General features: G+C 37.7%; 6 protein-coding genes across 6 annotated transcripts; 2 read left to right on the top strand and 4 right to left on the bottom strand.

Annotated features, from left to right (window-relative positions):
* Positions 1–6,060: 6,060 nt before the first annotated feature.
* On the bottom strand, positions 6,061–8,572 carry LOC145767386 (uncharacterized). Its single transcript, XM_082579196.1, has 4 exons — positions 8,205–8,572; positions 7,797–8,007; positions 7,305–7,565; positions 6,061–6,878 (listed from the first exon to the last, which is right to left on the bottom strand). The coding sequence occupies exons 1-4, from the start codon at positions 8,397–8,399 to the stop codon at positions 6,646–6,648; spliced, it is 900 nt and encodes a 299-aa protein (XP_082435322.1). The 5' UTR covers positions 8,400–8,572; the 3' UTR covers positions 6,061–6,645.
* A 3,025-nt stretch (positions 8,573–11,597) lies between these two features.
* On the bottom strand, positions 11,598–19,053 carry LOC145766991 (O(6)-methylguanine-induced apoptosis 2-like). Its single transcript, XM_082578717.1, has 7 exons — positions 18,728–19,053; positions 16,327–16,448; positions 15,970–16,071; positions 15,151–15,342; positions 14,762–14,873; positions 13,076–13,238; positions 11,598–12,756 (listed from the first exon to the last, which is right to left on the bottom strand). Exons 1-7 carry the CDS (start codon positions 18,813–18,815, stop codon positions 12,495–12,497), a joined length of 1,041 nt encoding a protein of 346 aa, XP_082434843.1. The 5' UTR covers positions 18,816–19,053; the 3' UTR covers positions 11,598–12,494.
* A 4,337-nt stretch (positions 19,054–23,390) lies between these two features.
* LOC145766259 (F-actin-capping protein subunit beta-like) lies at positions 23,391–33,710 on the top strand. Its single transcript, XM_082577934.1, has 7 exons — positions 23,391–23,442; positions 25,288–25,496; positions 29,322–29,435; positions 29,854–29,995; positions 30,261–30,377; positions 31,733–31,875; positions 32,597–33,710. The coding sequence occupies exons 1-7, from the start codon at positions 23,437–23,439 to the stop codon at positions 32,676–32,678; spliced, it is 813 nt and encodes a 270-aa protein (XP_082434060.1). The 5' UTR covers positions 23,391–23,436; the 3' UTR covers positions 32,679–33,710.
* A 291-nt stretch (positions 33,711–34,001) lies between these two features.
* LOC145766258 (coiled-coil domain-containing protein 150-like) lies at positions 34,002–53,730 on the bottom strand. Its single transcript, XM_082577933.1, has 24 exons — positions 53,620–53,730; positions 49,351–49,451; positions 47,300–47,373; positions 46,568–46,683; positions 46,086–46,267; positions 45,622–45,778; positions 44,662–44,844; positions 42,867–43,021; positions 41,947–42,058; positions 41,075–41,260; positions 40,701–40,859; positions 40,326–40,460; positions 39,738–39,914; positions 38,297–38,467; positions 37,747–37,857; positions 37,075–37,262; positions 36,718–36,931; positions 36,463–36,639; positions 36,093–36,287; positions 35,751–35,849; positions 35,396–35,527; positions 35,101–35,205; positions 34,451–34,512; positions 34,002–34,173 (listed from the first exon to the last, which is right to left on the bottom strand). Exons 1-24 carry the CDS (start codon positions 53,662–53,664, stop codon positions 34,158–34,160), a joined length of 3,252 nt encoding a protein of 1,083 aa, XP_082434059.1. The 5' UTR covers positions 53,665–53,730; the 3' UTR covers positions 34,002–34,157.
* Positions 53,731–61,805: 8,075 nt separating this feature from the next.
* On the top strand, positions 61,806–71,487 carry LOC145766992 (T-cell immunomodulatory protein-like). The gene is made up of 12 exons (XM_082578718.1): positions 61,806–62,006; positions 62,962–63,123; positions 63,256–63,421; positions 64,063–64,264; positions 64,770–64,915; positions 65,039–65,134; positions 65,731–65,868; positions 66,275–66,485; positions 67,105–67,182; positions 67,556–67,706; positions 68,050–68,146; positions 68,973–71,487. The coding sequence occupies exons 1-12, from the start codon at positions 61,811–61,813 to the stop codon at positions 69,148–69,150; spliced, it is 1,821 nt and encodes a 606-aa protein (XP_082434844.1). The 5' UTR covers positions 61,806–61,810; the 3' UTR covers positions 69,151–71,487.
* Positions 71,488–80,149: 8,662 nt separating this feature from the next.
* Positions 80,150–99,742, bottom strand: LOC145766398 (leucine-rich repeats and immunoglobulin-like domains protein 1). Its single transcript, XM_082578104.1, has 20 exons — positions 99,450–99,742; positions 98,835–98,912; positions 95,609–95,677; positions 95,208–95,285; positions 93,959–94,093; positions 93,493–93,663; positions 92,918–93,061; positions 91,823–91,894; positions 89,325–89,396; positions 88,325–88,468; positions 87,436–87,672; positions 87,002–87,159; positions 86,599–86,771; positions 86,167–86,291; positions 85,503–85,677; positions 83,357–83,678; positions 82,529–82,804; positions 82,131–82,295; positions 81,796–81,900; positions 80,150–81,651 (listed from the first exon to the last, which is right to left on the bottom strand). Exons 1-20 carry the CDS (start codon positions 99,695–99,697, stop codon positions 81,002–81,004), a joined length of 3,597 nt encoding a protein of 1,198 aa, XP_082434230.1. The 5' UTR covers positions 99,698–99,742; the 3' UTR covers positions 80,150–81,001.
* Positions 99,743–128,274: the final 28,532 nt, after the last annotated feature.

A 128,274-nucleotide genomic window follows, 5' to 3' on the forward strand; every position in this document is an offset into this window, starting at 1 on the left:
GAAACCCACTTCCACACAACCCATGGCACACCGACCAAGGAGTGAACCTCGACCGACAATTAATCTACAAACACGATGCTGAAGCCTTCCACGCTAAGCTATCAGCACTCAACAACTTGCTGAGATGCTTAGCTGGAACATCTTGGGGTTCTAGTACATCTGCACTCGGTACAAGTGCTTTTGCACTTGCTTACAGCACCTCCGAATATGCTTCCCCCACTTAGTGCCGCAGCGCACACACTAGCAAAATTGACACTGCCCTCAACACCACCATGAGAATAATCACTGGTTGCCTGCTTCCAACTCCCACCGACTTTTTGCCTGTGCTATCCGGCATCGCCCCAGGTAGACTGAGTGGGAAAAATCACGTACACAGTCTAGTTTTACAAGCTATGTCAAGGGATGACCACCTCCTCAACCAGATTGTCATAAACTCACACTCCCAAAAGCCCCAGCGCTTGAAATCACGACGCCCCTTTCCGGACATGCTGCAGATATCTGCAAGTCTAACTTCCACTTTACCGAAGTTTGGAACAGTAAATGGAGAGAAGTTGCGAGACCAACCCAATTCACAGGCCCTCCCAATACTAACACACTACCTGGAGCAGAACTACCTCGGAAAGAATGGGTGAAGCTCAATCGCTTGCTGACTGGGGTGGGCCGTTTCAACAGCAACATGTTTCAATGGGGCCTCACCGACTCACCATTTTGTGCATGTGCCTCAGAATCTCAGACTGCAAAACGCATTATCTAACAATGTCCTGTATATCGACCCCAGGACAGATAATATATTATATGGAATGTGGACCTCATAACGCCCGATGAAAACACAATCCATTGGCTGCTGTGCCTGGATGTAACAATGTGATCTGCGGCGGTCTCAAACGCAAGAAGAATCTTCTCGAACTTTTTGGGAAGATGCTCCATACACGAAGCAAGAGATTTTCCAAGAGAACCGGAAAATTCACGCGGTCCGGTTGTTAGTCCATCCAGATGTGCTAATACATGTCTCATGAGAAACGTGTCCTCCAGAGAAATGGATACTTCTCGCACTCAAAAAACATTACGTTGGCCATGATCACAGATGAGAGGCAAATAATCCGTGAGCTTGGACAAGTGATTTCAGAAAACCCGATCAAGACATCTCGAACAGAGAACAATGCGACGATTCTGCACTCCGCCCTTAAAGTTTGACGTCAACGAATACTACGATATGGTTAACTGGCAGCTTCTCAATCTCACCGAGCCTCCTGTGACAAGAAATACGAGGAACCAAAAATTACAAGACAAGATTGCAGCTAAGGACACTCCAAAACTTTTATTCCCCCGATTTCCTTGTCACACACAGGTGGTGGAAAGGTGCGTCAAGTTGGTGACGGAAGCTTCAGCGGCGGTGTGCGGGGTTAATTCGCGAGATGGATTTATGCGCTCACGCATTGAATCACGACAAGAAATGCCCAAGTTCGAATAGAAACGTGACTATTTCATCGAAAGTGAGGAAGTTTGATGCATATTATCATTTCCATTGCATTGCAATAAATCTCTATGCTAACGTCAAATTCAAATACATTTGCATGTATTTTTGTATTTTTGCGTTTTTAGTCGATAAGTGATGGTCTGGTTGCAGATCAAAAATTTGTTCGATGGAAATATACTTTTAGCACAGTGTTTTATAAACCCTATGGTAAGTTTTGGCTGCCCAAGCTAAGCAAAATGAGAAAAAAAGTTTTACACCCCCCTAAATTGATCCACCCTAATGTAGAAGGAAATAGTAAATTCTCAAGTGGCTGGTGGCAGATCAAGATGTCGTCAGATTACATTCTAATTTTGCACAACTGTTTTTAATAGTAATTGGCAAGTTTTCTAACCCCAAGCTAACAAAAATGAGGAAAAAAGTGTTTTACCCACCTAAATCGATCCACCCTATTGCTTAATCATTAAAACCAGAGATCTACGTTTTGTTTCAGTGAGGAGTTCACCCAATGCTTTTGCTGATGCGGTACTTCAAACGTTTTACTTCAAAATTTAAGTTACTGGCTTGCACAGTTTATTGTTGTCATTTATCGACCATTGAATTCATGGTCAATAAAGCGTGGTAAAAGTAACATATCTGACTTTCACGTTTTTGGCTTAGGCAAAATAATGCCAAGCATTTATGTTAGTAGAAAAGAAACTAAATGCCTCATTGCAACTGAATGGTTTTAAACTGTCTACGCCCAGTTGCAGGCCAGCAAACTTGTAAAAGCACGTACTTTCTAAAATTTTCGAAACTTGGTAAACAACGTAAAGTGAAAACGAAGAATAGATTTAAAAGCGTCTATAAAATGTCAGTTTTTTTTGTTATGCTCCAGTTTGCGGTTCACAGAAAAAGAAGCGGTTTCTGTTTGTTGTAATCAAATAACTCAGGGAAATTTGAGAAGCCAAAAATAATAAAGATTGAACTTCAACAACAAGATTGTTTGTGAAACTTCCATTAATTTGACTCAGAATGACAATGAGTTATAATAATTCGCTTCCCAATGTCACAAGTCTTGAAAAGAGCTCATTAGCTTTAGTCGTACAATGATTCAAATCACATGGTTTCCTAGTTTTCTTTTGAACTTTTCTTGAAGAAAAATGTTTACTCTGATTTTGATTAAGATGCTTCTGTTTAAACATGAGATAAGTGTCATGTGCACTATTTCAGAGTAGACGTATTTGTAATGGATTTTCCAGCAAGTCATATTCTTTAGTTTAGATAGACAATAGCGATTGTTTTTCACGCATTTTTGACGTATGACTGTTTGGTTTCAGGCTATCACAAAAATGCGGCGGGGAAATTCACATTTTTTGCGCTTAAATAACCTCAATGTGAATAAGACATTGTTGAGAAAATTTTTCACAAGCTATAAATAATGAACTTCTAACATTCACAGAAGACAATTCGCGGAAATCCTGCCGCAAATCGGGATTTGTTGCTAATCTTTTGGATTTTGAAACAAACAACCCGCCTCTGTGTTGACATTCTTCTGATTTTTATTGATTTACGATAAGACGCAACGTAGTCCAAATCTTATTAGAATTTCTAGAGGATTTTCAAGAAGATATTCTTGTTTGATAAAGCGTCCTTGACATGTGGCAAATACTTGACTCTTGTAATGCCTTATGAATTGTGATAGCGATCGTTGCCTAATGCCACATCATCATTGTCTCAAACGTGACATTTTTTCTGCTGAAGGACTTTTTTAACAAAAGCGGCTAAGAACACTTGCACTTGATGCAACTACTCACAATTGTTTTAGGCTGACACAATAACGTGTGCCCTTTATTCTATTTGACATGTGGCTATATTTACCCCCCTTGACGCTCTGTGAGTATTTTTGTCAATAAAAGTGATATCGTCTTTGTTCTGACCCCGAAGAGTCTTTCAATTTACGTGTTTTCAGTCGTTATAACATGTTAAAGTTACCGAAACATATCAAGCTGTTGAACTGGAAAGTAAAACTCTCGAACGGGTAGGCCTACTCATCTCGAGATTATTTCATTGTTCAGCAATAAGCGACAAAAAACGACCACTTAATCACCTGCTTTTGTTCCAGGAAAGATAACATGGCTTTACCCAAAATCGCTGATTTCACAGCTAACACAATAATTTGAAAAGTCAATGGCGTTTTGTATGTGCAGAAAATTTCCACGTGAGGGGATTTTGTTAATTAGGAAGCAAATACATGCAAAACTTAGCAAACATTTATTCTCATTATGGACGATATTTAGGTTAAAGGAGGAAAATTTCTGGGAGAACATTTTTTATGTTTTATCTTTTGCAAGCGAAAAGTAGCAAGTTTGACAAAACTTTTTGTTTGATAATTTTGTCACTGTTTGAATTGATTTTATCTCAATAATTGGAGGCAAACATATTTTTACTTATTACAAGCACAGGTAGACCACAACAGGTCAGATTCCAACAGAGAACACCTCTGCACAATCTCCATGCAAGTATCCAGACAGCAAATCATTCGTTTTTTTACATTGATTCAATGTCTGCAGACGTCAGATCATCATCAATGTAAAAAACGACTGATGTGCTCTGTCTGATGTTGCTGTGGAACGCACTGCACTAGTCACACAAAGCAATCGATTTTCCGCCATTGTATACGACGATCATCTTTATTTAATTTGTAATCAAATTATAGAACAATTATTGCTTTGGGCTGTTGACACTTCAAGAAGACAATGGGCTGTTGGTAATAACATTTAAAAATACAAAGGCGGAAGTGTACATTTGACATATGGCTTATTATTCTAACCGTTGCTTTAAGTGGCGGCTTAATAATTGGTTGGTTATTCACGAAAGGCATTGCTGTCTCGAGAAATAAAATAAACAAATATTTTGCTCGAACCGATTTCAAACGCGCTACCTCAACTTGAGGCTAAAAATTGTTTCACCATTGCATGATGAACACATTCGATAAAACCAATTTAGATAAATTTTCAAGCCCTTTAGGCGTGCGATATTCGCTTTGCTTTAGCTTCCCTTGAGCACCATATTTAGTTAAATGTATCGGAATATAACCTGTGTAATTCTTTTTCGTGCTGAGATAAACTTTACAAGATACCAGCAACAAAACATTTTATCTAAATCTTGTTTCGTCATCTTTCTTTCGGTTGTCTATCAACCATTTATTTGACATTTACTTACCATTGTTCGTGCCAAGACGTTTTTAAAACGCTGTGTTTGTAACAGGGTGCATGTGGAACAAAGGTTTCTTTCCTGGCTACAATGTACCACTCGTCTCGCCAACACCACGCAACTTTCTAATGAATGCCTTTCATTGTGTCGAAATCCGACAACGGAATTTTTTAAGCAGCTACAAATAAACAGTTTTTGCTCCGATGTTTCGCGCAGGCCTGGAAACTAGAATAACTATCATAAGTTATAAACTTACCAGTAACGCTATGTTAATCGCGATGTTTAACACATTTAACGCTTCAGTGTGATTGAAATCTCCAGGTGGGTTCAGAAACAAATGGTTTTTTCTTGCACAACTGTACTTATAATTTGCGAGTGAATATCTGCCAACTATTACATGAAGAAGAAATCATATCAACTCATCTAACATTGCACGGCACTGCAAACTATTTTCGAGCTCTGCGTTGTTGCGGTTTTAAGTCTTCGCACGCAATGACTTGACACACCTCGGTCCTAAAAGAAAAGCCAAGCCGCAAAGAAAGATTTTAGACTTTGCAAGCAAAGAGATTATGAAAGTTCGTGATATCTGTTGAAATAAGAAATTTGTTTTCAGAGATAATAGGCTACTATTGTTTCATTGCCTTCCATTGATACAATTATGCCATTTGTTATTTTTACTGCTCTTTACTTTTAGATAAAAATTTTGCAAAGTCATTGCCATTATTCTCAATTACGTTCACTTGGGCAGTGATTCTACCATTGTTTTATTAAATTTCTTCGCTTGATGTTGATATTCACAGGAAGGGTAGGGAGAAGGATATGGCCTACTCTGTACTAGCATTTTCTGCGTGGTAATTAAAACTTCATTAAGAATAAACACACATAATTTTAGCAAAACTGTTTTATTATGAGACCAGTGTTGCCCAACTTTGAATAAAAGTCAATGTCAGAATATAGCAGCAATTTTTCCCAAAACATTGAGTAGACGTACAAGATCGTCATTTTTTTGTCAAAACTGTGATTAACAATCTATAGTAACAATATGGCGTGATAACATTCTGGATTTGTCAAATAACCGCTTGTAAAGGACGATTAACTTAAGAATTCTAATCATTAAATTACACGGCACTTTAATTAAAATTAGCCGCTCTGAGGTTGCGTGCGAAGCAGTCGCGGCTGTCCGTTCAAGATTATAAAAAATAAACACTCTTTATCGCTTGAGGCGACTGTAGACATGAATATGTCACTTGTGATGTCATAAGGCTGTTAGAGAAGATGATTCAGTTCGAAGTATGAAGCCATTGTGAAAAACAAGGCAGATTTCCAAACAACGTATAATATATCAAAGCCGATCTCAGCATTTAGACTATGGCAGCTCTTTGTGGTCCGTCTAATGTTTAGGTAATTTAATTTTCACAATCTCCAACCATGATAATGAAAAACACAAATACTTGCAAGCTAAGCAAAGCGAGAAAATAAGGAAGTAATCGAATCAAAAGTAATCAAACTGCTTTTTTAAGGCGCGGCAGCATTAGCACAGTACGAAAGAATGGATAATTGGATATGTCAGCGAAAAATTTCGCTTCGTCGTAGTGGCCCCATCATGAAGAAACCACAAGCAGAATTTAGCAAGTTAAATTTTGTCACCTGATACATTTGTGAATAAAAGATGTTTTCCCTTTGTTTACAGAAAGGAACTTTCAATCTTACATTTTGAAGGTAGTTTCAAAAATGGTGGTTTTATATTTCAAATTCTGCTGTGACTTCTTTCAATCAGAGCTAAAGTCAAATGCAGATCACCAAAAAAAGGCACAAACGTACACCATAAGTTAGTTGGCTTAATATACCCAAGAAGGGATCGTTAAAATAATTAAAATCAAATGACACCAAAAAAAAAAAATTATTATTTCGTCAACATCTCATACTCTACAATCAAGAAAGCAAGCTCTTTTGTCAAAAGTGGCGCTTTAAAAAATTCACATTGCAGGAAGAGGCATAGGTCTAAAATAATCAAGTCCTCTTTTCATTGTTGGGTAGGGTGATGTTGCCCCAGGGACAAAAATGTAGGCAAAAGGACTTTGAAGGGTGGGACTTGCTGTTGGTGACCATGACCCAGATGGAGGAAGAGCGTAGCTCCCGCTTAACAAAGCAGCCATGGCGGCTGAGGTGGAAGATAATGGAAGAACACCACTCGGACTGGTGGGGGAAGCTGAATAAAAAGATAAATAAATTTATATGAATCTAAGTCCTCTTCTCACTTAAAAACTGCAACTAGAGCTTATATGTGAGCTTAATATTTTCCGTATTTTCAAAACTATGTCTTTGTTAGAAATCAAGTAAGTTCAATCATTGCGTCTGATGCAATGCAAATAAATAAAGACAAATGATTAAAACAATAAGGGATTATGTAACAACAAGATAACTTCACTCTGAATGTGCGTGGAAGTGCGTCCCTGGCAGAGATAAATTTATCTAAATAAATTTTATTGGAAAAGAGAAACAATCATCGACTTATCAAACCATCAAACAAAGAAGAACTGGGACGACCATGTTCATATGAGCCCGTTGATATGTTGTTTAGGTAAGAAAATCAAAAAAGAAAGACAAGCTTAATTCCCCTCTTGTTAACACTAACCTGAACCTGACGATGTAGGAGAGTACAGAGACGGTTGATAAAGTGATGACACGGATGTTACGTCACGTGCTGCAGCTGCGACAGCCATTCGACTCTGAGTTATAGCTGCTGCGAGACTAGCTGCATTGGACTGCGATGTCAAGTTTAAGGCATTCAGACTTGGAAATGAAGTCGTCGTTAATGACTGGGACGTTGGATAAAATGCAGCCGCAGCAGCAGCTCTGGCTTTTTCGATCACGACAGGGTCAATTGTAAGAGTAGCTGCGATAAAACAATTCACATAATTACTTGTAAAAAACAGCATTATTGTACGTAAAATAGACCAAAGTCAACCACGTTTATTGTGACTTTACTTCCTGAAATACTAACTTGGCCTGAAAAGCCTTGTGATGATAGAACCGAATGAGATCTGTGGGCATTGCTAAAATGTTTGTCATCATTATTATCATTTTCTTGTTCATTTATTTCATAGTGAGATATACAATTATATACCTGGTCTGGGTGTTTCTTGTGGGGTTGGAGAGCTGGGAAAAGGAGGAAACACGAAACGGTCTTTAGGTTTGATTAGAGTTTTTGGCTTCCTCCTTGGTCTGTATTTGTAGTCGGGGTGCTCTTTCATGTGAAGAGCACGGAGTCGTTTTGCCTCATCAATGAAGGGTCGTTTTTCCACTTCGGTTAGTACTTTCCACGATGCACCTAGTCTCTGTAAAGAAAGTTAAAATTTTTACTTTTAAAAAATGTAAAATTTTGTCTAACTGTATCAAAACAATGTGTAGGTCTAAGCTAAGATGTTAATACTATCATAAATCTAAAATTCCTTGTTTAATAACGATACGATAAAATTAAACAACAGTGAATATGTGGAATTGACCTTGTTTTAGGAAAAAATAGGTCACTTACTTTAGAAATCTCGGAGTTGTGCATTTTAGGATTGTCCTGCGCCATTCGTCGTCTCTGACCACGTGACCAAACCATAAATGCATTCATTGGTCGCTTTACGTGACCAGACTCGCCGCCATGTTTTGTGATACTTCCTTCCTCCGATGATGATGTAGCTGGGCTCGGAGTGTCTCGGTGAAGATCTGAGTTTTCCATATTCACAATTCGTTTCAGTTTTGTCAAAAAAGACAAACGTGTCGTCAAAGGTCTTGTACAGTGGTTAGCTTAGGACGGCTACGGTGAGCCAATGTTCTTTTCAACAGTGACGCAAAAAACTCACTAGTGTATAGTGGTAACGTTACAATGTCAAGGTATGCGCAGTTTTTTTTATGTCTAGAAATAAAAAAAATATTTTGTCAGCACGAAATGTCACGATCGCTTTCTAAACGAAAACTGAATTCAATGCCTTTTTGAGAAATCTGGTACAAATAGCCTACTTTGTTTAAATTAGAAAGCTTTCTAAACCTATCTTCTCCGATAAATTAAACATTTTTCTACGCCTTTATATCATGAAACACATTTTCTACTTTTTAAATACTAAGTTTTTAATGTATAAATACATTTTCCGATGAGTATTTTGCAAAATTGTCTGCCAAACTAGAGTTTGCAAAATCTCGTCAAGTAAAAATCTGATATTTCAAACATTTTGTCTTTTTAAATTTTAAACATGTGTAAGAAAACATTTCTTGCAAATAATTTGTGCGAAATTAACCTTTTCGTTAAATAGAGCTGTTTATTTATACACCAATTTCATTTCCTGGCAAAGTTATAAACAATTCTCGATCAAAAACACTCTCTCCTTCAACGATCAAACAAAAGCTGCTGCTTTGTCGAAAGGCAATTGAAAGTGACGAGACAAGTTACTGTCATCGTCTAACAAAGCTTGGTCTTCTTTTTTTATTCACAAACAAAGCGTTGGCGCATCGCGTGCAACCTTTGTGTTTGAAGCTGCCCATTATTTGTTCTTTTTCCTAAATTTTTTCTCATTTCGAAAGATCAGAAAGTAATTTCTCTTCAATAATGAAACCAAGAAACCTTCTCGTGTTTTCTTATCTGAATCAGAGCCGAGACCCACAATCATTTTGATATCAAGTTATAGAGTCCAAGTGTTAAGCACATAGAAAAATAGTTAAAATTATTTTAAAACCAATTTATTCTAAAACCAACAATCTCTCCCATCTATCAATAGTTTATCTTGCTTCCTCTAAGTTTATATAAACTAAATATGTAAGCTATTTTATACGATAAATCAACTAATCACTGAATAATAAGTTCTGACGACATACGATTATTTCAACCTGAACGGAATAAAATTTGAAAAGAATTCTGGTTTCGCTAGAAATAAAACCAATCAAGCGTGAAATGGCATTCTCACGCATGTTTTCTCTGGTGAAGCTATTTGTTAGGCGACGAAAGACAGAAATAGTTTACAAAAGTTTTTCTTTGATTCGAAACATTGTAGCACAAAAGCGCCAACAACGCGTACTTACTGCTCCACAGTCAAACAACAACAAAGAAACGTCAAAATAGCAAATTATCGAGTACAGTACAAGAATGCATGTGCTGTTGGCCAAGAGCTATGGCAGACTTCAAAACTTGTGGAATGTTTTTGGCGACAAACAATGTGGTTGTTTGACAGTAGATCACTGGCTGAACATTGAGTTGCTGGCGGAATGTAAAAGTAAAAAGATGGTGTTGTCGCTTGAGGTTTTGTGTCAAACAGATTTCCCCAACCTTTGTTTGCGATGCTTTCTTCGAACTATGGAGGATAATAGATTATGGTGAAGCTGTTGAATCTTCGGTTTTATTATTCGAAATGAGCAGACCTTCTGATCCATGTTGGGGTCGGTTGGACAAGATGGTACAATCGTTGATGAAATGGTCCACAATCTGTTCTAGATGGCTAAGATTGCAAAATTAGATTTATAGTACGTTACTCAAAGCAAGTAGCCTAATGAATTTTTTGATTTATTGTGGGAATCTTTATCTTAGTAGCCTAGGCTACCTACGAAGAAAGCTTCTTTAAGAGCTTAATCCTGGCAGTTTTGCATACTTGTAGGAGCTTTTCGCCTAAGTCTTCGATTCCAACCACTAAAATTAAAGGAGAAAGTTTCCTTTTTCAAACACTCCGTTGATGAACATATAACCTAGGCTGCTGAAGCTATGAAACGTTTTTTTAATCCGCAATGTCTGATTCTTGAGCATTAGTTAGCAACAGGCTTGACATGCCTGAACGCAGCTTTGACGACCTGGATTCTCAGCCTAGTGCTCAATAGCGGATCCATGGAAAGAGACACTTGGTCACGTGCTCTCTCACTAAAATCCCTCAAAAAATGCAATTTTTTTTAATTTTTGCAAATTCTTTTCACTTGCTCAGTTGCATTTCTTTCACCTTCTACGCCTATTTTCCGGCAGTGTAGCCCTATGTCAACACAACCAAAACAAAATAAACCTTGTCAAAATTATCTGGGCAAGCCCTCCATTAAACTATTTATCTTTTTGGACCTTAACTTTTTCATTGGTTATTGTTTTCTTCAAAATTTATAATTTTTTTAAGAACTGGGCTCTCAAAGGTGCTCCCCTGAAATGTTGTATAGATCAGGTAGGCTACTTGTGCTTTATTCCAAAGTGTAGGCAACTGTATAGCATCCTGACCAGGTCGCAATCAGAGTCTATCTAAGATGCCGCGTTGAATCTGTTTCTAATCAAATCTAGAGGTTGTAATTTAACTGAGTTTACATTCAGCCCAGTCAAATTTCTAAAGCACGTGCATAAACCGTTATCACCGACTAAAAAAATGAAGCTCACATCTGAAATCATGGCAGACTTCTGTGAGTTGAAATTTTGGAGCAACGTTGCTACCTTGCGGATACGTACCCAGTGAAATTAATGTTACTTTTGGAACTGTCAACAGTCAGCTTGTGGTGGTGAAGGACAAACACGTTGTTTGCTCTTATAGCAGGCTATTTTCGTAAAAGAACGTTTCTTTCACATCTTGCTTTATTTGTATGTGGCTATCAATTTTGAGTTGCGCTCAAGATTATGACACCTGCTGTATTTTAGGCAGCAAAAAGTGTGAGTTTACTGAACAGTTTAACTAAATGGTCTGCTACGTTTTATTTAACTATTGCTATCAATAGTCCCTATGATCAGTTTGTGTTTTAAGCAAATTAGCAACACATCAAGCGATAAGCTGTATATGCAATGCTTTTACATATTCAAGATTGGATGCTAAATTAGCAAGACTAGATGAGCTTGCTTTAGCATCAGTTAGGTAATTAATTATAGCTCTTCTTTTTGCTGTCTAAGACTTTTAGCTATTTAATGTAACTCAAAACTCACAAATTCTTGTTCGAACTGAAATTGTATTGGGATCGTTTGTGATCACTGATGCAATATTACAATGCTGTAGCTCATCTATAAGTGCTCATAACGCATATGACACTTAACCATTTCGATAAATGCCACCAAAAGAATAGTCGTAACTTTAACCAAAAAAAAGTCAGACCCAGGGCCGTCAAAAGGGGAATTTGGGCCCGGTACAAATTAGCCTAAATCCTTGGACCCCAAATCAAGACAATTTTAAGAAAAACGCACTACATTCAAAGAATGCGAAGTGGCTCGTCACCATCGAGATAACACGTTATCTCGGAGGTGACGAGTGGCTTCTTCAAATTCCCAGGCCCCTTGAAAAGGTTAGAGCCACCAATTTCCTCCCAGGCCTGGGTCCAAAAGCACCCCTTGGACCCCCCTATCAATGCTACTGCAAAAACTATCCAACGTGCAATCATAACTCATGCACTCAATCAGGTAAAGCTGACAAGCTGTTAATGTTGCATTTAAAAATACAAACCTATTGGATGAGACCCTAACGAAATGTGATCACTGACATACAACAAGTTCACATGTACAGTATAAGAAAAATATTGTGCTGCAAAACCGCAATAAATCAACAATCAAAGAAAGTCCAACGCTTTTACTACCAATTTTCAAAACCAAGGCTGTTTTGAAAAGCAAAGAAAAAGATTCGCTTTTCTTCTAACGTTGCCCAGACAAAAACGCCGTGGTAAAAATATTTCCGACTAGGTTACTGGCAGAGTGGTGTTGGGAAGTTAATTAGAGTTGACAGCCTGATTGACAAGACATGTGAACGAGTAAGCAACGTAAACCGACTATTTCTTTTCAGCTCAGAACAAGAAGTAAACATTCTGAACACTTAAATGACAACCTCCATTAAACTTTAAAAAAAAATTAAATCCAACGATTTTGAGCATTGTAAATAAAACTTTGTCGCCCAATCCTCTCAGGGCGATAACTGGAAGGACCAGGATTGTCTTTAGAAGGTAAAGGGTCAGACGCCCATCTAGATGTGTTGGATACAAATACCCCCGACGACATATAATGTTTCGGGGGACCGTCATAATCCACAACTTCGTATGTCCCTGGGCCTGGGTTTGGCAAGGGGGCAGGAAGGGCCATCGCTGGGGCGCTGATGCAGAGATAATGCTTGCGGCTGGATAAATAAGAATTGTCTTTTTTACTTTTGTGCTGTTATGATTGCAAAAGTTATTTTTTGGAAAGTATACATCATTTAAACCAGTTTACAAACAAAATCAAAATACCACACTATTTGATCAAGGAAAACACAAAATTACATAAATTGACCTGATTTGGCAACAGTAACAAAATTATGAACTTGAGTTATTGTGTAGCCCTTATTTCTTATTTGAGTTGCAATGCCCATTAGTTAAGCATGTGCCTTTGAGAAGCTCATCTAAAGCACACAGTTGTGAGCATGAGTATTCATTACAATGCACTGGAATACAACTTACGGTAACAGTTGCTTGTTGGGCTGAGGAACGGCTTCGAATGGTTTGTAAGTGCCTGGACCCGGAAAATCTCGTCCTTTTCCCAAAATGTCTCGTTTTGTTGCAGAAGTGAAGCTCGAAGTTGGACCCTTAGCTATGGGTTGACTAATTGGAACGTTGTAATGGCCTGAGTGCAACGTAAAACGGTTAATACAAATCAAGCATTTTTGGCACTACATTTTATAACAGCTCGTCCGAAAAGTTTATAGGACCTATTGAACTATTGTGAAAAGCGTTCTTAGCAGGAAGATCTGCGAATGCTGAAAAAACACGGCAGGCAGACCACAGCAACGAGTCTACAGTTTTTGGGAGCTCAAGAAATTAAAAATTTGAAAATAAAATGTGCAATATAAAATTTAAGCACTAAAGAAGGAAACGCTTGGTAGGGGGCCTAGGGGGCTTGCCCACCATCTATAAAATGTTAACAAGTTTTTGTGCAATTTTTGTATTTAAAACTAGATTTTTGTAGAAGTTTGAGTTACAAAGTTTGGTTTAAAATTGAAGCTAAGTTTCAAATCAATTTTGCCATGACCACAGAAGAATTTCAACAATCTCTTCCTTGACGAAGTATTGTGTTACTGTAGACTATAATCTTGTACAGGGTTGTATAGTCTTTCAGCAAATTTTTGAAAATCCGCTCGAAGTGACTTCACCTTCCCTGTAGTACACAAGGGCACGTTTCATCTCATAACTCTCACGGGAATAGGTTAATCTAATCGATAACTAGTTGAGTGAGAAATGTGTTGAGCCTATTCGGAATACTGCATTATTTTCTCAGTTTTGAGAACATGAAAAAATTTCTAATCTTTATTTTCACTGTTAAAAACAAGCGTGCCTTATGATGCCATTTAGGAAAATGACATGCAATTAATCAAGCGAAACGAGAGAAAATTTTATAAAAACGAAGAAATATTGTTTTTTTTTTTTGTTTTAATGCTCCTTGGATGCGCTACTGGGATACTAAAATTCATCTTATAAGCTATAAATAATTTGGCAAAGATTTCATCGGTGACTTAGAAGCATGTGAGTCGTAAACTTGATAGATCTTTGAAAAGGCCGTGTGACCACAAAAAGGTTAGAAACCACTGGTTTAAGGCAGTGGAACCACCAACCAACGACCATTATTCAATAAAAGTTATAAAACCCCAAAAAATATTTCATATAATTCACATAAATACGTACGTCGTACATACCAAAAGAGAGTAAACTGACAATTTGAGAAGAACTGAAAGGGCAATTGTGAGAGCAATGTGAAAGGTAAAAACGAAGATGTAGAAAAGGACTAAAGAGCTGAAGGATATGCTAGAGATAAGGGAGATTGTAGACCAACTTACAACCTTGGGCAAATGGAGTAAGATGGTATGAGCATGTGTTAAGGAAGGAGGAAAGTAAGAAGTTTTCTGCAAAAGGGGTTGACTTTAAAGGTAAAAAGAAGGACCTCTAAAAAGAAAATGGATAGAACAGGTGAGTAATGAGGCAGACCAGGTCGGACCGAAGAAAGAAGGTGTGATGGACAAAACGAGACGCAAAATACTAATGAAGACAATCGCTGCAAGGAATAAATCGGCCACCCCATTAGTGAAAAAAAAAAAAGAATTTAGATGATGATAGCCTAATTTCTAATCTAATGCTAAAGTTGAAAAACATTACTTGGAGAAGGGATTCTTGTCCCTCCAACTGATACTCCTTGACGCTTCGTTGTGGATTTAAACGCTGATCGGGCAGATACAAGGGTATTTTTACCAGAATTCACATTTGAAACCTGACAAAAAATTTGGAGATAAAAACGATACAGCCCTCCGCTCAAAATCGAAATCGAATACAGACCAATTGAAATTAAAAGGATGAGACAAACTGCTCCACCCCAAAAAAGGTAGTGAAACTTAAAACTGAAAACATACAAAAATCGCACTAGTTTTTTAACTTGTCTAGACAATTGGATGGCTTTAAAACTGTGATAAGTGAAAGCGGTAAATTTCATCAAATCAAACAACTTTTATAGTTTATTATAAAGTGATCATATTATCAGGTAAACTTACTTTATAAAGGTTTGGAGCAGGAGTTCTTTTTAGAGTTTCTGACAAATAGTCTGTGTTGACTGCAATAGGCTTGTGAAAACAACTGGTGGTAGTGGCGCGATTAAATTCTTTCCTGGTAGTTAGGAGTGATGGAAGATTATATGATGCCGCTCCGGGAGTAGGGACACTTTGAGATTTTCGCATCCGACCAGCCTAAGACAAGTACTAAGTTTTATATTAATCGAAATTCAGGGCAATAAAGTGACTAACATATTTATGTTCTCTATTTGAAATCATCTTGGTAGGTGCACTGAATAATAAGTAACCCAAGAGCAAAATGGTTTGAACACCAGGTTAATCTATAAAAAAACGAAGAGCCCAAAATGTAGACTTTATACCTGTGTTCAGCTAACGTTTCGAAAACTATACTGTCTTCATCTTCGGTGCTATAAATGCATTGAAAAGGCACCGTAGATAAGTGCTATAAATATTTATAGCACTGAAGATGAAGACAATGTCATATTTGAAACTATAAACTATTTTACTGTCTTCATCTTCAGCGCTATAAATGTTTATGGCAATTATAGCACTGGAGAACCGGAGCGCTGGGTGAAGAGTGAAGACAGCATAGTTTTGAAACGTTTGCTGAACATGAGTTTGAGAACATGAGTTTAGTTTAGTGAACATGAGTTCAGTTACATCTTGGGCTCTTCGTTTTGTGATTAAAAAGTAACCCATTTGTTAATTTGAGTCATAAAAGATTTTATCTTTTACAGTACGCGACATTCAAAGAAACGATTACTCTCTTTACCACACGGTTACTATTAAAAACACAATTACCTTGGAAGCGAAGCTTCCAGTGCCTTTCTTTGAAAATGAAGTAGATTGCTTTTCTATTTCTTGGTGTATACATTGATAATTTCCAGGTCCTGGTAGTTCAGTCTATAAAAAAGCTGCAACTAAAGTTAAAAACAACAACTTTGGAAACCTGCAAATATTGTATGAGCAATAACAAAAGTGATATCAGATTGCATAAAAAGTTCTCAGTTTGTTGCAATGCATATTGTTAATAGAGAGTATTAAGAACACAAAAGCTTTAACAACCAGTAGCGAACACTTGAACAAATCCAAGCAAATAAAACTGCTACAGCAATTTGTGACATTCTGAGAATTCTAGTTCGATGCTGTTTGACATACCATCAAATAGTCATCTGAAAACCTTTTCGCTTGGCTATTGAATCCTTTCTGATCGGAATTGTCAGTGATGATAGTTTGATATTTACTTGGGATTGAAGCAGATGCAGCGATGATTCCATGTTCTAAGCATACAAAAACAACGTTTATATAATATATTACTGTATATAATAATCAGTAGTCATCACAGACATAACCTATTTGTTTAACAACTAGCAGCAAATTTTTTAAAAAACCATTAGTTCATGCATCTACAATCTATGCAGTTGTGGTGTGGTATACAGTTACAGTTCAACTGTACTGTAAGTTATCGAATAAATATTGACAGTAGAGTGTCTTAAAATCATAATGTACAACAATACAATGCTTTTTCAGCAAGTTTGCAGGTGAATTGTTACATTAACAATGCAACCGGTCACATCTACTATTAAAAATTCCTACGATAATGGTTCAATGTGCATTTTCTACATGCAATTGCCAATTATAGGGAAAAATGTAATCAACTGTAAACAATTTCCCTATCTTCGCTGGTGATAAGTCTATTTTTACAATTTTGGTAAAGAGGTGACTTTTTTCAACCATAAACAGATAAAACCAAAAAACCACACGGCATTTAACATAATATATTAATTATTGTCGTAGTTTATAGTTTATGTTCAGTTTAATATATTATGTTGAAGTCTATTTTTGATCAGCAAAATGGAATCTGGGCATGATTATATATATCAAAAAATGGAATACGTAATGAAGTAGATGCTGAAGTCTCAACCTCTGTAATCCGTGTCATTGAGGATGAATGAATGTAAATGGAATGTTTGCAAATGGATAAAATGGTATGCCTGCAACCTGCATATGATATAGGCTATGTAGCTCTAATGGAAAAACTGTTTGTTTGCGCTACCAGTGATTATGCATTCTAAAAACCAGTTGTAGTCATAAGCTCAAGTGAGCTTTGAATTATACCACCAGAGGTTATGGTGATATTTTGCAGTAACTATAATCACTAGGCCTGCTACTTTTAGTATAAGCCTTGTTACTCACGCAACAAATAGTTTACCAGCCTCATTTTTTAATCATAAATCGGTTTTGTCATCACAGCATTGTCAGTCTGACTACTGATAATGTCAAGGGTTGGTTCACAGAACCAGAAAAGTATTATTAGACACTACTACTTTTGTAATATAAGACAAATGTGACATATATTAAAAATAGAAAAAGAGGTAAGAAGTGCAGTAGCCTATTTATGTCTATTTTCAAACAAACAAAAATAATAGAATTTTTTACACATATACAACATGTAGGCTAAATCAAATATAGCAACAACTATATTTGATTTAATTCGCTCTGCTTTGCCTTTTTGCTTAGCATTGAGCACTTTTTGTAGTATTAGTAGTTTTCATTGTTTTAAAACACATAGGCTACATATACAACATAGTCCATAGAATGGTTACACTAATTTTTGACCGTGTAATTAAAAGACGTAGTCTAGCCTAGAGGTAAGAAACCACGCATCATCACAAAAATAAAAAATACATATCCTTTTGTAAACATTTTGTTGGCGCTTGTATTAAATTTGCACTCAACCAACATTTGTTGCTTCATTAATCTGTGGCACTGTGACAAACGATTCAAGAAATAACTTTATCTTGAACTTAAAGCGATTTGCAATGCTCAAAAGATTGCTAACCCCTAGTCTTGGCTAGGCTGCTAAACCGACGCTCCATGATGTGGTGCACTCTAATTTAAATAAAAAAATTATGGTAGGGATGAGCAATAAGAAGCCTGCAGACTTTATCTGACCTTTTATATAGTTTGCCACAAGGTTGGCTGAGTTTTCAGTGACCTAAAGATTCAAGAAAAGCATTCAAATCTGAAACATTCTCCAACTTAATTATCAGCTTAACAATAATCTGTTTGTAATAAATAAGGAAGTGGCTATTTTTCCACACTAAATGCCATGGCTACAATCATGTGTTGCCAGAGTTAGGATTAAAGTTAGGAAGGGTTACGGTAAGGGTTAGAGTTAGGAATAAGAATAGGGTTTTGATCTAAGCCCAAGACTAAAAAATTTCCAAAATACAAGTTTTTGCTTTCAACAGCTTTAAACTTTTCTCAAATAAGGGCAGAATTCCATACCTGGCAACACTATTGAGGCTATTATTACACTACCGTATATGGTGTAAATATAGCCACAGCCAATAAAGTGTACAGTATTTGATAAGATCATTTCTGATGAAACTTTTTCTGTGTTTCATTATTGTTTTCAATTTTATACATGGCCCTTGTCAAAATGCAGCCTTTATAAAGTGACTGCAAAGCTACATTAATTGCCCACCCCTGCACTAAGATTACAGACTGTTTTAAACATTTTAGCAAAGAAAACATTCAATAGACGGTGGCTTACTTTTATAAAGTTTTCCAGTCATTCGAGAATGAATTCGCTGAGGTGCTTCCATTCCAGTACCAGTTGGGCGTAAACTATCAAGTGCCATTTTGAAAACTTCTTCCAATCAATTAATCATTAGAAAAAAAGATCAATCTTCCACAAGTTTTCTTAGATTAACTAATTGTTGTAACAACACTGGCCTACCTTTTTTAATTCATAATTCTTGATATCAAATCAAAAAATAATGCAGTATGGAAAATACTTCATTTTAATTCATGTTTAGACACACTGCAACAAAAAAAGCAACTAAGATAGGGTGTCACACAGTCACAGTAGCCTACCACTCACTTACTTCATTGCTTGCAGTGAAGCTTGGGTACCACTTTTCCATAGTAACCAATCAGGGTCGACAAAACGTTTTTGCTTTGCTTTTTTAAAAATATTGCGGGGTTAATCAAAAAACAGTATTTTAAAGTAGTTTTAGTTATAGCCTGCAGAACTTAACATCAAATTTATTTTTAAAGAAATAACATGAATATTTTATTAGATTATATGAAACAAAACAAAAAAGAAAGTATACGAATATTTTATTAGATCTTATAATGTTTTTTTGTGAAAACGTTGATGACACAAGTACCTACAACAATCAAGTTTTGTGCACAAACGACGACGACGTATAATCAGTGCTGTATTCGTAAAAAAGCACAGGGTATACTGTCAGATTTGCCAAAATGATAAATAACACACAACTTGCAAAATAATAATCTTTATTCTACCAGAACATGAATTATCAACATCAAAATTGGACGAGAGGTACAAAATTATTTATTTTTGGAAAACCAGAGGGCATAGCCTACTATAATTGCTCGAAAAAGCAGAGAGCATACTGCGTATACTGCCGTATACCCTCGAATACAGCACTGCGTATAATGAGAACTCGTAGAAACCATTTGTGACATTCCGCGTTATACCAACCCGATGGGAGATTAATGGTTTAGTTTATTTAGGTTTGTCGGCGAATTCAATCCTCCTCTGAAATACCATTCAACTCTCTGCGATGTTTGACATATATTGTTTTTTGTTGCGATGGTCAGAAAAAATAAAAACTGAACTAAACAATTTTCAACATAATTGGTATCGAAATTTAATTCGCACAACAACGATTTCATCATTTCATTAGACCATCTTTTAACAGTAGGCTACCGGTACCAAATAAAATAGTCTAGACCAGTGGTTCTCAAACTTTTCAGTTTGCGGACCGGTAAAATTTCAAAACAAATTTTGCGGACCGGTGGACTTACAAAATCAACCCAAAATGTAATTACGACAAAAATGTGCAATTCAAAAGAAGTATGAAAAATTCAATTTAATGAGAAGTATGTTGCTGTCTGTTTGATATCATACGTGTTAAACGCGGTTCTAATGAAATTTCTGCAAGCCGAAGTAGAGCGTGAACTTCCACACGATTTCTCTGTTTGGTCTTGATGAGAGATAACGATCGATGAAAAGCTTTTCTCAGATAGGTAAGTTGTACAAAAAAATCAGCAGTAATTTCATTGCTTTGTCACTGCGCTCAGGATATTCGTTTTTAAGCGTAGGCCAATCCAAAATTGTGACAATGGCAAGTCTTTATGCTTGAACATCAATGTGGTATCGCAGGAAAGTTCAATCAGCGATTCTTTCTCAATGGCGATTCTTTCTCAATGAGATAAACTCTCAGTCGGTTTTCCAAACTACTATGATTAAATTAATATTTCTCACTTTAGTTTTTGTCGTGCTAAACATATTTTGGAATATTACTTTCTTAAATTTATTACAATAATTTACAGAAATCGAAAAAAGAAACTACATGAAAACAAATTTCGAACGTCTTCGACATCACAAGAAGTCTTCTTCAGGAATGACATACAGTACTTTTACCAGAGTCACTACTCACTATATAGCCTGTATAGGCCTATAGTGGCTCTGCTTTTACATCTAAACAAAATAGGCCTACAATGGTTAAATATTAATTTAGTTTTTTTTTACTTCTGTAAATCATTGTAATAAACTTAAATATGTTCAATTTTATTTTGTTCCTGGACTTCGTGTGCCTATATGGTTTGACAAGACGAATTTTATGCTAAAGCTCTGCTATGGCTCTGCTTTTTTAAATTTTGTTGTAGCCTAATCTTACATAACCTACCTCTCTATATCTGAATTTTTGTGTGAACTTTTTCCTACTTACCCCATTTTCCTTGACTTCAATTCTACTCGTTTCTGATGCCATTTAGTACTGCCTCTTTGTGTTCGATTATCATAAATAAATTGATGGAATCTTTATCTTCGGGCTGAGAAAGCTTCTTTAAGAGCTTGACCCTGGCAGTTTCGCATAGGACTAGTAGCCTAAATAGAGGCTTTGAATCACTGATGCAGGCCCGGTTACCAAGATTGACAGAGTGAAGTTTTTTCGATTGTTGAAGTGTTGTTGCCTGGGAATTATTCCATCCTTTAGATGCCGCTAAATGAAGAGCAGTCCTAAAGGTGCGTTGCTAAAGCGCACACCTGGAGAGTCGAACCAGCGCCAGTTGTTCAGCTTTTCCATTCACGAAGTCACGCGTTAACCAACATTGAATTGTAAAGTTGAAATATGCATATTTGCATGTTTTTATTGATACGTTTTTCCCCAAACTATATTTGTTTAAGTTAACTTATGATCATTGTGTTTAAACGCGACCCTTTTCAATTTTCGTTGATGATCAAGCGACTATGACGTAATCTTCCAATGTTCACAGCAAGTTCTGAAAGGAAGTAACACAGATTTGTTGGGCTTGGCTGGCGACGGCGTTTTAGCCTGTGCTCAAAGGTTGATAATGATGCAGTTTGACCTGAAAATAACAAATACGTGTTTTTGTTCGTAATGAAATCAAAAAATGCTTTGTTTTAAACGTTCATATAGGTTTTGTTTCTAATGCTTCAGTTTGCAGCTGGTTTCAAGGTCAAGGCTTCCTTAAAACAACATAGGCTAGCACCTGTAATTGTTTCAGAACTAGCACATTTTCAATAGCCACAGATTTGTTTATTAAATGAAAAACACAATTTCAGCTTTAATAAAATAGACACTGATAGGTAGATGTTTATTGGCTGCTGCAAAAAGATGTGCGATAAGTCAAAACACAATGTAGGCCACTAGGCCTACAGTAAAACTGTTAAAAACATCACAATTATAAAAAAAAGGTAATACAGTAGCATCACAGCAACGGGAGGCTGCAACGTGACCATTCAAGGTCTTCAAGTCAAGCAGGAAGCAGCCACCCCTAAATTCATCAATAATTATAATTAGCTAATTGAGACAAATGAATAAATAGCAATAAAGCTGTCTAAGATAATAAGAAATTAAAAATTTAGATGGGCCAACATAGATAGACGTTGGGAAAGAATATCATCAAACACTATACCTGCCTCATGCAGTCAAGTGCACAACAGACTAAGGCGTTTGGTGTAGGCAAAGGGAGGATATATTGAAAAATAAGATTATGTTTTGTTTATTTATACTTTTCTTAATATGTGTAAATTTTTTTCTGTTTGGATGTACTGTTATTTCAATAAATATTTGTCTACACTTAGTTTGATCACCCTGTATAATGTTTACAGGCTGATGCATGTTTGTTCAAAATATTTCAATTTGTTTTTTCTATTTCTAACAAAAGTTATATTTTTGATTGAATTTGGATGCACCTTTATCATTAATAATTAATTAATCGTTTGCTCTCATGGTATTGTAAAAATCCACTGTAAGTCATCATGACTTTATCTCAAATGATACAAGAGTTAGAGATTAATTTTCCTGCCTTGGTGCTGTTTACAAGCAATATCTCAGAGTAGCGTGACCTCAAGAACTACCAACAACAAATAATCTAATCTTGCATCATTTGGCTCAAAGTCATTATGCCATTGTGGTATTTGGGATAAGTAGTCATAACGGCCATGCAGCATTCAAGCATGATGCAATATTGATTGTGTCATTCTGGTTTAGCCATTTGGAATTTTCTATAAACATTTGTTCTGTGATACAGAAGAGATTAACCAGCAACATTGAAAACTACTATCTTGGTTTTGGAATTTTTATCCTTACACTGACAAAGCCTTGAATAGGTTATTCCTGGTAGTTTTGCATGCTTGTAGAGGCTTTTGGCGCAGGGCCGGTTACCGAGATTGACAGAGTGAAGTTTTTCGATTGTTGGAATGTTGTTGCCGGGGAGTTATTCCATCCATTAGATGCGCTAAATGAAGAGCGGTCCTTAGAATGAGTTACTCAAGCGCACACCTCGAGAGCCAAACCACCGCCATTTCGCCACTTGATATTGAAGCTTCTGCGTTCACGAAGTCACACGCTAACCAACTGAGCTATCGTAAAAGACTTTTGAAAATCTTTTGGTATTTTTGATTATTGAGAGTGGTTCACTTCAACTAAAACCGGCACTCCGGCAGTGCACGTACTTTTATACCTGTCTGTTCAGTTGAATGGGGTAGCTTGTAAGCCTAAGGTTTTTTTTTTATGTAATACTCGTTCTTTGAAGTGGAAAAAGATGAAATTCAAACAAAATCTCTAATAAAAGCAGATCTTTGTTAAACAACTGTTTTTACTCATTTGGCCCATTTCAGCTTTGTACCTCATGCTGCATATACATTTATATTTTTCAGACTAATAAATTAGGTTTTCTGCTAACTGTGTAAACACCGTCACCATGAATGTAAGTAAATTATGTTTACTTTTGTGAGAAATAGTTTAGTTTATATAAGGTTGGTTAACCAAGCAAAAAGAGGATTCATCTGGTATGCTCAAATGGGCATCAGTTTGATACTGATCAAGTGTATGCTGCTGTGTCTTGGCAAGTCACATAATAATGTGCTTGAACGGAAGTGGTACATAAAGCTCAGCTTCTTTCACGTTCACTAAGTCTCATCACCAGACTTAAACAGGGTTGTCAGATTAGTTGTAGCCTTCCCTTCCAGATTGCATGTCAGTTTGATTCTAAATTATTCTAAATTTATTCTAGACATTTCATTTTAAGTCTAAAACAAAATACCATTAAATACGCAGTGTATGTTGTAAATATGATATAACTTACAATAAGTAATGGTGAGAATCTTCATGTTGAAATGAAAATATCCCTACGATAAGATGATGCCAGCACATTTTTTATCAAGTTTTGTAGCCTTTGTTCACCCCAATTTTATATTTGTGCCTGCGTGCTTGTTGAAAAAGTTTGTCAAATGGTCGGCAGTGTAAACGATGTATGCTAACAAATGAACACAGCAAGTGAAAGAGCAACTGTTTTTTTTCTTTATATTATATCATTAGAATTCTTGAAAAATGTACGTAGTTGTAGGGTTGCCTCCTGCTGAAAAGCCCTGCCCAGTTTTTGCCTGTTTGTGTAAGAGCTACCTTTGATAAGTTAATCGCTGTACATCTGCTAAAAAATATCATACCGTACATACAAATATTAGCCTACCCTAAAAGTGTTTCCAGAAAGCACTATAATTCATTATTTGAGTGTAATTTTGCAAAAATTTTCAGGGGGCATGCCCTCGGACCCCCTAGAATACGGTACCCGGTCAGTTGGTCGACAGGACAATTGGTCGACAGACAATTGGTCGACAAGACAGTTGGTCGACAGGACGTTACGTCGACAGAACGATTCATTTTAGGGTTAGGGTTTGTTAACTAACCTTAACCCTAACCTAACTCTAACTCTAACCCTAACCCTAACCCTAAAATGAATCGTCGTCGACCTAACGTCCTGTCGACCAACTGTCTTGTCGACCAATTGTCCTGTCGACCAAATGTCTGTCGACCAATCGACCGTGCACCCTAGAATACGCGTGTCTTCGAAACGTTCTTACCCCCCATGAGTTTTATTGCTTTCCTTCAATCCCTTGCTCAACCCACCAGGATACGCCACTGCGTAGAGCCATATTCTTCCTACAATAAACTTCACATACGCTTGGATTTTTTAACTTCTTATCTAACTTCTTCGATGCAACAAAATATGAAAATCAATAAATACCGTACCGGTACTTAACAATAACTACGGTACTGTATTCTGTAACAACCTAAAAACATAACAGATTAAAAGTGAACTTAACATACTACATGGAAATATAACCCAGTGTTAAGTGTGCGGAAGGTCCTGTCAGCTAACTAGGTTGCGTCACACTTCTCACAGACAGGCTTTCGCGCCAGAGAGCGTGCAATTCAGCAACAAAGTTTCAAAGAAAGAGACGGAACTAGGGCAGAAAATTACGCGCACGCGTTGCAGCTACTAAATGCAATGAAAAAAAGACAATTACCCAAACAATCTAGACTTGTCTAAATAATCCCAATTTGCTTCTAAAAATTATTCCAGATTCCAGACATTTTTTTTCTCTACTAGACAGTTCGTTTTGATTCCAGATCTGGAATCAATTATTCCAATCTGACAACCCTGGACTTAAACCTGGACTGTTTTTTTTTAAGCCAAACAGTTCAATATTTAATATTCTTGTTCTATTTCTTTGTTTTCATTGCGATTGACCAAACTTTTATTTTTAAACAGGACAAGCAGTTAGACAGTGCACTCGACCTGATGAGAAGACTTCCTCCTCAAAAAGTAGAAAAAAATTTATCCGATTTGATCGATCTGGTTCCTGATCTATGTGAAGAGTTGCTAGCTTCTGTTGATCAGCCTTTAAGAGTGTTAAGAGACAAACAAACAGGAAAAGATTACTTGTTATGTGATTATAACAGAGATGGTGATTCATACAGGTAGGTGTATATTATTAAAATTTATAATTGCTTCCATTGTAATCAGTGATGGGCATTATCGGCGATAATTATCGGCGATAAATTTTTATCGCTTATCGTTATCGCTCAATTATTTTTTCAGTTATCATTTATCGTTATCGCCAAAGGCAATATTTGATTATCGTCGATAATTAATCACCGATAAATTTTATTTCGGATCAACACACGTGGAAAGACCATGAAAAGTAATATTTTTACTAGCCACCTAGTTAATGAAACTAAAATTAAAACCAGTTTTTCTTCAGTGCCTAAAGTGTATGTGCACAGGTCGTTGTCAAGAGAAGGGGCACGCCCCCCTGCAGCGAGGACCCTGACAACACAATAATTTTTAGAGTTGCAAATTGCAATGCAATGAAATGCATGCAACAAGTCTCTTGTTGTTTTGCTGCAATCGGCAATCGTGAGTGAATTTTACAATTATGTAAGCGCACAGACAGTACAGATTTCTTTGAAGCGAAGCGAAAGAAATTGGCAAGTGGTTTGTGAAAGTGTCGTAATACGAGGCCGCTTTTACATCGGAAACATGGTCTTTCGCGCCACCTCACGATCAACTATTTTATTCTTGTGTTTTCTTTTTTTGTTGGAAGTGTTAGTTTTTAGTAATTGTCATAAAAAAATAAAATCCCTCATCAAAACCTGAAACTTACTGTTTTAAGCGCATTAAATCTTTAGATGAGTAGATTATCTAAAATTGCAAGAACTTGCCTTGAGACGTGCGGTTACGTCACAAACTCAGTTTAAAAGACAAAATTCACACACAATAACAACACAAGTTCGGTTATAGACTATAAGATCGATTTTTTTCTAGCTTGGCGATATAATTTTAATCCAAAAATAATAACCAAATTCGTAAGTGCCATTTAACTTAAAAAGTTAACCCATTTGTGCCGAAAGTGAAAGTACTTAAATAAAATTTTGGAAAATTTAAATATTGCATAATTATGACCTAAAGAACATATCACAATTATTTTTTTCCTAATTGTGTTTGTACTTTTTGAGAAAAAAACCGTCCTATATATAAGACGCTAGGCAAATCCGTTATCAAATTTCACAAGTTTCTTGTGCGTAATGCTTAAACGTTATTACATTTTACTTATCGCTCAAAGTGATGAATGGGAAATGTCTTGTTCATGTCTTGTCATGTCATTATTGTCATCGAGCATTTTATTAAAATAAAAGTTCAAAAAATATGAAGATGAAAATTAGCAAAGTAACACAATATCACTGAAACAAGTCATTGCGGAATATGATATTGCTTGAAGCATTTGACATGCAGACCGACATCACATTTTTTGCATCTTGTAGTAGTTTTTGCCTGACAATAGGCGCATCGAGTTGCGTGGTAAAATTATGCTAAATACAGTATAACCTTTCTCATTTACTTATGCGACCTAGCCTACCTCAATCAAATATTTTTATTCCCACTAATACAGTGCCTATATTGTAATTCTTATCTCAACAACTCAGCGTTCTGCCATTGCTTTAATGATGGTGTTCACAAAGAAAACAAAAAAAAATATCTGAAATTATCAGTAAATTACGATAATTATGTTATTGTTCTTAAACAAACACGACTAATTTGACAAGCTGGATGGATTTCACACTATGCACATTTTTACTACTAATAACGCTTAAGATTACTGATAAATTTTCAAGCAATTTGCGTAGAAAGCAAAATACAAAGTTTGGAATTTTTTATGGTATTTTTATTTGATTTAATTATTTTTCCTACTGCACGTAAGCGGCGGTGTAACTCAATTGATAAAAGCATCCAACTGGTATCTGAGGGTATAATTATAAGCACGGCGGTTACCTCAGTGGTTTGATTCTGGATCAAGAAGGTGAAGATTTGATACCTACTGCCGCTGTTGTGATTCTATTCATGCATAATTGCATAACTTACAAAAAGTTTTGTCCCTTTACAGTATATTATGTTCGATTTTTCGTCATGTTGATGAAAACAGTTCGTGCTGCATGAGATGGGGCAGCGCTAATCAAGAAAAAAAATTATCGTTATCGGACATTATCGGTGATAATTTATCGCTTATCGTTATCGCTTAACTTTTTTTTGATTTATCATTTATCGTTATCGCTTTAGGCATTTTTCGTTTATCGATTATCGTTATCGCTTAACTGAAAAATGAGTTATTGCGCCCAACACTGATTGTAATCATGTGACTGAGTTTTCAATGTAAGTCACATTTGTATTAATGAATTATCTTTCCAGACTCCATAATAATTTTCCGAAGGATAATAAAGTTTGTTATAAATTTCTATGCGATAGTAACATGCACAATTTTCATACCAAAACTATATAGGAAACTACATCAGGGATGGATCCAGTCTCTAATTTTTGGGAGGTGCTGCTGAAATCTATTTTCATTCAAGGAGGTCCCACAGTGTGGCACTGTCAAAATGTGTCTCTTCTGTATTTGGCATACTGATTAGCATTTATGTTGTTAATACACATGTTTTTGTCTAATATTAATAAAGACCTGAAAACGGAGAAAGTGTGCATGAAAAATCAAGTCTTAAAAACAAGCATGAATAAAAAACACTTATGGTATAACAAAATTCAAGAACGTGATAAAATTTTGGGAAATATTCTAAAGTTTAAAAACATGAGCAGTACAAAACACATGATTATTTCCATTGGTAAACATTCCATAATCTACACAGCATCAATTCGTTACATGCTGATATAAAATACTATGATCTATCAAAATATATAAAAAGTAAAACCAGTAGATCTTAATACCATTAGTTTATTAAAATAATAGCAGTTTGTAAAAAAAAAACTAAATATTAGTTAAATGGGCCAAAAAAGATCAACATGGCCATGCAATTAAGTGCAGATTTCAAGTTGATGCTTTGATGAAATGTGTCACTTGATATTTCTGAGTTTTATGCTGTAGCACATTATCATCCAATTCAATTAGTAGAGTGCCTTAATGAAGAAGCCATCTATTACACAAACACAACTAAATATCATGAATTTATGCATGAATTATTTCATGTCTTTTTTTTAGAAAAAGAAAATACACCCAAGTTATTATTTTAGTACAGCACGCGGATTTTAGATTTAATGGGGATATTCTTGAAATGAATACAATTGGGGAATCACCAAGAAATATAGACATGATACATTGATACAGTGTGTCAGCACATAACAACGCATTGCGAATTTTTTTGCCCTATTGAATAGGCACATTTTGTCCCATTAACAGAGAAGTCTTTGATAACAAGATACATTAATAATTATCTAAGATGCATCCTTACCACATGACGATCGTGAAGGTGTTGTGACCAAAAACTTTCATAACAAGATGCATTAGAAGTAACCTTATCGCATGACTGCCATAAATGGTATTGTTATCAATGACAATAAAGTAGTTAGAGTTTAGACAATAAATAGAACACTTTGCAGCATTTTGATTTTTTTTTGGGTGCGCACCGCCTCTTGGATCCATCCTTGAACTACAGTATGGTGTGTATATGGTTTTATGGTATGGTTTGAATGTTCTTTTTATTGGCAGCTTGTGCTGGTATTTTTCTTTTGTCGTTGGCTCTACTAGTCTACTGTTACAATTTACTTCTTCGATTAAAACTGCTTATGCCCTTAAAGCATAACCAAGGTGTAGTGTAATTAGTTAACCCTTGGTTATAAAGTATGCTATGTAGTATTGCACCGCACGTATGATGTATGTTCATTGTTCTAACTCTTAATCACATTTAGCTTTGTCACGACTATTTTTACGTTGATGATTTTTTGATATTATTTTAAAGATCACCTTGGAGTAATACATACGATCCACCCCTGGGAGATGGGGCAAAGCCATCTGACCGATTACGTGATTTGGAAGTCAGTGCCAACGCCGCCTTTGATTCTTATCGAGAAATGTGAGTGAAGTGTCAGAGTTTAATATTTACTTTGAGCAAAATCTTGGTAGTATTTATGTCTCTGTGTTAAATTACTCAATTAAGACATGTTTTGTGAAAACTAGAGGGCCTATTCAAATATAATACGTTCCCTTTTTTGCTTTACTTTATCCTCTTATGTGACATTAGTGTTAAACTGCCAACTTATATATTAGAAAATGACAGTTTTGAAAAACACCAAACAAGGTGTGGAAACTATTTTGGAGCACATACAGTGCTTGAAACATATATTGATATTCCTAAAAGTGCTTTAAAGAAAAATTTGGCAATGGCCTTAAATCTTTGTTTTTTAACTATCTTTTAGCTATATACAAGTATTTGTTAACGTTCGCATTTTCAAACCCTCTCCTTTCTATATGTATTATGTTGTACTTGAAAGGTACTACGAGGGTGGTATATCATCAGTGTATTTATGGGATCTCGACCACGGTTTTGCTGGAGCGATCCTCATCAAAAAGGCTGGTGACTCCTCCACCAAAATAAAGGGATGCTGGGACTCAATTCACGTCATCGAAGTCCAGGTAAGCTTTGGCAAATTTCTTGTATGTTTAACGTAACTTTTTGTTGCATCAACTGTGCAGTGCACTTGCAAGTTGCAACGACTTGCCGAATTAACATTTTTTCTGAATTTTTACTTTTCAAAAACTTAATCCATTCAGCATGTGGTTTCGAAAGGACAGATTTTATTGATCACAATGATCAGTAACATGCAATGCTATGCCTAACATGTATCGTCTGTGCCAGTTTATTCTTCCTAAACGTCACCACTTAAACTGCACTGTGTAGGAAAAGTCAGGCGGTCGCAACGCCCACTACAAATTGACATCCACTGTTATGCTCTGGCTGCAAACCAACAAAGCCGCCTCTGGGACAATGAATCTGGGTGGAAGCCTCACCAGACAGGTAAAAGGAGATAAATAATAAACAATTCTCAAATTCAGCTATTCACTGCTGTATCTAATTTAAAAAAAATTGGTTTCCTTTACGTTGATTCAACGTTTGTAAACGTTGCCTTGATATAAAAAAGATCGATTTTGCAAGCTGGGTACAAAACAAAATTTTGCTTGCTCAGTGGAAACGTTTCAAACGTAGATGTGGCAAAGTTTTTAAGGTGCTTTTTCTCTGTGCGTTCAGTGTTGTATTGTCCGTCTGAATTTTCCTCTTTCAGGAAAATTCCCACAAAGGGTCAGGATTAACCAATTTACCTGCAAAGAACACTTTGTAAATGCTGATCCAGCGTAAATTTCTTTCAAGGCGCGTATATAGAATGGATACCACAAGCTGCTCCAAACATGGAGCCGCTTTAAATCGAATTCGTTCACGCTTTGCATCAGATGACACCTGTCTGTGAAGACCGAAGTCGCATTTGCTACAAAACCGATTTGCTGTTTTAGCAAAAGCAATGATATCACCTCGACATTAACAAGTGATCGTTTTGATACAAACCTGCCGCGAGACCCATAAAACCTGCACACATTATTACATTGATTTTTTCTTGCTGGGTTTACCAACAATCCTACCCGCATTGTGCTGTAAACGTAAAGGAAACCAGCTTCGTGATGTCTTGCCAGCTTGTACCTGATAAAGTTCGTGGACAACGGTTGAGTCACACTGCGTGGCTCTATGGTCTGCTTAGTCGTATGACAACAAATTATAGACTTGCATCGGCTTGTGTGACTTGTCACGGTAATCTGTCTACTGCTTCTGGCAGAATTGTCATTCTGTGATTGAGGTTGAATGAATGTCACTTAAAACACACAGTGCATACCGTAAAACAAAAGATTCTATAAACATAACAAAAGAATTCTATTAGAATAAGAACTTTGTGATGATCCCAATAAGGGTGAATCGGCTAATCAAAACATGAAAATTGTTACCTGCTTGTCATTCGAAAAATGTATCATATTTTTTGTCATGCATTTCTCAACTGCACTTCTTGTTTCGTGAGTAACTGTTTATTGCATTGTGTTAGCCTTTTGTTAGAACACAATGCCATTTACTTCCTGTTAGGTTGCCGCTAATTCACACACGCTCATTTGTAAGCACAACAAAGCATTTGGAAATATGTCGCGTACAGGTCCCGCCTGCGTGTCTTAAAATAGAATATTATGCTACTGTGTATGACAAATGTTACCAGATTTGGGTCATCATGGTACCCAGACAGCAAACAAGTCGGTTAGTCAAACTTATAGGTAAAACTTTGGGCTAAGATCTGGGGTAATCATAGTATAACTTCTAATGAATTCAGTTTTTCTCAGGTGGAGAAAGACTCTCCTTTAAATGAAGGAAACTCACACATTGCCAACATCGGACGCCTTGTCGAAGAGATGGAAAACAAAATGAGGAATACTTTGAACGAGATTTACTTCGGAAAAACCATGGACATCGTCAATGATCTTCGGTGAGTCGGTTGGTCAAACATACTAACGCATGGCTTGTGTGACCACAATGGCCATGATACAGTCTCTGCGAGTCTAGGGACCTAAGGCTGTTATTTTAACATCGTTTCAAAGCCGAATGGAATCGATGTTAAAAAAGCAACAATTTCTGTCTGTATTGCATGAATGCCAATATTGTTGACAACTACTCTCTATCATACATTTCTCTACTTTCTAATCTACTTTTTCCGGTTTATTATTCTTTTCCTCTCCCAGTCTTCGTGATTCTGATCTTTACTGCTCGCTCCCGAACAGTTTTCGAACGGCCAATGACACCATGAATTGTCACTTATCGCTGCGGTGACGTCACGATGACGACACTAAATGATTAACAAGGTCTGGAATTACTGCTTGGTCACTTGCATGAGTTTTCAACACTATTCAATGGCGTTGATTAACAAAGGTTGTAGTTAATAGTCTAAGCTGAGTGCTTTATTTATGGCATAAGTGGGACTGGGAGTACGCAAGCGTGATTATAATAAGTTTAGAAAGAATGGTTGGATCTTTGCTTTGTAATCCTTGACGCTGAAATTTCTGATGCAGTTTGAAGTTCAATCCTTTCAAATTAATGTAAAATCATACCAGTGGCATTTCTTTAGTGCGTTTGGGAAATCTCAACTCTATGTTTTAGGCGTTGAAATAAACAAACTTCAATTTTAATTGTTTTTTTTTCCATTATTTCAGATCCATCATTCCTTTATCTGACATGAACAAGCAAAGAAATGTAGCTAACGAACTTAAAGCTAAACTAGAAAGCAAAAACTAATGAGAATTCGCCAGCGGACATTCACGGCTCTAACTTCGCTCTTTGGACTTAATTCGTATCATGGTTCATAGCATAATTACGACGACTGTAGAGTGCTTCCGTCTAACCGCGTTTGCAAGTTGGATATTTTTACATAAACAACACGTTGCTGGGCATCGAATTTATGTAAAAATACTTGCTTTTACGTGTTGTCTTTGGAGGAAAATCACTTACAATTGTACATTGAGTGGATTTAATCCTGAAAAGCATTTGCATATGCTTGCGTTCAATGCCAGAGCTTTTAAATGTCAAAAAGGTAGACAAATCTTAGGTAAACGATATTTTGAGCGACAGACTTCGTCTGACGCACGTGTCCTTTGGCACGATTTCGCTCACGTAATTCATAATAACGAAATGATCCTTTGCTTATTTTTCACTATATTGTTGAACGTGCAGGACAAAATTTCACGTTGTTATGTTACTTTGGAAGGGTAAAGGGGTCTTTTTGATTTATAATCTCCGTATTACATGATTTGTCAAGTCATTTTTCTTTGTTGTATCATAAACTCTTCGTCGTGTCGTATTCTGAAGTTCCTAAATGATTGTATTGATCCTGTGGTAGAAGGTTTGATTTTTAGATTTTTCTAGTAAAGATTTTTTACTAGAATTTTTACAGTAAACATTTAAAACTAGATTTTTAGATTTTTCTAGTGTTTTCTAGTAGTTAGTTACTACTAGAAAACACTAGTTTTCTAGTAGTAAAATAATCATCAGTTTGAATCGCCATGTTTCGCCTGTGGTAAAAGCAACCCAGACAGCAAATCAATCGTTTTTTTTTGCATTGAGTCAACGTTTGCAGACGTTGAATCAATGTGAAAAACGGTTGGTTTGTTGTCTGGCAAGGAATTAAACCTCCTCATTCGGTGATAAAGATGCAAAATATTTAAAATCTTAAGCCGTGTGCGTCATTCATAGCCTACAATTTTCAAATGCTATACTCGTAATTATTTGGATTGTGCTATTACTTCATTTGAATAAATCTTTTGTAACCAGGTTGAAGCGAAAATCCCATCAGCTCTGTCAGTTTAGTTTTCGCATACCCTCTAGTCCCAAGGATATACCAAGCGATTGCTTTAAGGTAGAGGAGCACTGGTGCAGTGTACCGATTACCTCTGTTGAGCGGGCTCTTGCTTAATCGTTTCAACTGGATGAGCTAAGGAGCTATTCAAATATCATGACGCAAAAAACCTCCGGCCTCTAAACTGTGATGAAGTTTGTGGCCGAACCAATAATTCACTATGGCGACATAGCAGAGTTCCAATCCGAGTGCGCATTGGGTGACCTCATAAGGCGAATTGGCACAACTGTGTATCAGCCTTCTCTTTGAAGTGTGGATAGTGCTGACATAGTTTCAGTGTTTTATTACAAAATATAAATATTTGAGCTAACACGATTATAAACTTCATGAAATACAACTTCTCTAAACTGCATATAGCTTCATCAGGTCTTGCGATTTCTGAAAAACAAGATAAGTTTTAAGCAGGATCCATTATAAACGTTTGAAGTAGCACCAGAATTGACTTTAACATTTTTTACAGTGTTGCCATTTCTCAAGATGTTGCAACGGTGCCAAATTTTTGTTTTCAGAAAATCATTTCGGTCTGGAGCACGCTTAACGTTCGCGTTTTGTCGCTTCTACCGCTTTCCAGACCTTTGCAATTTTATGGCTAGTAATATTCTTCGCTTTCGTGGTCGGAAAAGAAACTGAAGCAAAAACACCACTCAATACTTACCCTTTTTTCGTTAATTCGCTCTGAAGCTTTTCAAACTTGTCCGCAAACCAAGTCTGTGCTTCCTGCAAGAAACAAAAGGTAGACTACTGACTCGATGGTAAGTGCAATTTGGATATGGGTGAAATGTGCAGCCAGCACTGTAGCGAAAGGTTGATCATAACTGAGTTCGTTGGGCGCCCGATGTTTTAAACGAAAAACAACAAGGCTAAGTAAAGTTGGTTCAGTAATTGAACCAGCAACAATTGTCGGAGTGTACGCGTTTCAAGAATAGCTTATTAGCTATCCATTCAGCTGCACGTAGTGTATGGAAAAAATCATACACGCCAAGCAAAAACTTAGCTTATACCTTATTCTTCCCTATTCAAGAAGCTTCCTCATTCCAAAGAGGGGTTTTCACAATCAATGGTAAATAACACAAATAAGATTTCTTTTTTGTTGTTCCTGTGTGACTTCACATAAAAGCTTGCTTAGTAGCTCAGACGACAATTTTAGACCCTTTGTTAGGGCAAAAGCAAATTTCGCTTTTCAACCTTCTGCCAGATAACAAAATCCGTCATTTTTACACTGATTTAACGTCTGCAGAGTAAAATGACGCATTTTGCTATGTGGGTTTTGTTTGACAAGAAGCTACCACGAGACAACCGACCAACCTGAAGATTCTCTTGGACTTGCACCGATTCCACTTCCACCTTTCGTAGCTTCTCTTCAGTTTCACGTTTCTCATGTACGGCCAATTCCATGGCTTGCTTCATTGTCTTCATCGACAACATAATTTTTAATTATTTTGCGTCACACGGGCAACACTGCCTTACCAAACAAACGGACTGAGATGACACGTCTTCTTTAAAAGTTAACAAGCAAATTGATGCGTTTTAACGATATATCGAATTTTAATAAGGCGATGGTTGTATGCATCTTCACCGCATTTATGGTAACAAGTTATACCTGTACTTTATCACTGAGGATGCGTTTTTCAGCTTTTAACTTTGCGATTTCAGTTTCGAATCTCGCGTTGGCTTCCCGGGCAACCCTGTGAGCTTCGCTGAGTGCGGAAATGTCGTCTTTCAATGAAGAGATCTGATTCAAATAGAAAAAATCAAAAACAGTGAATCCGGTTAAATTACAGTTTTATTGTATGAGAACATAAAAGCAACGCAACTGCTTTTGATATATAACAGCGTATAACCAGTCAGTCAGTTTTCGCAGTGTTTCGAACTATGTATCTTCAACAGTACAATAGGCTACCGTACTTGAAAGTGATGAAATATCCACATCTACCACCAGAAGAAATACAAATTACCTCGCGGTTGAATGTGGATATCACTTCATACTGTTGCTTATTCTTTTCAGCGTAAGTCCGCTTGCTTCGTTCCAAGTCTGACAGTTCGTTGTCTATTGCCTAAAATAGACTGGGATTGAAACTAACGTCCTGTTTGTCATTTTGGATATATTACGTTGATTTATAGTTTGTAAACGTGAAATGGCGGTAATAATAACGTTGGGTAACAAATGCTTTGTTAGTTAGTGCTAGAACCGCAAGCCCAATAAACTACATGATTATCACCCAGGCAGCAAAATCCGTCTATTTCACATGAAACAAGAATACTAACAGAGAGTTAACAAAAAACACATGATTTTTTACTTTTAACTTTTGTTCCGTGTCCACGTGGCTCTTTCGCTCCCTCTGGTGGCGATCAATAATGCTTTTTTGTTGTTTCAGTTTCTCTTTGAGCTTGATGATGCTCTGTTCCTTGTCCGCAAGCTTCGAACGGAGATCAGTGTTGCCCTTCGTCAATTGCGAATTTCGAATTTGTGAGCTTTCTTGTGACTTCTTGAGCTGAAAGAAGAAATTTTCAATTACGAAAAGAATGAAAGGGAAAAAAAGAGAAGGAAATGTAATAAGAGAATGACAATACTATTAATAACAAATAAAATCAGCAAAATATGACCTTTCAAGCCGCATATCTTGAGAGCAATGCTATAGATAAACAGCTTAAAGATGCATGGCTTACGTCGGATATTTGAGTTTGTAATTGTTTCCTGATGGCGGATCGTTCCTTTGCAAACTGGTCTTTGATTTGTTGCAGTCTGTCAGCGTGAGTTTGAGAGGTCACTGATCTGTCCTTCTCGTTTTCTTCCTGCTGTCTCACTAACATATCGACCCGTTCACGCTGAATTTCAAGATCAGTCTGAGAATACAAACCAGGATTTGAGATGATTGAAGAAAAATGATTAGAAAAGTTTCCAAAAAAAAAAAGAAACAATACCTTGTATTTGTCCGCATTTTGTTGAAGTTTTTCGTTTTTATTAAAGGCTTCTTCGAGCGAACCAGTCAAGCGTACGTTATCTTCCCTTGCACGCTCCAGTGCATCTAGGGCCGGAGATATTCTCGACTGTTCGTCTGCATCTCGGTCGCTCAAGGACTGCTGTAACATAGCAACCATGCTTTGGAGATCATTGGCCTCCTGTTGTAGATTTTGCCTGTAAATGAAAAACAGGATTGTACTGGAGACCTGTTTTGAAAGCTTCTTTTTTCGTAATTAAAAGTCAAATGTTAGGATCTGACTGAAAGTAATATGCTGCAGACCATGCTACCTGTGAAAAAATGCAATACTAGTTCCTACCTTTCTTCATACAATGCTGCTAACTGTGTGTCCTTTCTGCCGAGTTGTCCCTGCGCTTGGTTCAATGCATCCTGCAACTCAGTCTGGTGTGACGCCATTTCATGCATGGCTGACGTCAGCCTATCGTTGTCCGATTTGCAATCGTTCATGTCACGGTTGAGCAACGCTAGTTTGTGTCTTTCTTGTTCCTAAAAACAATCAAACTTGAACTGTAAACGGATGGCTGCACAGTATAAGAGAAGGTTTCCCAGAAACAAGGTACGAACAGTAATTCGCATAAACGTAGCATTGGCCGATTTATACAATTGTACCGCCAGACCCAAAGCATTAATTGATTTTGCCAGTGACCGAGGAATGTTGGTGCCAGTGTGGTACGTGGTTCACTCAGTTTTTTGGTGTCATAACTTTAAATTTACATTTTAGTTGAGACCCTGACCTTACACATAGCGGATCGTACGAACGCAGAACGTATACGTAACATATCAACTAGCAAATCAGTACGTTTTTACACGTCTGTAGACGTTGAACCAATATAAAAAAGGTCTGATTTGCTGTCTGGGAAGCTATACCACAGTAACAGTGGATTGTTTAGATTTTATTTGTATAACGTTATCTTTGCAACGACAAAGACAAACCGGTTTGACCGTGTGAAAACCGGAATTGGCTTCTTACCTTGATTGCATTCATTTGAGCGAGAAGCGCTTCCTTATCTCTGACAGCTTCGTCCCGCGCGGCAATAGCAAGATTGAAATCTGCTTCTCGTCTTGATAAACTACTTTGCAGCTGTAGTTAGGTATAAAAACACGTATTTAGACGTTAATATGTGGGTACATTTTATTAAACTAAAATTTCTCTTGTTGCAAAAATTAAGGAATTTGCGTTTTTTTCGTCAATAGTATAGTTTTCGATTGCTTTTAAAGTTCACACAACGTTTTGTCAAGAACAGCATACGACCAAAATCGTCTGCGAATATTCAAGTTGCCGTGAGGTAAATGAGCTGCATACTTCACACGAAAACATTTAAACAAGATTGACTTTATGGCGGCCTCAAAGATTGGTCGGCATAAAAAACTAGGTGAGTGTCCTGTCACCAACACCAGTGTTCCAATGAACATTTTTTTTATGAACCTGATTTACATTGACAGAACGTGTTTACTGTTTAGATGTTGAATCAATGTAGAGACGGATTTTGCCTGCTGCGTGATTAAAATATGTTTGGCACCTGCTTGACATGCGCGTTCGTCCGTTGTAGATCCACCCTTGACGTTGCCAATTCTGTGGTGAGTTGTGAATATTTCTGCTCGAGAGCTCGATTGGTGGCGCGCAGTTGAACTACTTGTGATTGGACGGTGGCGACCGCTCGCAATTCCTCTTCAAGTTGTTCAACTCGCATCTACCATAAAAGAAGTTTCTTTTTCATATCTAGCGCTCTATACAATTGCACGAAGCAGACATGCACGAAGCAGACACGCACGACTGTCAGGGCTTAAGGTGCGTCTACACGAGAAAGTGTTCTTGCTTAGAAATTCTTGCTTAAGCTCGTTTCGTCTACACTGGCAACCTCGACGAAGATTTTGCTCGCTTGAATCGCGGTCACGTGAGTATCTAATCCCCAATGACGTCACGTTTTAAAAAGTTCGCGCCAAAGCATAGCAGTTCGCGCTAAAGTACAGCAGAGTAGACCAAGCAACTGACTGTTCTTTAACCATTTGAAGTTGTTGCAGTCTTTCAGTCATGGCTTCCCAGAAGTTGTGTAAAAAATGCTGCAAAAAGCGAAGGATGCAAACCCGCAATTTACTGCTTATTGAAGCATTCAGACACCTCAGTGAGGTTGAAATGTTGGAAACAGAATTTCGTGTCAGCGTGGGTGACTGGTAACAACCAGCAAGATCATTCCTCCGCTATTTTTATTACCCAGTGTACAATGGCAATGGTTTTCTGCTGAGATCCTGTTTTGGATCTGAAATTGGAAAATATTGTGCTTTCTATGGGCTATTTCGAGTACGGTCACCGCCAGTTCAGCCCGCAGCATTAATAGGAACGGGTTGGGATCAAAACTTAACGAAATCCTTTAACGATACCGCCCTGCCCTGTCTGGATACTGAGCTGAGAGGAGACCTGAGATTTTGGCGGAAAAAACATTTCTAAGCAAGAGAACTCACTTAAGCGCCCAGTTTTTCGCTCTGGAGCGTATTTTTTCTCGACGGCTCGCTTACTCGCCCATTTTCTTAAAAGTAAGCGGCACAAACTGCGATTAACTTAAAGAAACAAGAAGTTTGGCTAGCTTAAGCAAGAAAATAGTCGTCGTGTAGACGCACCTTAAGAATGCAGACAGTTACAGCGCAACCATATTGAAGTGCACGCGAGATCATATTCCTCGGAAGGTATTTTTTCAAGCTTAGTAGCACATTGAAAAAAAAACTCAAAACACAAACTAAAAATTAATAGAATTTTAAAATTATGCCATTTCTGTGAGATTTTTAGTAAAACCCAAAAACTGGCACATCACAAAAACATCATCGGCTAAGCCTTAAACTTTCAGGCCCACAAGTATGATTAAGTTCATCAAAAAAAAAACACGTTTCAGGAAAATGACTAAAAGTTTGGTGTTAAAATTGATATTGCAACAAAGTGATGGAATTAAAGTTTCATTTTTTTATTACTTGAAGTTTTCCGTTTTGATAAGAAAGTTGACTTTTTGCTGCGTTGCTCCCATGAGCAAGATCTTGTGCCGTCTTGTAAGCTTGCTCCTGGTGTTCTACGTTTGCCACTCGGTTCATTAGACGCTGGTTTTCTTCCTCTAACTGAGATCGCTCCTTCATGATGACTTCTTGCTCCAACTAAAATCAAAAGTCTTTGTTAATAATAATTACAATTGATAAAATTAATAACAGGCAGCCGGTCGACCCCAATGTTTCGGGATGAAGATCAGGCTTCTTTGAAGCAAAATAGAGAGAGAAAGAAATGAATCACCTTTCTGTTTCATGTTTCCATGACGTTTCACGGTTAATTTAATAGGTTTCTAAATCGTCATCGATATGCCTGCTCTAGAGACGGTGCATTTACTTGGTTTGGCCAGGCAAAAGAAAATTTTCCTTTCATGCAGTTTTTCGAGATCAAAGCATACTGTCCAGTGTCCATGCTTGTAAACTTTTTCTCAATCGGCATAAATAATCCCTTCTCAAGCAAAAGTGGGTTAAAGACATGACAAAGCAGCAAGATATGCATTAAATCAACAAGTATGACGTCACCTTCAGCTCTTCCAACTGCTGTTGCAGCAGCTCCTTGTCACGAGCGACGTCGGCGTTTGCTCGGTTCAAGTCCTTCAGAAGGCCCTCTCTGGCTTTCACAGCTTGTTCTTTCTCTTTGAGGGCGCAAGCTGTTTTCTAAGATGAGAAATACTGAAGTTGGAAAAGCGAAACGTTGAACCGCGTGTTTTCGTGTCAGGTTGCTAAGTTGTTTGTATGATAGTAGAAAAACGACCTTCTTCATAAACAGACCAATTATGCTTGATTAGCTGTGGCCTGCCTTATAAATTCCCTCCATTTTGTTTGGTCTTTAGTTTGTGTTAATAATTTGTTTCGTGGGTATTTAGTGACTGATCAGGTAAAGTGAAAGAATCTCACCTTTTTTTCTTCAAATAGTTTTTCGTCTTGCTCTTTTTCGTGTTCGGTGTGCTCCTGCTGTTTCTCTTTCATTACACTTTCCTGCTCTTTGATGCACTGCTCGAGAAGCATGTTTCGTTCTTCAAGCTCCCTGTAGCGTTTCTTCTCAATTCTGACAGCCTAAGGAAAAAAACAAACTCACCATTTGTAATTCCATCAAGCACGTTTTGGCTGCACAGCCGAGTGGTGAAAACCGTGGTGCGCATTCGAAAAGAACACCGGATCGATACTTCTCAAGAGCATGCGGCACTGTCAATAGCAAGATACGCCTGAAGATGGACACAAAGAAAATTCCGTATAACTGCTGTTGCAAAATGATGTTCATGGCCCATCACCTGGTTCATTTCTTCTTTCAATCTGCTCTCCAACCTTCTTCTCTTCATTTGCTCCTCACTCTCTCGAATTGTCTCCTCTTCTTGTTTTTTTGTTTCCTGACGCTCTTTCTCTTCAAAGTTTCTTTGTTCAATCTCCAATTGCTCCTTCAGCTTTAAATTCTCATCCTCTAAACGAGAAAAGGCTGCCTGGAAAAAACAAAACAAAACCACTGCCATATCAACATCACAACGTTAACTGATGTTAAATTATTCGATATTAATAAGAAGTACAGTATATATATAGCAACTTAACGTCAGTAAATCAATTGATGCTTTTCAAGAGCGACTAAGTTCATAAAATCGGTGTAATCGTCAACATCTTCAGGTTCAAATCAAATATGTTGCGGGATAAGAAAAAAACGTTCTCTGTAGTTTCCTTTTTCGATAAAAAATATTAATTTCGACGATATATTCCCAGACAGCAAATCAACCAATTTTCACATTGACTCACAATGTTGAGAGCCTTAGTACGCAATGTAAACAAACAAACAATGTAAAAAAACAGTTGGTTTGCTGTCTGGGTCATCATTCTAGCGAAAGACTCAGTTGAAGACGGTTCCACCTATGAAGAGCAAACAATGACAGCGTGGAAGCTACAATGTTATGGTTAGCGAATCGCAGTTGCTCGCTGTACTAGTGAGTGCTCAGCCTAGTGTTGATAGCCGGGAAGAATGCTCCCTTTTTCACAAAACCTCTATCAAGTTGCATGTTTAAAGTTATAAGATACAACACAATACTTGTGTGTTTAAACCAACTATTTCATCATCCCTCTTCGGGATATCAACATAAGAGAGACAAAAGGTGATTTAGCATTGGAATATTTCAACCGTTACCTTTTGAACCTCTAACACGATGTTACATCTTTTAAGTTCCTTGTTTAGTGCAGCTTGTTGAGCATCAAGTGATGAATTGTTTTCTTGATTTTGATGTTGCTCTTCAATCAATCTGTCGAAATAAATAAACTTAGCATAGCGAGTACTCAGCCTTGCCCTGGCGCCAAGTAGATTGCCTTCTACACACTAAGCAATAAGCATAGTGTGTGTAAGCAAGCAAGACTTATCCTAGCGTTTGTTGCATGAAAAAGATTTTTCTAGCGTATCGGATAAGGCGCTGGCATTCCAATCATGCAATCCTGGTTCGACTTCCAAGCTTAAGCTGGTTGTTGAAAACCACTGCTCACCTCTACCCAGGGTGTAATAAATTGGGTGGGCGTAGTTGCTGAAGAAAAAGAGACCGAAAAAAAGGACTCTCGTTAGTGCCCGAAGACCGAGTATAATAAGAGTTGAGACCCTTATCTTCACATACCCAGATATTCGGGGTCAAGTGTAGGACTAGTATAGGACTACCAGCACCCGTGGCTCAGTGATTATCGCCTTCGGCTCTGGTGCTGGTAGCCCTGGGTTCGATTCCAGGTCGGGTCATACCAAAGACTTAAAAAAGGGTACCGATTGTGTTCTTTCTTGCATAACGCAGTGAGGATAAATCGAGTAATAATCTGGTGACATATCACCCTCTTCCAATCTGCCTTGAGCCAGGATGAAAGCAGTACGGCTGATAAAATCATATGGAACCCTGTCAAGCAACCCATGTTGATGCGCAATCTGGTGCAAGCGGAGATAGCGAATGATTATATAGGACTACCTTTACCTCATTTTCGTTCAACAATTGCTAAAAACACGAGTATTGAGGATGGGGTATTTTGAGCTTGTTTGAACATCAGTCTAAATTTAAATTCTTCTGATTTGTGTTTTACCTTCGTATGGCAATTTCTTTGGCGTTTATTTCTTCCTTCAATGAAGACAAGGTTTCCTCCAGATTTTTTGCTTTTGCATGAAAGGAGGTCGTTTCTGTCTTCAGCTTTTGGTTTTCCTCTTTCAGAGCAATGTTTTCCTCTCTATATGACTCGGCCTGTTGAAACAAGAGTGTGATGTTAGCAGCTTCCCACTGATTGATGAACGCAGAGTGGAAACGTGTTAAATCACAACACAAAGTTTATCAGTTGTAAAACAATACAAAAATTATCGGCCCGATCCAACATGAAGTTGGTAAAACCAACTTCACCCAACCCAACCAACTTCACCTATTTTCATTCAACCTTAATCAATATGACGACAACCTCGCCAAACCGACCTACTGTTTGGACACAATTTGAGCAAGCAAGACGTCAGTCCTAGCGAGGAAAAAGTCACAGCAATACTTGTAGGCTACTACGCAGCGCAAAAATTGAAAACAAACTTCATTTTTGTATATTCGTAAATAACGCTTTTCCTATAGGAGTGAAAACGATGACTGCACAATACTATTGTATTGGATTAGCCCTTACAGCCCCATTTTAGAATTTTTTACAGCAAATTTTGGTTTGAAAAGCAAATTGGCTAATAATTTGTCTAGTACTGTATGTCACCAAATGAGGTAGGTTGGATCACCGAGGTCTGACCACCAGCTTGTTGTTAAGCTGCAGAAATAGGTGACAAACGCCATGTCTCCATAGATCAGTAACTTAAAATCGTTGCTATTCAAAAGGCCTTACCATGGCGACCTTTATCGCTATGGTCTTCACCAGCGGTCCCCTTTCTTTTTTTCTCACAGACCGGTTTTACAACGAAAATAGCCTAGCTGACCAGCGATAGGAAAAATAAAGTTCGGCATGTAGCCTACTTATCGGTCTATCTTTCATAGCGGTTTAAACACACTTCAAGCAAGACCCGCAAAATAAAAAAGATAAACAATGGAAAATTCAAGGTTGGAAAAAGATGCCAGTTTAGCAAGGGGTCAGGGAGGTTTGTTCCCCAGAAAATTTTGATTAATTTAACGTTGTTTTGATCGCTTTTTGTGCACTTTCAGACCAAATAATTTTTTTAATTAAAACGCACACCTTGTATTTGGTCAATACCATCAAATTAAAACTGGATTTCTCTAGAAGTTTGAGTGACAAGGTTTGATTGAAAAGATCTGCTCATACGCCGATGATGATGATTGGAAATTGAAGTAGCTTTTTTCGATTTTAGGGAGAGGTACGTAATCAAGTGCCCCCGCCTTGGATCCGTTGCTGCTTAGGCAGATGATTTAGGCTACAACAAGTTACAGTAGGTAATACTCATCTTTAGCCTGTGACTCTACATATGCAATTGATTGAGTTTCGCTTTTAGCAGCATGATCGTAGCTTACTTCACAAGGTAGATTTAAACGATCTGTCTTAGCCAGATCTGGCTATCTGGTACGATCTAGCTATTAGTACAGATCTGGTTGGTACATCTGGCTATTAGGTTAGATCTGGCTGGTACAGATCTGGCTATTAGTACGATCTGGCTAAGACAGATCGTTTAAATCTACCCTGTGAAGTACTCTACATATATTTAGTGCATTGCTGTAATTGTTTCTACTGTAAACAACTCATTTTATGGCTAAGGACATACTTTCAACCAACTCGCACTCCTGACGGACATTTTGGACGTGAGTTCTCGCGACCAGGTACTGGGTCGCGAGCCGGTTGTTGGAGACCCCTGGTCTTTACAAATAACAAATCTTTGGAAAGAAAACTGTGGTACCTGTTTCAACTCAAATTGAATTTCATTTTCCATGTCTTGGACCCTTGAAAGTAGGGAAGCATGGGAGTTTTCGATCGCAGCCCGAACTTCTTTTTCGCGAGCGACTTCTTGTTTTGCCTCGTCGAACTTTCGAGAATACTTGTCACGAAGCATGTCGATCTCTGAGCTACTTTCCTTGCTCATCTAAGAGGAAGAACTTTGATCACGGCTCGCGAAATCACATTTTGTTGAAAATATATTAGAATGACCAAAATCAGAAAATCAAACTCAATCTCTCTGAACATTAGAATAAGAATTTTACAGGTGTACGTTTGATCACTTCTGCTATATGGCTGTGAATCCTGGACTATATGTACGCAGATAGAAAAAAAGATTAACAGTGCTAAAATTTGGTTCATACGGAGAATGATGGGAATTAACTGAATTAATACGATCACCAATGATGAAGTGTGGAGACCCTCTGGGTGCACCCCTGGCGTCCTCATTATGAACTGTTACAAAAAGGAAAATGACATTTATCGGGCACGACGCACGTCTATCGTAAACGCGGAATAGAGCATTCGGTAATGATGGGACGGCTTCCAGGTCAGAAGAACCGATGGCATCCAGGTATAGGAATTTTTAAGAATCTTTTAATGTGGATAAACCAGGATTTTGTAAATTTAATAAGAACAATGGACGATCGATCGTTGTAGAAAATCACGGTAGCCGACGCCTTATTAAGGCATGATGATGGTGATATTGGAATGACAAAATCTGGCTTCTGAGCAAAAAATCTAAAACTTGAGAATATCACATTTTTTCCTACTTTAATTTTGTCAAACAAAGAGTTAAAAAAACGTGTAAACTAATACGAGTGAAAAAGGACTTACTTTAGCATGGAAACGTCATTAATAAACTTAAAACAATTTTAAACATTTCGACTTCTGAACAAAATCTTATTGAACAGTGGTTTCTTACGGTTGTGTGCAGTTGTAGTCGATCATGGAGCTTTTTCACTTCGGATTCAGCTTCGTGCCACCTAGTGGCATGTTCCTCTCTTCTCCGCTGCTCCTCCAACAAATCTTCATTTTGTTTCTTTATTAAAACTTCCTGCTCATTAATTTCTTGTTTCAACCTGAAGGAGAAAAAAGTGAGTAATCCAAGCAATAGCTGACAGTAGCAATTAAAGATGATAAAACAAAAACAATTCTCGCATAAGTTTGCAGCATTACTCAACTCAATTATCAATTTCAAGTCTGGTTTGATTGCAAATGAATGAATAAAGAATGAAATGCTGTTTGAGTAAATTAGCTACACAACAGCCTTTACTTTGGAACAAGTGACATATCACCACATAACCAACTCATTTCCTCTAAAAACTAGACTGAAAAGTATAAAGTTCATGAACAATTCAAGATAAATGATAAGTAAAAGTCACTTACTTGTCAATGACGAGGTTTTTCTCTCTATCTCTTGCTTCGTGAGACGTTTTGGCAGCGCACATGTTTAATTTCAAGGATTGGATTACACTTTCGGTCTTGCACAAACGGCTGATCAATTTAGAATATTGATCTGACGACACGGACGTTTTTTTTGCGTCTGAATTTGGTTGATTCAAAGAATTCTGGATACAAGAGTTCTACATCAAGGATTTAATCAATACACAAAAGCATGGTTGCAACTAGTACACACTACACAGTCATAGAACTCAGTGACTGAACATATTTTAATCCTTTTCAAACTTAATCCTTAAAAATAAAGACATTATACCTTGTTCTTTGATGTCATTATCCAAACAATTCCACGTAATAAAGGCTTTGTAAAAACTACACTCATAAAAAAGATGGACGAAAATGTACATAGGCGAAAGTTTTTGCACTGTAAAGGACTCCATATAGTTTTCAGCTATATACTAATAACTTACAATGTTAAGTTGGAGTGGTTTAATGGTACTTTTTGTATGATTTGGTTTGGATGACCTAAGCTCTGGCTTATCAAATTCTTTTGCAAATCGAACTGATCTTTCAGCTGGTTTTTTATCTGCAAATAGATGATCTCACAGTAATTGCTAAACAAAATTACTAAAAAATTTCACAATTGCAAACCTGACCACCTTACACAATTAAGGATGCCAAGATGGTAAAATTAACAAAAAAGTTTGATAACATCAAAAGAATAACAACAAAATACATGGTTAAAATAATTTAGATGACAGCTGCAAGTCAAGCAAACTAACATTCCGTACTGGATCTAATAATGCTATATTTTGCCCACTTCTACAACAATGATGCTTAGTTATGAGAAAATTACATACACTGTATGTACTATCAGTTCTGTACTTAAGCATTTGACTTGTCATAAATGTGTAGACAAACTAGTCAGTAACTCCAATTATTATTATATTCAATCGTTTATCTTCTTCCTTGCTCTATAAACTTTACGTCATTGTAATAACTAATATATTTTTGCTTCTTCTTCGTCGTGTGAGGGTCTGGGGCCAAGGGTCTATACTTTTACCACCCCAGATTCACAATATTTTTGCTAATAAGATAACTAACTTACAAGATAAGTTAAAAAATTAAAACTTTTAGATAATTTTTTTTTTAATTTCAACCTCATCATACACTTGTTTTAAGTCTCATCATTACGCTCTTACCATTGATATCCAGGCCAAGTTTAGGAAAATTGATTTCAGAAAGCAATGCTGCAAATGGCGATGCATCATCCGAACTAAAAACATTTTAAATAGAAAACTTCAATATAAATAAGTCCACTTTTGACAACAGTTCATTTTACAATTTTTCCAAAAAAAAACTTTATCTCAAGCAAAACTAACACGGAATGGCCTGTTTTGGAGAATCCGATTTGCAGAGGCCGATTTGGAGAAATGCCAATTCGGAGACAGCCTTTTTTGGAGAAAACCAATTTGGGTGATTTCTAGAAAATGCAGCGACTGCTTCTGTTTATGTAGCAACTTTGTAAGGATCATGTCATATGCAGTGACGTTCGGTGGCTTAAACCGTTGGGAAAGCAACTTGGAAATATGCTGCAGCAAGGTAGTAGGCACGAAGAGCGTAACCGTCGAGCGAAGCTCGAAGGCGTGTTGCCGAAGGCAACACTTCCAGCGGGGGGTCTGGGGGCCTCCCCCAGAAATTTTTGAAAAACACTTCCAATTTGGTGCGCTCTGAGAGCATTTCCAAAACAAATCAAAAATAAAAATCTGTCAAATTATGCTTCGCCTATGTCGTGATCATACATCCATTTAATGTTTAGATGTCATGAACAATCTTAATTTTAATGTTGCAGGACCAAAATCCAGTGTTAGACATGGAATAATAGTTGTCTAAATATTTAATTTGTCATGAATGTTCATTCTCAGATATTCAGTTAGGCCTACACCCTACACTACAAAAACTAACACTTAGGCCTAAACATTACAACCGCAAGCAATTTGTACAAAAAGCTGGATAAGTTTGCCTCCTGCGTATAGAAGCTTAACGAACTAAATATTGCATCCGCACCTGAACAATCATTGGCGAAGTAACGTTATATCAACGCTGTAAAAAGGGCAAAGGCATGACTATGAAAGCTAGTAGGCTAAAGTACATGGCGAGGAGACATCAAAAAACAGCAACAATCTTTTCGCCTTTATGATGCTGTGCTGTGTACCGTGACAAGAGACCATTCTGTGCGTATGACGAGATAATCTAGCGATTGTACGCATTGACGTCACTGGGAAAGCAACTCTAACCATAACACATCTGATTGGCTAAGCAGCTGGTGACGTTTTGCAAAACGAGTTAGGATTGGATAAAACGAAGGCGTTTTTTGACGTTTTTGAACGTGGGGAAAGCAACTTTTTGCTTTCCCTGGAGCCTCAGTGATTGTTTCTGACAGGAGCGTTTGCATTAATTGGCATTTATAGGCAAGACATGCGGTTTGGTGAGGACTTAGACTACTCACAAGCGTTACGAGTAATTCTAGTCACGAACACAGTAATTTTCAAGTTAAAATAGACGTGATAAAAATAATAAGAAGTTAAACCTAGAATTCAGTCATTATATTTTGCATAGTTTTCGCTCAGGTAAGCACTGCTTTCCTTGCTTTCCCTCACCGATCGTCACTGGTCATATGCCACATTGCTATAGGAGTATTGTGTGTGTACAACTGCACAGTGCACATCATAAACAGATTCTTGGAGTTCACCTGTTTTTTAACATTTGGTACAGAAAAGTAAAGCAGAGCTTGCAGAATGTTTATTAAACATTTATCAAAACTGCATCAACTAAAAAAAAAGTAACTAAAGTCGATTATCTTAGCGCTGTCACAATAAACATCAATGTTCATCAACATACTGTTCAGTGAATAGGCTATATACAATTATACATAAGAAAACTAAAAATGTAATTTACAAAGTAAATCAAAACTTTCTTGGGAAGAACTTGTTAAGTGTGACCTTTCAGCCCTGAACATAAACTCTGCCAACTCAACAGACAGCGAGGTGTGGAGTAGAAGATTTTGCTCTTGACAGACAGGCCACACCTTCAACATGAAGAATTAATTCATGGCTTGTATAATCAAAATTGATTGATGATGATGATAACTCAACCCGATAGCAGTAGCAGCACATAAGAATAGTTCTAAATTTCGAACATTAAACTACAAAACAATATACTGAAAACAACTAAGTATGAAGCCATGCCATACTTGTCCTCTGCTTTGACTGATGGACTGATTCCAAGATCAAGAAGCATTTTTGCAAGATTTTTTGAGTCATTTTCAGCTCCAACAAGTCTTTCTTGCATCAGCTGCAGAAAAACAATTGATTATTGCAAAGCTTAGGTAGGTAAAATAAAGTATTATATATTAATTTAAGTGTAAAACTACACAATACACATACGGCAGGGGTCGACAGCCCTTTTGAGCCGCGGGCCAATTTGATAAAATAAAATATACTGGCGGGCCGTAACTGGCGGGACAGCTTTTCTGAAACGCAAATATCTTACCCTTAAATTGCACGGCGTTTTACACTCCTATTCATGCTTATATGATATGTTTATTGATATGATAAAAGGAATTTATTACTTTGAAACCGATTATTAAAAGAACAAATGTGTGTAACAATTTAACGTGAATGTTGATGTTGTTTGCATTTTTCTGCCAAATTGCCAAACTCAGTTTTGATATTGGAACAAGAAATTTGTAAAACATCATTAACATGTTCATCAGAAAAACGTGATCGAAGTTCATTTTTTGCAAAGCTCATCTTGGAAAATAATTGTTCACAAAGATAAGTGTTCCCAAACATGGATGCAATTTTTTTCGCATTATCTCGTAATTTCGGAAATAGGGTTGCAGATACATGTTCTTTGTAAAACACTTCCGGAGAAGTAACGTGAAACTTCGACTTTAACGTTGTATTATTCTGAAGTTCAATCAGTTCCATCTGCACGCTATTGTCCGCATCGGCTGGATCCACATCAAAAGGTGTTGCCAGTAACGCGAATTCGTGTTTGTGCCTTCGCATGTCCTGGAACCGGGAAGCAAACTGCTGTTTGATGTCAACAATAATCTCCACATATTTCAACGTACTTGACGGACTGTTGTTACCAAGATTGGAAAAATGTGCAAAATTAGAATTACGAAGTTGGTGTTCCCAAAGTCGCAGCTTACATTCAAATGCAGCAATAGAATCATAAAGAGAACTTATCAGGTGTCCGCGACCTTGTAATTTTAAATTCAAATCGTTCAAATGGGTTGTTAAATCCACCAAAAAGGCCAAGTCAGTAACCCATTCGGGGTCATCAAAATAACTTGTGTTCACTTTTGCACAAAAATGAAACGTGTGCAATGAAGCATATAATTTGTAGATTTTAGCATGCGAAAAACAACTTATTTATCGTCGCGGGCCGAATTGCGTGTCCGTGGTTTTGTTGCACTATGATTTTAGCATGCGAAAAACAACTTATTTATCGTCGCGGGCCGAATTGCGTGCTTTTGCTTGGAACTGCTCGCGGGCCGGAACGAAGCGCCTGGCGGCCAGACCTGGTCCGCCAGCCGTAGGTTGCCGACCCCTGACATACAGTATTGATCTTTTAATGGCAAGTTTACAACCACCAATATTAAAATTGCTCTGTGAATTTATTGTTAATTTTTGACGTCTTTCAGTGTGTAAATAAACAGTAGATTTTAAAATACTGATAAGCATGAAAAAACATCCAAAGTTGGCAGTTTCAGTTTTTCTGTACTTTCTAAAGTTCCCATTAAGACTTTTTAGTTATAATATATATTCATTATTCAGCTTAAAATGAAAATAGCGTACCATGCTTCTAATTTTTTCAAGACTTTATTCATTCCCTTAAATAAAACAACTGTTATAAATTATTACAGTTTTACTACAAATAAAAGGTTATAAAATGATGTTAGTGGCCAAACTGATTTTTTGTTAAATTAGTAAGTTCAGTGAAATAAACTGCCAAATATGTATTAATATGCAGTCTACCAATTATTACCCCCCCCCCCCCCCTCATAACCTGAAAATAACAACGCAACCAAAACCAACATAACAAAAAGTTTAAAACTTTAGTTTTTTCCACTAGTATTAGGCAATTTCATCGTAATTTATATACAAAAGACAGACGAAACATTGCACTTTTCATTAGTTTCCAAACAGAGTTGTTAAGGAAGTTTATTATGATAACTACAATAAGTCTACAAGATTTAACACAAACTGCACTGTTTGCACACAGGCCTCAAAACAACTTTTTTTTCGGCGGCCAAACGTGTCTGACTGAAGCAAGCTGTTCGGCGGCCAATCACAAGCACATGGCGGCTATCGGAACTTCGACACGCATTAACATACAGTCTTCAAAATTAGCACATTTTTACTTCGGCAGAAACGTTGCCGAGGCCAAATGACAAAATTTGAAATTGCCACGACAATTGCTATGAACGTTTATTAGGAAACAATTGTATCAAAACATGTAAAACGAGAAGTGAAAAATATACTAGAGTAGTCTATCACGACCGCACTGTTTTATTTGTTGTGATGTAATCATACCAAAAGTAGCGATAAAGCGAGCAACAAAATACGCACGTCGCATGCTGTTACAGTAATTCACGTTAAATAACTCACGTGGGAAAAGTAAGTTTAGTTTGGGTTGATTCAACGTTCGAGTCAGCACAAATCGATTTAATTTTCCCCGCGGGTTATATTGCGTAACAACAATGCCCAATAAGAAATTTACATTTGTTTTACATTAATTTGACATCTAACAACGTTGAATTATCATAAAATAACGTTAATTACTCAACCAGGTACCGGTAACAAATTAATAGCTCCCTGCGAGAAGATTGCCTCGATTTACGTATACACTAACATAATTTCGGCACAATTGGGATACTGCGAACAACACAACGTCTGTTTGATAAAGAACTAGCTGTCAGAATCGGAATCATCAGATGCTGTATCGGAGCATGAGGTTGTCGCATCATCACTGGAATCAGACACATTAAGAGGCTCATCGCTTGGCTGTAAATCTACACCGTCTTCACCGTTCGCAATGAAGCGTCTACGTTTTGCGGCTTTCGAGCTTTGATACCAATCCACATGCCTCTTTCTTTTTCGTAGAGCTCCATCGGGGTGTTGACTAAGGAACAAATCTATGGCTATGCCATACTGACTGGGAGGAATATCTAACCCTAACCTTACAAGCGCTCGTGTGGCCTCGGCATTTTTATTGCCGACGTTAAAATAACGCGCCATTCATGCATCTGCGTCGGCAATTGCCGACCCTAATTTCGAAGACTGAATATATCGCATCAATAAAGAGTATTGTGATGTCACTTGCATCCTGCTTATGTCAGGCATCAGCTGCTTGGTCAATCAAAAATGTTAACAGCATAGAAGTGGCAAAGTACTTTATCCACAAGGCCACTTGCGTAAAATTTTCTCGGAACTTCATGGCGGACAAATGCGGCCGACGAAAGGGCGAGACCCAGCGGACAAAATGTCGATTTTTGTCAGTTAATCGCTACCATGGCCGAGATGGCCGCCTTCAGTTTCGAGGCCTGGTACATATATAGTTTTTTTCAAACACTTCTGATTGTTGGATTTTTAATTATTGTCCATCTGTATATTTGCAACCATTTTTTTCAAGGACTTCTGAAAATCATGTTTGTTAACTTAAACAGTTAATCTATTCTTTTTTTATTAGAAAGATATTTTCATACTCTTAAGCATATAATAATTTGGTGGTATTGTTGTGTGTATTAAAATTACAATAGCGCATTATGTAATTGTTGTTGTAATTCCAAAATGTATCCAAACATCACTGTCATTCTGGTAGAATAATTCTGCGCAGTCTGCCTAATAAAACAATCCATAACAAATGCAATATCAGCAACAACACGCGGACCGTGATAAAAGCACTTCTAATTGACGTATTTATTTTTATGCATCTTGAAAGTCAAGATGCCATTTTTTATAAAAAAACGGAGTTTTTCTAAAAACGTAATTTGAAAACCAAAAAAACAAGTTATAATACATAGTTAGCGTAAAAAGATAAAATGGAGCTGGTGTACAAGTCCCCACCCTGGTCATAAATGCTATCACGTAAATATATGTCAAAGATTTGAATCGACCAAAACACATAGGTTGAAGTGTATAAACAGTAAAGTAAAGATAAAGTAGTTTTCACCCAATACGTTTGGTCGATATCTGTCTATGACGTCATGGTATTTTTTACCAGGGCGGAGACTTGTACACCAGCTCCGATAAAATTTACACAAGTTGTGATAACATTATTGATTTTAAAGAAACTATTAAAAATTTTTTATGTCAAATTATTTTCAATTGCAAAATATTACAAATTTGTGAAGTGGATGCAATTACTTCGATAGTCCGATTTTATAACCGGTAGTCCGAAATACGTACATGGACCCTATAAATAATAAATTTATTAACAAAGTTTTTACCTTAAATGTTCCATCTCCATCCATGGACAAATCTAAATCTGCCATAATTAATTAAAAGAGATCCTATTTTAAAATGTTTGGCTAGCTTAAGTCTTGTTAACTGGTTTATGCTAAAATGCCAACACAGTTGAAATAGAAACACTGGCCACATTTTTGATACAATGTGTAACAAAAAGGGTATCAGTTAAAAAAATTAGCTTTATGAAATGTTTTATTACCCTAGTGTAGACTATCAGATGAAACAAGCTATTTGGATATTCATTCAACAAACTTTGCACAATTTTTGCTTGTTGATTGATTGAATCTTTATCCTCAGACTGAGAAAGCTTTTGAGAACTTGATTCTGGCAGTTTCGCATACTTGTAGGCTAGAGACTTCGAATCACTGACGCAGACTCGGCCACTGAGATTAACAGTGTGAAGTTTCTTATTGTTGAAGTGTTGTAGCCGGGAAATCATTCCATTCATTATGTGCCACTAAATGGAAAACAGTCCTTATAATGTGTTGCTCTAGTGCAGGGGTGGGGAACCTGCGGCCCGCGGGCCGAATGTGGCCCGCGTGACTGTTCCATGTGGCCCGCGTCAAAATTTCTTTACCCAAAATATATTGAAACAACAGCTCAAAAAAGAGTAGGCTCTGCATTCTCGGTATATTGCGAATGGCCGTCGATGAAGAAATGAAACGAAACGAAGTCGATCAGTTCATGAATAATCAGGGAAACCATGTCGTCGAACTCACTGATAGCCAATGGTTGTGTGACCTAGCGTTTATGGTTGACATTAGCGAGCACCTCTCCGAGCTCAACGTCAAATTGCAGGGACCGAATCAGCTTTTGAACTCCTTGTTTGCAAAAGTGAAATCATTTGAAGCTAAACTACATCTGTGGAAAGTACAACTTGAAAACAATAAGATGTTCTTAATAATGATGTTCCTAATAACTTCCAACATGAAATAGTAGATCTCCAGAATGACGGTACGTTGAAAGCGATGTACTAAAACATTCCACAGCTCAACTTTTATCAAAGCTGCATAAATGCTGGTGATTTTCCAGTCATGCGGGAACATGCTTTGAAATATGTGTCTCTGTTTGGAAGCACCTACCGCTGCGAATCAGTTTTTTCTGTAAATAAAATTTCGAAATTTTTAGTGGCCCGCTTGTGTTATTTCTCATTTTATGTGGCCCGCAATACTGAAAAGGTTCCCCACCCCTGCTCTAGTGCATCCCGAAAGTCGAACCAGTGCCGATTAATCTTGAAGCTTCTTCGTTTACAAAGTCATGCTACGGTATATCAACAATTTATAGAAACCGCCTTTGCTTGAAATTTAAAAATGGAACATCGCTAAGCAAACAAAAGAATCCTACTTTTTATAAGGATAAGCCGGCAACAGCAGAGAAATTAGATAGTTTAATTTTTCTAGTAAACTGATACCGGTATTTAGGCTGCAACAAAAACATAGAAAGGGGCAGATAAATAGAACGAAAGCAAACATTATCAAAGGAAACACATTTTTGATTTAGGTATGTGGAGCCTACTGGTCCTTTCAACTAATTGACCTACTTTAAACTGTTATGTTTGGTGGCCGTGCTAAATTTACTTTCACCTAAGATGTAACCTCTACCGGTATATATCTACATTGTATGCACGTCTTTAAACTGAATTATGATTTGCCATTTTTTCTTTTGCTTGCTTGGTTTTGACTCATTATCCTCGGACTGACAAAGCCTTGATAGGTTATTCCTGGTATTTTCGCACACTTGTAGAGGCTCTTGACGCAGGGCCACTTACCGAGATTGACAGAGTGAAGTTTTCAATTGTTGAAGTGTTGTTGCCGGGGAATTATTCCATTCATTAGGTGCCGCTGAATGGAGATTACTGTTAAATTCTGACAAAGAAAAATAAATTGAATTTCTTACTTGCATTCAAACAGAAATTGTCTATCAGACTGCTATACCCCAAAGTAAACAAAAACATTCAACACTGTTGGAGAAAAGTTATGTTTTAAAACTGGAGTTTAAACCGCTATGGTTGATTAAGCCCAAGTCATAACAAAAGAAAAGTGATGATTTTGTTCGGGGTACTTGTGTCATATATCGTGTCTTAAGAAGATATAACCTGATATAACTTTATTCTACGCCATTAACGTGCTCAGAACAAAAAAGATAGTCCTTACCACAAAAAGATTGTTTTAACACTGTTTGGCAGAAAACATGTTTATCTGGCAATTTTAACATTTACCTCCAACAAAACTGAAACAAGCTATTGTGGCTACATGGACAATCTTTGTCTCCAAATTGATTGATTTTAGGAAGCTTTGTTTTCGGGCTGAGACCCCTTCTTTGAGAGCTCATTCCTGGTTGTTTCGCACAGCCTACTTGTATTTGCAGAACCTTTTTGATTCTGGACGCCAGAAAGAATCGGGTGATTTACCCCTAAAATACATAGAATATACCTTTATTCAGTGTTGTACGCGTCAATGAAATAAATTGACGGCGTCAGCGTCAGCGCGAATTGCCTAAAAACTTTACGGCGTAAAGTACTGCGTAAGCTCTTAAAGAAATTGACGGCGTCAGCGCTAATTTCTACCACTATTTTAGCCTGGGTCTCACAAAACGGAAGTATTCGACTTCTAACGAGTTTGGTTTTTAAGACTGTTTTGAGCTGTGAAAAACGATTTCGTATTTTTTCGACTCAGATTAACCCAGGATACGATAAACAAACTTGAAACTGCATAATTGGATAGACGAACAGCTGCCACAAAAAAGATTGTTTATTGCTATCAGTCTGAAAGTCAAAACGTCAAACAAAATTTAATTTTCATAGTGAAACGAGATTTTCCATGAAAACGAAAAATGACTAAAAATGACGCATAGCGCTTGACGCTTAAAATCGGCAAAATAGTTGACGACGCTATCACTTCCGTCAACTAAAAAATAAACTGACGGCGCTAGCCTCAGCGTAAAAAAAAAGTTGACGCCGTCATTTGACGCCGTCAAATTGACGGCGTCAACGTACAACACTGCCTTTATTTATTTATTTTTTATTGAAAATCACGATGAAATTGGCTTAAAAATTGCCTGAAAAGACAAATGAGGACTTTTTTTAAAAAAATCAGGTCCACCTTGGCAGAAATGAAAGATTGGTGAGAAAGTGTCAGTGCCTTGAACTTGAGATTTGAGAAACTTGCGAAGTGGCTATGAAAAAATTCTTCAGACAGCGTCTGGCAACTTTGAACTGATGAATGAACTTGCAAAGGCAGACCAAAGAATGATTCGAACAACAAACATCTCTAAATGGACAAAATAAAATTATGAAAGTGCAATATTGTAAAACTTATGGTCGTGAACACAGGTGCATTGTATCCAACCCTCAATAAAACTACGCAATGTGATTTGATTGCTACGCACTTTTAACGCTTAAAACAGCGTTTCCACTTTGGTGGAAATTGAATACTGAAAAGTTTGGGTGTTCATCAGGACAATTATCGTTGCTAGCACTAGTTGCTACGTTCATCTGATGAAATTGAAAGTAAAATTAACAACAAACAAGATGGTTTATTGCTTCACTGACGTTTCGCGCACCATGACAATGCGCATCCTCAGAGCGAATAACATACAAAATAAAATTTCACCAGGTTATATACTGCAGTGCGATTGAAGGCAAGAAAAAATAAAATAAAACACGCAATATTTTAAAAAATTGGCCAATAATGTGTGAGCGGTTACTTTCCTCGTTAAATTACGTAAAAACTTCCAACAATAGACATAAAAATTCGAAGCGGTGACGACCAACAGAAAAAGTGCGATTGAAGGCAAGAGAAATAGAACACAATGTTTTTAAAGATTGGCTAATGATGTGCGGTTACTTTCGACGTTAAATTACGTAAAAACTTCCAACAATAAACATAAATTCGAAGCATCGATTCGAAGCATTCGATGCTTCGAATTTATGTTTATTGTTGGAAGTTTTTACGTAATTTAACGTCGAAAGTAACCGCACATCATTAGCCAATCTTTAAAAACATTGTGTTCTATTTCTCTTGCCTTCAATCGCACTTTTTCTGTTGGTCGTCACCGCTTCGAATTTTTATGTCTATTGTTGGAAGTTTTTACGTAATTTAACGAGGAAAGTAACCGCTCACACATTATTGGCCAATTTTTTAAAATATTGCGTGTTTTATTTTATTTTTTCTTGCCTTCAATCGCACTGCAGTATATAACCTGGTGAAATTTTATTTTGTATGTTATTCGCTCTGAGGATGCGCATTGTCATGGTGCGCGAAACGTCAGTGAAGCAATAAACCATCTTGTTTGTTGTTAATTTTACTTCCAATTTCATCAGATGAACGTAGCAACTAGTGCTAGAAACGATTGGTGGAAATTACCACAATAATTGTGCAAATTTCATCTTGCTTGTGGTAATATGGAATTTTGTGTGGAAATGTTGCCAAAATGTTAAATCATAAATTTTGAAAATTTGGCAAAAAATGTTATCAATAAATAAGAGCATTTAAATTGTTGTCTTCCGAAATCGAACAGATATGCAAAAAACGGAGCTGGTATACAAGTCCCCCTCTACCCCCCTTGGTAACTCATGACAAAGAGGAGTTGACCAAAACATGTGGATTGAAGTGTGTGAACAGTAAAGCAAAGGTAAAGTAGTTTCACCGTATATGTTTAGTGGAGTCCTGTCTTTGTCATGAGTTACCAAGAGAGGGAGGGAGACGTATACCAGCTCCCAAAAAACTACTGATAATAGCATACGACTAGAATGTTCGGCTGTCTTTGGTTTGAATTCAGAATGTGTCCTGACTTCTGACTTTGAACGTATGGTATCGTAACCAGGTGATCATAGTCAAGATGTCTTTTAGATTCTAGCTGCGGTGTCAAATACGGTACTTTGCTTACTTATTTTGGACGTTTTAATAACTGTTAATAACCGGTACTATTAATAAACTGAGTAGTTGTTTTACACCTACTAGCCTAGGCTATAAAGTTTTTTACCAGTACTGTCAGTATCACTATGAGTACGGTACCGACACTGTTCGTGTATTTTCATCAGATTTGAATGACTGTCAATACCTTACTGATGATGAAAGAATTTTAAAGCAGAGTGTTGCAAAGAAGGTAAAGATTATTAAACAGAGTCAGCAAAGTTTTGTCAAAGCATGGCTAACCGACAAAAAGTTTTCTGGATGGCTAGTGGAAGAAGAAGGGAAAGCATTTTGCAAACTTTGTGCGACTATCATATACCATTCAACATCAGCGCTAACCATCAACACCGCAATAGTGATAAACACAAAGTTACCGTAGTGTTTCTTCTAATAGCAGCTCTCCAACAGTCGCAACCTTTTCGAGATCACAAACCATGACATCTAGCAATATCGATTCGAGTCATATTTAATGTAAAAGTAAGTGGAAATACGGTTGAAATCAGGAAGAAAATCACAGTAAAAATGTGATAATCTGAGGACAAATGTGGTAATACAAGTGGTAATCTACGGTAGCTCTGTAAAAGTGGAAGCACTGGCTTAAAACCAAGCTTTAAGTTTTACTTCTACAGAACGGATCTGTTGAATTCTACTTAAATACAATCAAAGCGTGTGTCATAAACTAAAGCATTATCAGAGAAAAAAGAAAGTAAACTTTATCAAGTTTTTTGGGGCAAGTCCCAGCCTATATTTATATTTCTTCATACTTCAATTTTTGTATATTCTATCCAATCCATTCCTTACAAGATTTTTTTGTTTGGATGGAGCTCAGATGGCAGTAAAATGAAAAGAGTGTGAGCTTGTAAAGTACGGTACTTGTAAATTTGTTTGTGCTCTTTGACATTACTTCTAACAAACCACTAGATTTGAAATTCACTTGTAACTTTTCAAATGCAGCAGTAAAATATTAATGCTCACTGAAAAAAATTATTGTGCACTGGAAAATATTCTTAGAGGGAACACTGATGATCAGCCTACTCAGCTAATCAGGAAAAGATAAAGTTTTCACTTCTCAAGATTCTCGGCCTACTTCCAAGATAGCCAGATCCACATTTTTTTATGGAATTGTGCTAGTTTTGTTTCGAGTCATGGGAAAATTTTGTAGTCTTGATTTTTTGTTTAGTTTCGTTGTGTTTTCACCAAATGTTTTTCGATTTTGACTGTACAATATTTTGTTCAAACTTGTCATATTTGAGCTTGTTTCACCGCTTGTGTCAATTGGGCTACTTTTAAGTGGCAATTAGGCTGGAAATTTTAAAAACATGTGGCAAATTTGCCTACTTCACTAGCCAAAGTAGGGTGGCCAGATTTGGGAAAGATCTAGAAGCAACTTTTATGGGTCCACGTCTATTAGGCGCAGACAGTTAGGCGCCGGTCAAATAGGCGCGCACACTGTGGCATCTGGATATTTAGGCGCGGGCCGCGGAGCACTGTGGCGCCCGTTCATTTAGGTGCTATTTCCTAGTAAAGTCTGCAGATTGTATCAGCTCAGCTTTGGCAAAACCTAGTCGGGGTTTTAATGGAAAACTAAGTTACTCTTCACTCAAGCCTACCACCCGCTTGAATATAGGCTACGGTATATATATTTTTTACTGATGTTTAATGTAGTTATTATTTGACTTATATAACTAAAAGTGAACTCAGTCAAGTTTGGAAACTTGAATAATTTATTGATAAAGCTTTCGCCAACGCAAACCTGGACTAACAACAAATAAATGCCGAACACGCTCATTAAAAAAACAATATATTTTTCTGTTCAATATAAGATTTTGTGTGAAAAGCATGGCTGGTTTAAGGAGCTTCACTCACTGAAGTCATGACTAACAACAAATAAATGCACGCGCATTAACAAAACAACGTATTTTTCTGTTCAATATAACATTTTGTGAAAAGCATTGCCTTACCTGCCAAGCTTGTACAGGCCTTAAAACTCATGTTTTTTTCCGGCAGTCATCGTGGCCTACCGGGAGCTTCTTCTCGGCGGCCAAATCTGCGTGCTTGGAGGCCAAAATACAAATAACGATAGCACAAGTAAATACGTATAATTAAACATGCAACAATGCCAAAATGATCACTTAGTGTTGCTGAAGTCTGGGCGACGTCCTGTTATTGAATCGTTGTACCAGGCAATAACTGCTTTATCGGGATCGTAATCCGGTATTGCGGGACCATTCAACGACACTAAATTGTTTCAACTGCTCGCTGCTCAGTAAATTGTTTCAACTGCATACCGCCTTTCATAAACCTGACCATTTATACCCTTATGATGTCACCATTGATGGTGTGAAGTCATTAACCCACATCGGAAACATTTCTCAACTCTGAAGACAAGGGTTTTCCCCTCCGATGTCAACTAACCTACCCAGACAAAAAAATCCGTCATTTTTACATTGATTCTACGTTTGCAGTCGTTATATCAGGGTAAAAATGACGAATTTTGTTGTCTGCGTAGTTCTCCTTTTTAACAACGATTCAATGACATAAAAACGACGATATTGCCAGCCAATGTAAATTAGCACTTCGGATTAACACTTCGTTAAAATAAACGTGGGGAATTACAAACAAGACTTATAGCTGGTGATCGCAGCTAGATATTTTCCATACAATAGCAAAAGTTTCCACACAATACAACAGTGGTGATTATGACGCGCTGACCTAATTCTGTGTCACTCTTTGATACTAGATATTTTGGACAGTTAATCCACGATCATTCTATTGCGAAATTAAATAATTGGCTAGAAGAAACTGGCGGCCAAACTTGGCCGACTGAGGAGGTAGCACTGACGGTCATTCAAGCACTACTTAGCGGCCATGGCCGCCGGCTGCTTTAAGGCTTGTTGTATAATACAATCTGCAGACTTTACTACAAATAGCACCTAAATGAACGGGCGCCACAGTGTTCCGCACTTAAATATCCAGACGCCACAGAGTGCGCGCCTATTTGATCGGCGCCTAACTGTCTGCGCCTAAAAGACTTGCTCCCACTTTTATCAATTTAGTTTTGTATTACCAAATCTATTTCTGATCTTAATAAATGGATGGTGGCCTCATTCTCTTTGGTGTCATTGGCCTATTTCTACACAACTTTCTTTTTTCTGTTGTCTTTTTATGGGCAGCATATACCACCGGGAATCCGGGATGCTTTATGATTTTGTAACAACATGTTTTTAACTTTTCAGGAATAATTATATGTTGAAATAAGATGAAATTTAGCAGATGCGTTTGGAGAAATGCTATATTGCACTTTTTGTTTCTGGATTGTTTTTTAGTGCAAGGCTTGTCTTCTTTTGAAGAGGTTACATCATCTGTATTTAATTCACCCTTAGGATTTGAAGGATATGTCGCTGCATTTGGAGATATAAACAACGATAAACATACTGACATTTTCATTATATCAGGTTTGAGCTTTGTTTATGTCTCACTTTCATTGGTGTTTTTGTCTGTCATTGCTAAGTCGTATCGATTTCGTTTGCTAAGTTTAGCCTAATCATTTATTTAACATTATGTTTGATTTTGGAATTACATGTTGGTGCAAAATAGCAGTAGGCCTACCATCTATGTTGGTATGATACGACAAGCTAGTCTATAGAAAGAGGAAGATATTATCATTTTTTGTATCAAAAGTTACAGTAAAAAGTTTGTTTTATGCATGAGCATTTTAAACATCGGTAGTTTACTCAAGCGATTTATTTTCATATATTATAATGCTCAATCTTTGTAAAGTTTATCTGGTGAAAAATGATGATGTTTTTCCAACAGTTTGAGTAGCATGCTAAAACTTTATTTCAACATGCATAAAGTTGCTTGGTGATTTAACATTTTGCACACAGTTTTGGACTGATGTTTGGTCGCATCATTTTTACAATTGCTTGTCGTTCACTATTTTGAATCGTTTATCCAAATGCAATTTTATATCGGCTTGATCGCTTAAATAGTTTAATATCATCCTTTTTAAAATTGTACTTCTACATTAAATCACACTTGTGTCGTCCTGACACGTTACAATGTTCACTTCACCTCCTAGTCCTTGCACATTAACAATGTGTTGTTACATAGTGTGTTGTAAACAATGTGTTGTTACATGTATAATTGCTGTGTTTTTAATTGGTGGAATACAGTTTAATATGGAGTAAGACTTGGCTTGGACAATTAGACATCCAATATTAATGATACTGTGCATTTGTACAAGCAAATGCAGCAATAGCAGATTTACACAATATATGGAGCAGTACTTCATGTTTAAAACTCAAACTATTAGTACCAGTATATCATCAAACACTTGTTCTTAATTCACATATTATGTATCTACTGTATTAATATGCAATTTTTATTACAAATTTATCTTTTATGTAGGCGGATCAAATGTGACCATACTGCTTGGTAGATCAGAGAAGCAACCGTCTTTGAGAACTTTGCAGTCCTTTGAGTCACAGACAAACAGCAACATCAGTTCAATTATTCCTGCAGATTTTAATAATGACAGCCTCATGGATGTTGCGCTTACTCATACAGAAGGTAAAAATAGATATAATTAAAATGAATAGGGTACAGTATCTGTTTGTCTCTTTCTTGTGAAAAATTTTTTTTTTTTTACTATGTTAATTTTTGGTACTTCCATTCACAATTTTATTTTTATTATCACACTAGGTTCTGAAGTCAAGCTTGAAGTATTCTGGGGCAATAATGATGGTAAAATTGACCCAAGCAATTCCTTTTTCTTCGAAGATGAGCCAATAAATGATCAACCTTTACTTTTGGATGCTAACGCTGATATGATCCCTGATTTGCTTGTGTCTTATCCTAATAATACCAGGTATACTATTGTTTGCCTACCCATTGTTGACATTCCCCAGATGTGATGGTTTTTTTGCACTAGCACAAATGATTTTTTGGCTCATAAGAGACATCTCATCTGATGTTCGCAATGGAACTTAATTTATTATTCTTGATGGAGATTGGCAATACAGTCTTTAAATTGTGTATTTCTTTTCATGCTAATTGCTAAGTATACTGTAGTAACTAGGCAAAAATGTTGATCAATTTATTAGTAGGCCTATGATACAAACCTTTGAAACAAAGCAGTTAATACAAACAGATATTTTGGCCCATTTTTGGGCACAATAATAATTCCCTAAGGTTTTTTTTTCAAGGACTATTTGGTTGTTACTATTGTAATGTAAAAAGCTTTTTGACTTGGGCCACAGATAAAATTTATACACAATTAACCAATTTTCGGAAAATAAACTGTTTGTTTTAGTTATGACATGTTGCTGTGTCATTTACTTGTATTGCAGTTACATTGATGACAAAAATTATACTTCAAATGTTGTTAGCTGCAAACTTTTTTTTTGAAAAGTTGCCGTGGATAAAAAAATGTTTTAAAAATGAAAGGTTCACACTCTATTAAATATTCATCTTTTTCGATGCTTGATTTGTTTCGTAAATGATTGTTAGAGCTTTCTGGCTTGGACACACACAGGATTCTGTCACAAATTGGTCATTTGATGCTTGTAATTTCACTGTTACTGGAGAGCCTAACATAAGAGAAATGCAAGTGCCTCACTCCAATGCTTTTGTCGATTTGACTGGGGAGGGAACTGCAGACCTGTTTGTGACCTCAACTGAAAACCAAAAGACGCATTTTGAAATTTGGCAGGTAAGTTTGTTCCATTGTTTTTCACTGCAAAGTCGCCAGAGAATGTATTATAATGTTTTTTCATTACTTCTTGACTACATCGGTAACTTTTATGTTGCAGACAGGTTATAAAAATGCTTTGTAAAGTTGTTTGCTAGTTTGTTTCGTGCGCATGAAAACATGAGTACACATTAGCAATACTGCACTACCAGTACCATATTGTAAAAATTGATCAAGTGCTTTTACCACAAAAATTAACAAAAAGTAGAATGGCATGTCATCAAATAAAATCCAGCTGATGCGGAATTAGAGCTTAATTGCACAGGAATGATCATCTAATTTCACCTACAATCATTACTGATAATGCTTTTACTGTGTAATGTAGTTGGTATATCATCATTATCATTGGGATAACTTGAGTAAAAAGATTGGTAATTATGTGCCTTCACCCCTTGTCTATTGTTTTGATTTTAAGTATAATATAGGCCTTGACTCTTGTAATATATTTTAATTTTTGTGATTTTAGGGTGGTAAAGATGGAATGACTCTGAAAAGCTCCTACGTGGCTAACAATGTCACTTGGGGTGAAGTTGGCCAGTCGGTATTTGCTGATATCGACGGAGACGGCACGCTGGACCATCTTCTTCCAGTCTGTACCATCGAGAAAGGAAGGTATGTTTGCAATGCATGCAAACAAGATTTCTTTTTCTATTAGAACCGTAGCATTTTTCACTGTTACTGAACTTAACTTCCCATTTCTGTTGCTGGGCACTTAAATACTTTCTCTTTCTTCAGGTGCACCAACAGTCAAATTGTTGTTCACAAAAACGAAAGCTGGGCTGTTGCTTACCAAGCCAGTGATGGTTGGAATTTCGTTGCGAAACAGCACAGGTCAGCAGAACGAGGTTGTATGCACGTATATGGGACATTATATAGCGTTGCATTTGTGTTCAGACAGACGAGTGATATTATCAAAGGATAAGTGATCGAAATAATTAAAGTTTTTTGATTGGTTTCAAAGCAGATTCCTTCATAACAGCATGGAACTTTTTCAGATTATTTCCGTTTTGAATTACCTGGTGTTAAGTTGTGGGCTGTAGACTTTGCCAAACCACGAATAAAGCTATAAATTTTATGGTAACTCCTCATCTCGTATTAGAAATGCGTTTATCTCAGCTTGCAAAATTGACTGATTCTACATGGTTTCAACATCGCCAGCCCTTGAAACGATCAAAAATAGCTTTTGCAAGCTGAGAAGTTACAAGGGTTTTGTTTTCCGTGTCGTAACTTCTTGTACATTTTGATTTGAAAGCTAGCAACTTGAACCTGAAAATGTGAGACACTTATTTGGGAATAACCAAACTATATACCACTATCGCTACTTAATCTCTTGCGTATTTAGAGCAAAAACGCCATCTTTTCTTATGGCTTCATGTTTTTTTTTCGTACGGCAGAGAATATCCAGATGTCCTTTATTAACCTTTCAGTTACCAGAACCAGCCAATCACGTTGGTGGTTGGCGACTACAACCAAGACGTATTCATTGACATCATCTGCGTCATGGAGAAATCGATTGGAAACAACCCGAGGCCGCAAGCGGTGGTATTGTACGGGGAGAGATGCCCGTGAGTATGAAGCACTACCGCACATTGTACATCAGCTGTATTACTCTTTCAACTAGCATGTCTTATTTCTGCAAAATTTATTGTATGTTTTAGTTTAATATAATCTTCTGAGCTCTACTCCAAGTAGAATTCGAAGATCTCTTTCTTAGTGGCCGCCTCGGAAGACCTGCCCGTGGCAGACAACGAATAACATTTTTATATAATTTCCAACTAAATAAATCAATAGCTAACCATGCACAGTTGCACACCTTGGAGGTTGGAACATTGCACGATATTGGGAACTCTGAACTAGTTTACGAACTGAGCATCTAGTTCATCAAAAGCCGCATCGGCTATAATACAAACATACCTTCTGTAAGTAGATTATCGTAACGTCAGAATCACTTAGTTTTTTCTTTGTTTAAAGCGACAGGAAAAGTATTTGCGGGTCCTTGGGTAGAAAGTTCGAGTTGGCATTCCCAGTTCCTTCTTCTAAAGGAGCATTCTCTGCTGCCTTCTACGATCTCCAATCTGACGGGACTTTAGACTTTTTGGTATCCACATCTCAAAATGGCGCCACACGGATCCGGGCATATCGTAACACAGTTGCGGATGACGTCAGCTTCCTTATAGTCAAAGTAAATCGTCACTCGATCATATGACCAGTCAGCAAAATCCGTCATTTTAACATTGATTCAACGTCCACAGACGTTGAACCAATGTAAGAATGACGGATTTTGCCGTCTGAGATATGACCCAGGTAGCAAAAGTTACCAGGTTTGCATCGTGTCAACGTCATACGATGTAAAAATACAACAACATTAGCTATCAGGGGAAGATTCTGTTTTTTGTTACTTTCTGATACAAGACTTAGCCTACTTATCTGGCTTAGGCACCCGAGATCAACATCAGCTAATCGGTGGCTACGCAACGTGCTTTGTTTTAGGTCAATTGATTTCGAAGTTCAATTCTTTTTTTAGAAAACAGAAAAAAAAACATAGAAAAAATCCTTCCACTGATCACTAATCATGCTCATTTCGAATACAATTAATTTGACGTCGATTGTGTACGCTGATGTACGCTAATTATTACGCTGATGTGGCAAAGAACTTAGTAAGGAATTTAGGGCAATATCCGGAGTTGACGTTCCGCATTGCAGTAGAATTTGATTGCTTTATGTAACAGCAAGTTAATTTTTTTTCATTGTCAGGAGAATTTCATCTTTTAAACTTTTAATACTTTGTTCATTGTTGGCAGGTTCTTCCCGGAACAAAAAAACATAGTTATGCCAATACCCCAGGGGCGTGCATCTCGTATTCAACAACCAATACCGAGGTATACTGTGACTGACAGAAATATGCATAAAATAATCTTAATTGTATTCGAATGTGTTGATTTCTACTTTTACTCAACGTTGTGCACTCATACAGCAAATCAGTTGTTTTTTACGTTGATTAACGTTTGCAAACGGTCTCGCTGGCTTAGGTAATACACTGTAGCTCGATAGACTTGGACGTGATATCCTGTCTGACCATACTAAAGGTTTTTAAGAAAAATACAACATAAGGAAATAAAGACAAGACTGAAACTTATGCCCAAGACTGAAACTTATGCTGCACTGAAACTGTCTGCCTTTAAATCACTGAAAACAACGCGTGACTGCGATGGACACAGCGCTTTATAAAATGCATATCGTTTATTTGTCTAGGGTGGTACGCAACTCTCTTCTGTGTGCCAGTTTAGCCAATCAGCGTACCTGTCAGTTCAACTTCCATATGTAAGTTTTGGTCTTGGCCGTCTTCCTAACTTCGTGGATTCACTGAAAGCAACGATTCCAACTTCGCTGATTCCGTGTTGCGGTAAGTACAGTCACAGGATTACACTGGTCAACAGCGATTTTTAAACGGAGATCCGATTAGGTGAATCAGAAAAAAAATGCTTAAGAAAAAATAAGCTGTGCTAGAGAAAAATAAGGATATTTTCGGAATCAGTGTCAAAAACTGTTCGATATCCGATTAGGCGATTCTTACAGACTTCTTTCTGCTTATTCCGAAATGTCCTTATTTTTTTCTAGCACGTCATGTTTTTTTGAGATATTTGAAGTTTTTGTTCAATTTTGACCTCAATTTCTTCGCCAGCATTATTAAAATTTAAAGATTTTGAAAACGATTAAAGTTTCGTGATGTTGCAAATCGTTTTCAGATGACAATGCGAACGGTCCAGTGTCAAGCACGTGGACAATGCTGATTCCTAATTCCCAGCTGTTCATCACGCCTTATCCAACCAATGACCCAGACAGGTATGCGTGACTGCAAACTTTCTCGTTGTGTTTTATTATACACATTGTGTAATGAAAACAACCACAAATCCTCGATGTGAAGTTTTTCTGCTAAAACGCACGTGCTTTTAAACTAAGTCAAACTGAAGTGAACACCAGAAAAAAAGCAGCAAAGGAACTCAAGATGGTTACAAACCATCCACATGCAACGTGGTAACAAACAGTCAGCCGCTCCGTTAGCTCAGTGATTACGCGCCCGGCTCAAGATCACGCGGGGCTGGTTCGACTCTCGGGGTGTGCGCTTGAGCAACGCATTTCAGGACTGCTCTCCATTCATCGGAAAACTTCACTCTGTCAATCTCGGTAACCGGCCCTGAGTCAAAAGCCTCTACAAGTATGCGAAACTACCAGGCATAACCAATCAAGGCTTCGTCAGTCCTAGGATAAAGATTCAAAACCAAACGCGAACCAATCAGCAAATTCATAGTGTTACCCAAAGCAACATCACTTCACATCATTATTGAAAATTGAATGAGGCTGTTCACCAGGCATTTGATTAAATAATATGAGGTGTTCTGCTGGTGCAAATTAACCTAAACTATCACAAGATGTATACAGTGACGGAATAAAAGCAAGATTGTCACTGTATACATCTTGTGATAGTTTAGCTTAATTTGCACCAGTAAAACACCTCATATTATTTAATTCACATCATTGATTATGTTTAATTATTCTGTCAATTACCAATTTTTGTTTGTGTGCTGTTAACATTTTTACAATACAGTATATTTTATGTCAATGATACGGTTTCATTCGTTAACGACACGGCGGTGTTGAAATATTTCAGCTGGACCAACCGACTTTTGGTGACGCCAAGTCAAAACGTAATCATCACCGGGATAGTTCTCATCTCGTCTTGCGGTTTGGTGATCGCCATTATTACGATCCTGCATTGCCTTGAAAAGCGACAAGACAAAAGAGAAAAAATACAAGACGCTTACCGCTTCCATTTCGACGCCATGTAAAGTTGAACCAACGATAGCCAAACAACTCTGCTACAGGTTCAAGCGATGCAGGCAGTTAGCTGATTAGACGCGAACTGTGATGGAAGTTTTTTTGGGTTGGAAAAGTTGCATAGAGTGTGAGGGTCGATTGGAAGCCGTTGAATTTTTTTGGCATAGTTTAAGTTGATGCCAATTGGTCAAGATTTCAAGTTGACAGCATAGAAGGCAATCTTCACTCCCACTTCAAGTAAGTTACCAAGCATCTTGTCAGACCACAACCACATGCTCTTAGTGAATATCGAACGGACGTTCTTCCAAGCTTCCATCATGCACTCACGTTCACTTGCCCAAGTAGCAAATTAACCATTTTTTACATTGGTTCAATGTCTACAATCACTTTAAAAAGCGACCGATTTGCTATCTGGGATACGTAACCGACTATCTTCACTCGCCAGGTTACTTTTCAGGATCAGTGTCCGTCTGGACTTCTGAGATTCACTTTTCTCCTGCTTGTCAGTTGTTCGTGCCTCATGTGTCGGTTTAAAGTCATCTCATTTGATTTATCTATATGCTGTCATTTATTTGTCGTTTTCAACAGATTTGATCACTCTTCGGCCAGAGTGTTTCAAACAAAAAATCTCGTTTCCACGCAAAATTTTTTGTCTCAGTTTGAAAAAGAAATTTGCTTCTTTGCGAATTAGAAGCAAAACAATTGACCGATCGTTCAGCTTTTCGAGTTTTTAGCAAAAAAATGTACACAAGTTATGAATTTTTTTTTTTTTACAAAAAATTCCTTGTTTGATTTCGTCTCGAATTACACTCTTTGTAAAATATTATTTTGATTCAACTTTTGAACAACCCCATTCTCTAAGCTTCCAAAGCTGCCGTTATTACATCATTGCAACGTAGTTGAAGGTGAATTTTGTACCCTGAACATAAGCTCGCATCTATATGACTAACTACACAGTGAAGCTAACTGTGTGTTTTCCTTACCCCTTCGTATACTGTATAGTTTGTACAGTAAGTGGTACTTGAGGGCACCTTAACCTTACCACACAAATTTCCGGCCTGTGTTGTACCGTGCTGTAAATCATATTGCTTATAGCTCTGCAGACCATATCCTTCATTTTACAGAAATCCACACCGCTGTTGGGCATTTTGGTTGGGTTCAGGATATGAAAATGATCTTCAAATTTTGTTGCTATGATAGCGTGAGATCTGTCGATGTGTCATCCATCCTTCATGATTTAAACAGTAAAAATACACGGGTTATCGTATATTTCCAGGTCACGTTGGCTGCAATTGGTAGGTAAGATATAGCGATAGACCCCACGGCGGGCCCACGCTATACACAGCAGTTGAAAAAACTAATTACTTGGAAGAATGTCTGCTGAATTTTTTAGTATTTTTTCTCTTCATAAATCTATCTAGTTTGTTTTGCTTAAACGTCGTCACAAAAGCGACGTGATCTGCTTGCACTGTTCTAGATGCTATTTAAGTGAACATTCAAGTGCATGTACTGTGATGTTTATAAAATTTATTTGATTTCTTGTTTAATTTTTGCCTGTCCAATTCAAATCGCTGAAATTCTGGTGAAATCTCAGCTGGAAAAATTTTTCTTTGGCTGTTTCATCATCTGCCAATGTAAGCGAACGCACAAAGCAAGAAAATAACGTCAGATGATATTTTAACAACTAAACTAAATGGTGGGAGGGCGCAGCGGATAAGGCGCTTGCGATGCTGGTTGTACTCCTGGTGTAACGGTCCAGGAGTGACCGCAGTCTAAGAGTTACCAGGGTTACCAAATATAATTAATTATTTTTTTTTTTAATTTTTGAAATTCTTACTGCTCAAAAAGTTATATTGACAATTTTAAGCATTGATTAATCTTAAATGAAAAGGTGTGCATTAGTTTGAGAGCAACTACTCAATTAAAGTTAGTTGTAAAATTTTTGTTTTTGTATTTCTTTCGGAAGCGCCGGGCAGCTTTGTTCATTTGTGGTCGGACGTCATTTCTAGACTGCCACTCTGCAGCAGCACGGTAACTTTTGGACCGTTACACCGGCTTAAGCTGGTTGTTAAAAAACACCGCTCACTTCCACTCAAGGTGTAATAAATTTGGCGAGCGCAGTTGAAGAAAGTGCGTCGTTGTGTTATTTGTTAAAATTGTTATTCATAAACCTGCATTCAGAAGCATTGAAGAATTTTTTTAAATTATTTTCAATTCCTTATTTTGTTTACTTTTATTGATCACTGCTGTTTTGTTCGTGATTTTTAATAGTTTATCATCGCAGAACATATCTGGTTTTTCTGTTCTGAACTTTACACTGTTTTTCAATAAACGTATTGGTAAAAGTGCCAGCAGTCAAGCAAAACATTTTGTCAAAGACGGCCCAAACTGGGGTCACCATTCACCCACATCCAGGGAGCGCTAATTTGGGCCGGAACCATTACAACGCCCCAAAACATGCTACCTTTAAAAACAAGACATTACCTCAAGGGGTACCGGTAGCTTTCATTAAAGTAGGTAGAATTGTCTTAAATACGGTCCCGTATAACTGGAGTGGATGCAGACGTGCCAGCCTACATGGCAACAGGACTGTACAGTGTACAGCCTACAATATATTTTCTTTGTTCCTAAATGCACGGTGGATCTTTTCTTCGCTCAGATACTTAAACTACAATGAACTACTTTCTAGTCTCAAAGCTTTTATAAATTCAAACGTTAGGTTCCCATCCCATCATTGTCCACAGACAACCATACCAGGCTGTAGGATTTAGTAAACGCACGAGCGTGGGTAGCCATGCTTCAAATGAGTACTGTCAACAATCTAACGTATTGATATGTACGTGAGTTTTAAATCCGATATCCCTATGTTTAACGCTTAACTGAAATTACCCAAAAAATACATCGAGTCATTGAAGAAAGTTTTCATTAAACACGATTGGGAGTACTGGCAAAGCGCATGATACACAACAACAAATACAACACAGTGTGAACTGGCAAGGTACGTATAAATGCGTGAATTCCTACCACTCAAAGTGTGCTGCAAGCAACGAACTTATCCCAGACAACAAAATCTGTCAACCTCTGCAGACTTTGAATAAATGTAGAAATCAAATTTTGCTGTCTGGGTAACATATAACTTTGTATATCTTGGTGGTCGGGGCTGCGTCAGTGGTTCAAAGTCTCTACAAGTATGCGAAGCAGCCATGATTAAATTTACAAAGCTTTCTCAGTCCGAGGATAAAGTTTACCACGATCAACAAAACGTACCGGTTTGTTTTTCTGAAATACGAAATAATATAGCGGAAAACCAAAAAATAATATGGATATTGGATACATGAAACTTTGTTGCATTGTTAAAAACCAAAAAGTTTCTTATTTAAAGAAATTTCTTAGGAGCTGTTCAAATTCTTACTAATCCCCTTCTCGTGTCCACGTCTTTTATGTGCAGACAGTTTGGTGTCTGCCAAATAAGTGCGCGCACTGTGGCGTCGGGATGTTTGGGTGCGGTGCCCGGTTATTTACGTGCTATTCGGTGTGTCAAATTGCACTCATAGAAATGTTGTCAAATTATATTGAATGCCCTTTTCAATGGATCAATCAAGTTTATTTCGGCATAGCTCCACATTCATTTTCAATGTACACATCAGTAGATATAACAAATCGCTTTTTTGATATGGAAACTACACCATGGAGGCACCAAAAAACCATGCGGTTATCTAAGTCAAGGTGCCCCCACTTTCCCCAGTAACATAACCCTGCGAACGCCACTGTTTCCTCGATAGGCGTGGTTCACTGGGTTGAGTAAACCAATTACGTTGGGCTAATCTTATACAATAGAACTTGCTGGTTTTAATTAACAAATGGGATTTTTTTAAATTCGTTTTCATGTTGTCTCGAGAAGCATTTCGAAAGCAATCATCGCCACAACCACGGCACCTAACAGTTTGGTGATAAACAAATTTGGGAGTACAAAATAACTTGATGGTATTGGTAGACAATGGTAGTGCCATACATTGTAGCCATAAATAGTGCACAAAATATTTTTTTTAAATAGTAATACTTCAATGAAGTAACAATAACCAAATATTGCTAGAAAAACCACCACATGTCTTAACAATTCAAAACAACAAAATGAATCTTTCCAAATCCGGCACTGTCTGGCAACAGCAGTTTTACTTGTTTTTGTATTAGTTCAAACAACTAAACTGAAAGTAGAATAAGAAAAATGAAATTTTTTGTCATACAATTCCATTTTCGCATGACCTCAATTTTATGATAGCTAAAGAAAAATGTGTCAAGTCAATAAAAAAAATATATAACTATAAGTATATGCAAAGGAATTTATTTCACACGAGTCAGTTCAATCATAACTAGCTAAAAATCGATTTCAATCGGCTAGCAGCTAGCTCATCTTCAGTTAAGCTTACTCAAATAGAATAAGAATATTTATTTGAATAAGCTTAACAGGATGATCTAGCTGCTAGCTGATCAAAATCGATTTTTAGCTATTTATGATTGAACTGACTCGTGTGAAAATATAAATTCCTTTGCATTACAAGACATGTAACTGAGTCGTTAATATAAAGCATTGTTGTGGGTTTGACACCTGTCAGAAGATATTTCATTTTCTTGAGCTATAAGTATATATTCATTTGCTTCATGAGAACAATTACATGAAAATCTGCCTTTAAAGTTGTTTCAGAAATGCAAAACAGACACCAATTATCTCAAAACTTACATATACATCATTTCAGCCATCGATGACATTTTTTTAGGAAGTACAAAATAGTTTTCTATGTATGCAGCTAATTCATTAACCGTAACATCCGTTTCAGCCAAATGGGCCTCATAGCTACAACTTTGAGAAGCTATGCTTGATGAAGACTTAACAAGCTGTTCATTCTCAAGAGCAGGTGTTTTGTCCATCTGCCAGTGTTTAAATTGTGCACGTTTACTGGTGTTGCAATTTTCTTTTTTCTGTTTGTGGAAAGATAACTGGCTAGACTTTATCACTGAATAAAAAGATGGCATTTCTTCAAAGGGTTTCATTTTCATTATTCTTTTTTCAAAACTTTCCCTTGAAATTGGTAACAACGTAGAATGATCTCTGCATGGTTCTTGTGAAATGCAACAGCTAGTATTAATTTCTTTGCCAACATAAACATCAGATTTGGAACTTGAAGATTTTGCATTAAACGTGTTCAGCTCTGTGTTTAAAAGTGTTTTTTTATTCAATGTCAAAGCATCTAACTGTGCAATTAGTGCTGATGAGGAGCATACAGTTTTGGATTTAAATAAAAATACAGCAGGCTTCATGGAAAATGTTTTTGAAAATCTTCTGGTAGTTTTACTATTTGTAGATCTGTCACGTTGGCTTGTATGACATCTTGATTTCATCTGCTTTTTGAAAGAGTTGTTTTTCTTGATTTTTTCTGGGCAAAAACACATAAAAGAATTTTTAATCTGCTCCTTCATTCAACTTTTCAGCATTATACAAAATCTATTCAAGAACAAAAAATAGGTAAGAGTTCATAAAGAATCAAGTACATTAAAACTGAATAAATAGAGTAGCCAATGATTGAATATAAAGTTTAAAATTAAACCTTTTAATTTGGTAATCAGTAGATCAATTGAATAGTTCAAAGTTTGCACAGAAATTGGTGGGTAGATCAAAGAGAAATTCAAAATGGCGTTTACATTACATTAAACTGTGTTCTTCAGTCTTTGGTCATTGCAGAACCCCTAACTTCCTTTCGCGTTTGTCATAGAAATCTCCACTAACAAAGTTCGGACCTGGTGCACAAGTCTCCGCCCTGGTCATAGATGCAATGACGTGTATGAATGGTGAAGTGTATGAACGTAAAGCAAAAGTGAAATAGTTTCACCCTATATTTTCGGTCGATTTCGGTGTATGATGTCAAAGTATTTTTTACCAGGGCGTATACCAGCTCCCAAAGTTCAATTCAATTCTGATCATCACAACAAAAACTATGTATTTCAAACATAGCAGAGGTCTACAAAAGGTAGAAGCGACAAAGCGTGGACATTATAACGTGCATTATACCAAAACAGAACAATCGGTTTACAATATGGCACAGTCGCAACACCTGAAAAACTTTCCTTATTAAATGGCCCACTAAACCTCTTGTTTAACTGGCTGGTCTTCTTGAAGTGTGAATGTGGCATAAGTGATCTAAAAATTTAGAATGACACATCAATATATCACAAGAGAAAATCAAATCTCTTAAAAAACGAGAAAACCTTAAGTACGGAACCCTTGTAGAACCTTTTAATACTCAAGTAGTCTCACTACATGCTCCGCAGAACCGCTGTTGAAGAGCACTGATATAGAATCAAGTGCTCAGGTACATGCATAATTGCATATGGTTGTAGTTTTTAAATCAAATATAGTTATTACTATCTGAAGCCTTTACAAATTGTTTCACCTAACGGATCATCAGAAGGTCTTATTCAAATAGAATCATCAGAAGGTCTTATTCAAATAGAATTGGTTGTAGTTTTTGATTTCTAGTTGTTACTGTAATTTACAGTATAAGCTACACTGCTACAGTAGCCTACGTTATCGATTCTTAGTCGTTGATTTCTATGAAAATTATAACTTCAATAAAAACATAAACTCAGCTTAAAACATGTCATAAATTATCTATAATAGCCTACAATTTAAAACATTCAAATACACATGTAAGCCTAGTTATATCTTAGTTGCATAAACCACAAAGTGGCATTTCTAAAGCTGGTCTATTGCGGTACACAAAAAAATGTGACAAAAAAGCGCTCAATTAAGGAAGAGCTTTACAGATTTTGTTTCTTAATCAAAACTATGACAATTTTTTTTCTAATGCGAAAACTTTCTGATATTCTTAGTGCTGAATAACACTGCACCAAGTCACGTAAGCAGTAAAGCACCCATAGAGATCTGATAGTGCAAAAAACAAAATATTTCAAGAATTGCAATTCAAAGTTGCCAGATTAAAATTTTTAACAACACTTCATCAAATTAATCAAACATTCCAAATTTAGAAATCTTTATTTTATTAACAAATTCTGCATAATTGCTGTAATTTATTTTTAGTGGAGGACCACAACCAATACATTTCACAACAGGTAGAATATCCTTTATAAAGATTGCAAAGTTGCAATAAATAGGTATGTTATGAAACTACCTAACATAGATGCAATTTATTATCAGGAATAAATGCATGTTTTTTTCTGAATACTATCTTGCAGCAGCAACCTGTTTTCAAAAATAAATAAAACAAAAAAATATCTGCAGATCACAGTTTCTATTTTAACACTATGTGTGTTGAAACCAGGTTTTATCTAAAAATGAAGTTTCCTTTGTATGTATGCACCGTGCGCAAATGTTCTGGCAAACAAAGTTCTACACTTTGTATGATAAAGTTATACAAGAAAAAAAATGTACTGAAATAGAGTAGATTTTTTACAAAAGAACATGTTGGAAGAGGTGAAATTCAGTCGCTTAAAAATTAGAAGCATCTTAAATTTAGCAAAAGAGTAGCGATTTGGCAACTCTGTAGTAGTCAACCCCAACAGCGCCACTTTTGTATAAATTGAGATAAAAGGTTCAATTTTGCTGACGCATGTCGACGATTGATAAAAAAAAAATCATAAATAATCGGCAAAACAATGAACATCAGCCATGAACATCAGCCAAACTCTGCCAAAGACTTCCTTTCCTGCTGTTTGCGCCACCTGAGAATTCCCAGAATCTGGAGAAGAGCCCTTGTGGTTGCAGTCCCTAAGCCGAAGAAGCCCCCAGGGGACCCGAAGAGTTACCGTCCAATCTCACTGCTCTGCATCCCCTTCAAGATCCTCGAGAGACTCATCTACGCCCGTGTCGAACCAATAATAGATCCGCAGCTCCCCCGTGAACAAGCTGGTTTCCGACACGGACGATCAACCGTAGATCAGGTCACACTTATGACCCAAGACATTGAGGACAGCTTCTCGGCTAAGAAGAAGGCTGGCGCCGTGTTTGTTGATCTCACGGCTGCCTATGACACCGTATGGCATAGCGGCCTTACCTGCAAGTTACTCCGTCTGCTCCCTGACAGACACATGGTCCATATGATGATGGAACTTGTGCAAAACCGCAGTTTTACCCTCACAACCGGTAGCGGTCGTCGAAGCAGACTACGCCGACTTAAAAACGGCGTCCCACAGGGCTCAGTCTTGGCTCCTCTCCTGTTCAACATATACACCTACGACTTGCCCCCCACCATCTCCAGGAAATATGCTTACGCAGACGACCTGGCACTCCTGCACTCAGCAGGAAACTGGCAGTCAGTGGAGAGGAACCTCAGCCAAGACATGCAAACACTATCAGCGTACCTCCAGAAATGAAAGCTACAGCTCAGCAAGTCAAAGACAGTGTCGGCGGCCTTCCACCTTAACAACCGGGAGGCACAGCGCGAGATAAACATCAAGATTGATGGGGAACGCCTGCCCTACTGTGCCGAACCTACATACCTCGGCATAACCCTGGACAGGTCACTCACGTACCGCCGGCACTTGAAGTCACTGCGCAAAAAACTATCTACACGCGTCGCACTTTTGAGGCGATTGGCGGGTTCCGGCTGGGGAGCTGGTGCTAAAACTCTTCGTACAGCTACCCTAGCCCTTGTTCATTCCACTGCTGAGTACTGCGCGCCGGTCTGGTGTCGTAGTTCTCACACCCACCAGATTGATACCGCCATCAACGACGCACTGCGTACTGTGACTGGATGCCTGCGTCCCACTCCAACGGACTGTCTACCCATCCTAGCAGGCATCCAACCCGCTGAGCTACGCCGTAAAGGAGCCACGATTTCTCTCGCTCGCCGCGCTTTGGACCCCGACCATCTCCTCCATGCAACACTCAAGAGACCACCACCTATAAAGCAGCGGTTGAAATCAAGACGCCCCTTTGTGCCTGCCGCACAACAACTCCTTAAGAACGCAGAAGAACTTGATTTAAGTGCGGCACACTGGACGAACCACATGTGGAACACGGAGTGGCAAAATCACACCTCCACGCTCCGTGACTTCATACCCGACGCCGATCCCCGTCCACCAGGGATGTCCCTCGCAAGGCTTGCGTGGGTCAGGCTTAACCGCCTGCGAACTGGCGTCGGCCGCTTTCGTTCGGACATGCACAAGTGGGGCCTAGCTCCTTCATCAGAATGCGAGTGTGGTGCCACGGAACAGACCGCAGACCATGTCATCCACCACTGCCTAATCCACCGGCCTCCACACGGTGCGCATGGTCTGAGAATCCTGGACGACGAGACTGCTGAGTGGCTGAAGATTTCCTGCCCTCCAATCTAGCCTGGAAACATCGCTCATACGCCATCATCATCATCAGCCATGCTACATAAAAACAGCGAGTGATTGTTCTCATAACTTTGCTCTGGATTGGTGCCACAAACTTAAATCATTTCTGGGCCTGGCCATGGGGCAAGGTAAAACGTTTAACCGACAACAGAGAATCCCAAACGCAGTGTTATGACGCCCAACCGTGTTGAATTGCAATTACAAAAAGTTTAAGCTTCATCTCAGAGCCTTTCTGAAAAACTAACGTTCATTAGGCCTACAAAATATTTAGCCTACTTTCTTAGAATTTTACTGAACAACATTAAAACATATAATTATGTATCTGTCATAAAATCCACTAATTGAGCTCGGTTCGGCTCAAATCAGACGCGAATCTAAGAGTTTTTTTCGGGGGGGGGCCAGAAAATTTGAAAATCAATTAAAAAGAAAGAAAAGGCTAAACAGATATGAGCAATGATACTACGACATATACGATATGCTATTAAATAGACATTAAAATAACCATTTTCATCAATTGTGATGCCGAGGGACTAATATCAGCTGTTTAGAAGCTTATCAAACTATTTGATGCGGAAACATACAATTTCTACAATTTTTCACAAAATTTCGGGGGGGCCCGGGCCCCCCCATAAATCCGCGCCTGGCTCAAATGTTGTAGAATTGTGAAGAATGCCACTGTCCATCATTCAACACTTTGATGCCGTTGCATAGTTAATAGTTATCCTACAGCATAAGCCCGCTGTAAGTTTTTACCACTTGTGATGTGGTGCCCGGCTCTTTCCTAAGAACTGGTCCCTGAGTGGTTCGCACACCTTGATGCAATCCAATAAGCGCACTAAACCTGCATTCTGCAAGTGCGTCGATTAGAGTTTATGTAAACGGATATCCACTAAGGAAACGTTCAAATATTACGTAACGCCTTCGAGGGGGAGGGGGGGTTATGCAAAGCGTTACGTTAGCGTCACATCGGGGGGGAGGGGGTTCAAGAAAAACGTTACGTAACGTTTTCGAGTACGGAATGGTAGTTTTTTGTGCTGAATTCGTAGTGAAAAAGCGTTACATGGGGGAGGGGGGGTCAAAAATTCGGAAAAAAGGCGTTACGTAATATTTGAACGTTCCCTAATTTGGATGTTTCGTCATTTTACAAATGAAACGTTCTTAAACCAAGCCCTGCGATCTGACTTAATTACTTTGGAAGACAGCCTCAGCTGAGATACTGTAATAGGCTAAAGGAAAAATGAAATGAAGTAGACCAAAGAAAACATGGAAAGACACAGTGAAAGGTGATTTGACAAAAAGAAAGTTAAAAATTGAAGATGTCGAGAATGGAGGACTCATTGCAGACAACTGTTCGATCCTAATGTTTCGGGATGAAGACCAGGCATCTTAGAAACAAAATGAAGAGAGAGCCTCTGCCGTACTAGGCCTATAAATCGGAAACTTGCTGAAAAAATATCGGATGCATCCGCACAACACGCGTAGATTTAAAAGGCTCAATTGATTTCTTGCGATAAGCTACTTCACCCTCTTTCATACTTCTTCCAGATTTTCCTTTTTGAAGTAGTGCATCCAGTTTAGACTTGCAAGGCTAAGCTATTTCACAATCAGACTATAAATGACATGTAGCGTTTTAAAAGTAAACACAAAGAGTTGGAGAATGAACATTTTATATCGATTTAGTGACGTAACATGATCAACTCGCGTCATAGAACGAGCACGAATTTAAATAACGAGATAAAAAGGCTATCGACAGAAGCGAAATGAAAAATAAAAATGAAGAAATCGCGACACCAACACCACATCAGACTGTTCTTACATTTTGAAACGTGAAAAAGACGTAAAAACAAGCCTGACATGAATTGGGCATTGTCAATTGAAAAAACAAAATGAAAACAAGTAAATTTCCTTATTATCTTTTTCGATTCAGCGTCAATACTTATGTTTTAGGACGTTGAATCGATGCAAAAAGTGATACCTCTTTCCATCCGAATGTGCTTGCCGTTGCCATCGCAACAGGACATATCAACTTGTTGCAATTCGACAAAAAATCTCATAGCACGATAGGATGCGCGAGAAACTGCGCAATATTTACGTCGTTTTGACGTATAATAATAATATATCAAGGTTAGAAATCATACAATTGCAACAAGTGGCCCGAGCTCGTCATTGATTCAACTAAAAGTTTGTGTTGAATGGTAACAGCAAAATCTGTCACTTTGAAATTGATTTAACGTCTGCAGACGTTGAATCAATGGTAAAACTGACGGATTTTTGCTGTCTGAGTTATCATCCGAAACATAACGATAGAAAAAGCCTAGTTTTTACATTAAGTTAGTGAGAAGTTTGAACTATGGCGACCGTTGGTTTCAAGCCTCCGCTTATCACTCCCAAAGATTTAAAAATAAACTGGTTGTGTCCAGATAACTGCGTTTGAAAACGTCGACTCGAAAATTGATATTACTTCACAGTAGGAAAAAACTCTTCTCATGGGTCAATCGTGCACCCTTCTCAAGCCGGGGGGTCACGATCGCGAGGAGACACAACATCAACTGTGACGCCTGAAGGTTCTATCTCCGCTGGAGGAGCCAGAGGAGGAGGAACATGTTCACTGGCGCTCGACTTCAAACTATTTGAAGTTCTTTCGTCATTTGACGGCAATGCGTCGCCTTTTTTCGGCGCTATCGTTCGCGTCGGTGGACGTTGATTAAACAATCGCTGTCGCTCGTCGGCATTGTCTGAATCGCTTGACGACGACCCAGCCATAACGGAATCATCTTCTTTCACCACTTCTTTTCCTGGGCGTCTTCCACGGCGTCGTCGCTTCGGATGTGACGTCACGACCCGCGTGGGAAGTTGTTGTTTGTTGCGCGACACGTCGGGTAGACACCTTGCACTGCCGCTGTATAACGACCTCGCCTTGCGTGGCTCCACCTGCATGCTGTGCACGTGTGACGTTGACGCAGCACGCATGGGCGGACGTGGTAGTGCGTGGATGTAAGTGTCGCGTGAGAGAAAACGTCCTGGATCTCGGCTGATCAGCTGATCCATCCGTCCACTGCGGGGCACCGACCGAAAGTGGTATGGGTGGACGTTCGGAGGGCACGACGAAGGGACAAGGTCTGGGGCGCAGAAATAGCGGCCACCGGCGTTGTGTAGGTCTGCATAAGAAACGGACAATGAAACGCAAGGAGACTGTGGACTATAAAAAATGCCACATCAACAATTCAACATGTTACAAAAGTGTCGAAGGAAACTTTATCAAACGAATCCAACACTTTACTGTGCGATGAATTGCTATTTACCTGTAGGGCGAGAGGAAGTTGAGAGATTGTAAGTTGAGTGCAGTTGGTGGGACTTATCCAGGGAGTCATGAGATGAGGAGTCCATTTGAGGAAGATCCGATATATCTGCAAAGGTGATGAAATGTATTAAACAAGTAGTCTTGAACGCTGGGGCAACCCAAGAAGCAAAAGTTGTCACTTTTGCATCGTTTCAACAACGCCAGATGTTGAAGCGACGTAAAAATAACAACTTTAGACATCAAGAAACAAGTTAAACCTACATCAAGAAGTCGTTATGTATTGAGAATACAGATTCGCATCTTATAAAATGAAAATTCGACCGTTAGTTAGATTACCTGTGTTGGTGCTGAAAGCACCTTCGTCATTTTTCCTTGTGCAGCATAAAATCGTCAACCACACCAGTGACGTAACCAATATACACACAAGCACAGCTACTACAATCCCAGGAGCCTCTTTGAGTGCCTCCCAAATGCCATTGCTTCCTGAGCCGGAATTTTCGTCTGCGGAACAAATATCTTGGAGATTAAAATAACAAAATTCGACTTAACCCTGTATGTCTTGACTTTTTTACTAGTAATAAACTTTAAAATGCATCTTATGACGGAAAATGTGAAGAAAATTTCACCTTCATTGAATTATTTACTGAAAAAACATAACTGGAAAAGTATGACTTTCCGCTGTGGAAGAAAAACGTAAAATGATTTTTAAGCTTTAAGGTTCTGCACAAACTCACGTTCCACAAGCACAAGTGATGTTCTTCCTCGTCCTGTTCCAAGGTAGTTAGTAGCAGAGCAAGTGTATATGCCTTCGTCACGTGATCCCACGTCAACTATGACCAACAATTGGCCATTGGCCGCTAAGAAGTGACGAGCTGTTCCCTTCAGCTGGATGTCGTTCACATACCAGGTGATTTCTGGGGCTGGGTGGGCATTTGCCATGCACTTGAGTACCGCGTTACCACCGCGTACAGCATTGGTCTCACCAGGCATATTTTCTATGCTTGGCGGGTCTAGAAAAAAGAATGGGAAGTTTTTTTTATACGTCGGGAATATTCTGCAAAAGAATTCGGGTTGAGTTTATTTTCAAACTTAATTTCGATTTTTGTTGAGAAACAAGTTGACGAGGCAGTCTCACAATATAGCCTATTTTACGCACGAAATGAGGGTTGCCACGTAAATTCATTAAAATGTCGACATCGGCAACTTAAATATCGATCATGGCATTCAAAAAGAACCTGGCTTTAGGATATCATAGAGTTCTAGAAAAAAGCTAAGAAATTTCCAAAAAAACGTATTTATAGTGATCTAAAATTGAATACCTGGCATCAAACTTTTAAAATACGCTGCCGCATCATAACGTAATAAGATATTATCATTGCTGTACAACGCATTGCGTTAGCAATACCCAGACGGCAAAGTCCGTCATTTTTACGTCTGGAATGTGTACATCTTGAGACGTTGATCCGTCATTGATTCAATCGTCTGGAGAAACTGAAACTATGTAAAACTGACGGATTTTGCTGTCTGGGATATTAGCAAGAGATTGTGTTGAAAAAACTTACATAACACAGTGATAGTGACGAACGCGGACTCCACTCCAACATTACTCTTTGCTGTGCATTTGTACCGGCCTCCATCAGCAGGCTTCACATTCCTGATGTGGAGAGGGATGTTTTTCGTTGTCTCCCGAATCTTTTTTGGTTTTTGGGAGAACGAGGATTCGTCAGTCGACTCCAGGCCTCCCCCTCGTAACCTCGACGATGCAGCGCGCCCCCCTCCACGGAGCTCTGCTGAACTGCCCTTGTCAGGGTCCAGTGATTTTCGTGCCGCATCGCTGAGCACCAAACGGTGCTCATCCGCAGCTGCGAACCGGCTCCCATCCGCCTGTGTGATAAAGATGCAAATATTTTATGTTTCTAACATCAAACTACGTAATGTTGATCGCTATCAAGATTTCTTAAACAGGATTATTTGAACAACGTCGTATTTCGAGTGATGAAATGCATGTCTATCCGACGTGTCGCGCAACAAACAACAACCTCTCACGCGGGTCGTGACGTCACGTAGCTGAATTTTAGTTGTATTTAGGCTCAAGCAAGACTGGCTCAAGCTCAATTTTTGATAATTTTGCATGAAGTGGATAGTAAGTCAAGAAAGGCAATTTTCATATTTTCAAATTGCCTTTAAGTGTCTTGGCAGCAACGTGCTGTGGATAATATCGAACAAATGTCCGTTCAAAGAGCACGTTACGCAGCAAAGTAAGTACAAGGTGACCCAGCAAAGTGTGGACTAAATTTCATATTAAATTTAAACACATTTCCCGATTGCTAAATTATTTGTCTTTTTTACAGATTTATAGTATAATCAATTAATCATCCTAGATTACTAATATTCTATAAATTTTCTGGAAAATTAAACTTACACCTGTGGCAAAAACTGAAATGCACTGTTATAAGGGGCTATCACTTTCTAAGATTAAGGTTTTGAAATGCATTGAGTCGTTCTGGTGTATACAAGGTAGTAAAAAAGTTCAGAGTGGCTGATAGCTGCTTACCAATAGTAGCACCCCAGAGAGGTCGGTATGAACCAAAAAACTCGTTAAAAACATAAGAGAAAAGTTGCAATAGAATACTGGAAGAAGCACGAGAAAACTTGCTAAAAAGGTACATGTTAGCCGTTCAACCGTCCAGAGGGTGCCGGTAAGGGACCTTAAGGTCAAGCTCTACAAAATTACTAAACGACAACTACTTTCTGATGCCACAAAAAGATTGAAAAGATTAAAGATTCGTCTGACTGAATATGCTCCTTGATGGCACGCAGCCACAAGTTCTCTGGACTGATGAGAAATTATTCATTGTTCAAGCCATGTAGAACAATCAAAATGATCGAATTTGGTTTAATTTAAAGATTCAGTGCCTGTTGAACGTTGAACTTCATTCAGCTGCAAACCAGCTTCTATAATGGTGTGGGCAGGGCAGGGGTTACGTCCAGAGGTATCAAAACCTCTGATTTTCATCGAGGTTGGCGTCAAACTCAACCAACATGTTTAATTGTTTATGTGAAGATGGTAAAGGACGAAGTTGTTCCTTGAATGTGGAAAGTCATTGGAAATGAAGGAGTTACACTTCAGCAGGATGGAGCGACCTCTCACAAAGCCAGATTGGTCTAGAACTGGTGCAAAGGCAATTTCAAGTCGTTTTGACCCAAGCATCTATGGGATCTATTTTCTCCTTATTTAAATCCAATGGACTTTGGCAAATGGTCTATCTTGGAGCAGATGTCCTGCGCTGTATCCCACTCAAGCGTTGAGGTTCTAAAGCAAAAACTGACCAAATCCTGGGCAAAAATTGACGCTGAAACTGTGCAGTGTGCATTGCACATGTGATCTCTCGTCTCCGTCAGGTTATCAAGTAAAAAGGTGGATTTGTTGAATAATTCTTGAATGTTATTAAAGAGTGTAAAGACAATACATTTTTTTTCTTTTATTTGACATATGAGTTGTTTTTATTGGCCTTCATATAACAGAAAAAATCTAACTTTAATTTGTCCACACTTCGCTGGGCCCCCCTGTAATATTATGCATGCACATTGCACAAGCAACAGCAAACAATTGAAATGTGGTGAAAAACGTTTATAAATCATCAACTGACGGAATCGTATTTTTTGCGGGAAAGGTGGCACAAGCTTTATATTGCACTAAAAACTGACCTTTTCCCAGGAAATTTCCGGGAGGGGATGCCCGGTTGCCTGGCAACCTATCTCGACTTCCGTTCGAAATTTGATGGTTTTGTTTTCTGGCTTCACCGTGATGCGGGGGAGAGCGACCACCTTCAATCGCGCAGGGGTGGACATAGCGTGCCCGAAATCGTTGTTTATCACACAACTGCAAGGAAGAAAACCAAGAGAAAATTAACACATGACAAGCGTGTAGTCATAATCGTATACACAAGACTTTGAAGCGAGAGCTCATGACAAATATGCGATTTTATCAAACCAAGGCGGCCTGTTAGCTCAGTGGTTACGCGCCCGGCTCAAGATCACGCGGCGCAAGTTCGACTCTCGGGGTGTGCGATTGAGCAACGCATTTTCAGGACTGCTCTCCATTCAGCGGCACCTAGTGAATGGAATAACTCCCTGACAACAACACTTCAACAATCGGAAAACTACACTCTGCCAATCTCGGTTACCGGCCCTGCGTCAAGAGCCTCTACAAGTATGCGAAACTACCAGGAATAACCAATCAAGGCTTTGTCACTCCGAGGATAAAGATTCAAAACCAAATCCACCAAATATAACATTGAAACAACGTCAAAATACAATGGTTAAATTTTTCAACTGTTGAAAAATAATTCACTTTCTTTGTTTCACTGACCTGTAGTCTTTTTCATCATTGTATCCGACGTTGTAAAGCAGCAGAAGACTTGTGAAAAACATGTGTCCTCCTTCCTGCCTCTGCTGGTTTCGGATGCGAGCTCCTGCTCCTTCCGGATCGATGATCTTAAACAAATGAAATTTTTGACATAAACTGACGCAAAAGTAACGTCTCAAGCATCGTGGACGTCTCCAGACGGCAAATCAGTCGTTTTGGGCATTAAACGTCATGCAAGTTGAATGAAAACTCCAAAAGTCTCATGTTAGAAAATTTCTTGTCAAATAAAAACTTGCTGAAAATTGTCGCGCTGCGAGTTCTGCGCTGGCGCACTTTGCGTCTGACCTGAGTTATTGTCATATCGACGTTTCAACTTTCAAGGATCAATTTATTAAACTTCCATGAAAACAATTGGCTACTTTCAGTTAAACTCACATCTCTCGCCGAACCCCGCCTCCATGTCACAGACATCTCGACGCTGGAATGTTTGGAAGGAGCTTGAACAACTGCTAATGTCGCGCTAGCGCTGCACTCCAAAGTGACGTTCTCCCCTTTGTATGACGTCAAAATGCTCGGTTGCTGCAGCAACGTTGGAACCGGATGCTCACCTGGTGGCAGCAGAGAAGCATCGTCAACCGAATTGTCAAATCTTTATTTGAAGTCATCAGAACAATAAACACTAATTTTGTTTTCACAGACATTGAAAATGAAGTTCTCAGTTATTAAAATTATTTGTTCATATCGAAGATGGCTGACATTATACATAAAAAAGAGTTTTTTTACGTTTTAGATATGAAACAGGAAGCGGTTGCAAAAAGCCACAAGACCTCAAACTAACCACATTCAAACTCATCGGGTTGCACTTCGGCCGCGTTTCGGCCTTTCAGGCGGGGTGGATGAAAGCAACGGGCATCTATTTGTGACGTCATGTTTCCATGGTGAGCGCGAAGCCATTGGGAGAACCATGCCAGTTGGCAATCGCAGAGAAGCGACGTGCTGTCAGTAACAAGACGTTGTATGTAAGTTAACCCACATAGTCTCTGACCTGCTAAGTTGTGATTGAAACAACAATGGCTATCAATTACAAAGTTCTAAGATGTTTGACAATGAAAATGGCTTCAAAATGTGAAAAATTACAAAAAAAGTTACTTTTATGCAAAAGGCATTGTGGTAGGATGAAACAGAAACGAACCCTGGAAGGGATAAACTTCACCATTCAGTTGAGTGATTTTGAAGTACACCAAAAGCCATCAAATCTGTTCGAAAAATTACCTGTCTAGATCCAGTTTTTTCAGATTTAAAAATCCATCAAAAGTGCGATTTTGAATCGACGTGACGTCATTCTGACGTAGGTCGAGGTACGTGACGCTTTCTGCTCCACGCAATACTTCAGCCGACAATGACCTGATCTTGTTGGAGCGTAGCGATAAGTTGTTGAGCTGGCGTAAGTCAGTGAAAGCCCCACTGATGTCTTCCACCATGCTAGAAATGCGGTTGTAAGACAGGTCGCTGAAAAAAGAAGTTTCCTTCAATTAATTTCTGACCAAGTGACCACTTTGCTCTGCTACTTTAGACCGACACTGGTTCTTAATTAGTTTTTTAACCACAAAAATTACCTCTTTTTAACGTTGTTTCAACGTTAAAAGAAGTTAAATCAACGTAAAAAGGACTGATTCACTGACTGGTTTAGAAATTCTTATCTGGTGGTTCGAACTCAGACGACAAATCAGCTTTTTTTACATTGATTCAACGTCTGACGTTAAATTGACTTAAATTAAATTGGTTCAACGTCTGACGTTAAATCAATGTAAAAAAGGACTGATTTGCTGTCTGGAAAAAGATCAAACAAGGTCGTAAAACTTCTATTACGCTTCGCACATCAGACCTACCTGGACCATAAAATAAAAAATAATTTTTAAGCTGATTTTACAACAGTTTTTACAGCTGGAAACCGTTCAAAAGCGATGACGACAGGAAAAGTTAATATAATCAAACGTCGCCTGAATGATACAATAGTGAACAGAGACCAAACGGAAAAATAAATTTTAACAGACTACATAAAACATCGCAAAACATTATCAAAAAGTGATTCAATTTCAAAAGAATTTCAAATTCCAAATTAGGAGATTGTTGATGAAATCGCTTCGAAAAACAAACTCACAGAGTAAGCAGGGAAACCAGGTTTTTGAAAGCTCCGTCCTCCACAACAAGTATTGAGTTGTGGCCAATGTCGAGGTTCTTCAAAGATGTTAAAGGTTGAAAGTTCTCACTTGGAAGAATACCTAGATCATTGTGACTCAAGTTTCTGAAAAGATATGTTGTAGGAAAAGTTAGGGTGTACGAAGAAAAAAGCTGCCTTTGATACACCCGGCGCTCAATTTCCCAGTTACATACTGTAAAAGCGGCTTAAACAACTTTGTCATAAAACTTAACGCTAATTTTTATTCAAACAGCACATATTTTATTTAAAAAAGAGCGCGATAAAAGACCATAAAACGCTAATCATAGCCATGGAACAAACAAACCTTACAGCGCTGCAGGCAATGGTCCACAGAAATGATAATTATTTAATATTTTGACTAAACTATTTTTCATCAAAACCGCAAATTTTAAAGTGCTTTGGCAAGCTTGAACAAAATGGCACAAAATATAATGAGAGAGGAGCAGCTGGTTATTTTGAATACAGCAAGCTACGAATCAATGAAGATAATTCCTAACAGCCACTGTACTTGAAACGCTTATTAACTTTATTAAATTCTTTTCCTGTGTTGAACAGGGTGGCAAATGCCATAACCGGTCAAGAAATCGGTCGTTTTTACATTGATTCAACGTCTGCATGCGTTGTATCGACGTAAAAAAGGCAAAATTTTCTGGCCGGAAAAACACAACCAGCTACAGGTGTGGAGACAAAAACGTTTTATTAGAATCTAAGAGTTGACACCTCTCAATAGTCTGTGTTTGAAATAACACCTGTTACCACGTATTTCATTACAACTTGAAATGCCTCGGAAACAGCGGTAGTTTTTACATTGACCGACGTCGAATTGATGTAAAAAAAATGAGTGAGGTTCGCTTTGATGAAGCCTGAAATTGTTTCACTTAATCGAGCGACACCAAACTAATGACAAAACTACGAATTCATGAAAAATTCGTCTACTCACAGTTGCTGCAAGGCTTTACAGAACTTCCAGGAATCGGAGCGAATCGAACTTATATTGTTATGAGCCAGGGACCTAGAAATGAAATAGGACAGGTCACAAAAGTCGGTGAAATTTCACGGCTCATTCTCATGTGACATTCTGGTCACTTTCTTTTGAAACTAGGATCGAAATGTTGTCCAATCTATGTTGAATCAACGTTTCGAGATAATAAAAACACGTCACAAATGACGGATATGGAAGCGGAAACGAGTGTGTTTTGAAAACACTGAAAAGTCACAAACAATAAAGTCTCAAGCAATTATGAAAAATGAGCCCAAAATATAACTTGAGATTAAGCGCAAAATTAAAGACTGCCATGAATAATTTAGACAAGTTCCATTTGCAATGGAACCTCGCAATAAACGACTCTTCGTAGTCGGTTTGTTATTCCAGAAAGGATGTCACGTAAACTCAACACCCAGCGCCATTGCAACAACGTAAAAATAGTAATGATCGCTCTCCACAGCTATTTCGCCAATCTCCTCGTCATATTGAAACAAATAATCGGGCACAATGGGCGGCGGAAATTAAACGAATCCTCGCGTCTTGGCTGAGTGATCAATAAAGAACTGGCATTGCGAGCAACCAGACGCAGGTGGCCAAACATTAGACCCGGTAAGATGACACAATTCTTTTGCGCTTGCAATCGTTGTGGGGATCTCAAAAGCACGATTACAACGAATCGATGCAAGTTCAATCGTTTCAATCCAAATTTAAACACCAAGTCAATGCGCTCAAATAGAGTAAGTATTTTTTTCCTTAATTGACACAACTGAAATTTTGAAAATAACCAACATTGACAACACAAAATAAATTTCAATCTTACAAACTGAGAAATCAACAAATTTCCGGGTGCAGTCCTGATTTGCAAAAATACAGCCTAGTCTTGAAAATCCAAGCACTTGGTATCGTGCTTTGGAGTAATTTGCCAGGTTTTTGCGACTGTGACGAAAATTTAAGAAGTGTCCTTTGGTCAAATCAACTTCACATTCATGATTTCGTGTGATTCAGAATTTTTAATTTGATTCGATGAAAAGTATGTGTTGTTTGGTGACTTGGTCCTTTTAACATGCTCCAGCAAATGGAGGAGTATCTACACCTAATTAAACAATGTCATCCATTTTGTGGGTTTTGTCTTAAATATGACTCAATCATTTTCTGATCGTTCAAAACCTATTTAAGGCCAGAAAAAAAAACAACCAACCAAAACATCATCAACTCAAAATCCAATCTTCATGCCCAAATATTCAAATCCATGCGAATGTTCGCTACATATAATGCGGATTTGGGTCTACATTTTAAACAGTTGGCTTGCCGCTCATTGTACGGTACGAAAAGTATCAGAAGCATTGGAAGAATAAAAATACAAACCCGATTTTTTAATGCGAAGCACAACACACCACTGCGCGTCTTTGTGAATGCAAGAAACACCAAAATCCCAAATGTAATTAATCATAATAAAATCATTGATGGGCGTTTTTTGACAATTCTTGTTGGTGCCTTTAATTCACTGATCCTTACTACATCAACACATCACAGGGCATCGACCCACCCGTCCAGTGTCATAAATAAGCAGCTACATCTACTTTAATAGGCACATCATTATCTAATTAAGGCATGCGCAGAGCGCACCTGTCTTACAAAGTAAAAATCACAGTTTGAGAACTCAACTCAAAAGTTATCACTTTTACAACATTTTGACAGCGGCAAACGTCAAACTAATGCAAAGTGTTGACAACTTGGTTGTCAGTTGTGCAAACCAACGCTTTCGCTGTGAGTCTATACATTTAGACGTCGATTTAACGTCCTTGGATTCATCAACAACACGCTTTATCAAGAGGAATGACTAACCAATACCATTGCATGAGATGCAACGTCCATGTTCAGTTAATGATTATTTACGAGAAAGCTTCTTGGCAAAAGTGCACCTTTTGGTGTGGCTCAAGGACGTAAATAAAGCTTGGTTGGAAATAGCTTGGATTATACTGAAATGTTTACGTTCAGATAATCAACACTTTTGAAAGCCAGCCAGCCTCACAGCATGGCAAAGCTAATCGCGGTATTCAATTCGGCTGAATAATAGTTTCAGTTTTTTAGGCTTGGGGTCACCTCTGAGAAGGGCAACAATGGTCAGAATAGGCAATGTGTAGTAAACCTCAGTCAGCCAATTAGTCTTTTTAAAAAGTACTATGTATAAATTCCTGGCTAACCCCGATGTAGTGCCATTTCAACACGATAAGTTTCTTTTTTAGTTAAAAAAAAGATAAGGCACAAGAATACAAAGCTTAGTATTAAAAAATAGCATGACACCCTTTTTTACAACAAACACGCTCCCAGACTGCAAAATCCATTATTTTTACATTGATTCAACGTCTACATGCGTTGAATCAATGCAAAAATAACAAATTTTGTTGTCCGGAAACCTTGAAGCATAATACAGCAGCTGGGAAATAACTTACAATATTTGCAGCGATTCAAGGTCAAAGAGCCACTCTTGGAATACAGACGTTATGTAATTGTTGTCCATGTTCCTGCGACACAAAATGATGATCTACATTAGACTCGTCCAGCTACAGTAATCATTAATCAATGAATGTAAATATTTACATTTAGAAACATGGAAGTTCTTGGTTTAATTTTTGATCCACGCTGAGCAATAAAACTTTGATACAGAAGAAAGTCGCCTTATTGATATAATTCAAAGTTAAAAATTCATTCATTCATTTTATTTTTCGTCATTAACGCGTCCGGGACGAAAAAGATACTACTAATTAAAATAGTCGATATAGGCCTACCAGCACGTCAATGAAAGGGAAAAGGTGGCAAAACCTTGAAAGGTTTAAAACGTGCCTGAGTAAATCATGTAGTAGGCTATATGTCTGTAGTTAGCACGGCCACTAAACCCAAAAAACAAACAGCAAAAAATGAAACAAAAACATGTATGACATGACCAGATAGCAAATCAGTCGTTTTTTACATTGATTCAACGTCTGCAGATGTTGACGTTGAAACGACTGATTTACTGTCTGGGTAGGTCTGATTACTGAAAAGTTTGGGTGTTCATCAGGACAATTATCGTTTCTAGCACTAGCACTAATTTGTATGTTATTCGCTCTGAGGATGCGCATTGTCATGGTGCGCGAAACGTCAGTGAAGCAATAAACCATCCTGTTTGTTGTTGCTTTTACTTTCAATTTCATCAGATGAACGTTGCAACTAGTGCTAGAAACTGGGTAGGTCTGTTACTGTTAGTGATACACGAAACTTAGTTTTATGTTTGTCTGCTAATTCAGCCAGTAAAATATTTCTCTTTTTCTATTGCATCAAAGTCTACAGACGTTGAACTAGCGTAAAAACAAACAGATGTCGGTAGTTGGGAAAAAGCATAAAACCGTCAACGATTTTTCAAATTGCTTTGAATCAAACTCCCATATTCGTAATTTTTTCAACATCAGCCATGCCATCATTTTGAAAGCCATCTGAGCCATCATTTCACAACGGCAACGTTTCACGGCGTAGAATCTACCAGATTTTCACCACTTCACAACACTCACAGTTTGACAAGAGCTTTCAGGCTGTAGAAGGCAGCGTCGCGCAGAGTGGCTATGCTGTTGTCGTCGAGCAGCAAGGTCTGAAGCCGACACATTCCTTGAAACGTGAGACCGTCTATTTTTCCTATGTGATTCTTGCTCAGATCTCTGCAATCATAATAAATTTGCTGTTTTAAGAGTTGCTGCTATAATTGCCAGGATATCTTTGTCATTCGATGATCAACTTATGATGCAACTTCATTCTGAAAACTCATTGAAAGTGATTTGAAATGAAAATCAAAAGCTCTCACGCTTGCGACATACAGTATAACAAGCACGACAAGGCGAAAAACACGTGAAATTTAACTAGTACAATTAACACCTGAATTCGAATGCTTCTTCGATGCATTGCGTTTCGGAAGATAGGATATATACAAGACTTAAAATGACATAATGGTGTCGAAAGGTTAAATCACCCACAGCATTACAAGTAATCAGCTATCCTTTCGACCGTTGTGGAAAAATGCATCCAATCTCCTCACTGCGTACACATTAGCACTTCGTCGCAAAGTGAAAAGTGTGAAATAAAGCTGACTTACAAATAAAGAAGGTTTCGCAAGTCTCCAACGCACGACTGATCCAATATGTCGGAATGCGTGAGGTTTTTCAAATCTTTTATTCTATTTCTACTGAGAGATAAATGCTGCAGTGAGTTGGCACCAGTGAAGGCACGTCTGCCTATCCATGAGATCCTGTTCTTGTGAAAGATTCTGGAGAGGAAAAAAACGTGTTTCTTTGGTTAAAAACTTTACAATGATTTAGGCTGGTTGAAAAATCACTATAAATACGTACATGGGGAAGAGTGCTGATTAATTAACTTGTGCATCAGACAAAACAGCAGCACAACGTTTTGTGGTATGATGGTCAAAGACATTTCACTGTTTGCTCAGCACCCTTCAGTAGGAGATTTGTGTAACAAAGTCTATTCTTTCCCATAATCATGCATCTTCTGATATCTAATAGACATCACGCTATCTGACGTCTAACAAATTTTAAAAAACTCACATTTCTGATAGAAAGTTCTGTCTGTGAAACGTCATATCGGGCACGAAACGAACCCTATTGAAACTTAAATCCAATCGATGCAAAGATGGCCAGCTCTTCAAAGAGTCGCCCAATTGAGTGATGGTATTGTGAGATCTGAAAATGGACGCAGTTCGTTCTCATTATGCACTAAAGAAAACTCAATGCGTTTAAAAACAGCATAAGATAGGCTAGAGATACACTCAATCAATATTTCAATCGAGAATCTTGTTTGAATTTCTTGAACGGTAGAAACTTTTGAGGAAACTTATCCAAATGCTACCAAGTAGTCAGACAGAAAATAGGCTTCTAAGTTAAGCCAGGTACTCACAGAAATCCGATTTATTCAACTTCTTTAGCCTAGCAAAGTACATCTGTCACTTTTGTTCGATGCAACGTAGAGGAACATCGATTCAACCAACGATTCAACGCCATTAAGCTATGCTTTTCCAGCTGGGAAAACTTCACTGCGCCAGAGAGTACTATAGCCGCGCCAGAAAACACTCGAATATGTGTCAGTGTAAATAAATCTGCTTCAAGATTTAATTTTGGACATTTTCCCGTCCCTATATTTGTTATTTGTTCGCTCAAGGACTGGAAAGTGCAAACAGGTGCTGCCAATTTTGTTATTCACTTGATGATGGAAAAAACACTATTTATCGCGTCACTGCTTTTTCCGGCATCACCGACTTAGCAAATTAGTCTTTTTTAACATCGATTTACTGGCTGGGTAATAAATACAAGTGAAACTTAACAAGAAAACACGGTAAAGTTAAGTTTCGAAACGCAAAGAGAGAAGCACAAAACCTCAACAGTACAATGCAAAATCACAATTTGCAAGTGAAAGTTTCCAGAAGATCAAAAAGATGCTTCTAAGAAAAAAATGATGAAACATTTTTATGGCTTTAATTTTTCCATTTAGTTGCCGCGTCTTTAACCTTTATCACTCGTTAAAAGATTTGTATAGCGAAGGTAATACCGTCCAATCAAATAGGGATACTGGCAAGTAAACAGTTTTTTCGTTGAAACAAAAACCGCATTTCACTGTCCCAATTTGCTCAGTTAATTTGACGTAATTTTGTACGGTTTTGTGAAGACCTTTGTCAAATAACTTTACATGAAGAAAACGCATCTGGTGACGTTGAATCATGGTTTTGTTTGAATCAACAAGATTTGATTTACTTTTTAAACAGTTTTGTCAATTAAAGAGCTGCAAAAACATCATACTCACAGAGAAAGTTGCGTGATATTGTTGGAAACACCTCCCTTTATGACGGGAAACGCATACAAGGTGCAGTGATCAAATCGCCTGAAATTCAATTCTCCACTGTTTAAAGCAAGTACAGTTTGCTAATAAAAAGTTCACAGAAAGAGGGAGTTATCACATGTTATTGTTTTCATAGCAAATTCTGGACAACAGAAGCCAATTACGATCTAAAAGATAAAAATGTACCTTTAAAAACAAAAATATTTACTTTCACAAGATATTTTTAAAAGGTGGCTGTCGAAAAACTTTACATAAACAGTTGAACACATAAGGCACACCTGTGCTAAGGAGGGTACAACTAAATTAATGTTATTTATCCCCACTAGCTAATCTAAGTAATTCCACATTAAAGGCAAAACACTTACAATGTTCTGAGCGAGGGAACGCCCTGCAGAGATAAATTAACCTTATTTAGACGATTGTCACTGAAGTCTCTGCAAAGATAATAATAAAGGCAAATGTTATTGTCGTTGTGACAAGACAAATAACAAGGCTGGATGGTAGCACAGCTGGGACAGTAGCTATTGGACTGGTTAATAAACCTAAAGTAAACAGACAAGTCTGTTGATAAGATCTGTCCTGAAACGAAAAGACAGGAGTTTGTTTATTGAAACAATATGAATTACTTTTCTTTTTTGCATTGCGAAGCAAAAATGATACCTCAAATCTACGTAACAACAGCGCATCCCATGTTCCCAGTCATTTAGTGACACTTCAGCCCAATTGCCGCCTCCAAATGACCATTATGACGTCACAATTGTAAGACGGTCAAAGAAAGAAAAACTAGCTCATAGTGCGAGAGAGAAGAATCGCTGAGGCGTGAAAAGCAAACAGATCATTTCACACTTTCGCATTTGATTTCAAAGAATCTAGCAATTGTAGGGTGCAGTGGCGGTGTATGTATGGCACTGGCTGCCCTACAGCTCAACTGCCGCGCCTGAAGACATTTAATCGAACCCAGCAATTCAGGCGCTTGTGCTTTGTCCGTATTTGTTTCCTCAATATAAGTTAATGTTGCGTCAATGTAACTGACGGATATGTGATAGAACACTGATATACCTTAATCATTCATGTCCTTTGGCAACCTGCAAAGCGTGAAATGAGCGGTGTCCACAAATTTTAAAATAGGTATAAATAAATTTAACATAAAATGCGTGAACTGGAAAAAACTATAAAACATCATTATGCTTCAATATCCAATGGGCATAATGTTACTTGCAACACGTGCAAGGAATCACCTCAAGGATACACAACATCATCTTAGAACAAAAATGTGACATAGCGAAATCATCGCACCAAGAAGAAATGTTTGGTTACCACTCCAGAAAAGGTAGTGGGTCTTCAAACAAACCTGATAAGACAAAGCAGAAATCGTGCCTAAAGAGTAAAAAGCTACTTTTTTATCTGCAACCTAAGCAAATACACTTCAGCAAGTCCAACGTTGAGAGATGGTGAATAAATATAAAACTAACTCAGTTGAGCATTAGATAAACACAGAAATTTCCGCGAACGAGGACACACCATATGCTACTCAGATTTAATAGCAATTTGCACAAAGGAAGAGCGAAAGAGCAATAAACGCAGCCCATTCAAAAACGCCAATGAAAAACCTGCTTCTCAGCAGGCAAACACATGAATACCTGGACAATAAATTTCCTTTTTTTTTAAATTCAACATTTATCGACGTGAAAATGCGATCAAGTGACGCAAGTTTGACAAGCAACTCCCACATAGCCATTAAAGTTAGGTTCTATTTATTTGGTAGAAGAAAAATTTTTAACTAAACGACAAAAATGTGAAAGCCCTTTACAGTGATTTGAATAGCAAATAAGTAATAAAATCAAACAGTGAAAATATGAGAAGCAGTGCGCAAGGTCATTAGACCAATGTTTTTCATTCCTTGTTATACAAAAATATTGTGGAACACCAAGCCAATCTCAGAAAAAAACGTAATACTTGAAAAATGAATGTTTCATCGAAAAGGTTTGATGAAGTAATCTTCAATTTAAAACTTTGCACTGGCAGTTTTTTTCTAAATGCCAGCCACAAATAAATCCTTCATTTCAACAAGGTATAATTTGTGACAGATTACCTTGAAGCAAAATAGTGACAACATTTTTTCCCGTACAACAGACACTCTCACAGTTCTCAGGAATACACTAATAAACTTCTTACATCATGTACTATCTCCAACACAATTTTGTTTTGATTTTAGTGGTTGCCAGGTAGAAACAAGACATATTTTTATTTGACAAAAACAAAAAGCCGATATGGACATATCAAATAAAGTAAATAATTCACTGCCTTGCTATTGGTCAGAAATTACTTATCCATATTGGTGGAGACAATTTGCCAGAATTTGGAAAAAGCACAAATGGTAATTCAATCCAGTTGCTTCATTAGACAAGCAAAAGCTGGCTGCAGATTGAAAGGGGATTAGCAGTCAGTGGGGTTCTGATGGCGTTTAATCAGCTTGAGAGGCGTTAATGGCATAGCATGATGCCGCCAATAAAAGCTAAACCCCGCTGCTTGTAACAAACGTGCCGACACATCATGCTGAGTGTGACGTTTCTGGACATCTGCAAGTTGTCATTTCCCAGGGAACTGGGCACACAAACGTTTGAGCTGTTGTTGAATAAAATATTGTATATACATTGTAGAAGTAAAAAAAATGAAACCGAAACAAATTGAATGTGGACGGACCCCATGTTGACATCAAGGAGGAATGGATTTGTTTTTGTATTGACTGCTTACTGGGGTGTTTTTTCAAGTTAGAAAAAAAAGATGAACAGAAACTTGATAAGTTACTTTATCTAAGATTGGTAGTTGGATACAGCACTATACAAAACACTCATTATTGATATCACAATCGAAATGAAGCTGCTCAATCCAAAGGTTCAAAAAGAGAGTTTGCTACTGCCAGGTTATCCAACAAAATAACAAATTCTATTTCTTGAGAATAAAAATCTGCATGAGATATAACTTAAAGAATATCAAACCAAAGAAATTATTATGACTGCTGGAGCTGGTTATTTTGCAGATTGCTTTTTAATGCAAGACTATTGCTACTCAAAATAACAATAAAAAACAATAAAAATCATGAAGAGCTTGTGGTACAAAAAATATAAATAAGATGACAATCTTTGTGATATTTTACCATCCAAATGTAGACTAAGTAACATTAAGACTGACCACTCAAAGTTTTTAAAAAAAACTAACAGATAAGATAACACCTAATCTAGACAAACAGTACCTATCTTCAATATTTACTTTGGTATCCAATTCTCAAAACTAAAACTTAGTAATAGTTGAAAGTTTGTGTATTGTGCAATACAGATAAGTCAGTGGTTTTCAACTTTTAACAAATTTAGTTTGCAAAGAGCACTTTCACATTAGTATGATATAATATCTTTTTAATTTAAAAAACAAGTTATGTAAGTAGCAACCAACACATCTTTGATTTTCTTCAATGGACTGTGGAAAGAATATAGTAGTAGAGAGCATTGGTTCAAAATGTGGACTTTGTCAAGTATATATGCATAAAGCAAAAAATTCAACAAACTTTACTGTACAAAACATGCAGATACGTACATTTCTTGCAAATCAGAAAAATCATGAAATTTTTCAGTTTGAAGTTCGCTTCCAGTGATCTTGTTATTACGAAAGCTCCTGTAAAATTAAAATGCATGTCCAAATAAATAAAAACAATCAAAGATAACAATAAAAACAACGGATCCTATACGAAAAATCGAGAATATTTCAAGTTGCAGGTTAATAACAGGCTATCATATCTTAGAAAACACATAGGGTAATCAAGTTGACATCGTTAATGAGTGCATTGGTCTAAAAATGAGGATTAATCATTAACCAAATGAAGCTCAATATTCCCTTAATTGTTTCCTGTATTGTGAAGCACTTCCTATAAGAAGGCAATAAAATTTACTATCGCAACAGTTCTGAATTACCGTACTATTTTTATTGCATGTAAAATCATCACTATAAAAAGTGTTTACAAGTCAACACTAAACAGTGTTTTCAAGGCAATTGTAACTAAACTAAATTGTTTTGTGTTTAGTGTATGGTGCAGGACTGCAGGTGATGATCAGTAAGCTCCAGTCATATTTAAAGTTGAAAAATGTTGTTAAAATTAGGCATTTCTTGTGTTTATCATAAATCAAAATCACTTTTTAGAAAACGTTTACTCACAAAGTCACAACCCAAGCTGGAATTGGATGAGGTATTTTTCTTAAGCTTCGATTGCTGCAGTTGACGAGTTTTTCTTTAAATGAACAAGTACACTGAACCGGACAAGAACTTGGTGTGCTTTGCTCTGATTTTCCTTGCACACAAGATGGCCAACAACAAATCGTAACAAACACATAACACAAAAATCTTGCTTTCAAAATGTTTATTATTTGACAAGGAAAATAATGCTTTCTTCTGTCCAATGGCATATTTGTTGAGCTAATTTTGCTTGCAGAAATGAAATGGGCAAAGTGCTTTAAAATTGCTTTTCTTTAATAAAGTCATCAAAGCTTCTGATTTTACAACAAGAAAACTGCACCATACCTGCGGAATGTATTAATATGTATCAGTTTAATAAGTTACATCTAAACTAAACTACTGTAGCCAACTTTTTATTTCATTACCACAGCAATGCGTATGATGCAAAAAACCTTGAAAAAACTGAGTTATTCAAATTACTTACTCTTATCTCAAGCATAAAAGTACACAGTCTTATATTTCATCATTTTTGAAGTTTGCAATTGCATGCAAACAAGAATAGACGTAAAAGCTATATTATTGTCATAAAATTAGTTATTTTAAAAATTTCGTCTCTAAGCTAAGTTTAAGCAAAAATGCCAAAGCCTGTTTGCAAACTGCAAGCATAAAATACGAGAACTCAAATTAAAATTTACATGTCAGCACAATGCCACACTTCTTGTGCCAGGGCTCGCCACGGGCTGCTTTGTATCTTGACCGAACGTGCTGTTTTGATTGTGGAATTCTTATGCTATATGTTATTATCAGTTACTGTCTGGTAGTAACCTCTGATTGCGAAATCTTTATCATGTGACGTATTTCTAGAACATTTTGCCCTACGTGCAAATCTGGAAGCTTCTTTAACTGGCTTGTTTACGTATAGTGCAACTTGACAGAACAATGAGTTCTTACGATGTAACATTACATAACCTTCTTGAAGTTACTGGACCAACCAAACTGCTATAAATAGTGGTGTAATTTGCGTAAATGATTATGAGATTATGAATTATGAGTTGTAGATTGTTGTAGTTGTGGGTGAATAGATGCAGAAATCATTGTTGATTGAGAGTTGAAGTAATTGAATATAAGTAAATGAGAAGTTGGTGCTGATATAAATTGTGATCAAAATTAGAGTTATTTGAGAAGCCGTTCGTTAAAGTCCTTCAAGAATTTTCATTATCATTTTACTAGTAGAACTATTCGACATTTAATTGACTGCCTTTCGGTAATATCCCATTAAACTACGTCATTGAACCTTTCCAAGTCTCTTTCCTGGTAAGAGATAGAAAGAAACTGTGACAAAGAGAAATAGCTAAACTAATCTCAAAGTCTAAGTTTAAAAAGACACATAGGCTACACTTATCAAGTTATCAACAGCAAATACCACCACACTACACAACATTAGCAAGATGATAAGCTAAAACTCTTTATTAAAATTATAATTGCCGCTTTCTAAGAAAACTTTACCCTTTTCTTAGCCGTACATTACTTTACCTTTAATTTAATGATGTTAAACATGTACTAAGTAAACCAACTGTGACAAACCATCTTTCAAATGCTATGTTATACACAAATAGTATAAAATACCATGATAACCATCTTCTTTCATAACATGAAACTGTATCTTGTATAACTTGAAAAACATTTTCTGTCACTATGTAAGCCTAAAACATAGATTGAGAAACAACATGTAACCGATAAGACCAATAGATGTTTTACTGTCAGGTTTCAAAGAGCCCGTTTGAGCATGAAATGAAACTCAAAGTTTATGCCAATGCATACTGTCAACCCTAGAATAATAGTAATTCCAATAAAACACTATATTCTAGTGAATGTGGACAGTAGGACACCCTTTGCAAATCAAGCAAAATATCTTGGAACAATAAAACTAAAAGTGTGGTGTTGAAAACCTGGTGGTCCTATCAGACAATAACGATGATTATTACAAGAAAATGCACAATATTTAGATATTACCATTGACCTAATGCTGGCCAAACCAGTCATATAGCCTACTACATCATTTATTATATCAGGCACGTTTTAAACCTATTAAGGTTTTTCCACCTTTTCCCGTTCATTGACATGCTGGCAGGCTTATGTCGACTATTGTAGTTAGTAGTATTTTTTTCGTCCCAGATGCATTAATGACGAAAAATAAATTGAATGAATGAAATAATGAGACAAATAGAAATAGCAATAAACAACTTTGTAAAAACGAGACAAACATTATTAACAACATGCAAAATTAACATCAACACAAACCAAGATGTTCTATTGAAAATGCAAACCAACATGGATATTCTACAAACAATTAAAACAAGAAAATTGAACTATTTCGGCCATTTGATTCTCAAAGACAACTACTTGTAGGAAAAATGAACGGAAAATGTAATAAGGACAGGCTATCAAGATTTTGAACTAGTGATATTTGGTCACAGCGGTAAACCATAATCTCTTCGTGGGAAAATTGTAACGTAAGATTCCCAAATCCGTTCGTCTGCATGCAATGACCCAAAAATAAACACACTTTCGAAACGTCTATTCAAAAGTGTATTCCAGTAAAATTAGCCCGATGCTATCGAAATGACTGGTGCAACGCCGTACACCTAAAAACTGTCACTACAATACAAATTACTTGGATAAAAGACGGAACTTTTGTCCAGCTAGCAAGCACTAAGCCAACAGTTAAATGTGCGGCCAACTTTCAAACAATCATTTTACGAATGACCAGAATAGATATCAATATCTCAAATTCACGTAGAAAGTAACTGTGACGCAATAAATGAAAGACAATTATGAAGTCATTCCAACAGGTGTTTAAAGCTGATGTAATATTTCCTGTTTAAACAGGCCCAAACAAGTCCAAACAAGTTTGACACAAGTCTATGAACGATGGTGCAATTTTGGCACATTTTCTAGCAACTTCCATGACGTAATATTCAGTAGACTTGAACGGTTTTATATGACGTTTGATTTGTACAGAGATTGGCCGTAACATAGCGGCCCCTAGTTATGACAGTCTAACATGGCATAACTAAAAAAGAATTGAAGGACAATCGTGAGCCAATGAATAAAACACACGATACACAAATTTTTTGAATCACTCACGTTTAAGTTAATACGCAAATACAAAGGGCATGCAAAGAATGAACAGCAATAAGAATAAACACGACGATACATGAAATTGGTACCATAGGTACACGCTAAAATGACGCTATATACAATAGTTGCGATAATAACCGACTGTTCCGGGCTCAGACAAGGGTCGGCCACCGCAGACAAAACCAGGCTCAAACCCTAACACTTAGGTGTTCTTTACGGGGGCGAGGTACGAAATATCCCTCAACACGTAGTCTACTTTCACTTTCCCCGTACTCTCATCATAGTTGCAGACGGCAACTTTGGCTCTACGAACCACAGGCTTCCCTTTCCTAATTTGTGGAACTACCTCATGCACCCTCCCAAGTTGATACTTCCCACGTTTACCAATGTCTTGGAGAGAACCTACCACTACAAGTTGACCAGGCTCCAAATTCTCGGCCATTTTTAGCCATTTTTTCCGGCCCTGAAGACCTGGCATATAAAAATCGATCCATTTATTCCAAAACTGCTGAGAAAGTGACAAATTGAACCGATAATCCCTTCTTAGTTGGTCACGATCATGTGGTTGCCCAACAGCACAGTATGGGTCTAAGTATGGGGTCAAAAGTGAGGCAGGGGTAATGACAGTAAAATCCCTAGGGTCGTCACTCAAAGGAACCAAAGGGCGTTCGTTCACGATCCGAACGGCACTGCTGGTGTACATAAGCAGTTCAATAAAATTGGGCTTACGTATCGAAGAGTCCAAAATGTGAAAAAAGTATTTGGTCACATCAGCCATGAAACCAAATCTTTCAAGCCGAAATCTAGCCAAGACATCTGCCAGAGGGTTTAACAAGTCAGACAAGTCAGGGCAAGAAGACATTACATCATTTACACAAGTTCCTCGAAATTCAGATTGTTTTAAAGCCTTCTTCCTTAAAGCAGCAGCTCTATCTGACGCCAACACAAAATTGTTAGGTAGATCAATATCTTCCTTCAACGGAACAGGTATCTCAAATCGACCATCTTTCAACTCAATATTCGGTTCGACAAGTTCTCTAGCCAAAATATCATTGCGAGACAATTCACAGGTTTCATTTTGCAAAGTCAAATCCTGAATGACTTTATTCAGGTCTGCTATTTCCATATCACGAGACTGAATTTTACGCTGAAAGCCAGAGATGACATCCGACTCTGAAGACGTCTGCACTCTGCACACTTTAGCAACGCTTTCAACTAAGGGTGACTTACCACCACAAGCCAACCAACCGAGAGGAGTGAGCAAAGCATGCGGTTCACTACGATTGTCACCAACACGCTCTTCTTTTGCACACATCAAATAAGCGTTGTCGTTGCCAATCAGTACATCTACAGTACTACAATCATTCAAATGAAACATATTCACGTCATGAAAATGACGGAAACCACTTAAATCTTGTTTATGGGGTAAAGTTTTAACATCGTCAGCCCAAGCTGGGTTAACCACCGAGGTTATATCACAAAACAGTTCATCAGTCTCTAACGACTGGATGTTGAGTTTAACAAGGTCAGCACAAGTAGGTTTCTGACCAGCCAGAGTATCCATTTTAAACGACGCTTTATCATACGGTTTAAGACCAAGTTCGCACACCAAGTCACTCGAAACAAAGGTCAACTGCGAACCAGGATCATGCTGACAATACACCAACTTCGATTTGCCAGTCATTGGATTCAAAACACGAGCAGCAGTAACGCGGTTAAAGGCTGCTTTAACATTTCCAATCTTAACATTACGCACAGGAACTCTGGCACCAGCCTCATCTTTACCGACCAAATCCAGAGAATCACGTGACGTCACATAAAAATCATGCAGAAGAAAATAGTGTTTCCTATCGTTGGTAGGTCCACACTTACGACAGTTATTTGCATGATTACAGTCTCTAACCATATGCTGGCGCAAACAATTCAAGCATTTGCCAGCTTTCACAATGACATCTCTCCGATCTTTAGGTGTCAAGCGCAAAAATTCTTTACAATTAGACAAAAAATGATATTCAACTTGACCACGTGACGAACAACAAAAACACGCCGGTATGTCACTATGTCTGGCCACACCGCCGCGCGGTGCGCCAACAGCAGTCGAGTACTGCGAACTCCCTGAAATCACATTATCATGGGGTTTTACCGACGTCTGCCTAACCGGACATAAAGGCAATTTTCCTTTGCCAAACTTTTTAAAATGCTGCGACTCACCAGAATCGCCCATTAGCATAATGCTAAAATCAGTCGACTTGCGCGTTTCCTCCCGTACTACAAAATCAAACAAACTCTGAAAAGTAGGTTCCTCAGTGCTACCATACTGATCACCTAAAAAGTCAAGATAACGCTGCTTAGCGTCAAACGGGAGTCGTTTAGCCAAATCCAAAACAAAACGTCCTTCTAATTTATCACGCTGACCATAAGCTTTCGCGTAAAGCAAACACTGCGACAATTCATCTTTAAACTCTTTCAAATCACTGGAAGAGATAGAAGTCAATTTGCTACCATAGCGATACTTTCTAATTTCTGGTTCTGCGAAAAGACCTCCACGAACTCCAAAACGTTGGGACAAGCGAGATAACGACATTTCTATCCTGTCTTCCTCTGACAAGCCAGGAGTGTCGGAAACCAAATTAGCAATCGTTTGTGCAGCTGTTCTAACACAAGCTGCTTGCAACAAAGTCAAACGAGTTCCCTTAAAGGGCGAAGCTGCCATCAAGGCCATAACACGATTTGTAAAGAAGACAAGTGGCATATTATTACCATCGTAACCAATCAAGGCCGCCTTATCGAAGAACGTCCTACTATTTTGGTATTCAAAAAAGCAATCCTGCTGTTGAGAACTCGATTTAGCGGGAGAAGACAAGCTATATCCCTTAAGGGGCTGAGTGGGCTCAGTCACATGCACAGCCTGATCACGATCCTCAAACACGTTAAAATCAGGAGACACGATACGCCTCTCACAACCACCTAAATTACGTGTAGCTGGGCGATCAGCAACTAGCGGCGCAGAAAACTTTGAAGGGGGCAAAGCATTACTGCTAATGGCGGCCCCGTGACCTGTACGCTCTGGGGGAGGAGTTCGGTTGTAATTTGCAGACCTTGGCTCTACAGCCTTCGGAAGACCCTTAGCCGCGGCCCCGAGACCTCCTGAAACAGCTGGAAAACATGTGGATTGTACAGGTCCACTTACAGATTGAACAGGCGTCTGGAAAAGGTTAGGTAAATTAAACTGCGATTGATGTTCACTTCTGGAATGCCTAGAAGAGCCCTTCCTAGAGCTACGCCGGGAGCCCAACTCAGAACGATATTCAGCTAAAGCTACCTCCTTACGTTGTTCAGCCCTCAACTGTGCGTCTTTGAGTGCGAACTCAGCAGCTCTCGCTTCGGCTTTCGCGGCAGCCTCAGCTCGTACGGCCTCAGCTCTCGCGGCGGCCTCAGCAGCTCTCGCTTCGGCCTCAACTCGTATGGTCTCAGCTCTCGCGGCGGCCTTAGCAGCTCTCGCTTCGGCCTCAGCAGCTCTTGCTTCGGCCTCGGCTTGGATCTGGAGCTCCTCTCGTCTTAGCTGTAGGTTAATTTGTGCAACTATCCGTGACGAGCTCTCAGACATCCTAGTGCTTACATTTGAGGCGCTATCCTCAGGATGTATGTCAGCATCTAACCTATCTGAGAAATCACTTTCTTTTTGTTCGAAGTTATTTTTTAACGAGTTAAATTCGGGATCTACCCTATCACGAAGTTCTGCCAAGATTGCAGAGTTAACAATTTTACTCAAAAGAGCATGGAAATGCCTTAATTCCTCTTCTAAAGTAGATAAGTTAGATCTAAAAATTAACAGTTCCTGCTTATCACTCAAAGAACCTAGGGCCACAGAAAGTTTCCCAATTTGAGTCAAAATATCCCGTCTAAGATGCCGGGCCTCTCGAACTGACTTAGCCTCATCGTTAATGGGTCCCTCCCCAGAATGGCCTGCCCGACCGCAAAGAACATCATCAGGCTTAAACTCAGTCGAGTCGACGGCGGTCGAGTCCCTGTCACCACCGAGTGTAGACATATTAAATGTTAGGGCTAAATTTAACAATTAAAAAATTAAGTTACACAAACACACAAAATTACAGTAGTTATAAAAAACTTAACTGCAAAGACCGTAAAAATACAAAAAAGAATTTAAATGCACGATACCGTAGCTGTACGAGTATGTGAAGTCCAAACGTCCACAAAACTTGCTTGGATTCTTCCACTTGAATCTTCAAGCACAGATGGATTGCCTTTAATCTTCTTTCTTGCCAATAAATGTCAAAGTTATTTTTCTTCTGTACCAAACTGAGAAGAAATGTCTTTACTTTTTAGCTTAAAGTTCTTCAGTTGCCTACCGAGAAGAAATGTCTTTAATTTTCTTTGCTTCTTTAGACTACCAACCAATAAGATCTTCTTTTATTATTTCTTTGCTTCTAAGTGCTTCTGTGCCAAACACTAGACAGAGAATCGTCTTTTATTTTTTTTATGTGCTTCTAGTGCTTCTTGGCCTACCAGCTAACAAGCGACGTCTTTTATTTTTTACTTCTAAGTGCTTCTGTGCCAAACACTAGACAGAGAATCGTCTTTTATTTTTTATGGTCACAGCGGTAAACCATAATCTCTTCGTGGGAAAATTGTAACGTAAGATTCCCAAATCCGTTCGTCTGCATGCAATGACCCAAAAATAAACACACTTTCGAAACGTCTATTCAAAAGTGTATTCCAGTAAAATTAGCCCGATGCTATCGAAATGACTGGTGCAACGCCGTACACCTAAAAACTGTCACTACAATACAAATTACTTGGATAAAAGACGGAACTTTTGTCCAGCTAGCAAGCACTAAGCCAACAGTTAAATGTGCGGCCAACTTTCAAACAATCATTTTACGAATGACCAGAATAGATATCAATATCTCAAATTCACGTAGAAAGTAACTGTGACGCAATAAATGAAAGACAATTATGAAGTCATTCCAACAGGTGTTTAAAGCTGATGTAATATTTCCTGTTTAAACAGGCCCAAACAAGTCCAAACAAGTTTGACACAAGTCTATGAACGATGGTGCAATTTTGGCACATTTTCTAGCAACTTCCATGACGTAATATTCAGTAGACTTGAACGGTTTTATATGACGTTTGATTTGTACAGAGATTGGCCGTAACAATATTAAAGACTGGTCAGGACTTAAAGACAAAACTGCAAAAGAAAAATCTCACAACAGAGAAACTTAGCGTTGCATTGCCTCCAATTCTCGACAAGAGGAACGTAAAGACGATGATGATTGCCAACAAAATGAGTGAATGTGTCTTGTTGTGGGCACTGGACATCAACTGTTTGATCACTAGGGCAGTTGAATAACAAGGGGAAATGTGACTCTGTTTCTAGTAACAACAGAACTAGATTGCAAAAAGAAATGGATACTTGCACACCAATCAATCAATGTAAAACTGAAAGATTTTGCAATAAAAAGGTAGTATATATATACGCCATGAACAAACCAAGAACGTTAGATCGCAAGAAAAAGTAGTACGAATAAAGAGATGAAAAAACACTGTACATATATACAAATGCAAAATAAAATGCCAACAAAAGATAAAAAAAAAAACGTAAATGAAACAACAGACCTGAAGAGTTGGCTAAAAATCTTGCAAACAACTTTCAAAAGCATGGAAAAGGCTAAACCCTTCAGCAAAAATCAGGGTTACTATTGCGATAACAACACAATCAGTGAGTAAGCAATGTGATTATGATGTAACAATATGAGTTTCTCGCACATAATAGAATGGTGCCACAGTAGTGCTAAAAAGTAGTGTAAAATTTGATGGGCATTTTCAAATTTTTTGAGCAATTTTAGAAAAGTTTCACCACTGCACAAAAATCTTGATTAGCCTACTTTCTGTTATTTTCATCAGGGGGAAAACCTCTGAATTTATCTTATAATGTATGTCATTGCAGGCCTCGAAACAACTTTTTTTTTTCCGGCGGCCAAACGTGTCCGACTGAAGCAAGTGTTTGGCAGCCAATCACAAGTACATGGCGGCCATCGGAACTTCGACACGCATCAACGTACAGTCTTCAAAATTAGCACATTTTCACTTTGGCAGAAACGTTGCCGAGGCCTAACGACAAAAGTTAAAATTGCCTCGGAAATTACTGTGAACGTTTATTACGAAACAATTGTACCAAAACATGTAAAACGAGAAGCGAAAAATATACTAGAGTAGTCTATCACGACCGCGCTGTTTGATTTGTTGTGATGTAATAATACCAAAAGTAGCGATAAAGCGGGCAACAAGATACGCACGTCGCACGCTGTTACAGTAATTCACGTTTTAAATAACTCACGGGGGAAAAAGTAAGTTAATTTTGGGTTGATTCAACGTTTGAGTCAGCACAAATCGATTTAATTTTCCTGGCGGGTTATGTAGCGTAACAACAATGCCCAATAAAAAATTAACCTTTGTTTTACATTAATTCAACATCTAGCAACGTTGAGTTATCATAAAATAACGTTAATTGCTCAACCAGTAGGGTGGGCTGAAAAAACTTTTTTTTTTGAAAATTACAAATGGGGGTCCTAATGCCTGGCAAATGATCCAAAAACATCCCAAAAATTTTTTTGGGGAATTGGGGGCAAAAACCAGCCTCCAACTCCCCCATCAAGGTCATGCGAGATTCAAATTTCATGAAAATGCTGTAACTCGAGAACCGCTTGTGGTAGAAAGCTGTTCTTACACTAAAATGATGCAGAATAGTCATAATTCTATCTGTCCTAAAACAACTTTTCTTCGTAAGTAATATATCTATTGAGATATTTAGAAAAAAACTGGTATTCCATGTTCTTATGTACATTCGCAATTCGCATACGTGCTTATCACATCAGCCTTTCTAGATTTTCGCTATTCAAACTGCTGACATGCAAACTTCAGCAGTCAGCATTTGTCACCAAAGCATCTTTTGATGAGTTGTGTGCAATAGACAATTACTGTAGACATAGAATTAGACCAATGAACGTCTTAAGAGCGTTCATTAAACCGAATACAAAACAATATACTAGCAAAATCTAAATATAAAATCGTCTCCACTCCTGCACACATGAAAGACCATTCAGTTGCAAAGTTATCATAGCAGTGTACACTGTACAGTATAATGTTCTGCAGTGTATAACTGAAATGTTGTAGCCTACCTGTATTCTAACTGGCTTGACAAAACGTTACGTTGGCGTCACATGGGGAAGGGTGGAGGTCAAAAATTCGGAAAAACAGCGTTATGTAATATTTGAACCTACCCTAAGACGTTTCACAATCAAAATACGACTGGCATCTTGTTTTGAGTAATATAAAGTTGCAGTGAAAAACAGTGAAATAATGCAGGATGCAGCCCACAGAAAAGTGACACTGCAGTTATTACTTTGCCTAATCTGTGGCAAAATGAGACTTATTGTCAAATTTTTTCATCATTTTTCTGGATTTATTTTTTTGCCGTATAAGCCCATCACGTCGCTCAAATGTTGCAACTGCTGTTGCTGCTTCACTGACAAGCTTAATGTGGCGCTCAACTGCTTGATTGTGGCATGGATGTAGCAGCTTGAGAGGGTTGGTACGAATGTCATTTACTTCGGCAGAGGACTTCTTCCTAATTGCTGGTGGTTCAGTAATACCGTCCATGTTCATGTCCACAAGTTTGTAATAAACTTTAGTCTTTACATTAATGTTTGGGACTCTAAAACGGCGAAAGGTTTCAGAAGATACATCTTCATCTGGTTCATCTTCTGGCCAATATCCTCCTTCATAACTTTCTGCTGGGATTTCAGGATCAGCACTTGCCTGCAGCTCACCGCGGATAGCCATAATTTTGTTTACTGCTAAACAGCGAATCTGGTAATCACTATCACCCAACATGGTCAATAAAATATTTTCTTGGTGAGCAAAATAGGCATTGTGCTCGAGAGATGCTATTGCTGTTTCTCTTATTTTTGGACTAGGAAACTTTGTAATTCGCTCTAGCAATATATCGCATCAATAAAGTGTATTGTGATGTCACTTGCATCCTGCTTATCGTCAGACATCAGCTGCTTGGTCAATCAATAATGTTAACAATTCAAGCATAGACAGGATGTATTGTGATTTATCAGGTACTTTGACTGCTTTCTAATCCTTTGTGATTATAAGTAGCAAAGTACTTTAATCTCAAGGCCGCTCACATAAAATTTTCTCAGAACTTCATAGCGGACAAATGCGGCCGACGGAAGGGCGAGACCCGGCGGACAAAATGTCGGTTTTTGTAGGTTAATCGCGGCCATGGCCGCCTTCAGTTTCGAGGCCTGTCATTACCTGCTGAATAAATTTTGTCAATGACTGTTCAGTGTTCATAGTATGTATAGCATATGAATCTAAGATTCAAGTGATCATTTTGTCCTGGGCATGACTAGGGATGGGCAATAAGGCGATTCGAAAATCAAATTTCAAAATTTCACCTATCGCTCATGGATTGTAGCAATATGTAGAGCATTCCTGTAAAATATTTTGTAATAAAACGCTCTAACTTTAAACATTGAAGCGTTTATAGATTAGGTATTTACAACTTTTTGATAAGGCGATTCACCAAACTAGATTGCGTAACGCCTGAATCACGTGATCCAAATAGCGCTCTGTGATTGCGCAGTTCCATGGAAACGACGACACAATTAATGATTTAACGATTGGGAGTAAGCTCCAGAAAATAGACAAGAAGCAGTTTTCAGCTGAAATGTTTGCTACAGTACAATTCTAGGTTGGTGAATAACATTAAGGCTAATATGTGTTTAAAACTTAGTTGTTATGTAGCCTAGCTTTCCCGAGAAACTCGAAGCGGTTGTCGTTCGAAAATATTAAGGTTTCTGCAGGTGATTGCTTTGATCTAGCCTAATTTCTGCTCGGTGCTAAAACATTACTGAATCACGATGACAAATTGTATAAAATGTAGAGTTTGTTACAGATTAACGAAGTACAAGGCCTAGGAATTTCAATATTTGAAATTAAATCAGTGTTAGAAGAAAAAGTTCTGTGTTCTATTGAGTACCAGTCTACTTCACAGTTTGTATGTACTGCAGTCATAAGATCACAAAACTATAACGGTACCATACTCTTCAACTATATTTTCAGTAAATAACGCTTAAATAATTGTAGATTGTTGTATCAGTAAGATAATGCCTAAAACTAGTACGAAGACTATTAGAAGCGCTAAAAGCTCTGTCATTGGACCCTCGAAAGAACTCCCGACTGCAGATCTACCAACGCTACGAGATGTCCTCGCATTCTGTGGCTTGTTGAAGGTAATATTGAAATTTAATAGATTTTGTTTTGTCTTTGGGATGTCACGAGTCATGACTGCATTGACTACTTTTATATGTAGGCCTACTTAGTACTTACACTGTAATTAGTTTGTTAAAACAAGAATTTAAACAAGTCAAGAACCGAAAACAGGTCTAGCAAACAACCAAACGTTTTTCCAAAAAAGTTTGGTTGTTTGCTGAGATTATCTCTGATCTTTCCACAGATCAAAGATATCTTCTTCTTTCTGTAACATCAATTCAAGGTGGAAACATGTTAGACAGCTTGAAGCATTTGAAGCCCGGTCCAATTTCTCATTCACGATGGCTTACACTCGCATGTCGATTATGTCGTCTTTACATGTCAAGCATGCTCTGCAGGGGACGATTGTTGATGCTCTCCAGAAGTTGGTTGCATTTATTGCCACTAATTATGCTCCACTGTGGTTTGACATAAAAAGCAAGCCATACATTCATCATGCCCCATTTCATGTTCTCCGTCAGGTCCAGCTGCTACATCTTCTGCGGATACTCGGGAAGTAGTTGCTCCTTATATAAAGTCGTGGCATGCTCACAGTGAGAGCCTCCTTCTAGCGATGGTAAGCAATGACGACCCTGCTGTTCGATCTTTTGCTGTGAGAATTTTGGAAGACATTCGTAAGTGCAACAACATTGGTGATGTTTCCATCCGCACATTCATACCTCCAAAATTAAACTGGAATGCCGACTCACTGTGCTCGTTAATTAATTGGGAGGATGCCACACCTACAGAGTCCGTATTAACTTATCACTTGACCTTGGACGAAATAAAGAATTTAAAGAATACGAAGTTTGAATGCGCTCATTTCCCTTGTCATACTCAGGCTGTGGAGCGCCTTATTCGGGAAGTGACCAACGCCTGCGGAAGTGTGGCTGGCTACCAACGACGGGATGGCTTTATTCGAGCTAGACTTGCTTCAAGGAGAGTCACTCCAAAAGCAAATACAAAATCCGACTTTGTTGCTATGACCACGATTTAATATTTGCTAATGAGCACGGTTATATCGTTCTGACTGCTTTTTCTGTTGATGTGGTTCAATATTGCAATTTTCTTGGCACATATTTTATAGGTAAACGTTAAAGTCGTGCATTTCCATGTGATTTTTAATTTGTAGTTGTTACTACGTCCAGTCGTCCATATGCATGAGGTTGTTGTATGTTAGTGTATTATTTATACTGCGTATTATGTTGCTATGTTTACTGCAGTCCTACAACAAAGCAGATGATTGACGATTTAAGACGATCGAGATTATACTCTTGATATAGTGTAGAATATTGAATAAGCCACGTTTATTGCCGATTGAACAACAGCAGTGTTGCCAGAGTGATCGTGAAAGATAGCGCAGAAGACGCTGAACCTTCTTTTGAACAAAAATTAGCCATTACACTGGTTATTATTGTAATTTAGCTCTTTAGGGTTGCCATATTTTTCTGTTTTTAGAATTTTGCACAGTTAAATTCTTAGAACAATTAGTTTCTGGCAACTCTGTCCTTGTTACAAACGCCTGATCATAAAATCGCCTCAATGTTTAAAGTTAGACAAAACACAAAAAAATTTGCTTTGAATTAGTGTTAGGAAAGGTTAAAGGTTGCTTGATTGATAGGTGAAATTTTGATTCTTCATACTTTTTGAAATTTCGAATCGCCTTAATGGGCAATATAGAATTTCGAATAGTTGCAATCCGAATATCTAATTATTCGAATTGAAATGACATTTCGAATCGAATTTTCCAAACCGAAATGAAAATATCTGCTTTTCCGACTACCAAAATTTTTTATCGATTTTTGCTGATCAGGTACGTTTGGCTCAGCGATAGCTATTCGCTCTAGCGAAAACGGCTAGTCAGCTCTCTTTACCAGTGCGGTTTGTAGACGTCGGAAGACCGTTGTGCTGTGGATTTGCATTGTAGGCTATTAAACATGGAACACAATTCAACTCTGGGTGAGGCTACCTCTACACCTAGTGTCATAAGTTCCGCAACAATGCAGCAATCCAATGAAATGGATGATCTATTGAACTCCAGTGTTGAAGCGACAAATACTTCAGCATCAAGTAACGATGATAACGAACAACTTTTAGCTGCCGAAAAAAAACGATCGTACCTTAAGGCAAAAGTGCCAAACAGCGATGCTATTGAATGGTAGAACAAAAATAAAGAAACGTTCCCGCTGTTGTTTGATCTTGCGAGGAAGTATTATTAAGTCACTCCTGCATCCTCAGAAAAATCCTTCTCGAGTGCTGGATTAACAGCATCAAAACTGCGATTGCGGCCGACTGGCGAGCAATTAAGAGCGTTAAACATTCTTCACTGCAACAAAGACTTGCTCTCCTAGGCAGTTACTGCTGTTTTTTCGTTTCGTTGCCACTTTTCCACTATGTGTCTTTAATAAAGCCAGAATAAAAACAAAGCTTTTTGACATTTTCTGAAATTAAAATAAATTATTCTAGAATAGGTATTCGAAATTCTAAATTCGAAAAATTATTCTAGAATAATTCTAGAATAGCTTATTCTTCTATTTTGCCCATCCCTAGGCATGACGCTAAAACTGCAACCGTGGTTGGAGGGATGCAACCTAATTTGTACCATAAACAATTTGTACTGTCAGTTCGTACCTTGAAAAGATCGAGAGAAAACATTTAAAAAAGCCGAAGTCGCTGATCGCAGTTTCTGCAAACATTTTAAAATATTCCGCTAACAAACAAAAACTCTTAGGATCATTACCAGAAATTTTAAAATGTTTGCGGAAACTCCGATCAACCCTAACCCTTTTAAAATGTTTGCGGAAACTCCAATCAACCCTAACCCTTTTAAAATGTTAGCGTAAACTGCGATCAGCGACTTCGGCAAACTCTTAGGATCATTACCGGAAATTTTAAAATGTTTGCAGAAACTGCGAAAAAACGGAAACTGCGATCAGCAACTTTGGCTTTGTTCTATTTTTTTCTTTCGATCTTTTCAGTTCGTTTGTTTGCGGAAACACCCTAACCCTTTTAAAATTTTTGCGGAAACTGCGATGAGCGACTTCGGCAAACTCTTACGATCATTACCAGAAATTTTAAAATGTTTGCGGAAAGTGCGGAAAAACGGAAACTGCGATCAGCGATGTTCTATTTTTCTCTCGATCTTCTCAGTTTGTTTGCGGATGCCGAGATCTAACCGATACTCCGATACCCTAACCCTTTTAAAATGTTTGCGGAAACTGCAATCAGCAACTTCGGCTTTTTTTTATCTGTTAATCTTTTCAAGGTACGTTTCAAACTGACTGTACGAATTGTTCATGGTACGAATTAGGTTGCACCCTTATGGGGAATATGGAGTTACCCTTTAGTTTTCCATTACTCTCAGGTCTGCTCTGGCCCGTAGCAGTAGCACTTGTCAGGGCCCCAGCTATGGGTCAAATAACACCACTCCGGCTTGTCATCTATACAAACCTGGATGTGTGGCAGACTGTGCGGAAGAAGCTCATCACTGGATATAGCTCAACGGACAGGAAGGCACCACCCAGTATCACAGTTGCAGGACGTGCCCAAGAGCATGACGTGACACAAAGATGCCGTGATCATCCTGCTGCATCTCATGCTTCACCCAATCGTCTCGACCATGTCTTGCCATAGGACCCTGAAACCTGAGACGAGAGAGTGAGGTTGGAGTCCTGCAACCTGCACAGCCTTCCCTCACTTAAAACAAAATCACGTGCAAGTCATGATTCTGGATCAGCTTGATCTCAGTCTCATTGGCCATCTTCGGAAATGAAGGGCGAGCATCATCATATGAATTTAAGATTAAGCTACTTTTTCTTCATCCTTTATTGAAACAGTAAATGGTTTTTGTACTACTGTAGCCTACAAGTTTTTATGATTCTGTCCTAGTCCTACGGTGATTTGTTTTTTAATTTTTGAATCTTTATCCTCATAGGTCTACTGACAAAGCCTTTGAAGATTATTCCTAGTAGTTTTGCATACTTATATATAATAAGCTTTTGACGCAGAGCCGGTTATCGAGTTTGTCAGAGTGAAGTTTCTGATTGTTGAAATGTTGTTGTCGGGGAATTATTCCATCCACTAGTTGCCGCTGAATGGAGAGCAGTCTTGAAATCCATTGCTAAAGCACACATCCCTAGAGTCAAGCACACATCCCGAGAATCAAACCAGCGCTGCTTGATCTTGAGTCAGTCGCTTAACTAAATTTTGCTTTAGTGTGGCTACAGCAAACATTATTGTTTTTTCAATTTATATTAAACAGGCGATTTTTACTTTAAACATAATTTGTTAATGCTTTCCATTTGTTACATCAAGGACAGGGTGGGCTAATCTATCGCTGCTTTCTGTCTGTTGTGGGATTTAATTTTATGGTCATAATGCTTGTACCCTACTAATACTATTCTCACAACAGAGGAAACAAAGTTTTTCTCTCTATGATTAATATGGACGGTATTCTACCGCACAGCGAACCATGAAAAAAAGCATTTAAATCCTGACAAAGCTTTCACATTAGTACATTACCATACTAAATCTTCAACTTGTTTTCAATCAGGCAAGGTCAACTGAAAAGCTCAAATATCAACATTTGTGATTCAACAGAGTTCTTTGGTTTTCCTTGTGATTGTGAAACAACGCCTCCAGTGGAATTTGACCAAATTTCAAAGGCATGATTAAGTTATGAGCATTGTGAATAGGTAGCCTACTTCAATTCAATTTTATTTTTTGCTGCTGGCGCAAACATGTACAGAACGGCAAAGTAAACATACGAATTTGACACCAACAAAAGGGAAAGATGGCAAAACCCACCTAGAAGCAAGATAGAATTTTTTTTTTTTTTTTGAAATAGTCCTACAATTACAATTAACACTTGCAAGGGCGATTAAACTGTATAATCAGTTCAGTTGTTTTTATTTCTGACCATCACAGGAAAAACAACATACGTCAACATAGCAAAGGTTGACAAAAAGGTAGAAGAGACAAAACGCGAACATTAAAACGTGCTTGTAACCGAAGTAAGTTATTAAGTTGAAAGAAATTTGGCACGGTCGCAACACCTTCAGAAAAATTTAAGATAGAAAGGGAAATAAAGAAAATGTTGCAAAAAACAGCCCATAATATTATAGCTTTAAAAACAGAGAGAGACTGTTCACCAGGCATTTGATAATAAAATTAATTTGCGTTCTTCTGGTGACTATTTACTAGGTTACCTCGTGATGTTAAAGATGATAACTAGCTTTTTTTCCGACGTTTCGTCAGTCAGCACGACTGACTTTATCAAGGTGGCTAAAACAGGTTAATACAACCTGTTCAGCAACGATGGCACAACACAAAAACATACTGATAAAATGAGTAAAGTAAAGCAGCAAGAATCAGAATTAAAACACGCAACAAGATACCTAGAGGTTAAACTAAATGCAGTAAATGCCTAAAACCAGTAGGCTACTTCCCGCAGCGTAAATTTATCTATCTATTGGGCCACTGTCAAGAAACGTTGAAAAGACATCAGACAAAACAGAAAGCAATGGGATTAGCAATAACAATGGTAGAGAAGACGCACTGAGAATGGAAAAGGTGAAGCTAAAGTTAAAGTAATTTGTTGTACACAGAGGGGAAATTCTGACCATCTTTTTGGTTAAGAGCATGTTGTGTTAATCTACATTGGACAGACAAAACGTGATCTTAAATCTAGAATCAACGAGCACCAAAGAGCTATTAAATTTCAACGTCCAGAGCATTCCGCTCTTTGCAAACACTCTATAAACTCAGACCATAAAATTACTTGGACCAACGCCACCATTCTTAAAACTGAAAAGGATTATACAAAAAGATTGTTCACAGAAAAATGGTACATAAACCAGAAGGCACAACATGCTCTTAACCAAAAAGATGGTCAGAATTTCCCCTCTGTGTACAACAAATTACTTTAACTTTAGCTTCACCTTTTCCATTCTCAGTGCGTCTTCTCTACCATTGTTATTGCTAATCCCATTGCTTTCTGTCTTGTCTGATGTCTTTTCAACGTTTCTTGACAGTGGCCCAATAGATAGATAAATTTACGCTGCGGGAAGTAGCCTACTGGTTTTAGGCATTTACTGCATTTAGTTTAACCTCTAGGTATCTTGTTGCGTGTTTTAATTCTGATTCTTGCTGCTTTACTTTACTCATTTTATCAGTATGTTTTTGTGTTGTGCCATCGTTGCTGAACAGGTTGTATTAACCTGTTTTAGCCACCTTGATAAAGTCAGTCGTGCTGACTGACGAAACGTCGGAAAAAAAGCTAGTTATCATCTTTAACATCACGAGGTAACCTAGTAAATAGTCACCAGAAGAACGCAAATTAATTTTATTATAGCTTTAGCTGATATTTTCAAGAATTGTATAAATAAACATTTGCTATGAAGATTAGCCATGGTGCGTTATCAAGGGTGCTGATGATCGTGAGGGGAACACATCTTGATGCGTTTAGCTCATAGCAAAGAAGAGCAAGACAGGCAAAGAAAACCCCACAAAGAAATCCTACCACGGGCAAAGCCTTTCAAGCGCAACGCACCAGGCCTTGCACGACTCACAAAATATTTACAACTTGGCGACACGAAACAATGACAAAAACAAATAAAACAAACAAGCAAAAACAACATCATCATTTTGCGGAAATCCAATTATACCCTGGAAGTTATGTCTTGCAGATATCAAGCGTGCATTGATATAAAGTTACGTCGAAAGCGATAATTATAAGACTCCAGCCAGCCAAACTCGTCACCTTTACACCAATCCAACGTCAGAAAACGTTGAATCAATGCAAAAATGACAGGCCCCGTTAGCTGGGATGTGTAGTGGATGTCACAGTAATATGAGAAACTTGGGTTACGGTACCGCATGTTTTACACGTTAAATAAAAAAGTAATCCAATTCAACATATTACGTTGAAAAAGTAGCAGACAAACAAACAGACAATAGCATGACGATCCAATCCAAGATATTGATATAGAACAACTGGTTGGAGCACATGACCATCAATTCACCTTCACCGAAAGATGGCGATCGGCCGAAGAAGATGGAAAAACTTCTGTAGACCTTGTACAACCTCTGTAGACAAAAAAAAAAACACAAGAAGCAGAAAGCCAGTAGGAGGTAGCCTATAGCCTATAATGTTTGGTGTATGCAGTAGGCTACTAGATAGGATTCTTTCAAGAAAGATTTAGCTTATTCATTTTTGATTTAAAGCCTTTTACAGTTTTACATTCATTTCTTATCGCAGGTGGAAGCTTGTTCCAAACTGCTGTCCCCATGTACCGCATTAATTGTTGCAAGTGTTAAGTCTACAAGTAGCCTACAATAGGCTATATCGAAATATAAGGAGAGTTACTTCTTGTTGTTAGGCTACTTGATTGCATTGCGTTGCATTGTGTGAATGATACTCTAACCCTAACCCTACCACTCGACCGAGGAGATCATCATCAAAATACAGAGATGTACGTATACGCCGCAAATTCTAAACACCGCATTCTTGCGGCGTAGATTTTTTTTTGCGCTTACGCTTGCGGCCACATTTTTTTGGATAGTTTGCGCTTGGGGCTACGCTGTAAAGTTTTCGCGGTTTTTTAGCGCATAGCGTAAACGCATACTTTTTATTGTCTTTTTTCCGCTACAACACGCCAATACCTTCCAGCGCTGCAGTTGAAAGAATGTTTTCAATGGGCAAAGACATATTGGAACCAAAACACAGCAAATGTCAGATGAACACTTTCAGATGCTTGTGTTTCTTCGTGGAAATTCAAAATAAAACTTGTTTGTTTCGAGTGGTTTATACCGTGTGAATGTTTGACACCTAGCAAACAAGATTAGTTTACGCTAGTGTATGCGCTGACGTTGACGCCGCCAAATTTTTTTTACAAGTTACGTTGACGCATACGGCGTATGTTTTTTCGAACGTTTGCGTTTACGCTGACGGCATCAATATTTTTTGTATGCGCGTACATCACTGTCAAAATATCATCTTCGCTCCGATATGATAGAGACAAACTTTCTCAAAAGTTTAGCAAGTTTTTGTTTTCCATTAAATTCAGAGTTGTAGGCCTACACGAGTTCGGGTTTTAAAGTATTTAGGAGGCGGAGTCTCAGGTTTCAACCGCAGTCGGATTGAAGTTGGAGCTGAACTCTTGGGAAAAACAAGAGTTAAATTGCAATAAGAGTAGGCTAACTCAGAATTTTTTGGGCAGTTGTAAATAAAGTTTTAATCATTTATTCCGAGAGCAGGTTGCATGAAAAATTACAGAATCTTTAGGAATTGATATAGGCTATAGGTTAAACTGGTTCACTATAGTCAAAGAAGGGAAACTTATATGACGCAATAATGGATCGCTACACATTGTTACCCAATATTGCATATTGTTAAAATGCGATATTGAGTAACAATGCCAGCAGTCCTCCCCGATAGCTCGGTTGGTTAGCGCGTGACTTCTGGAACGAAGAAGCTTCAAGATCAAGCGACTATATTCGACTCTCGGGGTGTGCACTTGAGCAACGCACGTTAACAATTGCTCTCAGCCATAGGCGTAGCCAGGGGGGCAAAAGGGGCTATGACCGCTCCCCAAATTTTCAAAATTTGGATTCCGAAATAGAACCCTTTGTTGAAAATATAATATAATTTGTATAAATTTATATCGTTTTCCAAGACATCTGGCTATTAACACCCCCCAGGACTTGTTTTAGACACACAGAAAGACACCAATAAATTTTGCAAATCGTAAATCGCACAAAGTTTACTCGATTTACGCTTCTTTTAACTAATCTGGGGAAGCAATTTCAGAATCGCTTACTCTGTTGGGTTTTTGAGTAGCTGAGTTTTTTGTGTTCTCTAATTTTAGCCGCAGTTTTTGCCCGTTCGTGTTTAACAGCTACCTTTAATAAGTTAATAGCTGTTTATCTGCTAATAAATTTCATACAAATATTACCCTGAAAGTGTTTCCAGAAAGCGCTATAATCCATTATTTCAGTGTAATTTTGCAAAATTTTTTCGGGGAAGCATGCCCCCGGACCCCCTGGAATACGCGTGCCTTCGGCACGCTGCAACCCCCCACCAGCTTTATTGCTACCCTTGCTTAACCCACCAGGATACGCCACTGCACATCAGGTGGCGATGTCTTAAACAAACACTTTGTCGTTCTCTTCAATTCATCAAATCTTTGGCCCCCCCAAGTTTTTTTCTGGCTACGCCACTGCAGTCTTAGTGGTGTTTATTAGACCGATCCATCACCTAGCAACGTTCAGCCAATCAGAGCGCAAGCCTCTACAATGCAATGACGTCATCAAAAATTTTGACCAATCAGAATCATTCAATTCAAAAAAGGTTTTTTTAGGTTTTTTAATTAATGGTAACACAAAAAAATAAAAAAATTGTTGAAAAACGTTTTATTTCAGAAAGATCTACAAATACAAAAGCTATGTATTTTCGTTGCAGTGCACCTTTAAGAACGAAGCAAACAAGTTTGCAGATGATTATATTTCGTTCAAATTATTTTGCGAACCAAAGCAGAAGGTCTCCCGATCTAAATTTAGGCCGTGACACACTATTTGTGGACCTTTGTCTTAAACGAAAAATTCGAAAAGAAACTTCGGGGACCTCGAACTTGAATAACCAAATTATGCATTTTTGTGTACCGTATGACTTACAAATATTTGCAACTTTAACATAACTTTTGTACGGTATGAGAGTAACTTTACATATTTAACTTTCAGTGTGTTTTTTAAACATTGTGTTTAGGAGTTACGGCCAAAAAATCAACATAGCCTACGCTACATTACATCTTTTTGCTTTCAACGTTGAATTTAGTTCAATGTTGCCTTTCCACGTATTGAAAATAATGAGTTTTCGTTTGTTGTCTGAAAATTTTATTTCATCGGAGAGTGAAGTAAAGTTGCCAAATGGCAAACATTCACCAATTAGCTTCAAAAAGTTGTTGACTTGTGTCCAACGACTTCTACCAAGTTTAAGTTTAATCATTATTGTATCAAATTATATTTGCCATATTTTTGGTGCCATTCACATGTGAATATTTTTAACTGCAATTGAAATTTTATTATATTTAATTTTCAGATTTTGTTGTTATAAATTTTATTATTTTTATTATTTAAAAAATTTCCAATATTATTTTTGCTATACAATAAAAATCCTTTTTTAACAAGCTTCTTTTTCCTGTTTAAGTTGTTGCATGCACTTTATTGTTGCATGTATAGCTTTCAAAGCGATTGTCAATAATTACTAATAGGCCAATAATTTTTTTGAGATATTTACTAAATCAACCATTGTGTGACATAAAAAAATAGTTTTTGGAATTCAACTCCCAGATTTTTCTAAGATTTTATTTTTATTTTAAGCTTTTAGCTCATTTTAACAAAATAAAAAAAATTATTGAAAACGACAGTACTGTAGTTGAAATTTTGATACCAGCAATAATGACGACTCTAAAAAACTTTAGGAGAATCTGGCAATCTTGAATGTAACAATTTGGACAACCCAACAAAATGAACCTGTGTCCTACTACAGTAGCCGGTGCTGGTTTAGGATCGGCCGCCTTGGTCAGTGACGTCACGAAAATCTGTGACGTTTTGCAAAAAAACGCAACTACTTTTAGGAAGGGTGCAAAAACACGGAATAGAAGAAAAAGCGGAATGCCTATTGATTTTTAAATACAGTATTTGTAGGCATTATATTGATCTAGCGCTAACTTAAACTGTTACTATTTTGTACCAATTCTCAGCAATTCATCCACAAAGCGAGCAATCGTTGTTCAAACGTAACCGCTCGACGAAGCTTTTTACCAAAACAATGCAAACACAAAGCGATCAGTTTCGAGTGTTCATTACAAGCCGCCCACAGTTTGATGCGATCGGTGAATAGTGCCTCCACCAAATATGCTGTAGCTTTCTCATTTCTGCTCGGATTTTAACAATTTTACTATCGTTGGATGACATTATGCTTCATCTACTCGAATGGATTAATTGCCAATCTAAAGTAGGCATTACATTTATGTAGCGCTAACTTAAACTTTACTATTTTGTACCAATTCTCAACAATTCAATTTTTACAATAAAAATACCAAACTAACACAAATTAAAAGAGTATGTCTTGCTTTATTAACGTAACAACTTTCACGTTTATATGTCATCTACAAAACGAGAAATCGTTGTTCAAATGTAACCGCTCGACGAAGCTTTTTCCAATGCATTTTTCAAGGCGATTCGATCGTGGTTCAGTATAAGCCGCCCACAGTTTGCTGTGATCGATGAATAGTGCCTCCACCAAATATGCTGTAGCTTTCTCATTTCTGCTCGGATTCTAACAATTTTACTATCGTTGGATGACATTATGCTTCATCTACTCGAATGGATTAATTGCCAATCTAAAGCAGGCATTACATTTATGTAGCGCTAACTTAAACTTTACTATTTTGTACCAATTCTCAGCAATTCAATTTTTACAATAAAAATACCAAACCGACACAAATTAAAAGAGCATGTCTTGCTTTATTAACCTAACAACTTTCACGTTTATATGTCATCTACAAAGCGAGAAATCGTTGTTCAAACGTAACCGCTCGACGAAGCTTTTTCCAATGCATTTTTCAAGGCGATTCGATCGTGGTTCAGTATAAGCCGCCCACAGTTTGATGTGATCAGTGAATACTGCCTCCACCAAATGTGCTGTAGCTTTCTCATTTCTGCTCGGATTTGAGAAATTTTACCATCGTTGGAAAGAACGATACTGCATCTATCCGAATTAATTGGTTGCAAGTTTAAAGTATGCATTATATTGATCTAGCGCTAACTTAAACTTTACTATTTTGTACCAATTCTCAACAATTCAATTTTTACAATAAAAATACCAAACTAACACAAATTAAAAGAGTATGTCTTGCTTTATTAACCTAACAACTTTCACGTTTATATGTCATCTACAAAACGAGAAATCATTGTTCAAATGTAACCGCTCGACGAAGCTTTTTCCAATGCATTTTTCAAGGCGATTCGATCGTGGTTCAGTATAAGCCGCCCACAGTTTGCTGTGATCGATGAATAGTGCCTCCACCAAATATGCTGTAGCTTTCTCATTTCTGCTCGGATTTTAACAATTTTACTATCGTTAGATGGCATTATGCTTCATCTACTCGAATGGATTAATTGCCAATCTAAAGTAGGCATTACATTTATGTAGCGCTAACTTAAACTTTACTATATTGTACCAATTCTCAGCAATTCAATTTTTACAATAAAAATACCAAACTAACACAAATTAAAAGAGTATGTCTTGCTTTATTCATATGTTAACTTTCACATTTATATCTAATCCACAAAACGAGCAATCGTTGTTCAAACGTAATCACTCGACAAAGCTTTTTACCAAAACAATGCAAACACAAAGCGATCAGTTTCGAGTGTTCATTACAAGCCGCCCACAGTTTGATGCGATCAGTGAATAGTGCCTCCACCAAATATGCTGTAGCTTTCTCATTTCTGCTCGGATTCCAACAATTTTACTATCGTTGGATGACATTATGCTTCATCTACTCGAATGGATTAATTGCCAATCTGAAGTAGGTATTACATTTATGTAGCGCTAACTTAAACTTTACTATTTTGTACCAATTCTCAGCAATTCAATTTTTACAATAAAAATACCAAACCAACACAAATTAAAAGAGCATGTCTTGCTTTATTAACCTAACAACTTTCACGTTTAAATGTTATCTACAAAACGAGAAATCGTTGTTCAAACGTAACCGCTCTACGAAGCTTTTTCCAATGCATTTTTCAAGGCGATTCGATCGTGGTTCAGTATAAGCCGCCCACAGTTTGATGTGATCAGTGAATACTGCCTCCACCAAATGTGCTGTAGCTTTCTCATTTCTGCTCGGATTTGAGAAATTTTACCATCGTTGGAAAGAACGATACTGCATCTATCCGAATTAATTGGTTGCAAGTTTAAAGTATGCATTATATTGATCTAGCGCTAACTTAAACTTTACTATTTTGCACCAATTTTCCGCAATTCAATTTTTACAACAAAAATATCAAACTAACACAAATTAAAAGAGTATGTCTTGCTTTATTAACCTATTAGCAGCTTTATATTAGCTTTATGAGCAGAAATGAGAAAGCTACAGCATATTTGGTGGAGGCACTATTCACTGATCGCGTCAAACTGTGGGCGGCTTGTAATGAACACTCGAAACTGATCGCTTTGTGTTTGCATTGTTTTGGTAAAAAGCTTCGTCGAGCGGTTACGTTTGAACAACGATTGCTCGTTTTGTGGATTAGATATAAATGTGAAAGTTAACATATGAATAAAGCAAGACATACTCTTTTAATTTGTGTTGGTTTGGTATTTTTATTGTAAAAATTGAATTGCTGAGAATTGGTACAAAATAGTAAAGTTTAAGTTAGCGCTACATAAATGTAATGCCTACTTTAGATTGGCAATTAATCCATTCGAGTAGATGAAGCATAATGCCATCCAACGATAGTAAAATTGTTAGAATCCGAGCAGAAATGAGAAAGCTACAGCATATTTGGTGGAGGCACTATTCATCGATCACAGCAAACTGTGGGCGGCTTATACTGAACCACGATCGAATCGCCTTGAAAAATGCAATGGAAAAAAGCTTCGTCGAGCGGTTACGTTTGAACAACGATTTCTCGTTTTGTAGATGACATATAAACGTGAAAGTTGTTACGTTAATAAAGCAAGACATAGGTACTCTTTTAATTTGTGTTAGTTTGGTATTTTTATTGTAAAAAACGAATTGCTGATAATTGGTACAATATAGTAAAGTTTAAGTTAGCGCTACATAAATGTAATACCTACTTTAGATTGGCAATTAATCCATTCGAGTAGATGAAGCATAATGTCATCCAACGATAGTAAAATTGTTAGAATCCGAGCAGAAATGAGAAAGCTACAGCATATTTGGTGGAGGCACTATTCACTGATCGCGTCAAACTGTGGGCGGCTTGTAAGGAACACTCGAAACTGATCACTTTGTGTTTGCATTGTTTTGGTAAAAAGCTTCGTCGAGCGGTTACGTTTGAACAACGATTGCTCGTTTTGTGGATTAGATATAAATGTGAAAGTTAACATATGAATAAAGCAAGACATACTCTTTTAATTTGTGTTGGTTTGGTATTTTTATTGTAAAAATTGAATTGCTGAGAATTGGTACAAAATAGTAAAGTTTAAGTTAGCGCTACATAAATGTAATGCCTACTTTAGATTGGCAATTAATCTATTCGAGTAGATGAAGCATAATGCCATCCAACGATAGTAAAATTGTTAGAATCCGAGCAGAAATGAGAAAGCTACAGCATATTTGGTGAAGGCACTATTCATCGATCACAGCAAACTGTGGGCGGCTTATACTGAACCACGATCGAATCGCCTTGAAAAATGCAATGGAAAAAAGCTTCGTCGAGCGGTTACGTTTGAACAACGATTTCTCGCTTTGTAGATGACATATAAACGTGAAAGTTGTTAGGTTGATAAAGCAAGACATACTCTTTTAATTTGTGTTAGTTTGGTATTTTTATTGTAAAAATTGAATTGTTGAGAATTGGTACAAATAGTAAAGTTTAAGTTAGCGCTACATAAATATAATGCCTACTTTAGATTGGCAATTGATCCATGCGGTAGATGAAGCATAATGCCATCCAACGATAGTAAAATTGTTAGAATCCGAGCAGAAATGAGAAAGCTACAGCATATTTGGTGGAGGCACTATTCACTGATCGCGTCAAACTGTGGGCGGCTTGTAATGAACACTCGAAACTGATCGCTTTGTGTTTGCATTGTTTTGGTAAAAAGCTTCGTCGAGCGGTTACGTTTGAACAACGATTGCTCGCTTTGTGGATGAATTGCTGAGAATTGGTACAAAATAGTAACAGTTTAAGTTAGCGCTAGATCAATATAATGCCTACAAATACTGTATTTAAAAATCATTAGGCATTCCGCTTTTTCTTCTATTCCGCGTTTTTGCACCCTTCCTAAAAGTAGTTGCGTTTTTTTGCAAGACGTCACAGATTTTCGTGACGTCACTGACCAAGGCGGCCGATCCTAAACCAGCACCTGGAATTTTAAAGTGATTAATTTGGACTTCCTTTGCCACCAGTCAATTTAGGGTTCTATTTATGCAAATCTGTTGTTTAGAGTTGCTTAATTGAGCCATTGTTTAATGGTCTGATCAAGTTTAGTTTTTGTTGTAATTTATACAATTGCACATTGTGATTAGACTGGTTAAGCCTAATAAACTGGACTAGGGAAGGTAACAAAAAAGATAGACTAGCGATTCTCATGTGTGTTGAATGTGAATGACGGTGGTGAATAATAGACTGTGGCCTACTACCATAAATCATTTGAGGCATCCAAAGAGTACTATTAGCTGCCAGAAAGATTTGTTAACAGACCTTATTTTGTTTCTCTGCAGCCAATTGTAGCAAGAATTGACAGTCAGTGTCGCACCACTAATTCTTGCTACAAGGGTATTTGACGAGCCTAACCTCATGGGCGAAATACGGTGTCTATCGCTGTCAATTCTTGCTACAATCGACTGCCGAGAAACATATGGTTGATTGGATGGTCTAAACCAGAGGCGTGCAACATACGGCCCGCGGGCCAGAGCACGGCCCGCGGTACCCATTTACGTGGCCCGCACATTCTTCATTAAGTAGCCCATTATTTTTAAATACTTTTCACTGTTAGATCGGAGGATGTTGTTATTTGTAACGTCATCATTAGCATTATTGACTTTTAGCATTATTACATCATTAGCATTATTGTTGCGTCATTAGTAAGCGTCGTAGAAAGCCGCCTTGTTCTTCTGGCAATGATTCAGTAACATAAATCTTACTTTATGGGTACAGTGTGGTGAATATATTAATATTTATTCTACAAAAAGCTTAGCATAGTAAAAATGTCTACAAGTAAGAAAAGGAAGGTTGATTATGAAAGGCGGAAGTTCAACAATGAGTGGTGTATAAATTACTTCGTTGTTCAACACAACCAAGATGTTGTTTGCCTGATTTGTCAAAACACTATAGCAGTAATGAAAGAGCACAATATCAAGCGACACTACTGTGCAAAACACTCTGCTAATTATGATAGCATTGTGGGTCAATTACGGTTGACAAAATGCAGCAGTTGAAAAAATCTTTGAGCAAACAGCAAGAGGTATTTCACGGTTACAAGAAAGACATTGAGCTTGTTACAAAACTGAGCTTCAAGAACAAGATATCTGAAACTTAATGTGTAACTTGATTGTGTGTACTT

This window comes from Aplidium turbinatum, chromosome 3 (genome assembly GCF_918807975.1).
Source record: "Aplidium turbinatum chromosome 3, kaAplTurb1.1, whole genome shotgun sequence".
NCBI lineage: Eukaryota > Metazoa > Chordata > Ascidiacea > Aplousobranchia > Polyclinidae > Aplidium > Aplidium turbinatum.

What these genes read in the sequence shown, in the direction of transcription:
- LOC145767386 (XM_082579196.1), bottom strand. Translation starts at nt 8,399, where the DNA reads ATGGAAAACTCAGATCTTCACCGAGACACTCCGAGCCCAGCTACATCA. An exon ending in ACAAGAAACACCCAGACCAG is followed by an intron (nt 7,566 to 7,796) that starts GTATATAATTGT and finishes GTTTTATCGCAG; the next exon opens with CTACTCTTACAATTGACCCT. An exon ending in TCCTACATCGTCAGGTTCAG is followed by an intron (nt 6,879 to 7,304) that starts GTTAGTGTTAAC and finishes CTTTTTATTCAG; the next exon opens with CTTCCCCCACCAGTCCGAGT.
- LOC145766991 (XM_082578717.1), bottom strand. Translation starts at nt 18,815, where the DNA reads ATGGCACTTGATAGTTTACGCCCAACTGGTACTGGAATGGAAGCACCT. An exon ending in CTGGAAGCTTCGCTTCCAAG is followed by an intron (nt 15,343 to 15,969) that starts GTAATTGTGTTT and finishes TACTTGTCTTAG; the next exon opens with GCTGGTCGGATGCGAAAATC. An exon ending in GACAAGAATCCCTTCTCCAA is followed by an intron (nt 13,239 to 14,761) that starts GTAATGTTTTTC and finishes CGTTGCACTCAG; the next exon opens with GCCATTACAACGTTCCAATT.
- LOC145766259 (XM_082577934.1), top strand. An exon ending in TTCACGTCATCGAAGTCCAG is followed by an intron (nt 29,996 to 30,260) that starts GTAAGCTTTGGC and finishes TGCACTGTGTAG; the next exon opens with GAAAAGTCAGGCGGTCGCAA. An exon ending in GTGGAAGCCTCACCAGACAG is followed by an intron (nt 30,378 to 31,732) that starts GTAAAAGGAGAT and finishes AGTTTTTCTCAG; the next exon opens with GTGGAGAAAGACTCTCCTTT.
- LOC145766258 (XM_082577933.1), bottom strand. Translation starts at nt 53,664, where the DNA reads ATGGCAGATTTAGATTTGTCCATGGATGGAGATGGAACATTTAAG. An exon ending in ATGGAGATGGAACATTTAAG is followed by an intron (nt 49,452 to 53,619) that starts GTAAAAACTTTG and finishes GTTTTTCTGCAG; the next exon opens with CTGATGCAAGAAAGACTTGT. An exon ending in AGCAGTTGGAAGAGCTGAAG is followed by an intron (nt 39,915 to 40,325) that starts GTGACGTCATAC and finishes TTTTGATTTTAG; the next exon opens with TTGGAGCAAGAAGTCATCAT.
- LOC145766992 (XM_082578718.1), top strand. Translation starts at nt 61,811, where the DNA reads ATGAAATTTAGCAGATGCGTTTGGAGAAATGCTATATTGCACTTTTTG. An exon ending in CGCATTTTGAAATTTGGCAG is followed by an intron (nt 64,265 to 64,769) that starts GTAAGTTTGTTC and finishes TTGTGATTTTAG; the next exon opens with GGTGGTAAAGATGGAATGAC. An exon ending in TCAGCTTCCTTATAGTCAAA is followed by an intron (nt 66,486 to 67,104) that starts GTAAATCGTCAC and finishes CATTGTTGGCAG; the next exon opens with GTTCTTCCCGGAACAAAAAA.
- LOC145766398 (XM_082578104.1), bottom strand. Translation starts at nt 99,697, where the DNA reads ATGCCATTGGACAGAAGAAAGCATTATTTTCCTTGTCAAATAATAAAC. An exon ending in CTTGAATCGCTGCAAATATT is followed by an intron (nt 89,397 to 91,822) that starts GTAAGTTATTTC and finishes TTTCATTTCTAG; the next exon opens with GTCCCTGGCTCATAACAATA. An exon ending in CGTCACTATCACTGTGTTAT is followed by an intron (nt 82,805 to 83,356) that starts GTAAGTTTTTTC and finishes TCTTTTTTCTAG; the next exon opens with ACCCGCCAAGCATAGAAAAT.